Source organism: Amia ocellicauda, chromosome 7, assembly GCF_036373705.1.
Source record: "Amia ocellicauda isolate fAmiCal2 chromosome 7, fAmiCal2.hap1, whole genome shotgun sequence".
Lineage (NCBI taxonomy): Eukaryota > Metazoa > Chordata > Actinopteri > Amiiformes > Amiidae > Amia > Amia ocellicauda.
This window is the reverse complement of record NC_089856.1, coordinates 39,181,120-39,325,298: the sequence shown is the minus strand read 5'-3', so window position 1 is coordinate 39,325,298 and position 144,179 is coordinate 39,181,120. Positions and strand designations below refer to the sequence as shown.

Here is a 144,179-nt window from a genome sequence, read left to right as displayed (position 1 = left end):
CCAATGTCTTTCAGTGTCCAGTAATGTTGTCATTAACTGGACAACGCAGTTGTAGAGAAGAACAATTCCAACCTGAGAAATGTAGATGTGCAGAAGTTAACTTGTGCTTTAGAAAAATTTGCTAGTTCGAACAATTTAGAGAACATTTAGGGAAGTCGTCCTGAAAGTCACCTTCCCTCCCACACCGTCAAATTGATACAGCGCGCTCTCACTCTCATTTGAACCCAGTGTGGTAACTTTTGTAGACTACGGTAACATATCTAAAGCAGGTCTTCAGAAACACAATTCAAAGCAGAAGGTTTCTTTGAAAGTCTGGAACGTTCTAGGAGGAAGTTGGGAAATTCCCTATTGTGACAAAAGACAGCGTGATGGCACCCTGCTCTCCGTAACCACGATCTCTGGACATCAACCCACATCATGGATGATGTCTGAGAAACAACAAAAAGACTCTTTCCTCTAGATGCTAAAGGACAGGGAATACATTCCACACACACTTATCATTTTAATGCAGTTGTAGGAGTAAATGTGGCTTTACATTTATCATTTGCAGGCTAGCATATGGTGATATTGTGTGTACATATTAGTTACCATCATCCATCATCTTACAGGCCTCGCTCCCTGTTCCATGTCCAGTTCTAACAATAAAGCTCAGTTTCTCTGAGGCGCTAGCTGTGTATTTTCATCCCAGATTCAAACATATTTAATCTGAATAGAACATGATGGAAAATATAATAATGCTTACACTTGGGTTGCTTTCATGCAGTGTTGCTAATTAGTTTTCTTGAACTGTTAACAGTCTGTATGCTGTTGCAAGCTTAAGCACACAGTGCGCCAATCTATAAAGAACACATGTCCAGAACAAATGTGTTCCTCTCATTGGGAAGTTTTTGTGGTCGTACGTGACAACGTGAAAGTATCTCTGGTCTGTAACTTATCTTCGTTGAAAAACATGCACTAAAAAACCTTAAGTTATTCTTCTATGTTCAGTCTGAAGGTCAAAGAAGAATTGGTGTGGGTGGCAGTGCAATAATTACATATTTGTGTCCGGGCATGTTTAAATGCCTTTCTCTTTCATTTATGGTGAATTCTAAAAAACATGAGGTTCTCTTGATATTTAAACTAATAATGTATACTTACATCATTTTATGTATGTATGTATTTATTTATTTATTTATTTACTTATTTATATATCTATTGTGAGATTCAGACTACCATGGATGGTTGTATGAATCGGAAAGAGTTTCGGTAATTATAATTCACGACAAACAAGTCACACCACATTCCTTGAAAGTCCTAGAGCAACTCAGTCAAGAACAATAACTCGTAGTTTCTTAGGGTACAATAGGCAGCATTTATGTTAATGTTTTTTATTCTGGTTTGAAATATGTTGCATTGGATGTTCTGCCACATGATGGAACCCACATCAAAGAGAGAGGCCATTAATTACATGCTGTAGGATGTTTCAACACACCTCCCAAAGAAATTGTGTCACAACAGCACAATGGCTCCTGGGAGTTGTACTCTTCATTGCTCCACAGAGAGCCCAGATTTCCGAAGAAATCCAGATATTTATTTAAACTTTTCACTTACACATTTCAGCTGCATCGCACACACACACACACACACACACATATATTCTGCCACACCTCCGAAACAAATTGTTTCACAACAACACAATGCCCAGATTACCAGATTATAGAAGAGAGAGAGAGAGAGAGAGAGAAATATATCAGTATGTTCTCTTCTGTATGTATGTATTAGATATGTGAAGAAATCATTGTATATAACAAATCAAGCAACCCTTTCTTCATTTTGTGATGTATCTCCAAGGTGATCAGATAAAATCCAGGACTTGTTTTCTTTACTATATATATCCCTGGTGTATGGGTTTTTAAGTTACTATAATGTAATTTGTGATATCTGATTCTGCACTGTAATTGTGGTATTCACAGCCTTGACAATACTGATAAATGATTTCATACAAATAATTGAATTTCTGCAAATTTTTCTACACTTCTGCAAATAGATATTTGAAAACACAAGTTGCAGTAAATTCCTGCTTTTGTGCTGTGCTGTTATCCAGAATTAATTTTGTCTAATATGCAATGCATGTTTTGTAAGGGATAGTGTTGCCTTTTCTGGTATTTTTATTTAAAGATACGCTCTGTAACATCCACTCAGTTCAGTATTGCAGGAAACATTGCATGGCAATTTAAGGAAGCTGGTGATATTGCACATTTCAATTTGCACAGAGCTAGGAGCTTTAACAAAAGACATGTATTTTAAATATCAGAAGTACATTTGCATGACAAATGGCAGGAGGTTGTGTAAGATTTTAGTGAAGTTTCTCAGTTACATCATCAGCTGGAATGTTGTGTGTCAAGGAAGGACCATATTACTGCTGTTTCCTTATGTTTGAGGACCAAAGTGACTGTCGCTGCTGGCAGTGAGATATTTAAAGATGTGTGTGGGGGCTGTCTCCACTGAGAAACACAAATGCTTGAGGAAAGGTTAATGCTGCACTCAGCACTCAGAGCTGTGCACTTTGAGCTGTGTGAGAGAGTTTCACCTAATGGCACCAGAGAATTGCCCTGTGCCGTATCTGCGACTTTGGTTCGCTATTCATTACTCGATACGTTGTGACAAATCCTGCTAAATGTCCAGATACACTGAGGTTCATCATAATTTGGGCCTGCGGCACCTCTTGTGCCCAAAATGCAAAGGAGTTTAGAGGGGTGTGGGTTTCTTCATTTTCTTTTTTAGACAGAGTTGTCAAAACAAATGCTGTGAAGTGTGAGTTTAATTTCTTAGTCCTTTAATACCCAGCTGCCTTGGGGCAACGATGGCAGGATTTGGTGTGATCCTTAGCAGTCTGCCAACACCCACATGTTGCCCACACTCACAGCTGTCTGCACAACCAGCTCAGTGATTCTCATTGCCCCGAGGAGTGAAAGAGCTTCATTCTGTTGTCAGAGGTGCCTTGTACCACTTCAGCCTGTTAATGACGGGCATGAGTAAATGGCTGCTTAGTGTATTATTTTGCATGCTGTCGGACTGGCACCCTGGCTCAGTACTGATCCTGTAATGCTGCGTTGCCATCCAGCCCCAGGTTGTGAAATATCAACAATAGCCCATCTTTCATTTTTACACTTAAAAATAACATGAAACATCACAAACGGCACACAGCTACATAAGTGACCTCCTTTGCTGCTGTCTTCATTTCAGTTGTGGTATGTTTTGTTTCCTATACATCTCTGTGAATCTTCCAATGCACTGCGGATCTCCACACAGCTTGATACTGAGATAATTTTGTTTAGAACAACTTAACCCAGGAACTTTTATCAATTATTGCAGAACAAACAAACAAACAAAAATATATAATCAATTTTTGGGAAATACAGGTGTTGATAAATAGTGTTTTTTTAAATAAACCAAGTGTTTAAATATGTATTAAATATCACACTAGAACAGATAGATATCTGTTTAATGGGAACACCGCTTTGATTAAAGAATTAAAAAACGGAGTTCCCTTTCAAATCGAGAGACAGCCATTACCTAATGGGAAGAGCCTTCTGACCTGCCAATCAGTGTACCAAAGCTGCCCAATAGGTGCCCTGCTTGCAGGAGGAAGACCCACCCCCAGTGTCTGTGAAAAGTCTCCTCCTGACTGCAGCTGCCTGCTATTTCTTCTTTCACCTTGCCAGTGATAATGCTTTCGGTCTTGTTTGCTTGCGTGCATACTAAAAGTTGGAGAAGTGTGCTCTCTTGCTCTTTGGAGTCGGATTTTGGATAACTATGTACTTGCACTCTTTAGAATTTATCCCTTGGAGCTTTGCTTCTCTTTGGAGGTTAGTGAACAGCAGGAGTCTCGCTCAGAGCCGGCTTCAGTCCCTTCATTGAGATCTGCTGTGCGATCATTACTTCCTGTACAATTTTTTCCAGATTCAAGTGAAGGAAGGAGAAAGAGTGAGAAAGCGATGCTACTCTGGCTGGAGCAGTCTCCTGTGGTTTCGGTCAGCTGACCATCCCGCCCACTTCTCTTCCCATCTCCTGGTCAGGGAAATCCCCACATTGACTTGATCTCTGCCAGCGGGAGTCTAAACCGTTCGGTACATCGAGATCAACACGACCGACCTCTCTCGACATCAACATCTGTCGACCTCTCGACCAACCATCAACGTCTCCACCAGGCTGTTGAAACTCTTGTCCATCCCGTTGATATCGTCAACCTCTCGACCATCCCTCGTCGACCTCGACCACCGCTGTCGACCTGTCGACCATAGCTGTCAACCTCGTCCAACTCTGTCGACCTCTCGACATCGATGTTGACGTTTTGACCTATCATTAACATCTCAACCCTCGACGTCAACAACTTCGATTGATTTTGAGGCGCCAAGACGACCCGTCGACAAACCTCAACCGAAATTGACGTTCAGTTCGACAATATCGATGTAGATGGTATTTCCTGTGAGGGGTTCGGCGAAGTCCTACTATCTCAGGAATTGTCCGTATATATTGAAGGTCTGGACGAGGAAGACATCAGGACAGACCTCTTGCTGTCCAGCATGGAGCCTAAAGGGGCGTTTCACCGGTGCTCCGGGTGCCAGAGCAAGCTGCCCTTTGACAATGGGCACGACCTCTGTTTCCGATGCCTGGGCGCTGAACACACCCAACAAGCACTGACAGGCGATGGAGGCTGCAAGCATTGTACAGCCTTCACAGAGGCTATGTATCACAAGAGGGCCAGGGACTCCCCATCATCTTCAAGAGCCTCAATGAGCCATCGCAGTGGAAGTTCTACCCTCCGCTCTTCTGCAGGCTCAGCCTCACACAGCCCCCCTGAGAGTGTCTCCTCAACGACAAGCCAGACGGCGATTATCCTCATTCAAGGCCTTCCCAGCGAGGGAACAGTCTGCTTCCCCTCTCTGCCTCCTCACAGGCATTCTCCAGAGAGGAGACCATGCTCCCCCAGAAGGAGATCCCCGAGGGATAGACAATCCTAATCCCGCTCATCTCAGAGCTCTACTCTGCAGCGAGTTTCACTGTGCCAGTCCCTTCCCCCTAGAAGGCAAGGGGCACCTCCCTTCTGGAAAGAGGAAGGGGAGGAGTTTAAGAGCACGATGGTCCACCGATTTGGGGAGGTGACTGAGATCTTGGCCAGTTAGCAGCGCATGCTGAACAACGTGGGCACGGCTACGGTCATGAGAGGAGGCCCCACTCCCCCCCAGCTACCGCCGCCACCTGAGGAGATGGTTTCCCACGTAGCTTCTTGCTCTGACATCTCGGATCCCCCGTCCTACACTGGGGAGACCAAGGAGGCAAGTTCAGATTCTGAACAATTCACAGGCCTGAGCGCAGAGTTCTGTCACTGATGAGGCATACAGCAGAGGCAGTGAAGATTCCCTGGTCCCCTCAGGAGGAAGTACCGAGAAATAGGCTTATGAGGGAAAAAGCCTCTAGACCCTAGGAAGCCTTGCCCCTCTTCAAGGAGTATGTGGATATTGTCCAGTCCACCTGGAATTGGTCAGCATCTACTTTCAGGCAGGTAGACATGATGTGCACAATGGTGGGGGCAGACCAGAAGGGCCTGGGATCCTTCCAACCAATAGGAGACTCAGTGGCCAGACTGGTACAGGCTAATGCATTGTTAGGCAAAGAACCCCTTTGTCCTAACAAACAGTGCAGGACCACGGACGCTATGCTCAGAAAAGCATGCTCTGTCGAAACTTCAGCGGTCCGGGCAGCCAACGCACAGGCCATCCTAGTCCTCTACATGGGACATCTGGTGGGATGCATAACACTCTGTGGGAGATGCAGAGGAGATGGAGCTTGTGGATGACCCATGGATATGCCCTCCAATTCCTCTCTGGTCACCCCCCTTCAGGGGGGTGCTTACCACTATTGTCGGATGCCCCAAAAAGGCGAAAGCACTGTCACAGGAAATCTCTGTGAAGCAGGAGAAACGAGTGATACGACCAATGGCTGCAGAGGACTCTTGAGCATGGTTCTACTCATGATACTTCCTAGTGCCAAAGAAGGACCTGAGGGGCCTCAACATGTTTCTCAAGAAAATAAACTTCTGCATGTTGACTGCACAGCGTATCCTCCGGTCTGTCTGGCTGGGTGACTGGTTCATGTCAATAGATCTCAGGACTTCCATGTCCCCATCCTCCCAGCGCACAGGAAATACCTGCGATTTGCCTTCCAAGGACAGGCGTACGAGTTCAGTGTGCTGCCATTCAGCCTTTAACTGGCACATTCTCAAAGTGCATGGATGCAGCCTTGACTCCCCTCAGGACAAAGGGGATAAGGATCCTGAATTACCTGGATGACTGACTGGTGTGCGCAGACTCCAGGCTTCTGGCGGAGGAACATACAACAGAGGTCATACGTCATGTGACTGCACTGGGTCTCACAGTGCACACAGAGAAAAGCTCCTTCAAACCCGCACAGATGGTGGGCTTCTTGGGAATGATGCTAGACTCTCGGGACAAGCTTGCCTACCTATCCAAAGACAGAATCGAGTCATTGGAGAAGTGCCTTGCATCATTCAGAAGGGCATCAACTCTCCAGCTGGTCAAGTTTTAAAAACTGTTGGGGCTGATGGCGGCTGCCTCAAATATTCTCCCCCTGGGACTCATGCACATGCGTCCATTACAACACTCACAGGCTACACCCAGCAAGAGACAAACACCACCCATTGACAGTGACCTCAACATGCTGGCAGGCACTGTCCTGGTGGAGAGATCAGCACAATCTGTGCCTCGACTCCCCCCTCGGATGCCCGCACAGACGGGAAGTCATCACGTGCAGACTTCTCCTGTGGGCGCAGGACAATCTCCACTCAATATGAGCAATACACCTGCCCGGCTTGTCCAATACATTGGCGGACATTCTCTCGGAGTGGAGACTGAATCCTCAGGTGGTGGAACATATCTGGGAAAAAATGGGACGAGCTCATGTCAACCTCTTTGCCACACTCGCAATGACCCACTGCCCTCTGTGGTTCTCCCTGGAAACAGGAGACGGTCCCCTGGGCATGGATGCTTTTGCTCACCCATGGCCGCAGGAACTGCTGTACACTTTCCCGCCACTGCACTGCCACTTTCCCTGACACTGGAGAGGATTCGCATGGACGGAGCCCAAGTCCTCCTGATCGCCCCTCGATGGCCGAGACAGTTGTGGCGTGCGATGCTGGAACAGATGATCAGTGCACATCTGGTTGCCATCTCAGCATGCCATGATAAGACTGACATTGTCTCCCCAGGAGCCCATTTCCTGACAAGAGAGATGAGAGATGTTTGAGACCACCAGTAAAGGACACAATTCCAGCCTGGGACTTGGAATTAGTGCCACAAGGACTTAGCGGTGCTCCCTTTGAGCCCATTTCCACAACGGAGCTCTGCTTTCTCTTACTCAAGGCAGCCTTCCTTGTAGCGATAACATCGCCAAAGGGAATTAGTGAAATTCATGTCTTGTCCATGAATAAAGCTGATGAATGAATCTGATCTTCTGAGGACGAACGTGGCCTTCCTACCTGAGGTCATGTCGGCATTCCACATTAATCAACCGAATGTCCTGGAGTCTTTCCATCCCCATCCACATACATCGGATGAGGACCGCAGACTAAATACACTCTGCCCTGTCTGGGCTTTGAAGTGCAACAACTGGCGCATTGGGTGGTGGACTCGATCCGGCTCACCTATGAGACTGCTGAAGTTCCCATGCCTGAACACATCTCAGTGCATTCAACAAGGGGACAGGCCACATCTTGGGCACTCTTTCACGATGCCATACTTGAAGACTGTAATGCTGCTACCTGGTCCGGTCAACAGACCTTCACGAGGTTTTACCACCACCATATGGTGGACCGTCTGCACCCGAACTTGGGCACCCAGGTACTTCAAACTGCTGACCCTCAGGCACTGTGATGCTCTGCTATGCTTGCCGTGATGGGATTGGGGCTTAAATCAGTTGCCAGGACTCACAACAGCTCTGGTAAAGTCTTCCCATTTGGTAATGACTGCCTTTCTATTTGAAAGGGAATGATAGGTTATTATTATAACCCCGGTTCCCTGAAAAAGAAAGACAGCCTTTACCCTTCGGGGGTCGCTCAGCCAGACGACCTTCCTGACGAAGAAATGGCAGGCAGCTGCAGTCAGGAGGAGACTTTTCACAGACGCCAGGGGCGGGTCTTCCTCCTGCCAGCAGGCCCCCTATTGGGCAGCTTTGGTACATACTTTCACTGATTGGCAGGTCAGAAGGCTCTTCTAATTCAGTAATGGCTGTCTTTCTTTTTCAGGGAACTTGGGGTAATGATAGGTTATTATCGTTCTCTTTCAGTGACAGAATACATAATTTAATAAGAAAGCAAGAAATGAAACTCACATTTGTAGTGATTCACATATAGTTGTAGTGCGGCATTCAATTACTAATTATTATTTCAGATTTGTTTAAATGGATTAGATATAGTTCAGTGACCAAGCAGTGCAGTGCAGTCTCTAGCAGTTTCTTTTCTTCCCGACACCACAAAACATGCTTCACTTAAAACTTTGGTGTGAAATCCACAGTCTCAGATTACCCATCACACTGTGTACTGCCTGGCATGAAGGCACACCATGCTACTACACTGCTGTACCCTGAAATTAACATTGACAGTGGATGCAGCAAGCTAAAGAAAGACACATCCTTTCATGATATGGATTTAAATACAGGAAAACAGAGGGAATTCACCAGTAGATTTTTTAGTTCTTCTTGTTGTTTTCTGTGTTGATTTGTGCTTTAGAGAATAAGTTATGTGGACAAATGAAAGAAAAGCACTAACTCACAGCAATAACTCAAGTGACTATGCACTGAGAAAAGCCAGGCTGAGGGATCTCATCTTTGGCACAATTAAACTAACACACACCCACAGCTGCAGTCCTCGAAGTGAGCAGGAGGCCTCTGAGCTTAAACGCATTGAAATCCACTGTGTTCCCATGCTGTGAACCCCAGTGTTTTGAAATGTGCCTGCGATACCGTGCCGAGACGTTATCCTCTCTGCTGGGACCTGCTGTGGAAGGAACGTGGTGAGGTTTGGCGGGGCGGTAGGAGTTCACTCCTGGAGTGTAGCACTGGGGAAATTCTGCTCTCCAGTCCCAACGCTGAGCTCGGCACATTTCTGTGCAGGCTGGGAAATGCAAAGCAGGCAGCGAATGATACCTTTTTTCTCTCTCTCGCTCTCTTCCCCACAAGCCTAGTCATGGGATGTTCCCCCTCAAGCTAAGCTATCAATGTAACAGGAGGTTTTACACAATGACTGGGTTATTTGCTCCAGTGTAATAGCCACTGTAGATTTTCATGTGTTCTGGCAGTGTTAGTAATTGCACATAGCCCCATGCATGCATTGTTATTTTATACATTTCTTAATTAAAGATATACTTTCTTCTTTGTCTTCTTTGTCTTCTTCCTGCGAGTTGATATGGATGGCTCATTTAAGAAAACTGGAGGGAAGCTTATCATTCTAAATAAGTTTCACTTTAAATCAGGAATAAAATGTATCTGGTAAGATTAATGATTTTTCCCACTTTGAAAGTGTAGTGTAGGTTGTATAACCTACTGGCAGTAGTGTGGAGTAGTGGTTAGGGCTTTGGACTTTGGAGTGGAGGGCCATGGGTTCAATATCAGCTTGGAGACACTGCTGTTGTACCCTTGAGCAAGGTACTTTACCTAATTTGCTCCAGTAAATGCCCAGCTGTATAAATGGATTACATTTTTTTTTTAATCTGATGTATTGTAAGTCACCCTGGATAATGGCGTCTGCTAAGAAATTGAGTAAAATCAAAAGGGAAAAAATACCATTTGAATTAATCAAAATATCAGGTTGTAATACAGCAATATGTGAAAAAGTCCAAAGGGGGCAAATACTTCCTTAGCTACAGTATTTTATTGTTTACCTAGTTCCTTTTATGTAAGCTGAGACATTACATTGGAAACATTGAGTGGATCTGGCTATATAATTACATCCACATAACATAACAGCTATTCAGAGATTTTGTTTTCTGTACAGTCAGGTATTTTCTATAACAAAGCACTGCATAGAGTTTCAAATGTTCATAGCATACTCTTAGTAGCAACACCGCTTCCTGACTCGCAGGAATAATTAATCATATTTTTATTCATATGAGAAAAAGCTTAGATACTCAGGGTAGTTGGTAATTGGATTTACCCTTTGCATGTCTAGTTTAGGAGTTAAATGACTATAGTCATACAAATAGAATGAATATTCTTTATTAGTTTCCTGCTCTTAAATTAACTGGCCGAAGACTCATTATTTGGAGAGCACTCCCTAGTGTAATGACGCCACAATCAAGTCTTTGCAGGAGGAGAATTCTTTGACATTGTGTAAGCATGGCGGAGCCACATGTTCCGTGTTGTTTGCACCGTGGACATCTGCCCACTAGCAACTGATATGTATCACCTTACCTAGCCTGATTGGCCATGTCATGATATCATATTGCAAATCCACTGAAATCCTTATCCATTATAGAAGATGTTGCTCAGTTAATTCTCAAACAACGTCAGATTCATTTAGGATTCAGGGTCGTCATCCCCCACTATCTTCAGTGCATGTAACAACACTTTTCTCATAGCCCAGCCTGCAGCAAGCAATTAATAAATCCAAGAGTTGTGAACTCACAGCTACTGTTGCAGGGGAAACGAGAACATGCCCGAAATGGATTATAGCAATGTGTGACTAACATTCTAATTAGGGAGCTATGGAAGATGCACACATGGACAACTATCATAGATTTATTTTTTTATTATCTTTTGGACAAATGTGTTAGCTGTACTATTTTAAAGATTTCAGTTGTGAAAACATTACAGTTCAGCCAACCAGAGGAGGGGGAAATAAAGCTGAGAAGAATACAGAAAGGAACAGAAACCCCAAACATTTGGTGGACTGATGAATCCTCTGGTCCAGTTTGACTTATTAGTTCACCTGTGTTTCCTATGCTTTCGCACTAGTCAGATCATAATGCTATTGAAGTGTTTTCGTGGGTCTTCGTGAAGGAATGGAACATGACATGTGCAGATTCTGTCCGAGTCCATTAATTTCATTTCAGTCCAAAGTATACAGGTTTAAAATAGCAAAGCTCTCTGAGTTTACATGTTGCAGCTGTTGGCCTAGTTATTTATTCACTGGGTTGTATTGAGCACCAATAGCAATAACAAAGTGCAACACAGAATACTTTCCCCCAAGAAAACATCTCCTATCAAATAGTGGAGAGCATTTATAATATTTAGTTTAAAGTTTAAATTCAAACATGGAACAAGTAAAGTAAATATATGAATGACTGAATGATGAATGAATAAACAAACAAATACAAGTTGCTAAGGTTACAAAGCTGTTAACTAAAAATAGGATTAATAATAACTTCTGTTACAATAACATTTATTTCTGTAATATTGTACAGCATGTCCTAATCTGTTTACAATCTTTTTTAGAATGATCTCCTTCATATTCTACACAGTGCTTTTAATTTCATCATTTCATCTGTGACATTCATTCTGATTGTTGTCACTAAACAAATGTATGCCTCTTATGTCTCAATTTTTCATTGGCTGCTTTCCACACATAATACTCATTGAACATCTCACATGATATCAATGATGTTAAAAAGTGTTGTTACTTTTGAACTACAGCAGTAAAAAACAATATCTTAGAATGTGCAATACTTGCATCAGAAACAGGACAGTTGCAATGGAGTTAACTTTTTTTTATATACTAGTGTAGTTGGGGAATGGTTGAAGATCGAATCCACTATTTCAAAATAAACAAATGCAGTGCACTTTTTGGTGTTATTCAATAATAATAAATGTTTAACAAAGAGTATTAGTTCAAATGATTTTACCTCTTCTTTTATTTACAATCTGCACACTTATTGAATCAAGTCTTAGTTATTAACCTGACTAAAATCTGAATATGAAAGTATTTAGGTCAGTATTTTAAAGCAGTTGTGCTATCTGTATTCTGTTTCAGGTGTCATGAATCATTTAAGGTCCCTGTATTTCTGATTTATTTCTGCCTTTGATGGTATGAGGCAGCTTTGCAGAGGTCGCTGCGGCAGGTTAGTAACCGTGTTATCTTGCCCTGGAGGCGGCTTTGATTGGAGGCTTGTATTGATCACGCCCTGTGTCCCGGGGCTGCTGCTGCCCCTGTCTGCACATCAGCTGTATTTACCTACCCTGTCGCCCTCTGTGTGTAGGTCTGTTGCTTGCTGAACCCTGTTTGCCTCTTGTGTCTTCATGTCAGAGTAGTGTGCTGGGCTTGGTGCATAAGCTTATGTACACAGGCTTATCAGGTGCTGGTTCAGAAATTCTCATACAATTATCGGCAACACTTATGTGCATATATGAACTCAATGAAAACCTTCTTCATACTTGCAAAAAGAAATTGCACAAAGATATGTTTAACAAATAAGAGATGTTATTATGCTGCAGGGCAATTTACACAGCCATGAAATCACAAACTTTTTATGGAACATTTGTGCTGAATGAGTAACCCATTTCCCATCACATCAGAACATGTATTCACTTAATTATACTCATGTAGGGTGTTCTTAAGTTTAAAAACGCTGCCAACATCGCAAACAAGAGAACCTGTTCTGACTTATCCCCCTGTATTGTGCATGTCTGCCCCATTCCTGCCCCTCCCCCCATCTGTTGATTCTGTTCAAATTTCACTCTTTCCCATGTAAACAGTGGCTTGACCTTGATGGGAATAACATAAGTGGCTTTTGACTGGGTTACTAATAGATTAGATTCTCTAGTGGCTCTGCATGTTAAAACAAATGTGCTTCACAATTTAAAGGAGGACGTTTTCAGTCATTTTTGTACAGTACAATGCATTTTGTTAATTAGTCATCGTCTTTTTCTTCTCTTTCCACTTCTTTTTATTTCTATTTCTGTGATTACATATTTTGAATCCAGTGTTTAATGAATAGCCTATTCAACGGAAGGGTCAAAGTCATTTCTATATTCTGTAGTAATAAATGTAAACAAGGGCAAGAAGAAGCAAGTGAATATAATTTATATAAGCTCTCAAAAGTCAGACAGAAGAAACACTATTTGAATATCCAGATTTCAATATGTACTAATTTAAAATGCTCCAAAACATTTGTTTAGAGAGGTCTTTTGATGATTACAGATTACAACAGATTAATTGTAGACATAGCGATATATTACGTATAGAGTTCTTGACCAGCTAAAATGTGAGATGCTTATCTGTTGTTTTCAAATCCCAGGAGTTTGTGAGTTTCTGAAGAAGGATTGGGTCCTTTAGGCCTTCACAGAGCATCTGAACTAGATTCCAACATTATACACGTCCTTATTTCTATTAGGGAGAATATTCAGTGTGAGTGCGAAGGTGGATAGAACCAACGTCACTGGTGAAAATTGGCAGTGCATGGTAGTGTTGCAGGGGCATCCATTATGCTGGATTCTCAGAGAGAAATCAAGTTATCTTTCTGTCGGTGAAAACGAAGTTAGTCAATTAGAGCAACTGGGACTGAAGAGTTTAGTCTGGGCCTGTGGGACACAATTACGTTAATTGCCTGAGACTCTGCTAATTTGTAAACAATATTGTTGAAAACATTGCCATGTCACTTCCTGTTCTTCATCTCCCTTTGATCTGCAGAGATTATGCTTCACAGCAATTGACCTTGTCACATTAACATGGGTGTTTAACTGGGCCTCAGCAGGGGCGGCAGTTGATTATTTGTGTTAGTTTTTAACACAGTCTGAGTACATTTCTAAGCCACCATTTCTCATTATATGAATCTGTTACATTTTTATGCTACATTCCCTTCAGCAGTATAGCTTGCTCTTATCTATCTATCTAGCAATCTATCTATCTATCTATCTATCTATCTATCTATCTATCTATCTATCTATCTATCTATCTATTTATTATTTATTTATTCATTCATTCATTCACTCCATGTAGGAAGCAAGTGAGATATCCTGATGCTGGCTGACTCATGAAAGTACAATGTGCCAGAAAAACTAAATTAGGCCAGATTTAAAAAGACAGTTCTCTTCAGAAAATGGCACTGGAGTAGTTTTTTTGTTATCTTTCAAGTCAAAAATAGTTTGGGCTATTACCTCACAATCAGAAAATGCTGAAGCCTCATAACAAAGCTGCTGATAGGCTCCTGTGTACTGTGACAAACTTGACTCCCCCCCTTGGGAACTATTTTCTCTTTCAGATTCCCAGGGCAGCATCCGCAACCTAATGTTGTCTCACACTTTACCACAAGTAAGATCAGTTTGTCCTCCAGATTGTCCTCTCATCTTCATATAATGCTTTATAATGAATTCAATGATTTGTTTATTTAAGAAGCAGATGTTTCTCATTTATTTGAACTTACATGCATATTGAAGTTTTGTTCTTTGAAGAGGCACCAAATATCTGTGAAAGGAGTAATTTCCCTTCAATGCTTATTACTCAGAACTGATGCCAACTGTAGTAAACTGTGACGACAAAAAAGAGCAATAGAGAGAGATACAAAAAGACTTATAGCTTAAGGTTTGTATATAGACAATTGTATAACTCAACATGACCTTCCTATGCTTGCATTTTAGTTTAATTCATGTTCTTTGCAGAAAACTACAAGTTACATTTAATTAAATAAAAAATGTAATTACATTTATACCTTCCCAAACGGGCTTTCATAATGGTGAATGCTTTGGGAGTCCATTATACATACTTGCCATGATTTAAAGGCGAACACTAGTATCAGTATAATGGGAGATATCTCTATGTGTCTCTGAAGAGAGAGCAGAAGATTAATACCAGCAGCAGGGATTGAAATCCACAAATAGAATAATTTCAATTAATCGTGGTGCTGAGATAGCTCACCTTTTATTTCCCCCTCTACCATTGCTAATATGAATTCTAATGCAGTTTTTAATAACTGGGAAAAGGGGGGCTGCTTTCTCATACTACATATATAAAGATATTGAAACTGCTACTGGATTGACCATTGACAAAACAACAAATAATAACAGTCAGGGTTTCTTTAACAGATTTATTTCTCAGAGCAAAACGGTTTTCAAAGGCTCTCTCTAAACTATTTCTCCCCAGCAGAAACCCAGGGCACCCCTATATATCTCCATGACCCCCGTATCCGGCTCCCCCAATCACGACGCCCCCCCCCCCCGTTACCATGCAAGCTTAACCTTTGACCCCAGAACCCAGTTTCCCACTCACTAAATTAGATACTCAAACAATCTGCCCCACCCCCCAACCAACAGAACTGACAGACACCGAAAATACTGCAGTCCTTCCACATTACAGTCCCAGATTACAACAATATATTCTCACAATATATATATATATATATATATATATATATATATATATATAAATCTCTCACTTTCTCTCCCTCTCTTTCCCCAGCTTTCACTCTTCAGTGACCTTTATGAATATTTTATATGTTTATTGTGTCAACCTCAAAGTCTTTAGATATAAACAGTCAACTGATTCAATTGTTATTTGCACTCCCAATGTATTTTATGTAAAGCACCTCTTCTTTTTGAGAGATCATAAACACTGATTAAGGTAATTGTTAAGCATCCTTCACAAGCTTCTTTAGAGTAGCTGTTATCATTTTGACGGAGTGTCTGAAATAATGGACAAACAAACAGCACTGTTGTTTCCACATACTGATGTGGTAGCAACACCCACACAATTGGCACAGTTCGTCACAGGACACCTGCTCTGTTTTTAATTGCTACCTGTGTTCAATTTTATATCCCTGAGGTTTTGAACAATTTTCTATTTTTAAATGGTTTAGTTGTTTACTCCCTATGGTGACCCTGTTTTTGCCTGTGGTTTGATCAATGTTTATTTTTTATTTTATTGATCTTCGTTTTACTACTAAACAGTGTGCTGTAATATCAGAGAAAATGGTAACACTTTAAAATAATGTGGTGTGTTTCCTCATGTATTAGTACATATGAATACCACAGGATTAAAACACCAATACCTTGCAGATACCTTGCAGATACCTTGCAGGTATCTGAGTTCTGATGTTGAGCACATGAACCCTAAACCTAACCCCAACCCTGTTATACCTTATTAAGACCACAAGTCCAAATAAGTGAATGACATATTCATGTGTTAATCCTGTAGTATTCATATCTTAATTAGTGAGGTCACACCACCTTATTTTAAAGTGTGACCGAGAAAATTGCTTAATGTGTGGCCTGTACGTCTAGGTCACCCCTGGTCTAGGTCAGGCAAGTGTTGTGCTTTTTCAATTGATTTCTTATGTGTATACAACTTGAAATTGAAAATGATACTTAGGAATCTTATTCAACAACAGTTATTTTTGCTTGAAAGTCAGTGTAGGATGTTTGGCAGTAAATGGTGACTGGGACGCCCTTCCACACTGACTCCCAGCCCAGCTGTGCAGTGTTTCTACTTTCTGTTAAACAGGGCATCATTTTCTGCATGCAGCTGGAGAAGCTTTAGAGTTTATTCCTCTGTTACTGTATTTTGTAAAAAAAAAAAAAAAAAAAAAAGACTTTGAAATGTATTCCTCACATATCGTGTAACCAGATAACTTTTTTTCGAATTCATATTACTGCAAACTAATTATAATTCTGATCCCTGACAGCTATGGAGAGGTACTGAAACTAACTGTAGGTCTACTTTTTTAACCATATACTGAAATCATGAAATACATTTCTTTAATTACCCAAGACACTCCACACACTATACTGTATATGCCACAAATGTACTTGTTAAATTACAATATCTACAATTAGATCCTCTAATCAGACTACGAAATTGAAGATGTTTGTCCTTTTAAGTATTCAGATAATCGATTCACTTGCTGTCTCGCCCCTTATAGAATGATTGACGCTAGAGGGAAAAGACTGTGCCAAAACTAAAAGCGAGTTAAATCAATATCAACATAAATATATTTAAACTTGTTTGTATATATATAAATGAAAATATGCATTTAAGAATATTCAAATACCAAGTGTAATGCAAGTAATTCAGAATTTGGCATTTGATGGACACATGTCTGGAACACGACTATGATCAGTTGAAGTGGTCTGGTCATGGATATTCTGCTAGGCTAGAAAATCTTAAAAATGTAAGCTACAGATATGCACACAGATCACAAGACTAACTAGAATGAAGGATGAATTGCATTCAGCAATAGCAGGGGTGAAGAAATGTATTGCTTAAATGCCCTGATTTTCTTTGAAAAGATAACCATCTTGTTACAAATGTATTATAAATATTTATGAGGAAGCCATTTCAAAAGTATAATAGCAGTTTTCCCTTTTTTATCTTGTTCTTTTTCCTTTTTAAACAGCTTTTTGAAAGGGGGATTGTGTATGTGTTTTCTGACATCTGATTTTGATATATAAAGTGTGATTTCAGAAAAGGAAGCATTTCTCCATTCATGGAATACGATTTACCATTGCCATGGCTTTTCCCATTCCGTTATTGTAACGCGCACAACTTTTCCTGCAGAGCTCTATGCAATGTGCAATCGTCAGTAGTTCAAAGGAGGGTTGTATTGTTCTCCATCTTCGGTTATGTGAAACACTGATTTCTTACAGCAGTTAGTACAATATTCCTGCTGACATATTTCAAGAGAGTTCTGTTGTCTGACCAGAGATAATCATTTAAAAATTAGAGTTAAACCCCATAGAATTTGCTCTCTGCTCTTGTGGTCCCTGAGTTCATACCTTTATATGACCCGAAACCACGTCTCTTGGTTTTTATTATTATAATATGCTTTTGTCCTCTGCTTCCTAGTATACACTAAAAACAGAAGCTGTCTGTGACCACGATGCTCGCCTTTCTGCTTGTCTGCACTTCTCCAAATGTTGATGACTAATCAGAATGTGTGATTGCCAACCCAAATTACTTTGACCTCAGCATGACCCCTGCTCACATCCTGTGAAAGACAGAGTGCTCTGATCACTCTGGGGTGCTGGTTGTCGAACCTGAAGTTGAAGAAGAAAATATAATTCGAACAGAAATACAGACAGAGCTCTCATGCTCTCGTGAAATTCATGCCTGCCAACTCTTGCTAATAAATTAATAAAATCCCAAGCCTAGCTTTAAGTTGTAAAAATTATATTCTATGTCTTAAAATGTTCTACAGAACACTCCCTTCATTTGGACTGATAAACAACACTTTTGTAGACTTCCTGTTGTGTGCTGATATCCGGCGAAATCTAAGTCCTCGCATTTCAGGCGACTAATTCATAGAACTTTCAGGAAGTATTGTGATACAGATTTATTTTTATTTATTTATTTATTGTCGAATGAAAGCAGTATCAATTGTGTGCAGATGTATGTGATATGGTCAGCTTTGCAATCACTGTTACTGTTGTTGTTTTGCATTTAGAGTGGTGAATCTGCTAGTGGGAGTATGTTGCCAGATTTCCCTAAGGGGACATGATGGGGAGAAATGTCTCTAAGCACTGCAGGTGTTAACTCTGTTTTGTTTTTTCTTTAAACTGCATGGCTCTCTGGCCTTTGTTTTAGCCCAGGTTTTAATTAATACCTTGAAGTCATTATCTGAATAAAAAATCACCTGTCTTTTCCAGGTATTAAAGAAAAATTCAAATTGAAAGCGACATGTAAAACGACATATTCTTTTCAGTCAAATTACTGAATCATCTTGACTAAAAATGCATACATACACGTGATTACTCATTAACTGTGGAAAGGTTAAACTGCTGTTTACTTTTAGTTTGATCTGAAATTGATGTAGAATAAAGTATGAAATATTGATTAGATGCATGTCTGATTACACCACATCTGAATGCCAGACATTGAGAGCGAATGTATAAATGTGAAATGACTGTGGAGAATTACAGTGCGTGATGAATCATACACAAAATATTCTGGCAATGGGATCATAATCAGTACCCATAAGTAACACTAGACCCAAACCCAGGAGGTGGAATCCCTGATAAATTGGCAGAGCTGATTGAAACAATGTAATGAGATTAGAGAGCAAGCTAAAAACTGGACTAGAATATGGTCCCATTAAAGAACTGTTTTCTTCAGATGACAGTATTTGATTGTTTATAGAAACAGTCAGTATATTTCAAAGTCCAATGTTCCTTTAAATTTGTTATGGCCATCAAAACAGAATTAAGAGTGCGATAAATCTCCTAGCATGGCCATGACTGTCTGGTTTAAATCGACTTGACTATTGACTATTGATTTATGGCTTCTTTATTGTGATGTCCTTTGCAGTCTTTCTGGTAGCTTCCCGTCTGAACTTGGTTAATCACTTCAATCTTCCTGTTTGGAGACCCGGCCTCCTCTGAGAAGCTCCTCCTCAGTGTTGTCGCTGAGATATCCTTGTCTAGACTGCCGCAGCTCACTTCAAGGCACCTCGAGCTCTTTGCCCCTTTGGTGGATTTACAGCTCGGTTATTATGACAGTCTAATGTCTTGCTAAGTCATTGTCCATTCTAATTAGTTCAGCGGAGCCAGTGAACTGTACGGGCCCGGCATAATTCCCATCATACACAACTGTTAATTGCTTGTCTGGAGAGAGTTACCATCAGGGCTGATATAGGAACAGTTGGCTGGTATAGACTGCTTCCCCTCAGCACCTGTGCCGTATCTATATTTTCACAAGTGAAAGCAGGCATCTTGGAGACAATTTTTAAACGGATCACACCATCACACAATTTACATGAAATGCTGTTTCTCTGTTAATGCAGTTTGATAGTTATATTTTCCAGTTCTGAGGAAATGTATGTAAAAAACAAAAGACGAAATCTGTGGTGTATTAAAAAAACATCACTCTTGCAAAACCTCCTATTTTTTGGGCTGCAGATCTAATGCTCTTGCCATATAAATCACTGACAGCAGCACGATAGAGAAAAACAATCCAATTTATTTCGTAATTGTCCTGCAGGGAACAAAATAAACATTTGGTTATCATCTGTTGACCATTTTGGACTTCCTTCTAGGATAATGTTTTGAGTGGCATCCAAAAAATGTGTTTAGCTGGTATGAAATATGCCTGTCAGGGCCAGCTTTACAGTCCTAAAGTTAACATGGTAAGTGACTTGACCCAATCAGAGTCTACAATTAGGACTGCTCACAAGAGTGACCTCATGCAAGGGGTCAATGCCACAGGATAACGTTTTGGGAAGTATATGGAACCTTTGATGAAAGACATCCATAATTAGTGAAGTTAGTTAAGGGGATGACTCAAGTTGAATGACTCTCTGATGAAGCATGACATTAGGCTCATCTTTAGACCTTCACAGGACTGGTGCAGTTTAAAATCTTAAAGATGATGGTTTCGCCCAGATTGAGGTTTTAGTGGAACACAAACTGCAATATTTCCATATTGATATGACAATTGTTTGAGGAGGTTGGCCATTCTAATGCCTGAAACCTCAGATAATATTCTTCTTTATGGACATCTTGGAAAGATGCTTCACTGAGAAAGTAATGAAGATGTACATAATTATGCAGCTGTACACGGAACAAAAATGATTGGAGAAGTGCATTCGCAATACGCAATTATTTTCTTTGTATAATCTCCTTCCATTTTCTCTCTGCACAGAAATGATGGTAATTCGAGAACTGCTTTCTATAATGACATATCAAGTATATTGTCTTGAAAATATGCTCATGGTGTTACGCATTTATATATGACGGAAGGTGCAGACAAAGGCATTTCCAAGTGGGTGTGACCGCCGTAGGTCACGACAAGTTTGAAAAGAACGTCTGATACAACAGAATAATCCTCACTATTGGTGTGCTCTTTATAGATCTTATCTCAGATACGGCCTCATCAGTTGTTCACAGTGCTTTTGGTTTCGGTGCTGAATTTACAATGTATACAACGCCCTCCCTCCGCACACACACGCACACACACACACACACACACACTTTTTGGAAACTACTGTGAGATCTGGTGAGGGCTGGTGGGTGGGGCTGGATACCCAGACATAAGTATATCATGAGAGCAGAACACTAGTACCTTTCATGAATAAAAGAGTGATGCTTTTGTTTTCGGGAGGGTTACAGATGCAGTGGCCCTGAGATACCTCTCGCTATCAGCATGCTTATCTGGAGAATGCGGCAACAAACTGGAAGAGTGAGTGCACAACAGGAAACGACAAGAGGAGGTGATGGGTGCTTTGTGTTTAGTGTTTGGTGAAATCTGATGTTTTCCTCCAAGCTTGACTGAGTTTCACATCTTCTAGGTATTACGTCACTTTTTCCATCACAGTTAAAGCTCCTGCTGAACTGATCTCTCTTGACAGTGAGTGCGGGAGAACTGCAGAGAATCTCCGCAACAGAGCCACCAACGCACCTTGCTGAGCTGTGGCCTACATTTCCTGTTTTAGTTTAGGTTTTCCAGATTTAATGATTTAAACATCTGGGGCACAGAGGTACGCTATATACTCTCTGCCAACTACAGCAGGACTTGGGTGAAATAGACATGCGAGTTCTGCCAAAAAAAGAAATTGCCAAGCGGTTTCAGACACCTAAACAAGTTTACAGTCGTGAAGGGCTCATACAACTCACTGTTTGAGTTTGTTAGCAAGCAACTTAGACATCTGAGAAACGCATATGATTTATTTTTGAATGAGCCCAAGGAATGAGTATAAAGATGCTATGTAGTTTGCATTTTGACTAATTGTATTCATGATCCAACCCCTCACCCCACAATCCTAGCAACATATGTCAGACTTAAAGTGAGTAGGTGCTCCTATAAGCAAGATACACATTTTCTGAAAACTTTCTCTTTTCTGTGTATGCGTACAAGTCTATTTTTAAGGTGCATCATGAACATTGCTTCATCTACTGACATGCTCTGTTGATACCTATCTCTGTGGGAAGAAACATCATATTTGGTAGATACTTATTACATAAAATATTTACAAATACTAATTAACTTACAGTTGAATGGGGCAAGAGTTGATTCACTATTCCTTGTTACTGAAAGTGACTTGACAGTTAAGCCAACAGCTATCCTTATCTTTGAATAGCCTGCATAGTAATGTTCAATGGAAATCTTGCATCCTTAATACAGATAAGGTTCAAAGCACATGTTTTTCTTAGAGAATACCAAACTTTTAAATTATCTCTCAGTATTATCTCTCAGTGTGCTGAGTTCCCTCACCCAGGACATAATTATAGCTGTCTACACTCCCTCTGCTGGTGGGTTGTCTGATAATAATGATTTCTGTCACTATTGCAAATACTCCACTGAGGGAAAACCTGAATTCCATTTTATTCATTGTATTCCCTTTTACAATTCAGGGAGTATATTAGATGGAGAAATCAATTTTAGAATCTGTTTGATCTGTCTAGGAACATTATATTCTTTGCCAGCAAACTAAACTGTTCTGGAACAATGCTGCACAACGTACAGTTACATATTTCTTGCAATAGACAATATGTAAATACAAACGAAAGTAAAGAGTAAATCAAATAAGTATGATCTTCATAGATTCTCTTAACATACTTTGATTTGTTTAAATTTGAATTAGGGTGTGGTTTACACAGGGATCCAACAATAATAGCGTTCAGCTCAGACTAAATAAATATTGCAATGACTATATAATCACTTTCTTACCTCAAAGAAGTCTTGTAATGAGATGTGTGAGAAAGTGATGGCCACCAGTCTTTGTCTTTACAGAGCTTTCACTGGCCTCCAACTTCCCATCCATGACTTTCACTGCTCAGCCTTTAGGAAGCCATTGCTTTACCAGAGTAGGCAGGTGTTTCTTAAACCTGTTTTCTCTCCACCTTAGCTTGACTAGGATTATCATACAGACCCAAGACATCTCCCTTGTGATTTATCTCTACTATTCACACAGACTGACAGGATTAGGCTCCAGGTTCCCATTGCATTTGAGTGTCTTAACAAATAAACTGCCAGACCCCTCATCTGGGCCTAATTAAAGAGAAGGGAAGATGTTGGTTTTGTGTGTTTGGGCATGTATGTATAGGCGAGGGGCAGGTTACAGTTTTCCTAAAATTAGATGAATGAGTATTAACTCACACAACAGACATGCTTTTGTATACATGTTGGACTGCAGTACGTAATTCCACTGTTTGTGCTGTTATGTACTTCTTGACTAAGAGTGTAGGCAGATAAAGATGCGCCTGTTGGTCAAGGAGACACTGAGGTGTTATGAACACTGAGTGAGAAACGTGTAGTGTAGGCTAACCATAGCATTGTCTCGACACAGCAAGTTAAAAATAAATTGAACATAACATTACAAATTGTTTCTCGGAACACCACAGAGAAGGAAAAAAGAGAGGCAAGAAAATCCAGGACAGTCACAGACAAGTGATTCAGGTAAAGTTGTGTGTTAACTTGTTCTTGATAAACAGTGTATTTCACAAACAGACTGTGGCTACAGCACAGCTCTCTCTGGAAGAGTACTGATAAGAACCATGGTGTTGAACCAAAGATGCATATTTGGGGAAGTTTGAATTTCATTAAGATTTAGTTGTAACCGATCTCACTTTTTCACTATTAATCTCTTTTTTAACCTACTCTCTGCTTCTCTTAGTTATTATTTTATTGCCCACATAAATATATACTAAGGACTATTTAATCCTCTTTTCTTCATCTTCTTTAGTTATAAATTAAAAGAACATAACATGGCATCCATAATGTCTGAGTTGTATGTCTAAAAAGAGTACACATGCTATTAATAGTGAGGCAGAACACAACAGAAAGAGAACGTCATGCACCTGGACTGTGTGCGTGATTGTGTTTGATGGAGACTGATCACTGTGTCAAGAGATCAGAGCTTCTGTGTTTCCACAAACGCGCAGACTAAAGGTTGCCAAGCTTTTCAAGCTTTCCTGTCAATATGTTGTTTAATGCATTGACGTATACGCACAGTGAGCTGGGGATGGTAGTTAGTTGTCAATAGCTCATGTTTTATGTATTTGTTTAGAAGACGCAGTCAAGCATGCAGCTCTCTCTATGATGTTGTTCAGCGTTGCCAGATGTTTATAAGCAACCTGTTACCAGACTTTCCTGAGAGAGGGAACTTGAGACCTATCAGGTGGAAATGACCCAAATCTATCAATCTCACAAAGTAAACAGACAAAACAAAACAAAAAAGAAAGAAAGAAAAAAAAAAAGAAATGGACTTGCTTGAGCTGGAATGAGCAATAGATTAAATGAGGTAAAATGGGGTAGTTTGAATTCAATTAAAAAACACATACCTACTGTTGCATATTGACATTACAGTAATAATAGTCTTGTTTATAAAAGAAGAATATTACCGATCTGGAGAACATAAACAATGAAATAAGAGAATTTGAGCCATGGACAGGAAATAAACAACAGCACAACTGTTTCCTGAAAACTGCAGTAGATGGCAGGACTCTGAACAAGCATAATAAGAATTGGAAGACCAACTATACACCTACACAACATTTATAATGATATGAGTGACCATTAAAGAGGCAAGTGAACCCCGCTTTACGATGAACAAACAACATTTATAAAAAAACTGGATGGAATTTACATGACTGTGAAAAGGGCAACAAACAGAAAGTTGTCGACAAAGTAGATATACTTGACACTTATTAATCCCACAGCTGTAACCTTATTTGGAACTCTGAACAGAAACCTATAACTGACTAATTTCAGGGATCTTTTACAAAACATTTGATCGTCATTGACTAAATGGATTTCACGAAAGAGGCGCTAGAGGAGTTGGCAGGTCAGCTGCAGTTTTTCAATTGTTAAATATACTTTTCATGTAACCTGTTTGGATATTAAATCTTACAGTTGTCATTCAAACAGCATTGAGTATGGTTGATAGCAACTTGACAAATAAAAGGCTAATTGTAATAATAATAATAATAATAATAATAATAATAATAACAATAATAATTGTTTTACATTATTAAAATTGGGATGTTCACACTATTTAACAGATGGGTTCTTAAATGTTTAATCTAATTATCTCCCCAAGTGAATTCACCTGCCCACTCTCCTCTACTTAGAAAACCTTTAAATTGATTGATAATTGAATAAAATCTCCTGTCTTATCTTGTTGCAGGATGGCCGTCCTGGAGTGACTGAGTGTGTGTGTGTGTGTGTGTGTGAGAGGCGCAATGCAAAGGTGAGTCAAACAGGGAGAAATTTAAATGAAGTAAATACGTTAAAAAGACCAATGAGAATCCTAAAACACTTACGTAAATGGATAAAATAAAAATAACGGTGGATTATATATATATTTCTTCCAAGGCCAGATGTTATACTAGAGGGCCATGTCATCAGTGTTTTGTACTAGACAAATGTAGAGCTTTGTAACACTTCTTAATTACTTTGTGATCAGATTGGGAGCAGCATTTACAGATCCACATTGTGAAGCCATGGTAATCAGCTTGTTTTTCCTCAGGAACAGATTAGAAATGACAGCACTCATGGGTGGTCTTTAAACATTTAAGGTTTTATGCAGTATGGGTATGTCCGGTTGTACAGTTACTACACAGCTGTCTGTAAAGCAGCATGATTTTTATATGTATCCTATTTTATCTGACAATTGTTACAAAAGTATCCCAAGACACAAATATATGAATATCCATCCACTGGTCCAAAGTGAAAATGAGCAAAGACTTGGGACAAGCATGTTTTTAATTTCAGAGATGTTATCAAAAGTCTGAAGCACAAGACAAGACAAAACAGAACAATTATCATCAAAAGAAGAAGGGAAGATTTTGTAAGAAACTACATCTTAGGAGAAAGAAAATAAACAGGAAATAATCACAATAATTAACAAGCTAATACGGAGCTTTTGATTTAAACTTATCAGAACATTTCAGCTTTGGTTTGTGTCAATGTGTCAGCATGTTGGAAGACACACATTGCATAGCACAGGTATGTGGTATAGTTGCCTGGCAACAGTGGAGCTTTCTCTCTGTCGCAGAAAAAAAAGTACTTTGTTTTAATGTTCTGAAGTGCAGAAGTCTTTTAAAAATCTTTCACAAGCACTACACTTACAAGACGAATCTCTAATCTGTAATTTATTTTAGGTCCAGAATCTATGCCAGTGGCTAGTGGATGTTTTGAGATATAGATGTATAATTAAATATCAATGGAGTTAAGGTCGAGGTTAGGCTAAGGTTTACTTTCTTTTTACTTTTTTAACTCTGAAAGACAGGCAATGAAGCGGGGTTGTTACACAGGGCAGGATTTAACTCTAATACCAGCCACTGTTCTGACTTGCTGCCCTTGCACAAGGCTTAAAGAATCCTTTTAAGAAGCTATAATCAGATTTCCCCTGTTCTGTAAATTGCCTCGCAGGACTTTAAAATGAGTATTCTCAAAGATATGTGTGACCCCACAGTTCACTCAGCTGTTCCCTTTGCAGGAGAGAGCAGGTGTTTTATGACATCTCTTGTTTGTTGTTTTTTGTTTTTTTGTTGTTTATTTTTGGGAATGCTATCGTGTGATCCAGAGTCTCTTTCCATTTAGACTACTCTGTCTGCTGTCTGTATCTAATTGTCTCTTGTGGCAATGACAGGGTACATTTTCTCTCAGGCCCCAGGGTGTTACTCCATCATCACCCTCTGCTTTCTCTTGCTTCACCTGATAAATGGCACCTGATTGCCCACCTGTCACCCTTCATTTCCAGCAGCTGAAGCATCCACGATATGATGCAGCTTCCATGTGCACATTCAGCTTGTCTCTAGGGGTCGAGAGCAAAGCAGAAGCAATTAGTAATGGCTGCTTTTAACATGGATATTAAGACTGTTTGATTTTATGGATGGCTGATCTTGTTTGTAATATCTTTCAGTATATTTTACAAGACCTGGGCTTATAGTAACCTTGAAACGATACCTAGACTTGTAAAAAAAGTTTGATCAAAGTAACTGTGTTTTTATATGAAATAGACATTTCTGGTAAATCCACCTCAGCTTAATTGGCACAAGACATGTACTTAAGTAGCTGATGGGTTTGGTTTACCATGTATTTGCCAAAACAGAAGCCTTGACTGGCTTACTACTTCTACTACTGAAATAGCTTTAAAACAGCTAGTAGGAATAAGTCAAGGCAGAACTGAATTCATAATTCATATGTATGTGTAGATCTCATTTCATTGTCAATTAACAAAGTACAATATAATTACATTTGTAGAGCATAGAAATGTTGGAAACATTGCCTTGGAGCTGGCGGAGCATTTTAATCAAGGAAGAAAAAAGGAATTTGCACATCAGTCACTGAAAAACATTAGACACTTTATGTCAGTTTAAACTGCTGGCTGTCTTTCTGCGCACTGCATCGTGTTAAGAGTGTATTAAGAATGTAATTTGTTCTTGTTTTCTTCATAATCCTTAGAGACAAGTCAATTCATTCTGTCGGGGATATTTACTTTACTCCTCTGCCTAAAGCTGACAGACTTTCCTTTTGCATTTATCCCAGTGCTCCTAGAGTTTTCTAGAATTTCTATCTACCTTCCAGGTGTCAGTGTCCTGTTTGAATCTTGTTCATGGGCTTCCTTTCATAAGAGTGTTTCACAGTGCTAAGAACACAGTATTTCTGGAGAATTTTGGCATTTGGTTTATAGGTACTTCTCACTCAGCTTTTGTGTCTTATCCTCTCATTGTCTGCAATCGGTAACTGATTATTTAGATCGAGCTATTTATTTCGATGGAATGCAATCTGACAGTGTCACCCTGTTCATGGTCACAGTCACAGTCACAGTCACACAGACACCTATGACTGGAAGTGCCCTTATCAACATATCAAATTGAAAAGTATCACCTTCATGCTGGAAACATAAATTACACTTTTTCTGTACCGCATAAAGTGGTCAGATAACTACCTTGAAATACTCATATTTATTCTTCTATTGTCTTAGAATTGGCTGTATAATGAGAACATAGATTCAATCATTCTCGTGTAAGGGACTGAGAGAGCCTTGACCTACACTTGTAATTTCTCAGTGGGGAAACACACTGAAAGTGGTTCCACCTTTGGCTCCTTCTTTTATTGCATTCCTTTCCCTAGTCTAAGTGAAATCAGTCCATATGTTTTTGTTCAGGAGGAGTTTAAGAGCAAATGTGTGCACATGAAGAATTACCCTGGACAGACAAAATGTTGACAGTAAAGGATTTTGCTTAATCAAATCTAAGCAGTTCCTCAATTAAATTTCTGTTCATAATGTCAAGAAAAGTCCATAAAATCCCTAATTCATTACTGCAGCTGCTGACGTTGTAGCATATGACAGTCACAGTATTTTTACAGTGTTCTCCTTAATGAAGAAGAACTATAATGCTGGCCTTGTACCTATCTGTGTCACCATCGGCAATATCACCTTATTTATATTATTTCTTCTGCAGCTGTGAATGAGAGGTGGCTGGAAACAGTTGGCACCCAAATCTAAACTAATGGTGCCCAGGCTAAATGCAAAATACTAGCTGGTTTCCCTTTATCTCCCTGTCATGCTTTAGATTAAAGCCTGTGTCAAATGCACAGTCCAGGACTCAATCTCGTATAGAAGCGCTAACTTCTATAGTGTGTCATGAGGCTCATTAGACATCCCTGAGATAATGGATGTGCAAACTTACTTACTTTACACACAACTCTGCCATTAATGAAGGATTTCCCCTTTTAATTAGCTGTACAGTGGCTGTTTTTTTTTCTGAGAGCCGTTGCTCTTTAAACCTTCTGTAAAACGGTCGCAAAATAGCCAGGATTCCACCAGCCAATCAACCCCGTCATGGCAGGAATACTAAATAACTTTGGGAGAAAAAGCTCTTTGTCCGGCCTCTTTTGGAAATTATGTTCTGAGGGTTTCTGATTAAATAAAACTGGATTAGCGGTTTCAAGGTTTCCTGAACCGTATGTTCAATTTTATTTTATTTTTCCCAACAGGCACACTTTCACTGTTTTCGATCAATGATTTACATGTAAAGTATTTATGAATGAAACAATCCTCAGTGCACTGATTCAAGGGTCCAGATGTTGAACATTAAAATGACTAAGCAGGCAGGTTGCATCTCTTCAGAGGAATGTGATGGAAATATTGTCAAGAATAATTAATTGTCATAGTAAATGGTCAGTTTCTAAGCACAATGAACTATTTATTCTAAAAAATAAAAATAAACTCATTAGTTGGTCGTTTACAAAATTTAACTTGGGCTTTATTACATGTGATTTTCTTTAGTAAGCCAGAGGCCTGTTCATTCATTTGAACACAATGGGAATGGTATACAACCTGTAGTATAAATGACAGCCTTCTGTATCTGTATCTGTTGTGTTAGTTTGCTCCCTATTGTGGTTGGTATTGTGTAGCAGAGCAAATGATATAAGCGAGTGTGGCCAGGCTCTGTGCAACACCATATTGCATTACACTTATTTACACTCTATTGGACAGCCAGTCAATTACTAGAAATAATGAAAACCTGAGTGGTGGTGCTCAGCACATAGTAAAGAATGCCACTATAAAAGCAAATTGTGCTGTGAGTAAATGTATTTACTCTGTGTGGGTGTCGCATCAGTACAGTAAATAACTAAACAAATGTTATCCATTGAACTGTTGTGAGAAACACAGCTTAAACACGTCATCAAAGATCTTGTGAAAATGTGTGGGGGAAATTGGTATTCCAAGAAAACAAGTCACCACTGAATACATAAGAACCCCTTGTGGGTTTTGCTTAAAACGAGTCTAATACATTGTATTAAATAATGTAAGCTGAGCAAAGCTGCAGTATTAGTAGAGTGTTTTAATTTATCTGTATACCCCAAGGTATCTGATTAAAAAACATAATGGTAAAATAAATTAATTCCTACATGGTTGAGTCCAGAGGGAATCTGTACGACTCCAAAACTGTAGGAAAAGGCTTATGTGTGCATTATGGTACAAGAAGATTGTAACATTGACACAGCAGGTGGTGCAGGTTGAGCAACATTGAATATCTTTAACATCCAGTGGTTTATGTTATAGATATGGGAAGTAGGATGAATAATCAATATACATCTTCCTCCTGGGTTACTTTTCAAACTAAATTCAGCCTGTGTGGGCACAATGGACATTCCTTTGCCAAAATGCAAAGTGTTTTTGGCAGGGCTAAACTTGTACATGTTTGTATGAATTAAAGCCAGTTTGTGTTGTCTGATATTTCTTTGTGTTAATATAAGGTAATAGAACAAAGACAAATTGATGCAAAGAGCTGAAATCCATTGCAGTGGATATGTTTTACATTCACGAATCCTGGAAAATAACAGGTCAGTCAGTCATTTTAGTACTTTGTTATAAAAGAAGACTTACAGAAAGAGCTCATATTATTATGTTGTATGCATCTCTTAACAGACGCCCAGATCCAGATTAACTTTTTTTTTTTCCAAAAACCATGTTTAAAGTATATGTGTGGTTGTGTTGAGGTTATATATATGTTGGTGTGTCCTGTTGATTTTTCTTTGTTTAGCTTTTAGCATTCATTTCAGGTTGTGTGGAAGCACATGCTGCTCCAGAAATAAAATCTTTGATCCTCAGCGTGGTATTGTTAACACCTTCAACAGGAAACTAAAAATGTATGTTAACAAAAATGATCCCAAATGATCTGTGCAGCACACCAACATATAATGGAAGTTGACTGACCATAAATGTAGTGTTTATATCAAGTTTAATTTGTATCCTTGTTGTTAAGAAAATATACAAATGCGTTTGTTCAACATAACCCCAAAATAGCTTATCAATGTCAGTTTGATTGCAAACATTTTCAGATTCAGAACAGTGAGTACAATCAATTGAAGTTAATGGATTTCCCTTTGGGATGGATTAATTCTCATAACAAACCTTTAAATCCTGCTTTGCAACTTATCTTTCATCTCATCCTTGACAGTTGAAACACTTTTACAGTAGGGAGTCATTCATTTGTATAGGGAAATTCCTTAATTAATTATTTCACAATTTATGTTTGTTTAGTGTCAGAAACTCTAGTTTTCGCCCTTCCCTGACATCTGTTTCTTTAATATTTAATCTTTAATTAAGAAATGAATTCATTCTTTAGTTTTCAAAAAACTCTTTGAACACATATTTGTACAGCTTCACAGTAATCCAGAGTGCATATCAGTCTCCCCAAAAGAACGATTTAGTATAACTGGAGAGAGAGAGAGAGAGAGAGAGAGAGAGAGAAAACAACGTATTTAATATTGCAGAGATTTACAGAATTTTCTTGCCCGAAGTAATGCTACAGCAGGCATTTTGTAAATGCTTATTCTACCAGTTATTTTAATTGGTGCTGTGGCCTTGAAAAATAAACATTTGCTCTCTTGTGGCAGTGATTTAAATTTCTTGAGGGCAACACATGCATAAAAGTAAGCCCTTCCACCAATATCTTTTTACAAAAGGTTCCCCAAATATATGTGATAATTATTTTTTCCCTATGACATCTGTTGACTGTATAGTGAACTGTGGTGTTTCCCTCTGGTCTGTTCTGGTGTAACAATAAATAGCAAGTGGGTGTCTAATTCTGTATATGATTTGTGTTCAAATGTATTTAAACCTCAGCTGGAAGTGTTAGAAAACTTAACATACATAATTCAAGTATAATAAATTATATGTTTATAAAGAATATTGTTCACAGCTGTTACACAAACCAGAGTGATTAAGCAACACACAGTTACACACACAGACATTATTATATAATATGCAATATGTATAGACAGACAGATAGATAGATTCATTGAAATTGTTCAAGCATTTTCAGACATATGATTTCATTACCATGGCAACAAAAATGCCCAGAGGTTTACAATAAATGGTAATATGCCACCTATGCCTTAAGAAGGAAACAAAGCTACACAATATATGAGTGAAATCAAACACACATCCCTTTTGTGGTGTACAAAAATTATATAAAATGTAAATGTATAGTAACATTTCTGCAGATTGTAACTCTGTAGCCTGCTCCTTCCCTGGCATCCGGCCAAGTTCTTGGCATTTGTGTAGAAGTGGGCTGTTTAAAAAACCTGACAGCATATTATTCCAGTGAAGAGTGAAACATTTAGATGTGACTCATTAGTCTATCACATCCTTATTCTGCTTAGAAAATACCACTTGGAGTATGTGTTTTTTTTTTTTTTTTTTTCTTACCCTTGGATTTGCCCCTGCAGGAACAGTGATTGCTGGAGTTTTTAAATTCAAGCTCCTTATAGCTTCTTTGAAATGCTGTCAGCAGAACAGTAACCCTCTGAATGCTTAATGATCCGTTAAGTCCCAAAAGCCCTTCACAAAGGGGAATTTAGGGAGAGGATGGGGCAAAGAAAGCTTTTAAAAAAAAACAAAAGATTGGAGCCATTAGTCAGTGGATTTCTTGACAGACACCAGTTATTGTGCATATGAACTGTACCTAACTAACAGCTTAGTTAACTATCCAAGAGAGATGCCCCATGAACTATATGTAGCGACTAATGGGGGGGCTGATGGTGTTACTTTCATTCAGGCTCCGCTTCCTGTCAGTGGCATTCATGTAGAAGCACAATCCTGCATTTCTCAATCTTCTGAGGAGATTTCATTCCTGTTCACTAGGTAAGGAGTGTTATAAATTCAATTTTTTATGGCAAACAAGGAATCTTCTAAATGTCGTTGTTTGGCAGCTGAGACTGAGAGCTGCCTGTTTTGAATAAGTCTTGCAGTGTTTGCCAGTAACTGTTCCTCTCACAAATCAAAACGAAAAGGGCAAATGCTTCTATTTCAGAAAGTTGTCCCATTTGTTTCTGAACATGGTTCCTGAATTCTCGGTTATTCTTTCATCTTTTTCACTGTTTTCTCTTAACTACAGGCACAACAGAACAAGAAAAATCTCCAAATTGCCTTGTTCAGGTGCTGATTCAGAGATGTGTTCTTTGGGGACACGTATGAGTCAGACACTTTCAGCTGGCTTGCAAAACCGAAGTGGAATTTGACCTGGCAAGAAGCAGATCTCCACTGCTGAGGTGTAGCACAACAGTTAGCAATCCCAGGGGTGATTAAAGAGGCTCAATTGCATTTGCTGGCTGCGTTTCAGTGAGCTGAGCTTCTCGGGGACTCCTGTACTATGGCAGAAACTGCAGGACCGAGTTGCTAATCATGACTCTGATGGAGCAGGAGGATTAGCCTTGACCTGTCCTGACAAAGTCTGTAGGAAGTTACAGTCATGCAGCAGCTGGAGTTCGGGTATTCAAGAAGTACAGTAAGGTATATATATATATATATATATATATATATATATATATATATATATATATATATATATATATATATGTACATCATGTAACCTTCACTTTGAGTGTGAGTTTTCACAGAGAAAGGAAATCACAAAAGCTTTTAATTAGATTTAAATTAAAGAGATAAAAGATGATAAAAGATGTTTTTAAGAAGAAAAAGATGATGAAGAAACTGTATTAGAAAGAAAGAAAGAAAAGAAAAGAAAACAGCACATGTTTATTTTGCTTTTCTTCATCTATCAGTCAGATTTCCAAGTGATCGCATCATTGTGAAGTGCAGTGTTTCTAATGTTATTTTGAAGTAACTGGCTTTTTATAAATAATTTGAATTAAAGCACAGAAAGCACACTAATTTTGTGTGTAATTGTATTACTATTCAAGCAGGGTTTTACACTGAAGGAGCATAATTGTACAAGTGACCCGTGTGTCACTTGTGTAGTAGAACACCTACGACAAGTCAACGTCAACCACTTGCTGGAAAAATATAAACTTCTAAAAATAACAAAATGTTGACCCAGCCCTTAGCTTTTCGGTCTAGTTTCTATAACAACAAGAAGAGCACTACAAAAACGAAAATATTCAAGGATTTGTGTATACTTGAGGGCAGGGCTCTAGAAAAAAAAGGGAATATTGTTATTTAAAAAGCACACAGAGTGCAAAGGAAGCAGGAGCGTCCTTTGGAAAAGATCAGATGACTGCTTTAGATAGCATTATTGGTACTTACAGATTTCCACTGAAAACTCTCAGTGACAGGATTGAAATAAAAATAAAATGATGTATCATTGTCCAAATGGTATTTGCTAGGTGCAGCCACATCATTTTTGTTTTTTAAGGTTATGTCCCTATGAGCATTCACACATAGAGAGAGAAAGACATGGTCAGTCATACCATTTTAACACAGTACTCATCATTAGCATTTACTTTAGAAGGTAAAATGCAATTAATCTATAATAGATAAACCACTCCAATATAACTGTATAATGGAACTCTACTTCACAGACATGGAAAAACAAATACAGGTCAAAAGAAAGCAGTATGAATTAATTTTCCTATTTTTTTGTCTTCATTTTAAGACCTCCTAAGAGATAAATAATACAAATTGAACTTCACATGCAAATCATTAGTTTTGTCATTCTACTTGATGTGCTTAATTAAAACTGATATATTCATATCCATGAGCAGGGTTTATTTGTCTGCTAAATTTCAAAATTTCATTTTTTTTCAGATGTGTTTTCCTCCCTAGTCTTGCCCAGGCATCTGTGGATCACAGCATTAGCTCTGAAGACATCCTGAGGAAACCGTGTTTGAGCTTCCCATTAATAAGAGGAAGCAAAGGAAAAGGACCCTAAGTTTCTTTAATGATAAATGAACAATGAGGAAGTGGAGGTGGAATGGATCTACACAGGACATGATAGCCTGTCAAATATGAACATACAGATACCAGAACAGGCTGCCTGAAACAATGGGGTTTCTTTTGAGACTAATTTTTCCTCATCCAGACACATGACTTTATGTCTTAGGAACCCTAAACCAATCAAAACCAATCAAAACATCCCATTATAGTAGCAAGGTTCTAAATACGATCTACTTCAAAATTCACAATGAACTATATCTTTTTGAATTTGTTTTGAGTCAATGATCTACTGTTCACTGATCATTGTATGCAATGAACACCATGGCAATTACCAAAATGAGAGCAGGTTTGAAAAGTTGATATTAAATCATCCTTCACTGACAAATGTGAATGCAGGTACACAACCACTGCAGTGACATTGCGATCATGTTCAATTTATTTTGCCATTGCAGCACCTGTTATTAAAATGCCTGTGATGCCAGGATGTGTCAGTAACTAACCAATACCCAGAGCTGTATTTCTGCCTCACTCGGGGGTGACTCATCCAAATGACTACTTCTGAGACAAGAAACTGCTTCCAAATGGTCTTTTCATTCTGGATACATCAGTTCTTTACCCAGTATGCAATGTGCTGAAGTCATCTGTCACAAATAAAGACTACATTAACTGTCTCCATTATCTAATAGAGTAATTCTCATTAATGAGTGCTCTCCTTTGATCAGATAAAGACGTGTGCTTCTTCACTTCAGCCATATGGTGTGTGTCTCTAGCTCATGTGCAGACCCCCGCCCCCCACCCCCCCAGCTTATTATTATACAGTGAACAGCAGGAAAAGAGAAGCTAAGCCTAGTACAGATGGGCAGAGAGATTTTAGTTCTTGCTGTAGCCAGAACCTACAAGCATTTGGTTATACATTATGGCATGCATACATCTTTCAGAAAACCATGTCTATGTATTTATGATTTATAATTTCCCCTCAAAAGTTTGGACGGGAAGTAGACATTTACATCAGAAATCGATGTATATATTGTAATTGTAAAGCTCAGTCTTCACCACACAGACCCCTGACTTCATAAATATCTTGATGTCCCTGAACAGGACACTGACTCTATTTTATAAACACATGTGACAAAAAGCTCTCTTTCTTAATACACAGGAAAAATTAAAATGTTAGAGCTGGGATGTGTATGATGTAATTCCACAAACACAAAGCAGATGAGTTTTGAATCATGCATTGACTGTTTTTGTTTTGTTTTGTTAATCAGTTAATCAAGTTATCAAGTTAATAATTGTTATACATACTGCCATTGTACACAACCTTGAAAATCCTGCATTTACTGTCAAATCACTTTGGGGTGGATTATCCTCCTAATCCTTCAGCATGTATAGAGAAGAATCCTTATTACAGGTAGATTCAAGTCTTGTTGCAGGGTCTCTTAGCAAACACAACAGTTTGATCCTCAGTCGGAGACAGACACAGAATTTGCATTGTCAAATCACAACCAAGACGTTCATCCTAGCGTGCAGTTAACAAACAAAGCAAAATTGGCGAGTTAGAGCAATAATGCATTTTTCAAGACCTGCCTCCATTAAATCTAACGATCAAGTTTACAAAGAGATATGATCTCTGTAATTCTTTCCGTGACAGCATTACTTTCCAAGCGTCTATTAGCAGTGGAGTGGGATTAAACCTAGCTCCTGTATTTCACAACTGTCTGAAAACCTCTGCTCCAGGCCTGCGCAGCAGTGAAGCCTGACAGACTCCGTTTTGTATGCTTCGCTTTAAGTTGCAGTTATTTTCGGCACAACATAAAATGACTTTTTTGAGGGAGGAAAAAAAAGAGCCCAGCAAAAGATTTAATTATAATTAGAAGAAGAAGAAGAAGAAGAAGAAGAAGAAGAAGAAGAAGAAGAAGAAGAAGAAGAAGAAGAAGAAGAAGAAGAAGAAGCATGGATCACTGTAACACATGAAGTAACAATCCGCGGACTTTTATAGTACTTTTGAAAAAAATGCTCAAAGTACAAATTTAGAATCATCCATTTCTATACCCTACTTTTAAAGCTTGTCTGTGGTCTTACACTGATTTAAGAGAACCGTTCAAACCCACCGATCTTCCAAGACACGCTTGTGTTTTTGGGCGAGGGCTTTTTTTGGCGTTCCAAACAGCAGACAGACAGATCTCTGAGTGACAGCACACAGGCCTACAGAAGCCAGGGCAGTGAAAAGAGTCTTAACTGGATGACAAGCAGAGGAAGGCTAAACCTGACGGCTCAGCCATTATAACACTGCTGAGAGGAGCTACAGGACACATTTGGCCAGAATCCCTGGCTTCTCTTTGCAGGAGACCCTGCTCTGTGGCTGCTGGCACTTGTATAAGGACCCACAAAAGACCATTGATTTATGCTGTTTTCCTTTGTTAATTTTTCCACTTGCTTGAACAAAGTCTTTCAGTGCAATAATTTACATCTCTCTAATGCATCTACTTACACACTGATGATATGATATGTCATCGAGATAAATGCCACTCTCCGATTTCTCCTGATTTTATTCCAGGGATGAGTAATGAGAAAGCATGTAACCCCTCACATGACTGGCAATTGATCACGTATGATCGCCTTGCAGTGCTGACAACTCCTCACCTGGAAAAATCTGTATCCTTTCTAGCTCCAGATTTGATTTCCTTGGTGGTGAATGTTCACTGTTAGATGTTGGATCTTGTCAGCATGTTAAAAAAAACTTCCCATACTCTTGCAAGCAACCCAATCTTAATTGGGTTATCAGCTATCATACAGTGCAACCCCTTCTATTCTGGTACCATGACTTTGAAAAGTTATATTGCCCGAAAGGGAATTGTAACAAATGATCACATGCCTAAAGTAATAGACAGGGCTGAATTCCACTAACACCAACACTTGAACATCTTGATTCGACTTTTAACCAGTGAGGTTTTATTTGGTTTTGAGCCTTCTGTTCTTGATTGTTACGTCCAGCTGGTGTTAATCCTTTGACTTGTGGGCCTGCCCTTGATCAAACAAGTGGTGCTTGAAAGTGTCCTTGTTCTTACTTGCCACCACAGGGGGTCTTGTTTATGGCTGTGTAATGCAACGCCATTACAGAGGTTTGTGTGAAAGAGATTTGACATCTGCTTGAGTTTTGGGTGTGTATCTTTTTAACATTTTTACATTTACTACAAAGCACTTTCTGAATGCTTTACTGGATGTCTCTGGTGACCAGTAACAGTCCCCAGTACTGACTGATTGTCTGAACATGTCTTTGTATCAGTCCTATGGTGGCAGCGTACCTGTATTCTCGTTAGACCAAAAATACTGGTTATTTTACATCTTCTAATAGCATTGCTGGACATCCCAAGGTATGTTTCCTGTTTAATGTGCCCACTTCCAATATCATACCAGAGTAATCTGTATAGCGGCTGTCTTGCCTTTAGTGTATACTTATCTCCTAGAGCACAAAATCAGTTGAACCATAGCTTAGCCCTTGAACCTAGTAGAGGGGCGAGGGATAAAGACAGTCCTGCTACTTTAGCTCAAAGCAGCTCCCCCAGCCCATGTCAGTGTCGTGGTTTCACACGAGGGGAGAGCTTGGAATGGAAAAGAACATGGCTGACAATGGGTGATGAATGGGCTATGTCACAGAGTTCATGCTCTCCTGGGTTTCCCTCCTGAAGCTGATGCCACAGGAAGCTTGATGAGAAAATAATATCGAGGCAGGAGTCCCGAGAGTGTGTTCATTCTAATGACTGTCTGGTCTCCTTAATTGACTGGACGGATTGCGAGTTGCTGAACTACAAATCTCTGGGGTGGAGTGTCAGAGTGCCATACTGCATCACAGCGCACATCATGCCTAAACGTTTTCGGACCAGTATACTCCGCGTGCCTCTATATACTCCGTGTCCCACAAAAAGAGTCATTTTTCACTGGCTTGTACATGTACTCTGTGCATTTCAATATGAGCAATGTTCGGTCTTCGTTGCATGTAGTTCATGTTGCTTTGTATTGACGTTTGTGGTGGAGTGGTTTTGGATGCCGGCCTGTGGAGCTAGTCTATATCACAATCATCCTTACCCTATAAAAAGGCTGGCAATTCTATTATTAGCTGTGTCTGTGCTGGAGGGCCCAATGCCACTCTGGCCACCCACTCCAGACGTTCTCTAGACACCAGAGGGGCTAGTGCGTCAGCCTCCTACTGCTCCGTGGAGTCCTGCCACGCTCCCTTCACCTTTGATCCTCACTTTTCATGTTGATAAATGATCAAGAAATCCATCCCATCAAAGGCTTCTGTCTGGTAGTTAAGCAGACACTAGGGGAATCTCAGAAGTGTCATGAGTAGACCTGGGATGTACATGTGCCCGTTTCTCTCCTCATTTTTGTTGTCTGTCCTCACTCCCTATTTAGAATAACTGAGTTTCTTCTAAAAGGTTTGACCTCTGTGTCCACTTCTAGGTCTTTTAGGTTCTTGGGATCTATTCAATAGGTTTTTTTGTGTATCTTTGATCTGTTTTTTCTTGCTTTTTCTTGTCTGGCCCATACCATGTTAACATTTTAACTCATTCAATGATGTCACATATTTTAATTTATTGTCGGATCCATTCATTTTATGTCATCCGCAGTTTCTGTATCAGTGTTGCGTTAAGGGACCAGGTTTCACTGCCATACGTGAGCACTGGTAGTATGCATTGATCAAATACTTTTCTCTTCAGGCAAATAGGTAGATTTCCTTTCAACAGTTTGCTTTTTCTTCCAAATGCACTCCATCCCATTGTCACTTTCTTTCATAAGATCTCCATCTGCACTGAATTGTTGTCCAAGGTAGACATAACGTTTTACTTACTTTACTACTATCTGTTTATCTACTTCAATTGTCTTAGATTTTACAAAGCTGTGACACATGACTTTGCTTTTTCTCAGGTTCATTTTCAGTCCAGTTTTCTTGCTTGCATCCTGAGTAGTATGATATATATATATATATATATATAGTACTATCTGAACAACAGCATCTCTGTCTTCAAGATGACTTGCCAGCTCATCGCTCTCTGTCTGTGGTAAGGATGAGATGTGAATGAATTACTTAAAAGAAAATGACTCCCTAAACCTGAATTCAAGGGTAATTCCCTGTAAATAAGTACTTCCAAAGCTAATTAAGTGTTTCTGAAAAGTGCTGCCTTTCCAATACAAATTTCTATTTATAATTTGCTGCAAAAAGTCAACATGGTTTTCAAGCTCTTTCATTTATTAGTAAAACATCTGCTTTCTTGTTTAAGGATAAGCAGGGCCTAGTTATATAGACACATTGGGAGGTTTGTGTTAGGCTGTTGAAAATACGATATTTGGCCTAACTGAAAGTATGACAAATGTGTGGGAGTCTACATTTGCTACCCCTCAGGCCACATGCTTTTAGTCTTTTATTTTTTCCTACTGCAACTTTTTCTAAAGTCTACTGATATCCCGAGGACAGTACAAAAGATCATTACTGCAGCGCCTAGAAAATGCACATAAGAATATTTTGTAAATAATAAAACAGGACTCTTTACCCAAAGTGGAATCAATCTTTTTTGTATTTGTTTACTGAGGTAAGAACAGTATGTATGCAAATACATTTTGAAGCATTGACAGAGCCCTTTTCAGACATAAATATGCTATGATCACATTTTGCAATCTGCTGTTTCTAATTATGCATTAGAAATATGAAAAATCATGAAATTCAAATCATTTTGTCAAAATGTACATAGGGATGTAGCATATCACAAGTAAAGTGTGATGGAAATGTAGTAACAAGGAGTTACAGTAACAGAATGTATTGTGAAATGGCGTCCATGATATAATCTAAACAGGCATCCATTTAGTTTAGTCTAATCTGTGTCTCTCATCTCCCATCACAGCACCTTCCCTGGTCTTTACATCCATTGGTCACTGAGCATCAGCCATTCCTATAAGATCCCTGAGAAGCACTTGAGACTGTTAGGAAAATAATAAATATTTATGAAAAATGTAAAAACAAAACAAATAAAATAAAGTAAATACCTGCAGCTTTTTACTGCATTGCAGCATTTCATACTTCTACCTCATCTGGGTGTATATATATTCCATTTCAATAATACATAAATAAAAACACTGTGAGATGCGATTGCATTGCCATCCACTCTTATTAACAAGGAGACTGGCTGCTGCAAACACACTGAAGAGCCCTTGACTCTGTGCCCTGGCTGAGCGGCGACACTCCCTCACACACCAACTAGGGAGAGAAGATCCACTGTCTCCCACAGCACCACTGGAACCACAGTATGTCTTGCTCAGCTGTGGGGAGGCCGAGCAATTCGAATTCGCTGAAAGCTACCACTCAGTACTGACTGTGGTGCAGGGCAAAAGCAAATATATCATATAACAAAGCATATTTACCACTAGGGGAAATGAATGGCGCACAGTAAAGTGTACCACAAATCAAAGTGAATATATCATATAACAAAGTAAGTATGCTATAGTGCAAGCAGAGTTTACCACACCACAAAGTATGCATCCTATATCCCAGCTAAATATGTCACTCTTGCGTGTATATTTGACTTTAGGAGAGATCAAAGCCATTTGACCAGCAGCATGTGTGCCTGGACACAGATCAAAGATATGAAATCAGGAGTGTAAGCAGGGTAGGCCATTTGATCGTCCCGTTTAATCTCTCCCAGAGCTTAGTCTTGCTGTGTCTTGAAAGATCCATATTTCCAATGTATATATTGTTGATTTATATACATAGTCAAACACACTATATATTTAGAAAGTAGTCTGAGACATAGAGTGTGCTTTGCTGCCACCTAGTGGTACATAATGTATGTACTTCAAATGAGTAACGACTTACCTCTGTTGTTTGGTAGACTCTTGTATTGTTAAGACAATATATGATTTTAATGATCTGTCTTCAGAGGGCACTACCATCACCAGTTCAGTAAGACAAAAGATCAAAGAAAGTAATTAACGAATGTAGATTGTAGAGTAGATGACTCTATAGTAGTAAATGACTGGTTGTGAAAGTAGTGTGGTAGTGGTAGAAGGAATATTGTTCTTTTTCATTATTGAAATGAGTGATAAAACAATTCATATAGCCTGTCTACTGTCCTGATTGACTCGATTTTCTTCATTTCAATTAACAAAACCCAATCCATTCCACCTGCACAATGTGGGGTGTTAGAAAGTTGATATTAATGCTTCTGTAATTGTGTGTGTTCCAAATGGAAGAAAACCCCTTCTGACTCTCCAGTAGGACACATGGTCACCTTGCTTCTACATATTATTATTATTATTATTATTATTATTATTATTATTATTATTATTATTATTATTAATGTATTATCAGATGCCATCACTCATATATAGTTCTGTAGCCATGTTGCTCTTTTGCTTCACAGATCATAGGTCCTACTTGTCCATAGGTCCTAGGTCAGCAATTAAGTTAAGCAGCTTTTGGATAATGCCTTCAGTGCTATGCTATGCTCACTGTAATAATTTTGGAGTGCATTTATGTGGACTGTGCTAGCGTTTTAGTGAGTAATACCTGGCAGATAGATTTTACAGGCAATTTTTATGTAACTTTAATGAATGTATGTACTCTCCTCAGTCATTACTAGAGCCTTTGCCAGCCTGAGAATATTCAGGCCATGGGCAGTCAAATACCTTTTAAAGGATTTCACTCTGTGAATGTGTTAATTGGCACCCTTGAAACTACACTATTCAGATCATCTGGAAGAAACTTCCAGTAAAAAAAAAATGATTATAATAATAAATATCTTTACAGGGCTTCTAGTTAGTATCTTAAGGGGGGCATGTGTAACTTTATTGGAATATTTTATTGTGTAATTAAATTAAAAGCCCTCTATTAAAAACTGAAGTTCATTAACGGACGCATGGTGCTGCACTTTGCCTTCACTCAGGCCTAGCATCTGTGAGCTGCACACTTGACTGAAATTGCCTGTTGCCATGTTTCAGTGGGGAAGCGCCTCAGTTAAAGGTTAGTCTCAGACATGCCTGGGAGGTGTTTTTTTAAACCAATTAAAATAGCAAATTGATATACATAAATGTATATATATATATATATATATATATATATATATATATATATATATATATATATATATATATATATATATATATATTCATATGCAGATATTAAAGCAGAATACTCTATCTGACAGCAGCAATGCTGACACAAGCCGATACAGCAGATGTGTCGTTCCACATGGGATATCTGTCTGTAAGCAGAACACGCCAAGACTCAATACCCTTTAAAATAGCTATTAAATGTCTCAATTATAATAATAAAAATTAATCACGAACACTTTAACTGACATACCTTCAGCAAATTTTTTGGACAATCTGTCTTTAACAACAACCTTTGTAAGTGAGAGTGAGTGTGTGTGTGTGTGGGGGGGGGCAGGGAATTGAATATTAGGTTCAGTAAACATTCCTACAGAATGCCCAGATTTTTCAAATAACGATATATATATGCAATGCATATTTGATTATATGTAAAAAACTTAATGCACAATTTTCATATAACCACAGAGAAGAAAAATCATTACATATGGATCCCCCAGATTATACAGTTACATAAGCTAACATTCATTTTGTATTTTAAAATGTATTGAATGCCTATTGAAGAACTGAATGTATGCATTTAGTTCCAGCTTTTAAAACCTGCACATCTGTTGAACCAGCTGCACATTCCAGAGAAACGCATGAGCTCAATACAGTGCTCGGGATGGTCATATCTTTGAACTTGGCCTGGAACCAAGGCCAACAAGTCCCGAGATCCTCCACAGTGGCAAGGCCTGCTCTTACACTTTTACAATCCATGACATCAATTATAATTAGGGAAGGAATTAAACCTGACATGAAATAGTACATGTAAATGTATAAAAATGGGGAAGCGGATGAGAAACTATAACGCTGATATCTACATATTTATACTACTACTACTACTACTACTACTACTACTACTACTAATAATAATAATAATAATAATAATAATAATAATAATAATAAAAATGATGATGATGATGATGATGATGATGAATCTGCATCAATTTCCACATAGTTTCTGGGTGATTTGGGCTTTGTGATTTGAAACTGAGGTCTTACCTGTGTAATAATGGTGTGACTCTAGTTGAGCTTTAGGAACTTCATTACAGGTGTTTTTGTTGCAACATCTTTCAAGTCAAACATGGGATCCGTGTACAACTCGCATTTTAAAATATGTGACAAGGATTGCTTAATCTTCCATTTTGAAACACCGAAAATAAAGAAAATCAGGTTTCAGACTGTAAACCTAAGTGTCGAAATAAGAATTTGAATGTAACACTGCACTGTGCTGGAAAAAAGTTATACAAGTGTAATTCAAAATAAAATAAAATAAAAAGCCGATGGGTTCACATATGTCTGTCCGGTAGGTGGCGCGCATGGCCTTAAAACTTCAATAGCTTTGGGAGAAAAAGAAACTTTGTGAAAACTTTCTTTCTCGTTGATTTGGGCTTTGATTCATGTCACTGTGAAGTTATACACGTATTTGACGGTGTCATTTTGATGCCATTTGAATGGTATGCAGAGTTCAATGGACTGCGCTCCCATGGTGCGTTGCGTCATGTGAACTTGGCTACTGTTTATAGGTTTGGCGTCTCCTCCTCCTATAGTGGCCACTTTTCCCAGATTTTCTCCCGCACTAGTAGATCTCCAGGTCCGAGCAGAGCAGGGGGATCTGAGGGCTGGGGTCGGGTTGTAACATGCAGATCTGAAGACCTCCCTGCGCCTGGGATCTGCCACACAACTCCCGAGCGGGGAGCAGCAACTTGAACTGGATAACTGTGGGAAAAGAGCAAGTGAAAGAAATGACGTGATTGTGCAGCAAAACCAAGTGAAAGGTAAGTACCTAGTGGCATACCACTTTAATACCGGATTTAATGCCGAGATCTAGCCTTGCCGATTTGTGCTTTCGTATAACTTTTTACCCCCCAAATAACTACTTTATAAATCAGCGTGAAAGATACCGAAGTAACCATTGTTGCAATTCATCAAGAGATGACCTTAAATCTCGTGTAATCGCACACCGCTTGCATGCACAATTGTGTAACTTGAATTTATTTAGTGGACTAATTTAACAATTCAACCATTGTATTTGTATGTATGTATGTATGCATGCATGTAAGTGACCTATGCATTTATGCATTTAATGTTGCTTGTAATGCTAACAGCCAACAAGTGTATGGACACAAAGTATTTTCAGCACGTATTCATTTGTTGATATAAATATTTTTTGTATCATTTATGGAAGTGGCTGCCACAGTTCTAGGTGAAATGGTTATGAGTGCATATTCCTCTCTATGACTGGATGTGGCTGCGTGTTGATTGACAGTGCAGGCCATGGAAGGGGGCAACGAGGTGGACCTCTCTAATAATAACATCACCCCTCTATGGAAGAGGAGGTCTGCAAACCAGTCCGGGCCCAGGGACAAGCCCAGGCCTCTCAGCTACCAGATTGGTGGGGTTTTAATGACTGATTTTCCAGTGGAGGACCGATGTGCCTTTACGTTGACGCAGCCTGCCGAGAAAATCGTGGCTTCCCCAGGAAATACAAATGTCTTCAAGCACGTCTTGAACAAGCCAACCCGCAAGACGAGAGTGGTCAGGAGCATCAGCATTGGCCATTTGTCCAACAGGAAACTGTCTCTGCCCAAACGCAAGTCAGAGCCCAGCAAGCAAGTTGACAACCGGGCGTATCAAACTCTGGACATAACTAAAGGTGGGGACACCGGGTCCCGCTTCTGTCAGGAGAAACGGGTCTTAGATGAAGGGAAAAAAGATTTGAAAAAGCGACTCTCTGTCCCCGTGACGTTGACCTCGCAGAAGGACCAGATTGTATTCAGCTCCAGCGCGGGGGATTCGCCTACGGGGAGAGCCCCCACGCCGCCATGCAACAACAACAATGTCCTCTCCATCCCCCATCAGTCACCCCCTTCCCCCAGGAATGCGGGCAGCCCCTCCACGTGTGCCCCGGCCCCGGTGCCTGCCCCTGGGGAGAGGGTGGCGCTGCACAGGCAGTCGTCTGGCACTGCCCTGAGCCCTGACAAAGGCCCCTCCATCATGTTGAGCACAAACAGCCCGGCGGCACTCAAGATGGGGAAGCAGCAGATCATCCCCAAGGGGCTGGCTTCAGACATCAGACTGAGCAAGAACAGCCAGGGCGGCCACAGTCTCCTGGAGCCCACCAAGAGAGCGCTCCGGGCCCTCAGCTTAGTAGAGACCAGCAGCAAGTCGCTGTTCTCCATGGGCGACAAAGAGGGGGAGGCAGATGCAGACCTGGACAGCCCGGGGACTCTGAAGAGGGGGCTGAGGTCCACTTCTTACAGGAGGGCAGTGGTCAGCGGGATTGACCTGGACAGCTCTGCCCAAGCCGCTGAGATGAAGGGCAAGCGGCTGTCGCAACCCATCTTGAGAGCTGTGGAGGAGGACAAGGAGAAATTCGCCAGTCTGGGAAAGGGCAAAGTAGGTACAGTTTGTTCTCCATAGCAGCTTTGATACTGTGTCACGAACAGGGAGTTTTGTTTGTTTAGAGCAAAGGTACACATCCATTACCTCTACTGGAAGACCTCCCACTTATATTCATGTGTCTTTAATAACCTGTATAGCAGTGTGAATCTTTCCACTTTCCTTCCAGTATCAGATCTTTTTAAGCTTTAATATTCTAGGTAATGTGACATCAACCGTTTTAAACACATATGTCCTAATTCATCAATTATTCAAGTAAGGTTCAGAATCTCTTGCTGGAATGGAAAGAAAACACACCACGCTCTGTGCATAAACCCCAGGCAGATTAATATATTTACACCAAGAAAGCCAACACAAAACAATCTGCGTCTTGGAAGTGAAAATGAAAATTCTTGTTTTGCCTTTGTGTACTTTCTTTCTCAAACGGGAAAGACAGAGTTGTAATTGAATAGCGCTCTTTGTGTCAGTCTGCATTGAAAATTAAAAAAAAAGAGACCGTGGTGTTTATCACATGGGACAGCGCTCTCATTTGATTAATTGAAGTTTCATGGCTTTGTTACAATTATTCAAATAGTTTTCAAAGCCCAATTGTAGTTGTTTTTTTTATTAAAATGTAAACAGGGTTCTTCTAATGTGGTAATAAAGAGGTACTGGGGCATTTATTTAGGTTTAACTGCTGGTGACCTTAAATACAGGATTTGCTGCTGTCATGTTGAGGGAGTGTGAATGCTGTGACCAAACTGCCTAGCAAATTGGTAGTGTTTGCCTGGGTGGAAAGGTCAGGTTTATAGACCTCATAAAATAAAAAAACAAAACAAAGCTTCATCCAAGTAGTAGAGTCAGAGCTCTGAAAATACACACACTCTCTGGCATGACCTACAAAACAATTATGTTTAATATGTTTGTTCTTATTTTTTATGTTCTGAAAAGAAGAAAGGATTGCCGACACAGAGAACCTTTGACAGCGAAGGTAAGCAGGAGTTTAATGGAGATGAATGACTCGTTTCACGTCAGTTGGCCCGATCCGTTGCTAGGTCTTGACCCAGTCAGGCGTCGCTCGAAGCTCATGTGAAATATCTTACTGCATGTACATTAGGTATCTTTAAAACGTCTGAATGCTTTTGTCATGAACAATATGTTTCAAATTGAATGAGTCGCTGAACAGCTTGTTTCAGATGTGTGGGCTGCCACTGTAGAGTGTTGCATGTTGGGTAATGTATTACACACCTGGCTGTGTGTATGGTCCTCTGTATGCAAACTGCAGGTATATTGCCTGACAAATGCCACACTGTTACTGCTAGGGTTGCATGGGAGATTTCACACTCCTCTAGAGAAGAAAAAGATACAAAGGGATTAACTAGCTCTGCTTCCTGGTGAATGTGTTAAACATGGCTAAATCAACAAATCAAATTAAGAGTTTTTGGAGAGTTAACTAGCATGATTGAAACCAATTTCATTTTTGTTTCAGCTAATTGAGCTTAAGGAGATACATAAACTAACTTTTTTTTGGTGTTTAGGAAGAGATTGAGCCTTGTGCTGTTGGCTGGATTGGTAGTGTGTGTTTTTTGTTTCTCGTCCATATTCTATTAATATATTTTTATGAATAATTAACAAAAATATTCCAATCGTGCTGGTGCACACACAAGTTTTCTGAGTTCACCAAAAGTAGCATCTGCACTCAAAACCCATTGGTCCTATCTGTTGAATATAACCACAATCCAGTTTTTGTAATAAGATCAAGCAAACGTAACCTAACGTGTTGCATTCAGTTGTTTACTTTTCCTTTTGGCCTTATTTCCGGAATGCTGATACCCGATTATTGTTCTATTTCAGAAGATGAGGTTCTATACCAGAACTACAAGGAGAAGGCTTTGCATAACGATTCTGACGAGGATGCCGAACCTAAGGAGCAAAAATCTGATGAAAGGATTGTTGTTCAATACAAGCCACTGAGGTCCATGTGGAGCCAGCTCACTGTGGTAGGAGAATGAACATTTCTCACAGACTTTGCAGCAGTCCCCCAACCCCCCCCCCCACACACACGCACTCGCACACACGCACTCGCACACACACACTCGCACACACGCACTCGCACACACGCACTCGCACACACACACTCGCACACACACACTCGCACACACACACTCGCACACACACACTCGCACACACACACACTCGCACACACACACTCACAAATAACAGCCTGACCAAGAATGCCAGCGCTGTGTGGAATGTTTACTACAACTGGCAAGCTTGTGCCCTTCGGATATTGCCGTACTGGAGCACCTTTTAAATGAAATTCATTTGTGAAGATGTTTTTTTTTTTTTTAAGTGGTAAAATTGAATGAAGCAGTTTTGTTTCTGTGCTTTGCCTAAACCTCAGGTTGAAGTCTATGGTTCTGCCACAGAAAAGGGGTAAAAACAGAATCAAAAGAACAACAACAAAAAAAAAAAACAAATAGGCAGTCTTCCAGAAAACTGTGCTACAGTGCATTATAGTAACAATTTTGTCAAGTGAAAGTGGGGAGAGAGGAATACACAGTGATTTCCAGTTGAAATTGTGTGTACAGTACTGACCCTCAGTACAGTCCCTCTTTTTATTTACATGTCAGATCTGGACCTGTTTAAGCAGGCATGCAAGCATTTCTGGAATGTTCCCAGACGGACAAATTAATGATGTAAGCTTGGCCTTCTTTTGTCCTTAGCTGGCTTACATACAACTTTGTGAAATAAATAAAACGAAGCATTTCAAGGCTGTGTTTAGAATGGCCCTTCTGCGGTCATTAATGCTTTACAGAAATGGTCTCATTACATACATGCGAGCGCTGCCACTGACAACCTTAGGACAGAGGACCACATTCAAAAAGCATTTGCAAGGCATTTTTTTTTGTCTTTCCATTTTAGGAAGGGCAAATGTCAAACTTCATTGGTACAAATTCAAAGATAAACAAACAAATAAACATTAGTACTCATAGAAAAATGTTTATTTATTTTACATTATTTTAGACTGTTGTGAACGTGATTTTTGCACTGATTATTATTATTTTTTTTGCAAAGACCATAACGTGTGTGTGTGTATATATATATATATATATATATATATATATATATATATAAATATAGACCTTCATCCAGCATTGTCTCAATATAGGCTGATGATGATGATAAGATATCACCATTACCATCAGCCTATATTGATCCACTGCAGGATGAAGGCCTCCCAAGATGTTTCCACTTGCTTCAATCTACAGCTTCTATTTTCCATGTCATGCCTGTCAATCGTATGATTTAATCTTCACATCTTCTATATGGTTGTCTTCAAGCTTTTTTTTTTGTCTCTTGGGATCCATTCAATAGCTTCCTTTGTCCATCTTTGATCTGTTTTCACTCTTTCAATTATGTTACATATTTTCGATTGTTCTCAGATCCATTCATTTCTTTTCTATCTCTTATTGTTATTCCAATCATACATCTTTCCATGCTCCTTTGTGTCGTCCACAGTTTCTGTATCATTTATTTATTAAGATTAAAAAAAAATATTGGCTATTCTTTAGGTGCAGGTGCATCCCACACACTGTCGGATCATTGCCCAGAAAGAAAGATGCTGTTTGGGGGGAAAAAAAAGGACAGAAAATTCTGGGAAATCTTTATTTTTTTCATTAAATGTCACAGGCTGTAGTGCCAGACCCAATTTCTGTTTCCAGAGAGATATAGTCATTGAAAAACAACATATTGGATTTATGGAGTGACAGGCATGCCAAACCTTCATAAAAGCATTCTGAGCACAAAGAATGTAGGTGCCAAAATCGACAGAGAACTGTAAAGTAAGGGCTGAAATTATCAACTGATCAAATGACATCCAGATGTTTGATAGAACTTAATGGAAATTATATTTGAGCAAGTGTATCTTGGATGTACTCTTCAGCAGGATTATGTGATCGGGAAATGCATGCCCCCAGCAGTGGTTCTGTCCGAGAAAACATTTGGGTTTATTTTGCAACTTTTAGAGCTTATAGTAATAATTTTGGAATGGATATGAAGTTCAAATAAAATGCAACAAAAGAGAAAAATCAACAAGCAAAATCCACTATGTGTAATCACAGGTGTGGTGATTGTGGGAATAATTTGAAAGAGCCACATGCAGAACAGATGGAATGGAACATTCCTGCAATCAATAACAACGATTGTGTTCCTGTATTTGGATACAACTTTGTTAATTTGTCTTTTAAGTTTTATATTGAATGGTCTTGTGTACTAGGAAAAGGAGTATCCTCACATTTGTTTTCTTTCTTTTTGTGCTTAGAAGAGCATTTGTTAATCCAGTGTTTTCAGGAAATTAATTCTGTAAGCATGGACTCCTACCTGAGCACTTTTCATTATGCATGACCACAGTGGTCTGTTTTTATCTGCACTCAAAGGAGGTGGATTTAAACTTTGGTGAAATAGTTTCCACAGGGAGGAGCTAACTAAAGAAACCCCCCCCCCCCCCTTTTGCTCTTTTTTTCCATGAATCTCTCTTCAGTGTTTGTAGAAGTCTCTTCCCTACAGCTGAACCAGAGAGGGAACAGGTGCTGGAAAACCAGGTTTAATTTTCTCCAGTAAATCTGCAAGCAGGATATTGAACAAGGCAGTAACACATCCAGTTATTCAAAAGCCCTCCCAACTTTCATCAGACTCAAATTAGAGAAAAAATGTAGAGCTGTGAATCACTCTGGGTAGGAGTCTAATGGTATGCTTGTTGTAGACTGAAATGCAGCCAGAGATTGAATAATTTCTGGTCTTGCCAAATCTGAAATCAGTAGCGTTTCAGTGAGCACATTATGAACTTGTATTATTATGATTTATGATTATTATATATTTTGTTGAATCAAAATGAATAAGAAACAGCTTACGCAATCTTGATATTCAGCAAATTCCCACTGGGAGTCATGCGTTTGTTTCCTTTTATCTGAATAACTTATGCATTTGATCAGCCGTGTTATTAATAAGAATTGTGAACATCTTCAGTGAGTTACAGACTGTAGCCTGACGGTTGTGTATCTGTGCAGCGTGTAACAGTAAGAGGTCTGGTCGATTGCTTTTATGTCTCTCCACCTGGTGGGTTTTGAAGGTTCTTGGCTTTCCACTCGCCTCAGATCTTTAGCCAGGTCTTTCTTTCCAGCACTTGGATATAAATACACGCTCGCTACTTGCTGACCTTTATTTTTTTATTTAAAGGCACAGGAAGTACCATAATTTGATAAGTGCTTTTTTTCCATTTTATTGCCGAGTGACTTAAAATGCTTCAGCTGGTTTCTTTCTGCTTTGAAGCTTCTTCGTAAACGGCACAATATGGAAAAGGTGATTGAATGGATCACTTGATCATTATTATTACAACGTCATCGTGAAACATCATTAAAAGCCGGTGGAAAATGGCACATTTCTTTTTTATTTTGCTCTGGAAAACTAACTGGAATCCTTTTGTTTTCCAGGTAAAAAAAAATGGAATATCCGAAAGCCTGAACCAGGAACAGAGGAAGAAACAAGAGGTAGCCGAATTTGTACTATTTGTTTTTCTTTATATGAAAATAGTAAACAAGATCCAGCATTAAAATTGACATTGTGAAGATTGAGTGATGTATGCAGTTCTCAGGCATTTTTGTGCAGAGCACTGTAACCACTGAACAAAATGCAAGAAACAAAAGTAACTTTCCAACTAGTTTGCTGAGTTGAAATGTGTGTTTACACTTTGAAGGGATAAACTGGAGGAGGGGGCCCACTCCCTGTATGCATGCCCTGCTGATTCCACAGGTTTGGCAGAAAGTGCTCTGTGCGATGCCCCCACATGCTTTGCTTATCTAAGCAGTGTAGATTACCGAATATTTTAACTGACACTGAGCATGCCGAACAGAGCGCAGTCACACACGTGTTTAGAAAATAAACACAAATCAGCCTTTGCTGTCTTGCTTACATCACCGGCATCACATGTGTAGTGGGAACAGGTTCGAAGCCCCCACAAGACCTTTATATAACAACATCATACAGTTAGGAACTTGACAGCACATATTTATTTAGTTATGTTTTATTTTATTTTATTTTAGTTGGGGTTAAAAGACTAGCTTCTTAAAGGGGAACTAGCACAGTACCTTAAGTACCCTAAAGTACCTTAAAATAGTTGTACAGTATTTCCTTATAAGTATGTTTATTTTAATCAGTAATATTAGTATAAGCAGGCTGTGAAAATGGATGAAAACGATTTTGCTTTTTTCAGGCTATTTTCGAAGTGATTTCGTCTGAGCACTCCTACCTCCACAGTCTGGAGATTTTGATCCGGTTGTTTAAGAACTCTAACGAGCTGAGCAGTACGATGACCAAAACTGAGAGCCACCACCTCTTCTCCAACATCGTCGATGTCTGTGAGGCGAGCAAAAAGTAGGTGTTGTTAAAATGTTTTTTACACCCTATTGTTCATGCTAAAATGATTTACCAAGTCCCACTGTCATTTAACTGAGATTTACTTCACTAAACTTTATTTCTGTGAGACTTAACATTAAAGTGAAATAATGAATCCTCTTACTCTAGAAACGAATGTTGACATTGGTAAAACCTCTTTGTGTCACACTGCTCACTGCCTTATCTGGTACTTTATGCTTATTGGTATTCCTCAATTGCATATACTTTTTCTTAAGGAGATTATTTATTTCTCTGTGGCATGTTCAATCCTTCAGGTTGTAATTGTGAAAGAAACATTAGTCGTGACTTGCCAGTTGCTTCAGAATTTTAAAATTTCCACCTACATATGATCTGCATATGAGTAGCTCACATATATACAGTGAGGGGAAAAAAGTATTTGATCCCCTGCTGATTTTGTACGTTTGCCCACTGACAAAGAAATGATCAGTCTATAATTTTAATGGTAGGTGTACACTCACCTAAAGGATTATTAGGAACACCTGTTCAATTTCTCATTAATGCAATTATCTAACCAACCAATCACATGGCAGTTGCTTCAATGCATTTAGGGGTGTGGTCCTGGTCAAGACAATCTCCTGAACTCCAAACTGAATGTCTGAATGGGAAAGAAAGGTGATTTAAGCAATTTTGAGCGTGGCATGGTTGTTGGTGCCAGACGGGCCGGTCTGAGTATTTCACAATCTGCTTAGTTACTGGGATTTTCACCAACAACCATTTCTAGGGTTTACAAAGAATGGTGTGAAAATGGAAAAACATCCAGTATGCGGCAGTCCTGTGGGCGAAAATGCCTTGTTGATGCTAGAGGTCAGAGGAGAATGGGCCGACTGATTCAAGCTGATAGAAGAGCAACTTTGACTGAAATAACCACTCGTTACAACCGAGGTATGCAGCAAAGCATTTGTGAAGCCACAACACGTACAACCTTGAGGCGGATGGGCTACAACAGCAGAAGACCCCACCGGGTACCACTCATCTCCACTACAAATAGGAAAAAGAGGCTACAATTTGCACAAGCTCACCAAAATTGGACAGTTGAAGACTGGAAAAATGTTGCCTGGTCTGATGAGTCTCGATTTCTGTTGAGACATTCAGATGGTAGAGTCAGAATTTGGCGTAAACAGAATGAGAACATGGATCCATCATGCCTTGTTACCACTGTGCAGGCTGGTGGTGGTGGTGTAATGGTGTGGGGGATGTTTTCTTGGCACACTTTAGGCCCCTTAGTGCCAATTGGGCATCGTTTAAATGCCACGGCCTACCTGAGCATTGTTTCTGACCATGTCCATCCCTTTATGACCACCATGTACCCATCCTCTGATGGCTACTTCCAGCAGGATAATGCACCATGTCACAAAGGTCGAATCATTTCAAATTGGTTTCTTGAACATGACAATGAGTTCACTGTACTAAACTGGCCCCCACAGTCACCAGATCTCAACCCAATAGAGCATCTTTGGGATGTGGTGGAACGGGAGCTTCGTGCCCTGGATGTGCATCCCACAAATCTCCATCAACTGCAAGATGCTATCCTATCAATATGGGCCAACATTTCTAAAGAATGCTTTCAGCACCTTGTTGAATCAATGCCATGTAGAATTAAGGCAGTTCTGAAGGCGAAAGGGGGTCAAACACAGTATTAGTATGGTGTTCCTAATAATCCTTTAGGTGAGTGTATTTTAACAGTGAGAGACAGAATAACAACAAAAAAATCCAGAAAAACGCATTTCAAAAAAGTAATAAATTGATTTGCATGTTAATGAGGGAAATAAGTATTTGATCCCCTATCAATCAGCAAGATTTCTGGCTCCCAGGTGTCTTTTATACAGGTAACAAGCTGAGATTAGGAGCACTCTTTTAAAGGGAGTGCTCCTAATCTCGGCTTGTTACCTGTATAAAAGACACCTGTCCACAGAAGCAATCAATCAATCAGATTCCAAACTCTCCACCATGGCCAAGACCAAAGAGCTGTCCAAGGATGCCAGGGACAAGATTGTAGACCTACACAAGGCTGGAATGGGCTACAAGACCATCACCAAGCAGCTTGGTGAGAAGGTGACAACAGTTGGTGCGATTATTCGCAAATGGAAGAAACACAAAATAACTGTCAGTCTCCCTCGGTCTGGGGCTCCATGCAAGATCTCACCTCGTGGAGTTTCAATGATCATGAGAACGGTGAGGAATCAGCCCAGAACTACACGGGAGGATCTTGTTAATGATCTCAAGGCAGCTGGGACCATAGTCACCAAGAAAACAATTGGTAACACACTACGCCGTGAAGGACTGAAATCCTGCAGCGCCCGCAAGGCCCCCTGCTCAAGAAAGTACATGTACAGGCCCGTCTGAAGTTTGCCAGTGAACATCTGAATGATTCAGAGGAGAACTGGGTGAAAGTGTTGTGGTCAGATGAGACCAAAATCAAGCTCTTTGGCATCAACTCAACTTGCCGTGTTTGGAGGAGGAAGAATGACCCCAAGAACACCATCCCCACCGTCAAACAGGGAGGTGGAAACATTGTGCTTTGGTGGTGTTTTCCTGCTAAGGGGACAGGACAACTGCACCGCATCAAAGGGACAATGGACGGGGCCATGTATCGTCAAATCTTGGGTGAGAACCTCCTTCCCTCAGCCAGGGCATTGAAAATGGGTCGTGGATGGGTATTCCAGCATGACAATGACCCAAAACGCACAGCCAAGGCAACAAAGGAGTGGCTCAAGAAGAAGCACATTAAGGTCCTGGAGTGGCCTAGCCAGTCTCCAGACCTTAATCCCATAGAAAATCTGTGGAGGGAGCTGAAGATTCGAGTTGCCAAACGTCAGCCTCGAAACCTTAATGACTTGGAGAGGATCTGCAAAGAGGATTGGGTTCAAAATCCCTCCTGAGATGTGTGCAAACCTGGTGGCCAACTACAAGAAACGTCTGACCTCTGTGATTGCCAACAAGGGTTTTGCCACCAAGTACTAAGTCGAAGGGTTCAAATACTTATTTCCCTCATTAACATGTAAATCAATGTATAACTTTTTAGAAATGCATTTTTCTGGATTTTTTTGTTGTTATTCTGTCTCTCACTGCTAAAATACACCTACCATTAAAATTATAGATTGATAATTTCTTTGTCAGTGGGCAAACATACAAAATCAGCAGGGGATCAAATACTTTTTTCCCCCACTGTATACTTATTTCCCTCATTAACATGCAAATCAATTTGTAACTTTTTTGAAATGCGAAATGCTTGTGGAGTGTTCCTGGTCTGCAGTGGTCAGAATCAAAAGTGGTCCAAGGAAGGAAAAGCGTTGAACCTCCGACAGGGTCATGGGTGGCCAAGGCTCATTGATGCGCGTGGGGAGCGAAGGCTGGCCAAACAAGTCCGATCTATGGAGGCCCCACCTCGCAACTTACAGGACTTAAAGGATCTGCTGCTAACGTCTTGGTGCCAGATACCACAGCACACCTTCAGAGGTCTAGTGGAGTCCATGCCTCGATGGGTCAGGGCTGTCAGGGACCTACACAATATTAGGCAGGTGGTCATAATGTTATGGCTGATCGGTGTATGATTCCAAAACAGAAATATTTAGGTAAAATTTAAATGTATTTAGAAAGCAAATCTCCACAGTAATATATCCAGCCTAGGTCTGACAGAACCAGATGCCTCCATGCTGTCTGCTTGTGCCGTTTATTTGAGCTATTTTTACTTTTGTGTTTCCATGTGACTTTTTTTCGCATTCTCTTGGCTTTGACTTTTACCTGTTTTGACCAGTATTGCAGGAAAGCAAAGGCAGACAAAGTAGAGTGCTGATAGATGCTCAGCAGACCAGTGTAGTTTCAGTTTCTCATTTGCTTCAGAGGAGATGGAGGTTCTCGGAACAAAACGTTTTTTTTTTTTTTTTTTTTTTTAATTCTCTTCATGCTTTTGCTACATCTATTATTGCTGTTTGAAGTGTTTAAACCGCATGCGATCACAAAAACAGCTGTATCATGTAAGGACACATTATAAGATCTTGTTTCAGAGTTATTGGAACAACTGAAATCAACAACATAATACAATATTTTGATGTATTGTAAGCAATTGTATCATCCAATGTTCAATGAATCCTTGCAACAATCCAAATTTAATTTTGCAGGTGGCTACAAGGAACTCTTGACTTTTTATGGATTTTGATGTATATTTGTGTTGTCGGTAGAAGTTGGAAAGTTAGTGTGTCTTTAGTCTTAAGATTAGTAAATGTGTTTTCCTCGCCTGTTGTAGAGAATCTAACCAAGCTTGTTTTGCTTTGGTCTATTCACGCCTTTCATAGAAATCTTCAGATTGACCTATATGATGAAAGGATGCCAGGGCATTGTGTGTCATTTATATGAAATGCGAATAAATACATGAATGCATCTCTTTTGAAAGCGATCATATTCAGCTTGTTTGTGATCTAAAGAAAGGAGAACATACTCTTGTTCTGCTGCCACGAGTCCTTGTGATTCGTTTTAACCACTTTAACAGTGATTATGGCAGGATCTTAGGTTGCTGATCATTCCTTGGAATCGGCCAAAATGTGTACTGCAAATGGTACACATATTAACCAGCTCTATTAATGATTTAGCCTAATGATTATATAACGCAACAACACAGTTTTCAGGTTAAATATGTTTTTAAATCTGAATCTGATTCTGTAAGTCAGACCTTTTGCTTGCTACATTTATTAAAAAAAAAAAAAAATGAATAACTGGTAAATTCACATGCTTTTTTGTTTGTGTATCTGAATTTCATGTGCAAGCTTTAGTGATGTGTACCTAGAGACTGGGGAGCTGGACTTGCAAGAGCTTTATACAGTGCTGCAGGGAGTTTGCACCTTTGACTATGATGGAGGCTGTTAAGTTGCATGATGATTAACCCAAGGGACTCTGTCCTCTTGTTACAAATGTAGGTGAACATGTATTGCACTTTGAGGTTGAGGAAGGAACCTTGTGTTAAAACCACCAGCCTGGAATCCAGAAATCCTCACAAAACACCCTTTGTTTGGACGTGGTAACAGCCAGCAACATGCCAGCGAGGCAGTCACAGCTCATCACAAGTCACTCCTGTCAGTGGAAAAGGAAGAGTGTCACTGAATCAAGTCTTTTTCTTCTTTTTTTAATGCACTATTTTCTGCCACTGTATGGAGTCATTGTTAATTATCAAGAAGAACTTGCTGCTGCTGCTGCACTAAACCCTAAAATAAGACTGAGCGTGGAAGGACAACTACACTAGTGTGCTTCTGTCCGGCACCCCCATTCCTCCCTCCCTCCAAAAGAAAAAAAAAAACATCTTGTTTCTTATGTATTTAGATATCTCTGCTCCCCTCCCTCCAGTGTTTAACATTGTTGCCCTGTATTACAAGAACAGACTGTTCTCAAAATGAACTTGTAAACTCATCACTGGAGAGTTTTATACATTCAAAAATTGTTCATAAACAGCCATGCAAACTACAATCCCATCTCGGGCTAGTGTTGAAAAACAAATCCTTGCTGATAAGGTACGAAAGGAAACTGTAGTCTTTTATTAATACAATTTACATTACCTTGTATTATCACATTGCCCTTCTTTCTGCTGGTCTTGTAAGCTCATAAAATAAGTTAATGATTGGGATTTTCAATGGTAAGGACTTCTTGGACTGTCATCTTTGGGTTTTATTTGTTATCTTGCTCTAAACAGTGCCTACCTTTGTCCTGTGATGGTTCTGTGTTCATTTTCACGCAGTCTTTGTTTTGATAAGCACAGAATGCCAGCTGCTTGGAATGACCGATTCCACAGACACGCACACAGCTGTTCTGTGTGGCTCTTCTGTCACAGTACAACAATAGATTGATACTCTTACAGTATTTCCTCCTGCTGCATTTGTGTTGTATTTGTACTGTATTTCTTTCTTGCACATAGTCAAAACAATTGTGTGTTTGTGTCACATTAGGGCTAGTTGGATCTTTGAACCGAAAACCTGACTCCTTATCAGACTTGCATGGCGTATTGGATTGCTTAGGTGTGGCACCAAATGCATGTGTACAGTCAAATGTCTGGCATGTACCTGCCCGAGGAGAATATTTCTTGACTTCATTAACGCTTGGGTTACATTTCTCATTCCAAAATGGGGAAAACTAAATAAGATAAAAAAAATACAGTTTCTGGCTTGGGTGTAACTACCAGGCATTCCAGTGGAAGTGCTTCAGATTTCTGCTGTAAGACAGCTGTTCTTGTGTGTGTGTGTGTGTTTTTTTTTAACCCTTTTGTAGCTTTCAGTTGTGGACTATGTTACATAAAAAAATGCATCTAGAGTGACACAGCGTTGTTTTTGAGGACTAATGCCATATGCTCAGGTTTCATGATTGTATACCAGACGTGCAATAAGTCAGTTCTTCTTATAGGTCTTTGGATTGCCTCTGATTTATAACCAGGGAAATTATCTGAAATGCCTCCACAGTAATGTCTTTCTAGGCCCAATGGAAACAAAGATTTGAAGCCAGCACATTTTTGTTTCCAGATAGAAAACCAACACACAGATGATGTCATGCAAATCTGTTGGTAGCTTGAAGGCTTATTCATTTCAACGCCAAAGTAATTGTAATTCGTCCATGTATGGACTTGTATGAACCCTTTTACATGACACAGCATGATGGGGTCTGGCAAAGGTCATTTGTTGCTCCTCCATTTTGTCTTTCATTGAACTCTTGATTTTCAATCTAATTTTGTACCACAAGAAAGAGAAGAAAAAAAGTGGACCAACTGAATCAGTTTCCCTGTATAACTACAGTATCATGCATATGTAAAGCTACAGATTGTTCTCTTCACTTACAGAAATGAACAAGTAAGATATATAGTTTAGGTGAGTGCATTTTAGCCTTGCTTTTTCGTCACACATTTGGCATTAAATAAATTAAACACTCCCTTTGGTAGATTTCTTGTAAATGGTTATATGTACAGTATATCTAGATTACAAGAAGCTCTGCTTCTTAAAGGGAAAGGGAAATATCTATTATACTAATAGAGCATACCGTAAATGAAACCATAACTATTATTACAGCAATAAGATCACTCATCAATGTGCTGACCTAAAGTAATTATAATGCATTGAGAAGCTCATTTCTTTCTAGGAGATGGAGACTGGAAACAGAATGTGAAATTGCGCCAATCACAATAGACTGTCTATCTAATGGAATTTTGGAAACTGGAGGATACAATAACAGCTGTGCAGTGTAGCACTACTATTAAATAGTATCATTGGTATTGTTTGTATAGCTGTACGCTCTGTTCAGTTAGTACTTTTTGGACGTAACTAGTCACTGACACAGAGATGCTACAGCACAAGCCATTTGCATGTGAATATTGCAGTCCATGTTTTGTGTGCAGTACATTGCACAGGATTCCTTGAAGACATTTTTGCTGCTGTATTTAGGGTTTATGACTTAACAGTAAAAGGCATCATGCCAGAAAATCGTTGGATTCAGTTTTCCTACTTAACAAAGCTGAAGAAAACCATAATTCAATCTGGCAGTCAAAAGAAAGGTGAATTTGACATTAAGGAGATTTAAGAACATGCCAGGTGGCAATTATCAGCTTAAGCCCTCTGTTGGTGCATCTCTGAGATATGAGGATGGTTTAAATGACATACAGAACATAACACCTGTTGTTAATGCTACTGGATTACTAGGTGGCAAGAGAGACAATCGAGAGAGCTAAAATTAGGCAAACTGTTTTAACAATCTTAAAAACCTGTTTTACTAGTACACCACGTCACATTTCAAAAATATTTTAGATTTTTTAATATTAAAGACGATTGTTCTTTCTGACCATGGAAAAACTGGTATGCTAATTATACAACTTAAGCTACAACGTAGTGGGAGAATATGAAACCATTACTGGGGATCATGTAATTACTTTTTCCCCCCTGTTTTGTCATCAAGGTTTTGCATTGTGTGAACAGTTCATAGAACCCCACCCTTTAAAGAAAATGGGTCAAGCAGGACAAAGTTTGGCATGATGAATATTCTTATCTTTTGTATATTTATATATTTATTTATATAATATATTATATATACACAGCTCTGGAAAAAATTGAGACCACTTAACATTGATTTCTGAACTTGGAGTGGTCTGTTAATTTTTTCCAGAGCGGTGTGTGTGTGTGTGTGTGTGTATATATATATATATATATATATATATATATATATATATATATATATATATATATATATATATATATATATATATATATATATATAATTGTAATGTAAATTTAATGTGTGGTACATTATTAAATTTTGAATGTTTGCATCTTGAAACGAGTGCACCCCACCCCTCAAAAAAAAAAAAAGAACAAGATTTAAATTATTTAAAATAAATTCTGAAGATTTTGTTTAATCTTTAAGGGTTTTCCTTTCTCTTCCTTTCCCACATGTCTTCTGAACAGTCTTCTGCAATTTGATTTTTGGAGTTGAGTGACATAGTGATATTTACAGGCTTGCATTGCTATTTTGTAGAAATGCTCTAGTGCTGGTTTTGCAGAGCTCAGCGTTGCATTAGTCCTTTTCTCTCTCTCCCTCTCACATGAAAGGCTATGAGTGTAGTATTTCAAGGAATGATCATGTGTATGTTCCCAGCTGCTTACAGTGGCAAATCTTTTTAAAAACAGCATTTATCCCTGCCTGTTAATGGCAATTAGCCAGATCTGCATTCACAGATGGATTACTGCTGTTCTTTCCTCAACCCGTGGGATGGTAATATCTTTTTGGTTTCAGGCTATTTACACTGCCAAGCATGAGGATAAGAACACACACTAAAACACTGTGAAACACATGATAGTAGTGTATCTGTTATTTCAATCCATCTTGCTATTTATGCAATAATGATGGATGCAAGTATTTTTCCAGGGGTCTTCTTTAGGAATGCTTTCACTCATTAAGTAGGTTAGGTGGGTCTTCTCCTTTCCCTTCTCCTTCGGCTTCTTGAATCCAAGGCTCCTAAATTGTAGCCTGTTTGCAATTAAATTAAATTGTTTTCAGGTTAACAGATTTGCTGGAACATCACACTTCCTCATATTGTTAGTTACAGCCATAGGATATCTCTTTGGGTAATGCATAACCACTTGTGGCCAGAAGGGATAGATGATTGATTGATTGATTAAGGAAGACTGGATTGTATAACTTGTTTTTTTCAAACCACTGTACGTGGATTATTTCTTAAGAAAATAATTAAAAAACACCCCCCCCAAGAAAAAGTTTAGATTTTTATTCTGTTTATTAAATTGGCTACTTTGTGTGTGTGAGTGTAGTACAAATGCTTTTTTTATTTTCCTTGCTGACATTTGGATTTTAACTGGCTAGCGAAAAAACTGTATTAAGGCTCAGCATCTTAAAAGGTTTGTTCTATTGGTAAAAAAATAATACTTTTTCACCCTTTTTAAAATTTGTAGTAGCTAAAAACTACTTTTTTGATAGATATTAGTATATTTTTCTTGAAATATAATGAAGCCTTGCCTTTGTTTTTGTTTTTCTTGTACCTCTATGTAACATTGGTGATGGCGGGGGAAAAAAAACTAAAACAAAACACAGTTGCTTTGTCAGAATAACTTGTACTTTTCTGTAAATTGTGCAGACCGAACTGTCAATGTTTTTGGAATTGTATTGCTTGGGTGACAATGATCTGTGGAAGCAGAAGGTATTAGAAATTGACCAGGTGTGCTGGGGCTGAGGTCAGCTTCCCACGGACACTCACTCTGACACATTCTGAGATTCGGATAACAGAAAAACAGGATCAAAAGGGCTGCAGCCACCTTGATGAAGGTTGTTGAGTCTCCCTGCAGATGGCAATAATCCAAACTGTAAGGTAGAACCCAGCTAATAATAGGAACAGGATTTTGACTGTTCAGGGTTTCGTTGAAAACTGTAGAATGATTGCACATTGCGGAGGACACTGGAATCAGTAGACAGATGATAGCAACAGCTCAGAAAACCCATTTTCTAGTTCATTACCATTTCCTGTATTTCAGCATGGGTGTGGGAGTGATATGGTAAAGATTTCTACTGGTACTATACATTTAATGTGGTGTTTTGTGTGTGTGTGTTGTATTTTTGATTGGGTAGCCCAATTTAATATTAAATTGATAATCAATTAACATTTAGGTACTTGATCATTAAAGTTTTTAATATAATTTTAGTTATATCTGTCTATACCAAAAGCATTGACCACATGAAAAAACAGCAAGTTACGAAATGGCTATATCAGTTTGCCACAATTGTTTCTTTTAACTTGCCTTATGAGTTTGATCGCTCCATTTTGTAAATTCTTTCATGCTGACCTTGTTTTTTGAAACTGTAACCATGTGAGAGTTTAATGGCATACCTGATGTCACAAGGTGAACTCTTTTGAGTTTCCCCATGTGTTGACCGTTCCTCTTCCCTTGGTGTAGGTTCTTCAAAGAGCTGGAGGACAGACATCAGCAAAATGTTGTCATAGATGACATCAGTGACATTGTCGAAAAACACACCACTCTAACCTTTGAACCTTATGTGACGTACTGTTCCAATGAGGTGTACCAGCAGCGGACACTCCAGAAGCTTCTGTAAGTCATCAGCTCTCGTCTCTGTAGCCCTGTTAATTATAGCAAAATGACTGCCCAGTGATAGTCTGACTGAGAAATTAGTGTAGTTGTGAACATATTATTTTATTGGTTATTCAACATCAGTCATATGATGAAGATTGTAAAAAGCAGTATGATTTTTAACAAGCAAAAATAGGCTTGGATATTTGCTTTGTTTTATTGCTTAACATATTTAACATGGCATTGTTCAGCTGTGTTGATCTTGTGGCACTGTGTGTGCATTTTGTAATAATGCAGATTTCCATGACAATTCTGTAACATTTTGTCCCCCTGGTGTAGGACTACAAATGCAGCCTTCAAGGAAGTGCTTTCTAAAATTGAGAGCAACCCTGACTGCAGGAACCTCCCCATGATCTCCTTCCTCATCCTTCCAATGCAGCGCGTCACTCGACTGCCTCTTCTGATGGATGTGAGTTTGTGTGACAAGTTCAGCACAACAGTGGTGCCATAGAAGCATCTTGTTTCATCAATATTGGTGTTTGTTTGGCCCTTTTAATAGTCTTTTTACCTCTAATAATAAAGAAAAGCCTTCAGACTGGAGCTAACTGGACTGAGGGGTCTTTTTTATTAAATTGGATTTGTATTCAGATTAAGTTTTTCATATGTCCACTCTAACTCACATATTTTTTCCTTAACTGAACTATTTTTGTCTCCAATGTCCTTCATCTCTGTTACATCTTTTTTTGTTTTTCTTTTCTTTCTCACCTCTTAGTGTCTTCATTTCAGACTTTGTTTTTCTTGCCCAGGAACCAGGCACACGCATACCTTATTTCTAGTGTCTGCTTTTTTTCCTCCTGTGTGTGAGACAGAACAAATTGAGAGTCTGGGCATCAAGTTGCTTTTAGATGTGCACATCTTGTTTGTAAAGAATCCCCTAAAGTGCCCTCTTCTACCAAATGAAGTTTAACTGTGAAAATGTGTTGCAGCTGTAGTCCCTTTTCTTCCCCCCCCGTACATCCTTTTAGTTTACACAGCACTGCGTATGGGGTGAGTCGGAGCACTATTCTCAGACCCCTTCTCTCTCCATCTCTCCGTTCCCAAGAGCCCCCGTCAGGCTTTTAAAGCCAATAGAACATACGTTGTCGGCAGTGTTAAAGCAGTCCTGAGAACCTTTTTGTTATTTTTCTTTTTTCCTTCTTGGCTATGTTGTAGTTAAGAGTTTGTTGCTTTATATCCAGCAGTGTCATTTATTTTTATAAACTTCTGTATAATTTTTAAGAGACAAAAATATCATAATACAAGTTACTCATTATTGAGTCACAATTTCATGAATGCAATGTGAACATAAATGCAGTTAATTGTTTCTAAGATCAAACCAAAGTGAATTCTGTGGCTAGTTATTTACTCCTACAATTCGTGGGACCGTGCTCATCTGGGACATCTTTGTCTATCTGCCAGAGATAGAGTAAATAGATGTGAGTAAATTCTGATTCCTCTACAAATGGTGGGACACGTTGGTTTTTCTCACTTTATCACCTTGTCTTCCAGACCATCTGTCAGAAAATACCAAAAGACACTGCAAACTATGATACCTGTAAAAACGCATTTCTGGCTGTGAGCAAGGTGAGTGTAAATCCAGGATTTGTTTACCATTTCTTAGTAAGCTTTCGGTTACTTTGTGTATTATTTTCTTAAAATGTCAAATACACAAAGAACAACTTGGAGAATTCACAAGTGTGGCCATTCTCATATAATTTTCTTTCGGGTACATATGTTGTTTCTACAGTTGCTACTATTTCTAAAAAAAAAAATACCAGAAATCAAACAGTGATGGTCACTTTTCTTACAGTTAGTCCGATTGTGCAATGAGGGAGCCAGGAGGATGGAGAGGACAGAGATGATGTACACTATAAACTCCCAGCTGGAATTTAAGATCAAGGTAGGCTCCTCGTTTATTAATCTGCCTTCCAATGAAATCTATGAAGGAATCAATATCTCCAAATTTTTCTAATGGACAAATCTAAAAAATATAAAATAAAAATACCAGTACAGTAAGTCAGGAGAAGTGTTGCTCCTGCTCAAAAAGCATTGAAAGTGGCACTATTGGTGTGTTTTCATGTTGATTAGGGTAATGGAAATCTGCTTTAATTTCCCAGAGAATTATGCGAGTGGGAGTTTATGGCACAATCCAATGCATTAACCTGCCCATGTTTCCTTTGAACCTTTTCTGGTCCAAATTGAGAATTAAAAGCCTTTTTTCTGTCTCTCTCGATAATGATTCAATTAAAGTTGTTTATACCACCCCTGTCATTTCCATTAAAGTTTTAAAGCGCCTTTGATTTGTTCAGATTTGGAAGGAAGGATTTAAGGGGGCATTTCAATTATAAACTGTCAGTGACTTCCTCCCACCTCTGTGCCGTGTACATTCAGGATCTTAATATTCTACATTTAACAGGATTAAATGGCAGCTGAATTACTTGTTTGCTCACATAGCACTAAAATGCATTTTGGAAAAACTAAACAAACAACAAAACATATTAAGGGATGATCACGTAAATGGCCAAATGTTTTTCACCCACTCTCAGGCTAATTTGGTGCCAAACACTTGACCATAGCTGTAAATCAGATCCTTAAAAAAAAAATCCTGTAATTGACCAAAAGCATGAAGGGAATACAAAAATAAAGAAGTAAAAACTGAAAACCTTAACACTTCATGAAGCGCTGGAGGGTGAGATGAGCTTATCTGCACCCACGCTCGCACACTGAAAACGGGTCGTGGGTGTGCTTTGCTTGCTGTCTGACTTGCATGTAGAAACGTATCTTCCACCCAGAGCGCCTGGTTCTCACACACTTGGAGAGCACCAGGCAGCTCACACGGGAGAGCGGAGCCGAACCGTTCCCCTCCCACACAGGGGAAACAGGGAGCTCTTTGTCCCGCCCCCAGGAACTCTTTCCAAAAGGTCGTCCCCACGGTGCCGGGAGGAGATGGCGGGAACTGGCTGTGCAAAGCTGGGCCTCCCCAGTTGGGCTTTAGGAAGTGCTGTGGTCAGAGGACATGGGGAAATGCTTATCGCAGGAACTAATGCCGAGCGTTAGTGTACACAGACCGGGTTACTATGGCACAGCGCTCTTCAAACATATCATCTGACATAAACACTTTGACAGTAAATCTGTGTTTTTTGTGTAATGTGAATTGCATTTATTTTAAGTCAAACATCAGTTGACATTTTAATGCTCTTGTGTGTTTGTATAAGTTTGTGTTTGATTAATTCACTGTCTTTTCCTGAGTTTTTGTTCCAGATATATTTTATTTTTTGGAAGTGTATATACTTTTTAAGTGAGGATCTCCTTTTACCGACAAATATTGCAGAACAACATTATATGGGGACTTTTATACGGTCTTGGGTTGTAAAATGTTTAAGCTGCTTTACTTAATAAGTAAACATGACCCAGATATTGTATCTCTGCCTAGCTACTGATCTTTGCCCTCTGTTAGATAGGCAGGAGAACTTATATTAAGCTCTGTAAATAAGGGTGAAATGAACTCCTTGTCAACAGTTTTTGAAGTAATTTCAGATGAACCAGAATCTCCACTCTTGAAGCTGTCTGTTTTTGTACAGGTGCACAAATATGTCCATGTCTATTGATTGGTGTATGACTAACCAGCCTTGAAATTAAAACTAAAACAAAATTACCTCCCCAGTTGTGAAATGTCGGCACAGGGCTATATGCATAATGGTTAAGAATATACACCAATCAGCCATAACATTATGACCACTGACAGGTGAAGTGAATAACACTGATAATCTCATTATCATGGCACCTGTCAGCGGGTGGGATATATTAGGCAGCAAGTGAACATTTTGTCCTCAAAGTTGATGTGTTAGAAGCAGGAAAAATGGGCAAGTGTAAGGATCTGAGTGACTTTGACAAGGGCCAAATTGTGATGGCTAGACGACTGGGTCAGAGCATCTCCAAAACTGCAGCTCTTGTGGGGTGTTCCCGGTCTGCAGTGGTCAGAACCAAAAAGTGGTCCAAGGAAGGAAAAGCGGTGAACTGGCAACAGGGTCATGGGCGGCCAAGGCTCTCTCCAAGATGCATGTGGGGAGCGAAGGCTGGCCCATGTGGTCCGATCCAGCAGACGAGCTACTGTAGCTCAAATTGCTGAAAAAGTGAATGCTGGTTCTGATAGAAAGGTGTCAGAATACACAGTGCATCGCAGTTTGTTGCTTATGGGGCTGCGTAGCCGCAGACCAGTCAGGGTGCCCATGCTGACCCCTGTCCACTGCCGATGGGCATGTGAGCATCAGAACTGGACCACGGAGCAATGGAAGAAGGTGGCCTGGTCTGATGAATCACGAGTTCAAGGTGTTGACTTGGCCTCCAAATTCCCCAGATCTCAATCCAATCGAGCATCTGTGGGATGTGCTGGACAAACAAATCCGATCCATGGAGGCCCCACCTCGCAACTTACAGGACTTAAAGGATCTGCTGCTAACGTCTTGGTGCCAGATACCACAGCACACCTTCAGAGGTCTAGTGGAGTCCATGCCTCAATGGGTCAGGGCTGTTTTGGTGGCAAAAGGGGGACCTACACAATATTAGGCAGGTGGTCATAATGTTATGGCTGATCGGTGTATGATATTTTTGCTGGTGATGGCATGTGTTTTTAATGTAGAGGCAGTGCAACACTAGTTTCAAATTCAAGTGGATTTACTTTCCTCTAAAGACATTACTGGTTATACAGGAATTACTTCATTGGGGGAATAAAAAAAGAAAAATGTTTTGTTTTTAAAGCACACAATGCTCACTACATCCCTGATGAAACCATATGATTAACTCCATAAATATAACCATTCTTTTGCATCCCGACACTTTATTCCTTTACAAATCTAGGGCTATAATGTTCCATCTGAGATTTGAATGTTAGGATTCAAGACCCAAGGATTATCTGGAGATGCACATTTAAAAATAGCTGTAGGTAAAACTGTGCTTGGAAATTATGGGCTTTGGACTACTTTTTTTTAAAACCATGCATTCTTGTGCTCAAGCAGGAACAAGTGTCTGAGCTAGTGTGGGAAAATGGACCTCTTAGTCTTCGCATTTGTACGGAGCAGGTGTCTGAAACTGTGCGCCTGCTATTTGAGCAATAATGCTCTGAGAAAAGATTTACCATTAACGCAGCTGCTCACACTGCTTCTGAGAGCGTTCAGCAGTCAGTGCTGTGGCGAGTTCAGCGTCAGAAAGCACAGGTTTAAAGATAAATTGATATTGCAAGGGTAAGGATAGATTGATTCTACCATATACATTCGTGTGAGCTGTGGGAAGTGGGAGAGCATTTTATACTCAGATGTACAAATGGATTAAGAAGAAAAAACATGAAAATATTATAGGGGGGACAGGGGGTATTGGAGAAATTGTAGTAATCTGTCCTCTGTCCAGTTTAGCAGACCACACAGATCTGTGTATTTGTTTGTTTTGCTAAACCAGAGTGAGTTTAAATAATTGTAATAGCCATAGAAAGAAAAACATTTGCCATCTCATAACGGGGACTGTGGGCTTTGGATATTGCAGATGCGGTGAACGGTTAGTGATAGCAGTTTTGTGCCAACAGCCCTTCCCCCTGGTGTCATCGTCTCGCTGGATGGTGAAGAGAGGGGAGCTCACGGCCTTCGTCGAGGACAACGGCATCTTCTTAAAGCGCACATCCCGCCAGCAGGTCTACTTCTTCCTGTTCAACGACGTCCTCATTGTCACCAGGAAGAAAAGGTGTGTAGAGCTCAACCAGGTCACTGTCCGTGTCAAAACGAGTGACGTGGACAAAGCCGAGCTGACACGCACTCGTCTGTAAAAAGAACAATAGAAAATGCAACGCAACACAAACTTGCTTTTCTTTGATTGTGGAAGTATCCATTCCCTTTTGTATATGGGTGGTCCCCTGTTCCCAGGTGCTTCACAATCCCACCTACACATAATACACAGAACAGAAATACACTGCCCCTAGTGATGCAAGTGCACTTTTGCACATTGTAGCCAAGCTTTCTTCTCTTTATATGCATGTAATTTCCAGTATGATATCCTAAGAGAGACCATTTTGTTTTGCTTGTTTTTTGTTTGTTAGAATATTATTTTACTGCCTGCTGACACAAACCCTTCTAAGCCTGTGTCAGTTTACAGAAACCTAAGAATTCAGATTTTGTGCATTCCAGTGGTGTAACTCCAGTGAACAGTTTGTTGTGAGGCAGTGAGTTATTGGCTCACAGGCATTCGTGCTATCCCACACCCAAAGGTTTTAAGTTACCAAGTAAGATAATACTGTACAATAACACATTGTCTCTCCTTTCATATTTTGGGGGCACTAAAGGATAAAATGATTCTATCTTCCTGTTCTGTTCTTGTTTGACAGTGTTATTGACACATACTAGACAGGTATGACTGAGTAACGGGACTGTGTAAGGAGTGACAGGAGTGTCAGTAACAGAACAGGAGTAGGGTCCTAATGTGTGAATGAAGGAAGGTCTGAGCATTTCTTTCCATGTGTCTGAAATTGTATAAAATGTAATAATTCCATTGCTACTAGTTTAGTACAGTTTCCGGGAAGAAGAGTAACTTAAAGTTCCTACAACTTTCATCAGTATCGGTAGATCCAACAGGCTGAGAAACCCGTGGGATTTGAACTTTGGAAAATTGGAAAATGAAAAATGTCGTTTTTACTTTCACCTGAATTTAACTCTCACGCTATTCCTTGAAGACTTAAAAACATGTGCCAGTTCCTGTTTTCTTAAGGATTTTCATTTGAACTGGTTATGTAAGAGTGATTCTTAGGAACTAACAGCTGTCTTTGCCTGTGTTGATTTTGGTTTCCTCCTTTGTTTGGCTTCAGAATTGCCTCCGTATATTCTGTTCATTAAACTCTGCGGAGAGGCACTGATTATTTATACCGTACAGTGCATTGTGCATTTCACAAAACATTTTAATTTTACTTAATGAGTTGGACCTTTGAACTGAGTGGTTGGGCTTCAGATTTTTGTAACGTAATAGTTATATAATTTATGATTTTACATTATTTGACTTTTTGTGTTTTTGTCAAGCATATATATTTTATTGGAAGAAAAGTATTGAAGTGTATACCTATAGTGCATGATGAAAAGTTACAGGACAGGAAGCTGTATATGCAAAATGTGACTTTTATTAACTCCGTGTCCCAGACTCTGCTCCTGTTGTCTTGTCTTTGTGAAGGACATTGCTCATTCCTGACATGAGTTTGCCCTGTTACTTCAAAAATGGTGCTCACACTTCCAGCTGATTTATTCTGGGTGTAATCCTCAGAGGGCCACTCAGTTGTGTCAGTAAATTGGAGCCTGCAGAGCTTCATAAATTGCTGGATGCTTTTGATTGCATTTGGCCCCAACTGCGCACTGGGCCTCATTCATTCTGGGGAGTTTAGGGAGTTTTGTTATCCCAGAATGTCTTGTAATGTTATGCAAAGAAGAATGGACACACACGTCTGTTTATAATAACCTTCGCTTTTTATTTTGGCATTAGGAACCTGACAGAGTTAAGCATTTTACACTGTAGTGATGTCATTTGTTTTCCTTTTTTGTCACCACCAGCTGACTGATTTCCACATTTCGAGTGACAGCAAAGAAAGATTTCCTCTAGGACATTGTGCTGTCTTACTCTGGTTGAATACTTAAAATTCCTATTTTAATTGGGTAGATTCCTACCTGCATCATTTGGGGGGGGGGGGGGGGGTTAACCAACATTTTAGTGATTTTAAAGAGGTAGATTTGTCTATAATATGTATCCTAATAAAGATGACCCCTGTTCACTTAACCAAATCATAATTAATAGGATAAAGTGGTGTAATATCAGGTATGAAGTACTCCCAATTCTGTCCTACTTCAGAGGTGTCTATATTGTTTTGAAAAGCCCCCTATTAGCGATGCAGATGTTAAGAGGTGAAAACGCAGAATGACGCAGGACAGGTAATATGGTGCTTGTGAATGTAGTTGAGCAGATTGGGCAAGTTTTGCTGCAGTTGCCTACATTTATGAGTTATTTTCTTGGCACAACTTCTAGGGAATAAAAACAACATAAGTATCTGGTCTTGTGGGCTGTGCTGCACTTATCCAGAGTTTTTAGCATCCAGGCTTATCTAATAGATGCATTTTGTTAAGTGCATTTTTATATTCATACAGTTTAGGTTCAATTTCTGGTAGATTACTTAGTGCAGTTTTAATTTAATTGGAATTAAATTGCAAAGTTACATTTAATGACTTCTGAATTTTGAAAATAAGCAATCTGAAAAACATCATGATAACCCTGTCGGGCATATATATGGTTTACGTCCATTTCCCGTTGATGGTGTACATTTAAAGTGTGCAAGGTAATTTCAGTATGAGTCACCAAATCACAGTAGGATGCTTTGTGTTTTCATTTCTAGGTTGTTTTTTTCCTACTGTCTGTACTCTCCTATGTATGTTACTGTCCTAAAATTAAGGGATTACATTACATTGTTTGAATTCTTTGAATTTCTGTAATGAGAGTATTCTTGGAATTTGGAAGACCTACATTGGGTCAAAAATACTTTGTGAACTCTGAACAGAAGCTGGTTTCCTGGCCTGGCTTCCATCATTCCCTCCCCTCCTGGCTAATTAGAAGCAACCTCATAAACTGGGGGAAAAAAAAAAACAACTAAAAAACAAGAAGTTGGGTAAAGCAGCATTGCAGTGAAGTGTGCTTGAGTGTCTTTTGGTGCTCGTCCAGAGACTTGCCTCTCTAGCCATGCGTGTTCAGAAAACAAAACGGTACTTTGAAAAGGAGGCGGTTTATTATGCTGATTTAAGTTTGCATTTCTTAAAATTTCCTTTCCCCTGTTCCTTGTAGAGTAAGCTGAGCAAGGTTTGTCAGACCATGAAATCAGGCACTCCTGGTCCCCTGAAGCACATGTTATATGAAGGAGAATTGCTAATAAACAAGGAGAGCTCCACTCCACTATAGTGATCATTTTCTTACAGAGGTCAGAGTTACATTTCTTCATACAAGGAAAACTACACTCTTGGATCACAAAAGTTAAAACTATCCTATCGTAAAAAACCCAGGTTAGAAATAGATGGTTCTTACTGTCCAACTGGTTTGCAAACTTCTTTCCGTTCTTGTTTGCACAGTGAGGAGAGTTACAATGTGATCGATTACGCACTGAGGGACCAGATCTCTGTAGGCCTGTGTGAAGGTGAGGAGGTGAACCTGTCGCCTGCCAAGACCTCGCCTGGGATGCTGTACTCACGCCAAGGATCAGTGAATCACGTCTTCAGGCTCTCATTCCTTAGCAACCATTCCAACGAGAAAGTGCAGATGATCCTCGGAGCAGAGCTGCTGTGAGTAGACTGCCGGGGTCTTCACTCCATTCTTTATTTATTCATGTACAGTATGTATGTATGTGCTGTCGGAACCCCTGCTCAGATTTGAACCGCCAGGCACAACTCCGAGCGACAAAAGGCTGGTCCCCTGACATAGGGGATTTAAACACTCTACTACATTCATAGAGGCTTGACATCCTATTAATGGTGAATACTTATACTGGTAACTGGTTCATTTTAACTGGTAATTTGGTTTGTGTTAAGAACCAGAAGATCCTGTATCTCTCTGGACGACCTGGAGATACAAGATGCCAAGATGTTTGTGTTGGGAGTGTGTCTGGGTATAGGGGTGGGTGTGTTTGTCTGCGTGTGCAGGACTAGGTGTAGGTGTGAGTGTGCGTCACGTGTGTCTAAATCCATGTCTGTGTAAAGAGAGCCTGATCCAGCAGTGTTTTTCCAGTCATGACCAGATTTAATGACTTAATTCTTCTAGATGGGAGGCTGTAGCAGGAACACATCCCGGAAACTTTCAAATATTCGAATAAATAGCTGAGAGTACAGATAGGGCTTGCATAACTCCAACTGACAAGATCTTGTTTCAACACACATTGAGAGTTGTTACATTTTTCTGTTTTCTGTTTCTGGTGACACTACTTTACATTGGCTGTGTTGCTTTCTGTTCTACTCAGAGAAACTCAGGACTGATGAAAACTTGTATATCAGCTTGAGTTATCCTGCTTATCAAATCTTATGGAGGATAAATTCATTGATATTGAAAGGGCTCTTGTGCTATACTGTTCACCAGTCCACATTTTTTTAGAAAGATAAACAATTAAGTCGTTTGTGTTAACTACAGGGTTACAGCCACCTTAAAACAAAAGATAAGCAAATGGTGTTTGTGCGTGTACAAAACTACAGTACCCTTCTGAGCAGTACAGAAACCGATTTGGAGACAGCTGTGACTGTGTCCATGTCTTTGTGTCTTTTAAGTCATGAGAATTTAATCATTTCCTGCTTCAAAAGCATAGCTTTGGGTCAAAGCCAACAAAACAAAACAACCAAAAAAACATCAGTGTGTTGCTTGTGAGCACAGGGAAGCACACCTGTCATGTTTCTTTCTGCCTCTTAAAGATTGATATCGGGCTTCTGCTGATGTGCTTGGGATTTAAAGTGCAGCACAAGACCGCTTCACTGGCCAGTGTTGGATCGATGATATACAGCATGGCTTTTTGGATCAGCATGATTCTCATATAGATGTACCTTTGAGTGACTGACCCTGTTTAAGTATTGTGTATTAGTCTGGATCATATAGTACAAATAGTACTGTATTTTTCCATGTATACATTAAACAGAAGAAGAAACCCTTACACTGATTTTGTCTTGTGGATAAATCTGAAGCCAGTGTCTAAACTGTCATTAATGCAATTCCTGCAATTAAATTAAATTGTTTGAACTACAGAGACATTCACAGTGATGTGTGTTGTACTGAGATTATTTGTATTATTAATAATACTTCTACTACTAATAATAATTATTATAATCCTATAATTTTATGTGCAAGAGGAGTCCATCCAAAAAAACAAAAACGTCTGCCAAAATGGAAAAATATATATATATATATAAAAAAAAAAGAAAACACAAACTTGCAGCCCCATTTGCCTCCCTTTGTACTTTCTGAAATGTTCAGTCTGTGGGGATTTCCAAAGCTGTTGCAGAATGACGTTATTAGGTTCTTTTAGAGCCTGCAAGACTCGCCCCTCAGTCCTCACTCATTGCGCTGACAAGGATCATCGAGTGTAATGCGGTTCCTGATCTAACCCTGGTGTTAAATTGGTGTGCTTTGGTTCGGGCTTCTATTGCATGATAATTGAGCCCTGTTACTGTTGTTGCTAGGCAGCCAGCATTGTTGAGGCTACTTATTCCCACGATTCCCTTTCTCTCTCTCTCTTCCCACCTGTCTGCTAGTGCGGCCTGAATGTTGTTAGACTCTGGAAGGGTGGGCGGTTAATTCATTTTGCTACCAATCAGTTTTAGTTATGACATTCAATTTAAAACTTTGAGTTTTACCGAGCTCTATTGTGAAATGGACACTGTGAAAATAATTCTGGGTTTCACATACTATCTAGCTGTATTAAATTGTGTGTGTGTGTGTGTGTGTGTGTGTGTGTGTGTCACTTAGATCTTTACATGTGCGCAGAGCTAGTTGTGGAAGTCCATTACCAGAGATTCAGCGCTTTTTCAAGTTGGGCATCTGGGATATGGTGGTAGTGTCTAGGCTGGAGAAGTGAATCGTTATTCTTGCTCCAGCAGCTCATTTGCACGGGTAGCTTGAGGCAATGCAAAAGTGTGCAAACTGAAACCAGCCAGCTGTGCATAAATCTCTCTCCACCTAATCTGTTTACTAAACTAATGTTAAACTGTGTCCCTCTAGGAAACTCTACCTTTTCGTTTCTGAGACTGAAATAATTGTGAATTCCCAACGGAGCGAGACAGAGAGGAGAAAAAAAAAAAGTGTTTGTTGCTGTGTGGCTGATGTTCGCTATTAGGGTCTAATTGAGGTTCATAATTAAGCATCTGTGCATGTTATGTTTTACTGTGTAGTAAATGAGTTTTGTTTCACTTGGAGACGAGTTCTGATGTTGTTAAGCATGTCTGACATTTTAATATCTATTGGCAACATCTCGTGTCACTTGTCTCGAGAGAAATTCTTGGAATCTCCTCATGAAAAAAAATGGAACAAAAGTTCTAGGAACAAACACCCCAAAATGTGAATTTGCAATTTGCTTGCAAAGTCTCTTAACCACGGCTGTGCAAAGTGGTCATCTTTATAATGAAACCTCCTTGATGTAACGGCTGATGTATATAATGTAAATCATAATTGTTCATTCTAAACATTCCCATAAAAAATATAGATAAATTCTAGTACATGGAAGAGTTTATTTTTCTCTACCCGTGTTTAGGATACTAACCTGTGCCCCCTTTTTGCTTGTTATGCTAATAGTGTTTAGCACTCAAGGTTTAATCAGCCCGCCAGGATTTTCAAGTGTATAGCTGAATCCTAGTCAGATGCCACACACAAAGCTACCATTCTCTACTTCATATTATGATGTGTAAGCTATGAATTCCTCCAATACATTTACCCTCCATTTTGACATTGACAATGAGAATCAAAATTAACGTTACAGTGATTTCCAAATGTTATTCACTGGAAAAGGAATAGGGTTTGTGTCCGTGCTATCCTTGCCCACCTAGTGATTGCGATTGTGGCTATGATGGAGGTGTCATTTCTTTCCCTTATTGTTATTATCTTTTAGTCTGGTAGCACTTTAATTCGGAACATTTTCCTCACTTTTCCACTTCTAGGTGTTGTCGCTCTGCTGTGATCAGATTATAAAAAGTATTTTTTGTGGAATTGGCTGGATCTCTGTTCTTTACAACATTTTAGCATGTTTTGTTTTTTGTGGGTTCCCCCCACCCCATCTGTTTTAATTTCAAGGCAGCAGGCCAATTCTTCATCCCTGCGTTACTAAAAACGGCAAGTGTGGCACCAAGTTAACATGGGAAGTTATTGTCACCCAGGCAGCCCTGGTAAAATGAAAGAACTTGGCAGTTGTGAATAGAGAGTGGAGGCGGGGGGAGAGAATACAGGACTTTATTTTGTTGCACAATGTCTTGTGCTTGTTGCCAGGCTGGGGAATTGTTTAATGGGTTGTGATTCACAGATGGACTTCTGAATATCCCCTAGTAAATTGTACTTGGAGGAAATTGGATTTGAGTCTTTCCATCCATCATAACAGTGTTACACAACTGACTCGGTTGATGGGAATTTCTTGTTGATCAACTGATGCAATTTATGCCTTGTTCACAGAAAAGAAAAAAAAAGTTTGAAAAACAACTGGTAATGGATTTAGCCTTTGCGATTAAAAGAATGTAAAAAATATTTATCCCTTTCATCAATCCAATTTTATGATAAAATGCATGTTCTAGCTAAGGTCTGGATTCTCTCTGGTTTATTCATCATTTATTCAAAGCTAATACATCCAATCTTCAGGTAACTTCCCACATCCAGAAAACAACAACAAAATGTAAAAAAAAAAAAACTGCACTATGCATTGATTCGTTTACTGACTTTTACCACTTTTAAAAGACAGCAGAGAAATTTGGAAATATAAATGCGTAAACTTTTTTTTTTGTGTATGTTTATACTTCACTTATTTAACCATCACTATTAAAGTATAAAATAAAGCGTGGCTGCAATTGTTTAAGTTTTGATCAAACTGAAATGCAAATGCCATGATTAGCTTGTGTCAGTAATCATGTGTACATTTTTTGGAGTTAATGATATCATTTTACACATTTCAGAGCAAGCATGGCAGAGCGACAGTCGTTTCAAATTCCAAATGGCATGACTTGAGGTCTCAGATGCAGCAGTCCATTAAGGAAAAATAACTGAATGTCAGGCTGAGACACTAAAGGCACCTGGTATTTTATCTCTGTTAAAAAATACAGCCGTGTTACAAATGCTGCTAAAGCTTTTAACGTGAGTCATAAATATGTATGTTTTTATAGTGCATGAATTAGAAAGGGAAAAAAAAAAAAAAACAATTATAGCTGTCAGACATTGTGTCATCCAGGTTTAGTTCCTACATTAATCTATGACACTGAACATTAAAGACTCGAGAAACCTGGTACTTTTATTTTCTCTATTAAAAATGCAAGTGTCAGAGTTGCTTTAAAGCTTTCAGGGCAAGTCATAAATATTCATGTTCTGCTAGTGTGTGAAGCTGAAGAAAAACGTTATTGCTGTAAGCCATGTTTTGTTTTTTGGCATTAATACCTGCATTAATAAGCTTGGCAGATTCACAGTAGATGCTGCTCAGAAAACTACAATTTGATTACAGCAAATTATAAAAAACTGTCCAGCTGTAAAGTCTAGTAGATGTTTGTATTCAAGACTCAAATCCAGGTCTCTTGGCTCCCTTATCTTGGGTTGTAACTGTTCAGATGTATATCCTTTGTTAAAGGCAAGATATTACACAAACAAACAGATTTGTTTGGAGAGTGGGTTGGAAAATGCTGATTGACCCTGCAAAGTTCTGCATATATATTTTCTGTGTCTTGTAGATTGAAAATAATGAAGTGACTAAAATACATTCCTTGCATTTCCGGTGCTTGAAACTAATAGATCCCATGGTCTCCAGAGCTGCTTTTTTCCCTTTTTGTGTGTTCAGTTTCTGGCTGAAATGGTTCCCATGCAAAGTATACATCGTCTCATTTCTTCCGAGGGCTTGCAAGGTGCACGTCTTTCTAACAATAGAAATTTGCAGGAATAAAGAGGCCGGGCTTTTCATTAAATCTTTTAGAAAAAGGCTGCAGAGACAGGGTTAGGTTACCGGTAACCGTATCTGTCGGATACCTGGGTCTGGTGCTGAGAGAGAGGCACTGAAGTGACATTTGTGCAGCACCGAGAGCAGCCTATGTATAACAGAGAAATGACCTTGGATTTTGAACAAGATGACATCTAATTTGACTAATTTATTTGTTTTCCTTTTGTTTTTGAGTGCAGTTCATGACTTTGTGTGTGTGGTGGGTGAATGTGCTTCATTTGGTGTTTATTTAATATTTGTGTGGTGGGGGGGACGGGACAGGAAATACTTTACTTGCATGAAATTGATGATTTTCTGCTCCTGATTTAAAAAATATTTGTTTGGCTCCATTGCAGGAATGAAAGAGCCCGCTGGATTAGTGCCCTGGGACAAAGCAGCAGCGATAAGGAAACCGACAGGACAAGTGAGTATCTCCCCTGAGCTCTATGCCTCCGAGAATCAACTGCTGCCACCTTGTGGGTGATGCAAAAAAAAAAGCAGATCAACACTGCCGTGTAATTCAAAAGCCAGATTGTGACCCGATCTCCTACGGTCTTCAGAAATACCCAGTTAAGGGATAGAAAGTACAAAGATATTAATTTACTGTGCATGTGTGATTCATGGGTTTTATTTAGACATGGTTTATTTGTATTAATGCAAAACATTTCCCCCACAGAACTGATGCAAGTGGAGATCACCAGGACCTACACAGCCAGGCAGCCAGATGAGCTGTCGCTGCAGACGGCTGATGTGGTGCTGGTGTACCAGAAGGTTTCTGATGGTGAGCTACTGTCACAGTCTCTTTTTCACTCTCTCGCTTTCTCTGATTTCACAATATGGATCAACCTGCCTGGGTAGATAGGACCACTCTCCATGGTGACGGACTTTAATCACTGACGTTGAAGTGCGTCTCACGGCAAACTCTCCGAGGACACAGTCCACCTTACAGACAGGCGGAGGGGAGGGGCGTGGTATACAGGCAATCAGGTGTCGGTTTCAATGAGACTTCATTTCAGTTTTACAATCTGATAAGGAGGTTTCCAGACCTAATCCACTGTTATACAGCTGGCACCATAATCCTGGATTGGTTTTGCATGATCTCAAAATGGAAATTTACATTGATTCCTATGGCGGGGAAGTCAAAGGTTTAAACAACCCTGTCTTTCCTTGGTTCGGTTAACTGGATTTTTTGTTTTCTCTAGGCTGAGACTGTTCAACACTGAAAGGATGTTGATAAAGAAGTATAGTTATTAAGCTAAATTAATCACTGAGTAATAATTTCAAATGAAGGGTATAATTACTTTGAACTACAACTGTAAGCCTATGAAACCATTTAGCTTTTAACTGAACAAAAGTTATAGTTTGGTCACATTATTATTCAGCCACTTATGATTTATGATTATTTCTAGTAGTAGCAACAGATCTGTCAAGGAAAAACTAAAAAGACTTGCTTTGGAATCATAAATGTAGCATAGAAAATGAACATAGCTTTAATGTTGAAAGGGCACATAGACCAAAATAGACAGAAGCAGAGATCTGCACCCTGTGACACCTTTACAAAACATAAATACACAAACAAATGTTCAAAGAGAGAGACCTACTTTGAACTTAAAGGTCTGTAAGTCTTAGTCCTCTGGTCAGTAATTTGATGAAAACCCATAATTCCATCCTTCACTTATACATATTTTAAAATGTATATGTCTTGAAAACATTCTCTGCTGCATAGAGACAAGGCTCTCTGTTCAAAGTCTGCTCTTTCCTGCCCAGGCTGGTATGAAGGGGAGCGCCTGAGAGACGCAGAGCGAGGCTGGTTTCTGTCCGAATGCGCTCGTGAGATCACCTGCCAGGCCACCATCGAGAAGAACATGCAACGGATGGACCGTCTGCTCGGACTGGAAACCAATGTTTAACCGGTTTTTCACCCCACTGCCTACCCCGTTCCGGTTTTGCACTTGAATGTAACAATTGTTTTTAAAAATAATAGATTTCCATAGACTATGGTGTAAATAAACACCAACAGATAGTGTGAGAAGTTTGAAATCTCCCACAAGCTCTGGCAGATCTAAAACTGCACAAGGACAAATGTGTGTAGTGTTCTAGAACATGTAAAAGCAATTGTCAGTCTTTTTTTTTTGTCTGTAATTATAAAATGGAATTGTATAATTTTTAAATTGTATTATTGATGTTTTTACATTTTTGAATTTGTTTTCATCTTGACTAATGAATTCCAAGGTTTTTTTTTCTTCTAATGAATAGGTAACCTCTCAAGTCTTCATTCTGTAGAAACATAATATGTATTATAATTGTAGTCTTAATGACTTTGGGACATTTTCCATGATTGCTACTGGTACTATACAGCAAGTCATGGTGCTCAGTATTAAAATCATGGCATTAATTGAACAAGGTCTAGTCCAAATCAAGACCATAACCTACAAATTACAAATCTATACCCTATCATGGTTTAATTTATTCTTAGAAGCCACTTTATACTATTTATAAATCAAAACAACTGGGTACAACTTTGGAATTTGCGACTTGTGGGTGGCTCAAATTTTGATTTGGTCTAGTCCCGAATTTAACAACTTTAAACTGTTGTATTTGCACTCAGGGACAATGTAAACAATGGCTGTAAATCTTAAAAATTGTAAATACATTTCAAGTAACCTTTTCATATACATTTATGTAATCTGTTATGATTGACAGGGAATTTAAAGGTGTATACCTATAGGAATGTTTTGTATGATTATATACAATATTTTGCAAAAAGCATATTTTTATTTTTAATCTAGTATATTTATCACTAATATTAGAATTATAGACTGTCAGCGGTGTATGAAATATATACAGGGATTTAACAACTCTCACTCGGATTAAAAGTCTTTAGGAGTAATAGATTATGTAGAGCCAAAATGAAACCTCACTCACTGACTCCCTTCTACAGTGAAGCTGACAGAGTTGTATCTGCACCATGAAAGCTCAGAAAATTAATTCAGTCATTGTAATGCAGATGAAGGACAACTGCTGGTCACACTTTTAGAAGACGTGTGTGTGTGTGTATATATATAATATATACACGTATAAAATGTTGGTTTAAGCAGCTTAAACAGTTACCTGACATTTGTAAAACACATGCAATGAAAAATCTCAACCAAACAAAAAATAAAAAGGCATTGGAATGAGAATTGGGTGAGAAGCTGACTATTCTGTTGGTTTTTTGTCTTCCGGATATTTCCCAAATCCCATACCACTTACGGCCAGAATGCTGTGGGTCTCAGACAGAGGTCTAATGCATCAGTCTGCTCCTGGCACTTGGTGTTCACTTGCAGTCTCAAAGCATCATCTGTCGACTCAGGCGAGGCAGTGGGTAACTTAATTACCCACCACTGCCTCAGAGAGTGCAAGGAAGCCCTGAGGCAAAGACTCTGCTCTTTAGGAAAAGTTTAGTTGCAATGAAAAACATTATTGGATGGGGGACAAAAGGTGTACATTGTAGTACAAAAGTAGTTTTTTTGCACTTGAAGGTCACCTGCCATCAATTGCCTTTCTTTCCAATAAAAAAAATGAAAAACAACATGATCATTTCTCTAAGAGTGAGATAGGGACAGCACTACATAGCTTATTAGTGCCATACTTATGAAAGGTAGTAATTAAACATTAGGTTAATACAGAAAGGGAACAATGAAGAGAATGGCATAATGCTGTCATTGCATGTTTGTGAACTGTTTACAAGGCAAAATACTGATTCTGTTTGACAAGTGTAATTTCATCTCTCTAATGTATATGCAGAATTAACTTTTCATTACAGTAGCTCCTTAAAAATAAAACCTGTGTTGAATGTTTACAAAAGAAACATATCTGTATGGTCAGCATGGATGGATGAAGGGCTAGATTGTGGTTTAAAGGCACACTGCAAGAAAATGTATGTCTTTGCATTGGTGAGTGGCAAAGAAATTTGTATTTCACATCAAAAATACACATTTGCTTTTATTTTTGTAAGTAATTGATCATATAGATTGGGCTTGGTAAGGATCTCTACTGTACACAAAAAGACACCTGCATCACCTTAGCTTCTCCTGCATCTTCTGCAATGTCAGTGGACTTGAAGCCCCCTGAGAACCCCCCCACAACCAGGCCCTCTCAATTAGTCTTGATAATCCTGCTTCTCCTACCTCCCTTTTGCAGGTTCTGTGCCAGTAATGTTCTACAGCCCAGGAACAGATGCTCAGATCCACACGCTGTGTAAGGACACCATTGGTTTCCTAGAGCACAATAGATTTTACACTTGTAATTCAATAATGTTATGTATACTGTAGTTTCTACCAAAAAAAAAAAAAAACAGAAGTAGTGTCGACTTACTTGTGAAATCAAGTCTCCATATAGTCATCACAGTTGTTGTCCATCCGTGTGGATGACGATCGTCTGTGACTCATCGCTATTGAATCTTGTAGCTGAGCATGCTCGTATAGCTGTAAAGTCTATATTTAATTACAGGAATACCTTCCCACTCCCAGGACATCTGTCCACTTTTTCTCCACAGAAGTAATAATGGAAAGAATAAGCACGTTCCTAAACATGCATACGCTGATGCTGTGTGAACCTATTGTTGCGTAAAAGCCATAGATAACATTAAGGCAGACAACAATTTTAATTCTTCCCAAGTTTTTTTTTTTTTGTCAACAACATGATACCAGATACATTGCGGTAATTGTATCTCTATGTCAAAAATGCTCATGCATCAACTTTAAAGTACAGACCGTTCACAACTACACCAAATTCTTGCATCTTTTCAATATCCTAAGGAACATTATAATACATCAAGCTTAAAATAAAGCTATTTGAGACGGTGAATTACAAATTAATATAACTAGACGAAACATCATCCATAAGGCTCAAAGCGTCTTCCTTACATCTTAGGATTCTTGAAACAAGACATGCTACATAAAAAAATAATGAAAAAATGAAATAAATCCCAAAGCAAACATGAATTTGGTCTCAGAGTGAGTTTTTCTTCTTTCCTTTTTTTAAATACATAAAAATGTCAGTGAAGCTGATCTGTAGAAATTCTCCTACTTCAAAAGACCAGTTACAAGCCTGTTCGGGAATGTTAGTTGTAGTAGTCTTCACCAAAGCGGGGGCACAAGCTCCGGGCCGCAGTCGTCTCCTGTGTGGTTATGAGGTCGATGATGGCCGAGATGACTGCACAGTCTTTCGACCGGGTGTCGTTCCAGTCCACCGGCTGAGGGTTTTTAATCTTCTCTTGCAGGAGCCTATCGAGCTCCTTCTTTAAATCCTGTTCACAGAAAAGACGTAATGAGGCACAGTGATTCGGTGTAAAGGTATATAAATACATATCTTTGAACAATTTCTCAAAAAAAAACATTTTGGTGTTCTTTTGTTTTCTGAATTCAACCTATTATTCAATGTCAATGGTGTAACAAGATGCCATCAATATCCAGTAAGATTAAAGGAATAACAATCAGTTACGCTACAAAATCAATCTGTGATCGTTTAGAGAACAAATCCAATAAAGTGCTGTGTTGCCATGAAAGATATTACAGCGGCATTTCGGTTTCTCCTTGGTACACCCACCTTTACTAAATGCGCTGTCTTGGCTGGAGACTGGAAAACAATCCACTCATCTACAGCGATTGTGTCTTGGTCCTGGTCTTTTTGTATGGAGATATCACCTCCAAAGAACAGCAGAGAAAAAGGGGAGACTTCTGTGCAGTCATACAGGAAAATCTGCAGGTGAAAGATCACAGTCACATACATCACATACACTTTAGCCATAGGTACATTTTCAGTTTCAAATATAGGTTAGAAAATATATATACAGTATATGTAACAACAGTCTGTAGATTGACTGTCTACTATATATACTGCCTGCCTGTTTTAATAAAGTTACTCGGTTATTTAAAAAAAAAAAAAAAAAATCTTCATGAAGATTGAATCTGACAATTAGTCGCTCAATTAATTTGAATGAAAATGATGAGGATAAAGACTTTTACAGCCCTCCAGGTCTAGGGCTGCAGACCCTTGATCTTTGGGATCCCCAAGAGAATCATCAAGTGCCAAACTGGAGCCGAAGCACTAATTTAGAGCGGTGGGAATCACAGGAGCCTTATTGCTACTCATATCCCCGACTCTCTAGCTGAACAGTTATCTGCCTCATGCAGGTTTTCTGATATAGCACTATGGTAACATTCACACTACGCCACAGGCACTGGAGGAAGAAACCAAAAGAGAATCTGACAATTTTGTAGCACCTCTTAATTGTAAGGACATTTTTTTTTTTGCTCTCTCTGAGAAATGCCTTTGAAAATTCGATTACATCAATGCACTTCCACAGTCCCGGGGGGATGGAGTAATTACTTGCCATGGAGCTCCTTCACGGCAACGCCGACCGGGTATTAAAAAAAATAAATTAAAAAAAATGTAGTGTTGGGGAAGACGCCAACTTTCCTGTGTCAGAACGGAGGCTGCATGATTCAAACAGGGCGTGTGTTTATGTGCAAATTAAAAGTGGTCTGAACTTACATTACTTGTCTTCATCTTCAGGTGATAGATGAGCCAGGTGTAGTGAAACTCAGTCTCTTCTGCGTTCACTGACTTAGGGTGGATGCTAACTTTGCCATCTTGTTTGGTGTACACCTTCACCCTAACAATGGATAAACAGAATGTGCCATTTACACACCAAATTCCCCCTGTTGTATTTGTAACTAATCAATATTGATATTGATATTGCTTTTTGCCATTATATGGTTTGATAAAACACTTGGCTTTGCAGGGGAACTACAGCATCTACTTGGAATGTGTTCTAGCCTCTTACAAGTGTATTTATAGATTGGATGACCCATAAGGGATTTAATTACAGCTCAGCTTGCTTAGCAATTTAAGCCATTTACATTTTTATAAAGCTGAAGGCTCTTGTACAAATTGAGTCACTGTAGTAGAAAAACAAATGTACACAATTTAAATAATACTCTGTGATAGGTGAGAGAATTCACCCCAGATTAAGGTAACAGAGCATGACAATAACCCAGTATAGATAACAGCCTACAGCTCTTGGAACCGGAAATTGCCGAAAAACAGTAGGGAAGTTCACCTCTAGTCAATGTCTAAAGCAATTGGTCAGTTTGCTTTATATCATGCATGATACCAGCTTTCAATGCTGCTTCAGCACAGACAGACAGACAGACAAGACCCCCATTGATTCTATTTTCAGTTGGATCAGCAGCATTCCAGAACCCCCAAGACAAATAGTGACCAAAATAGAAAACTAATGCAATGGATTAACAAGTACTTAGCACATTTAATATTCTGAAATGAGACTTGTATTGCCTAGTCATTGTACCGTTTGATTGCAATTAAGCTGCGAGAGAAATTAGTTTGTAACCAAAAATATGGATGTGAAAATGGGACTTTAGGAGGCTGGGCCACATGTTTTGTTATAATGAATGGGTTTTATACAAGTCAGAATAATATTGTTATATGTTCAATTGAATGAATTACCTGCAAGGAAACAACAAATCTAAATATAAGCTTAAAGCAGAAACATTTATTAAAAAGGCAGACATCTAATCTGATTTGGCTGGAGTTCATTTGAGAAATGTATACTGTAGATGGGATCTTGACCATCTGTTTAAATGTTAAGAAAATGACTATTCACTATTCAGCAGCAGGTTATCCTTTTTGCAAAGCACACCATGTGTAGAATTTAAATTCAACATGCAAATAAGATCAGCTTGCCTTCATTAAAAAAACAATAAAAAAAAATGTTATGCCTTAAACATGTATTATTTTAGGCTGTTCAAATATTGATGTGGTATTATTCCTGAGGGGTCACAACCAGGTCTGTAAAAATCCAACATGTTGACACACACTTAACTGCAGAAACGATGACTGTATAATACAAAAGTGCACTTTCCTGACCTGAACTCCTCTCATAATTCCTGCTTCGAACTGCCGACAGAGACAGAGACTACATAACAGTTATCTCTAAATGCAGAATGTAACAGATGCAGCATGGTGGTACTCTTCTACTCTTGTTTAGGAGGGGGGTGAGTGTGCGAGGACAGACTTACATTTTTCGCTTCTTGCTGAAACTAGGTCGTATCTTGGCAACTTTGGGGTACAAGCCAGCACAAATCACAGCTTTTATTAGCTTCTCGTTGTCTGTGGGAAGATGTGAAGTTCTCAAGTTAGCCGCTTACGGATAAACCCTCTACATATGATGTGATGATTTTAGAAGAAGCATCGAGAGCAGACTTGGTTTACCCGAGTTGATGTTGGAATTGGGGTCTTTGGGGTTTTTGCTACGGACGAATCCAGCTGCCAGCAGGTGCTCTGCAAACTGTGCTTTCATATTGTGCAACATCTGGAAAGCATAATTGAAAAAGCGATTACATTTAAATCTTGGCTAGATTGAATAGTACCATTAACAAAATTATTCGCTTTAAATTGCACAAGCTAATGAACACAATGGAGAATATTCACTTTTTTTTTCCCTTTCTTTCTCCTTCTTGAGGATTAAACTGTGTGAAGGCTGTTCAACAATATTATTGTGACTACCTGGAGTGTGTTTGCAGACAGAAAGTTCTCCCAGCAATAATCTCGTTCTGCTTTGTAGCCCCGTCTCTTGGCTTCCTCCCATCCCTGAAAACACACATTTAAATGACTCTAGTAGGTAGGTAGGTAGTAGGTTACAAAAAATATACATCACAACTCAATCAAAAGGAAATGTTTTTGCATTTTATTTTACTTCTCTAAAAACTATCCCTGTAAATCCCTGTACATTTGAGAGGTGTGGGGTGCTTAGGAGTTATTTATGAAATGCAACTTTTTAAGGAGCTTAATGTGTAAATCATGGCTCCTTGCGGGAATCTAAAAACCATCCCAGGTCACATAACCAAAAACTATAAAGAAGATGGACATGAGTTAAATTTAAATTGACAAAAAACAGGGCATCTTAAATAAAACTTTAAGAGAATACACATATCTACATCAAGGACAACAAGAATTTGGTCATTCATTACAGAACCTAGATAGAAAAATACAAGATGCATCTTACCATTACAGCAATGTTTAATGAATATGTATGTAAATATAGTTTGTAAACAGATCTTACCCAAAATGCATTCACAATTGTCAGGTGGTCGCTTTTTGAGTTTTTTGACAGTACTTTCCTCTTTGTATCTGCAACCTTTTCCTTACCCTAAACAAACAAGAGAAAAGAAGCTTGAATCATTGCCAAAAAAGGTAGCATTATGCAATGTGGATAAACAAAAAATAAAACTTATCTTAAAAATAAAATCACTTGATCTATTGAAGGGATTACAAGGAAGTGTTCTTAGGAGGGGTTTGGGGATATTTACTGAAACTATTTAAGCTTTTAACTCATGGTATAATACGCCCCAGGAACACAACATGCAATTTCAGTTTAATTTCATCTGCAAGTTTCGTCAGGATCTTATTGCTCAACTATGTATGAAATGATGCGAGCACATGACACGGCTGCATGCATGTACCAGGGGAATGACGAAGGGATCTCGGAAGCTGAGGCTGGCGGCTATGGTGAGGACGGGATCCAGGCAGCTCAGTAATGCCCCGAACAGGATCATCTTCCCAATGTGAGGCTCCACAGGCAGCCGGGCCAAGTGAAAACCAAGGGGCGTCAATTCCTCGTTTTTATCCAAGGCATTCTGAAAGGGGACAGACATTTAGGTCAGTTTTTTTTTTGTCAATATTTTGAAAACAACATTGTTAAAAAAGCTAGAAAATGTATATGTGCAAGTTTCCAATTTTGCAGATGATAAATGTGTTAATCTGTGAGGGAGGTGTCTGTGGCTATTTATAGCATGTTAACAGTTATTGTTTTTTTTAACTGGAAATTAAGTATAATAAATGAAGTGTCCAGGGTTCAGTTTGACTCCTCACCAGTTCAATCAAGTGGGTTACTGCTAGTTGTACAGCTGATTCTGAGGGGGGGTCCAGCGCTTTACGAAGGAATGATGCAATTCTTCCCAGCTTCAATATCTGAGAATGGAAATTGGCAAAATACATTTTTATAATTCCATTCCACATATAAAAGAAAACAAAACACAAATGTATCTGAAATTGTAACCAGGTAGTTTTCAAATTTTCGAAAACAAAATGCTAGATTTTTCAATTTTCATATTCGGTCTATTCTGCCCATATTGATATTGTTAGTGTAACAAGCATCTTTTTAATTATTGTCCTTTTCATCAAACAATATAATACAGATGAAACAAAGCATTTACATTTTTACATATGGATGCGCTAGTGAAAACGAATCTATACCAGAGTATCGAGCGGTTTGTGAAAACTAATTACAATCAGCTTTGGTCACAAGATGCCTATTTGCAATTGACCTCTATTCAAAAGATTCTTCTTGAATCTCAGTGCCATTCCTCGGTGTAAAACCAGAAATGTCTAAGGGATATTTTTATTTATGTGTAGCTCAACTCTCCAAAGACATACATTTTGTAAAGAAAAGAAAAAACAAAACTGACAAAATCAAATTTCCCTTAAATTTTATAAAACACTGTGATGCCCTGTCAATGAAATTCTCCCCCCCACATTAACCTGGCTGACTGTCATACCAGTCACTTTGTAAAATAGATGAATCAATATCATTCTGCATTAAATAATAATCAATTGCTCCGTGTCTCGATTTAGAAGACAACATAAAATGCCTTTAATACTTTATTAACTCCCCCCTCCCACACACTCCCATCATCAGTCACGTTGAAGAGACACTTTTTACACCCAAGTGTTGAATCAGAATTGCAAAAGACGCAATGATTTCCTTGCCACTGAAACTGAATGGAACAAGAACTGCTGTGAACAGTCAAAAAGTGTTGTGGCCAAAATCTGCAGCACCTTGATCTGCAGACACAGCTCCTCCAGGGGAGTCCTCATGATCTCGGGCAACTGATAGTCATCCAGGAGGCTGTTTCTCAGAGCATTATACAGATGGTAACATTTTCCAGGCTGAACCCTGCACAACACAAGAATGCAAAGAAATCCACAGTCAGTCATTATACAATCAATTACTTACAATAATTTAAAAAATAATAAAATAAAAATAAACAGGTTGCTTGGATTAGCCCACAAAACCACAACAACAGAAGAGGAATATCACTTCTTCCCACGCACTGAAAAAGCAAGTCTGAAACACTATAAGTGCTAAAATATGCCATCAGTCAACTGGCACCTGAAGGCGGCACCGCACTCACAGCAGAAGCAGAGACTTCCTTAGTGGCACTTTGAGGAGTTTCACAAGAGTCAATCAGCCGTCTTCAGCGTCCCATTGAGAAGGACAATCACAAGATTCCCCTAGTGTACCCGCCATGCAAATTAAATCATTCTTAGTTTTTTTGCATTGAGTCGTGAGTTTATTTTGCTGTCAATGAGTGATAAAAACTAGGTTTTGGAACAAAGCGAATGATCTTGAGGGACTTGCATAATAAATAAATTCCACAATGCGAGAAACATGAAAAATGTCATTCTTCCCCATTATCCCTCTCCCCATCAATTGCGTCCATCAGTTTTGCATAATGGAAGCACATTCCTTAGCACTCGATACTTACATCTGTGATGCAGTTAATACATACAGTTCATAGTTGCAAAGGATAAATGCTCACTAACAGGGATGTAAACAAATTTGTGAACATTATTTTTTAGAGAAATAAGCTTTTTGTCCATTTGGAAAACTTCTGGGATCTTTCATTTCAGCTCATGAAACATGGGACCAACACTTTACATGTTGCATTTATATTTTTGTTCAGTATACATGCAACCAAAAAGAAGCGATGAATCATCTATTACGTTCCGATGTGAGAGAGTCCTTCTTCTACCACTTGGGATAAAATTTCTTGCAATGAATAAAAGGAGAGACTGGGTAAAAGATGTGAATATTCAAGATTTAAAAAAAGCCTGTTGTGTCTGAATTTTCAATGCCAGGAAATGGAACGGAAAAATCTAGAAACGGATTGGAAGAAAAGCACCTACCTCCCGGCACGACCCTTCCTCTGTTTGGCATTCGCCAGGCTGACCCACTCTGCAGTCAGGGTGCTGATGTTGTTCTGAATGTCAAAGTTAGTCTCCTTTATTTTCCCTCCATCTATAACATGAACAATATCATCGATGGTGATACTGAAAGGGAAGAGAAAAAACGGGTCAATGACAACTCATCTCAGTTTGGTGAGTTCCTAATTCAAAATCTCTGTTCGTGATGCCAATTTTATATTTTATTCTATGACAAACTTGCACAGAGATTAGTTATAAGCTACCCTGCTCCAACGGTTCAATAAAAGAAATGCAATGTGTATCTGGTCCGATCATTTCTGCGGGGAAATTAAATCTTCCTGCAAACCTCAATTCTTTTTCAAACTATTTTATTTATTTAGGCCTGTGTCTTTCTATTCCCAAGCAGCCCTGTTTGATCAAACACCAAAGAATCATTTCCACAAAGACGTCATTAACTACTGACAATTTCTCATGTGAAGCATCTCTTTCTGAAGATATTAGACTTAAGAATTTGTGTTTTTGTGTACAGTGATAAAGAAAAAAATAGAAAACATATTGCAGTGCTGTTAACTGTCATAACAGAGCTTTATTTTACTTTTACGAAAGAGATCTCTCAACACTTGAAGGCTTACATTCACTGGGCGACCAAATCAATATACAATGAAGTGTAAAATGTTCAGAACCCAACCCAATCCTTCATCATATATAGTTCATAGGCATTATAAATATATATGATTTCAAATTGTCACCACATATACTGGCAACCAATGACTTAGATTTGCAAGAAGGCACTATACCTGGTCTCAGCAATGTTAGTGGCAATGACAATCTTTCGCACACCTAGAGGAGGCCTCTTAAAAACCTGAAAGGAGACAAAACAATTCTGTGCTTCCAAACTTAGGTTTTAATTTATGTTGTTTGCCTTGAAAAAACAAATACTTCAGCTGAAACGTCAACATTGTCCTCCATTTTATGGGTCTCATTTGAGAAGTAGTTAGTCATTACATTGCAGCATTTGGAGGAGGCTTCGCCCACATTGCTCCCAGGCTGTGATTACCTGAGTCTGGTTCACAGTCGGCATCAGAGAGTGGAGGGGAATGATGATGAATTTGTCTGAAAAGAACAAATACAGTAAGTAAAAGAAGATACTTTTTTTTTTACGATAGTACATGTCGGATGCGAGAGTGGATGAGAGAAATGATGCTTCTATGGGAACAGTCTTTCTTTTCTACATGTCAGTGAATCAGTGCTATGTTGTAATCAGTCAGACCCTGATGATGTCTCCTTGCTGAGAACATCTGTATTAATATGAATGTATTGCATTACCTGACTTAAACATTTGCTGAGCCATCAGAAGATCATTTAATCCACTGATATTGTCCCAGCCAGGCAAGAACACGAGAATAGCACCATCCTGAAAAATATAAAATATTATAATTCCACTTTGTTTTGTTATGAATAAACCAACACATTTTTTAGTACACCCATTGAGACTTAACTGCTAGGTACATTTTTTTTTTTTTTTTTTTAATTAAGCATTTCAAGTTTTCAGTATAATTCAAAGGGTTCATGTTTATATTTTCCAACAAATTGCTGCATTTGTGCAATTTACACACACTGCAGGCTAAATGTATCTGTCCATAATTAATAACCTGACTTGCTTGTGTGTGTGCTTTGTTGTAAGGTATAATTTAAGAGCACAGACAATAGTATACAAAAACAATGTAAATGCACAAAGAGGGTGAAAAACAAATGGGGTCCCGTCTTTTTATTACGCTCTTTTCCTCACTAGCTAGAATTCGTCACCGACAATTTGCATATTCAATTACAAAATACATACTGACTGTCTCTGACTGACAATTTATTCAATGAAGGCTCAGACTTTCCACTGTCAGTGTGAAGGAAAACTGTTTACATTATCTGGTGCAGTACACCAGGTGAATATTTGAGGTTTATTTTTATTTGTGGTACATATTGCATTTATTTTAACTAGTCATCTGCTGGTATATTTATATTTTACGAAGTTATGACACATTGCACAATTGTGTAACTTTGGGTATTGCCTGGTGACCTTAAAATAAAAAAGATACAGGTAGGGAACAGAAAGTGTTTGAGAGAGAGAGACAGGGAGGAGGGTGTGTGTTTAAAATAGGGCTATAACACTTATTGATACATTTACATAAAACAGTTTATACATATTTTATTGAACTCAAAATCTGAAATATATCTTTTTAAGAACACAAGTGGTATAAAAATAACAAGGTCTGTACAAAATACATAATCTATATTTTTCTGTCACTTTTTTTTTTTTTTTTTTTTTTTTTTACATTAAAAGCACTTTAAGCAGCACAATAACTTAGAATTCAAAGCAATAAGCAATCCCACACGGAGTCTGGATGTGGGTGCGGTTTTATTTACTGAATTGAACGCGTACTTTGAAAAACCGACTACAACTGCTGTGGGTAACTCTGTAGGATTTAATAAAAGGCTGTTCTGGAAGCATAGGACATTAAGAAGTATTTGATCTAAATCAAAAGAGACCGTGAGTATGCAATTTGTAAGTGAAAATGCAAATTGGTGATGAATTGTACCTGGTGATGAAATGTCATAGACCCAAATCAAAATATATATTTACAGCAATTCTGATATTGAAGATTCCAAATTAAATTAATTCCAAAGGCAAAGCAACTTATTTCACCCCTTACAGAGAACAACTATCCAGAGGTCTCCTGGGAAAAAAGAGAACAGAGCAGTCTGTACCCTGCAACTGAAGACAAGGACACACATGTTTATCTGTCCAGAAGTGAGCCTTGACTCCACACAGCAGATGCACAAGGAATGAGAAAGCACGAGAATGACAAGTAAGATAGCAGGGCAGGCAAGAGAGTACAGTTTCACATACTCTCCTATCTGCAGCCAAAAGAAAGTTCAAAGACAAAATACAGAAATGTCTGCTTTCTTGACTAATTCCCTCCAGTGCCTGGAAGTAAGCTCTCGGCCTAGGCAGCACTCTATAAATAATGAAGATTCAAGTTGGCATGGGGCAAAAGAGCATTTGGTCGCACAGGCCTGAGCCATGTCTCGGGCTATAGCTGGGGAGAACAAACATTCGATATACTTCAATCAAACTCTCCAGTGTCGTCTGTGCTACCTGACTGACAAAAATATCGATCACCCGTGAAAGGTGTCATACCTTAGCTATTTTAAGACAAATTGGAAAGAACAGCAGCTTTGAGAAAAAGAGGGGGGAAAAAAACTAATGGAAAAAACACCTTGACTATGGTAGACAAGTTGCAGGCTAAATTTAAATATTTCAGATGAAACTCCAAGTGTGGAATAACATTAGCCAAGCCCACACTTTTTATTCTATTTCATCTGCTTATTTTTATATTTATTTGTAATAACTGGAGACTGGTAAAAATATCCTTTATGCCCAACACTGCTAAAAGACATTATAGCACTACCTGCTGATATGAAACACGTTTAGAATAATTAACAAAAGGAGAAGATGCAGCAGCTATCTTTCACTGGCATTTAAACATCTTCTCTTTTCCAATGCCTTGTTTAATACAATTGAAATGTGGAAAATCTGCCTATTTTGAATAGGAGAAGAGATATCAAGACTCACTTAAAATGTACACATCAGAGAAGAATGAGTAAAGATACAAATAAAGGGGGGGATTATTTTTTTCCCATCATTGGGAAATTCTTTCCAAAGTGCTGCTTTCACCTCAAGAGCCATGCAAAGATATTTTTACCTTATTTTTTTCACTCTGCTGATAAAATACGGTTTCTAATATGGGAAAGTTATATATATATATATTTAAATTTCCCATATTAGAAACCGTATTTTAAAGTATGCATTATAATTATGAAGTTACAAAAGCGGCTTATTTTATGTGCTTATTCCTGGCAGATCTCTGACCTAGTTTCTTTCATTTGAAAAAGCAATGAGACAGAAGAAAGCTCGATATTCCCAAACCTTATGCTTAATTAATGGTAATTAATCTCTATTCTCTGTAGATGAAATCTCCATGATCGCACAAGTGACGATAAAACTACCTTCACCATTACCTCTGACGAGCATGAGCTCTCCCCGAGGATGGAGCGAGAGGCAATTAATCTCAAAGAGAATATTTAGTTACCAAATTTAAGGACAAAACAGAAATGATACAGCTATTTGAATTCAGCTGGCAAAAAAATACTTGGGGTCTACATTTCCGACTGGAACTCTTCTGAAAAACCCAAAGTCAAACCACGGCTCAAAATATTTCTAAACACACATAAATTAAAATTCAATTTCCGTAGTCAGGTCAGAAATGACAAGGCGAGCATTTAATTATCAAATCTACATGAACAGGCATAGGCAGCCTGCGAGAAGTATGCGTCATTCCGACTTAAAGTAAAAAGGTTTAATTATAGTCTTAGCCGTCTTAATTTTATTCCCCACCCCTTTGCCCACTGAAACAGAACAAAAGATTACTCATAATAATGTAATAATTGTATTTACAAACACCACATAGCCCAACTGATTCATAAGTCTTAAGTTCTATCCCAGAAACTTCACCGAAAAAATAGGAAAGCTATGTGACTGTCTATTCATATCAAGTGTGAAGAGAAAGGCATTAATTAGTAAAGTTTATATTACTATTATAGCCTGGTCTCTAATTTCAATATGATAAAACGAAAACAATGCATCTTTTCCCAACATGATGCACATCAGTATATTTTATTAAAGACTTCCTTAAATAAGAGAATGCTTTCGAGAAACGAGAATTGATCACAAAGCATACATTCCACAAAGAGCACCAAACGTAACCTCCACACGAAAGCAAAAGAGTGATGTCAGATTGAGATTTTAAAACATCAGAGGCCCCCTGGAACTAAGGCCATTAAAGATCAAGGACAATGCAGCCTGAGAGCTATTAATCACATTACTTACTGTCAGGCAACTTCACAGCCGAGAGAAATTGCCTCCCTGAACTGCTAGGGACTCGGTACAGTCTGCGTCAGACTCTTTCAAGGTACATATCAAACCAACAAAACCGCTCAGACGTTTACTGATAATGCTATCAGATTAAGCACAGCTCCCCAATCATTTGTTAATTCCTGAAACTGTAATCCGTCTTTTACCAGGCACATCTGACAAATGAAATACTGTATTAAAGTAAATTCAATATTTGACAGGCAAATGTAAACAAAAAGGGAAAAACATAATTGTATTTCTCATGTTTTCATTGAATGTCTGGATACAGATTAAATGTTAGGTTTTACAGCCAACCACGAGAAAAAATACACAGCCGTCACTTTCGGTGAAAACTTCACAGCTGCATCATGAAGCCAAATAAAGCAAGAACTCACCTCTCCATTCAGTACAATGTACCTGATCAATTCTACAATCAGGGATAGGTCGATTTTATCATCTTCATCCAACATTTCCAAGACCTCGATGGTGTTATCCGAGAACCTAGAAGAAAGTGTGGTACAGTTTGGTACAGTGCAGTGTTGCAGAGTACAAACAGGTCTTCTGCTTTTGACTCGTTTCCAGGTCTTTAATGTCCTGCACACTTGAGTCTGTGGTTCAGCCATGTGAACAGGTGGTGCCGGCTGGAGTACCTGTCTCGCAGTTTCCTGGCATAGCAAGGCCAGCTCTCCTTATACTCCTCCTCTCGTTCCTCCTTCTCTGGCCGGGACATCTGCCCCTGCATGAACCTCTTCTTCCAGGCCGGTCTGCGATCTTGATTCTGGGGACGGTACCTAAGAACGGATAGGGGAGGAAGCAAGTTTTTACTGCCCCCATGCGCATACTGTTATTCCAAGTCCAACTCAAATGCATCGACTGCACCTCTGCACAAGATACCACATTACTTTACATGCAAGATACTAATTGATTGGTTTGGAGGGGTGGGTTCTAAAAAGAGAAAAACAACAATTTAGCCAACATCAACTAGGCCATGGTTATAAAGACTTAAGTTACATCATACAATGTATATAGTTTAAGTCTTGTGTGAAAATACAATAAATAAATAACTGTGGTTCCAAACGTAATTGGTTTTAATGCATGTAATAGTTAATGGAGACCTGGTGGCTAACCTTAGCATTTCCACTATATCTTCCAACAGGTACTCCTTCACTGGATAGGTGAAACCAGGTATGTGGATCATTGGTGCTTTATCTGAAAAAAGAAAGTGCATGAATAAGTAATAATAATAGGTTATATTGATTGCCCCTATCCCCTTCCCCTGAGCTATTAACTATGACTTCACATCTTGTCTGTAAATATTAGTTCACAAATCTAGGATGTAGGACTTGTATTAACTGTATATTTTCTTATGCACTTATATAATTTTGAACTTTTTTACTATGCTTTGATCTGTAATTCTAGACTGTATTGCACTTTTAAAATGCTCTTGTGTTTTGTAAATCACCCTGGATAAGGACATCTGCTAATAAATAAATAATATTATTATTATTATTATTATTATTATTATTATTATTAATAATATTATTAATAATAATAATAATAAAAAGAAGAAGTAGTTGTTCAAACCATTAACTGGCAGTATTCATTTTTTTCCCCGTTTGGAAATGGTGCTTCTTTCATTCTGTCGGCACTCAATCAAGGCCAGTAAAGACCAAGGACAGTGCTTTCATTTAGGTCCCCAATCAATACTGTACAATTTACTGACAGCCTGAAATAATAGATGTATTTACTGAAGAATTCCCAGGGCACAGATCACAAGGAAGGGAAAAACCACTACTCTTCTTATTGAGCTCTTTGCCCTACTACATGCTATACTGAGATATTGTTCTGGATTGTAATACCTCATTTGATTTGCCGTACTTCCAGCATCTTGCACTGTTATTGTGCAGAACTGTATCTACATTATTAGGTTAATGAGGGATCACAGATTTTTCTTACACCTCTCTACTTCATATTGTGTTGTGCCAATATTAATACATGTACTCCCTTGTCACCCTGGATAAAGACATCTGGCAGTATCTTAATGGAGTTACCATGACAGATACAAGTGTAGGAATCAGCAGGATTGAACAAAAGACTATATGCTATTACTGAGTTTAGACTAAAAAAAATAATTAAACCAACCAAAATATTTTGAAAACTTCTCTGCATTTAAGGTGGCACTCATTAGGATGACTTTCAAGTCATCTCGGAACGTGAGCAGATCTTTCACTATTGTGAGCAGCACATCGGACTGCAGGTTCCTCTCGTGAATTTCATCCAGGACTATGTGACTGATGTTTGACAAGTGCCTGAGAAAGGAGGGGGCAAAGAAAAAAAAAAAAAAAACAGTTGTGACATATTTAGAAGCCTAACATTCTGTCAGGAGTGCGAGAAAAAAAGATTTTTCCTTCTTAAGATTCTGTCCACACCTCGTAATTACTTTGTTTTTTGCTATGTTTAACATACACAGAGTATATATACACACAGAGATATTCTGCATTAGAACAAAAATATATTTAGTCAGCATCAAAAATGCAAAGAGAACATCAAAGTAGATCTGATTTGACAGCAGGCCTTGAATCTCCTTATGTGGGCATTTATGTGCTAGTACTGGATTTCTTCAACAAAACACACTACCAATGAAGGGAGAGAGAGAGAGAAAAAAAAAAAGTGCACTTACGGATCTGACCGGAGCCATTGCAAAATGATGCCTGTTGTACAATACAAGATAGAGCCTTGTTTCCTTGGTAACTGGCTGTTCAAAAAAAAAAAAAAAGTATTAGGGGGAAACAAAATGTATAGCAGGTGCTTTTCTATTTTCCCCATAACAAACATTGTTTCATTTTTATGGAACAGTACATTTCTTCCTCTGAGTTGTTTGTGTTTTTGTTCCTGTGTAACTCAAGTGTTGTCATTTTTGAATGTGTGTGTCGGGGGGGTCGGTTGGGGCTCTCCATCATGTAAGTGGTGAAATTACTCTTTAAAGAGTCTCTTTATCTACCTAGCGATCAAGAGACGGCGATCACACAGACTGTGGCATGAAGACCATGATGTTTTACACAGTTCAATTTGAAGAAAGCACACGGATATAGATTACAAAATCAATTTAATGAGATACGTATGTTTTCAACCTTTATTGAACCTATGGAATCTAAAGCAGTGAAGTAACACATATGTCTCTGCTACTGTAGATAAGTGGATTATACAACCACCTGTATCACAGAATCATAAAAAAATATACATTTTTTTTCTTTCTTTTTTCCTCCTTTGTGGATAATAAAACTGGTTGTTACTAAAAGATGTACTAGGCCGTTGTTATTGATTGTATTTTACATACATTATTTTTTCCAACTAAGAAATTAAATGCAATATTCCAAATGCACTCTATTAAGATTAGATGCATTTTTATTTTTCCTATGGGTTGCAAGAAATTAATTTGGTAGTTTTTAATGTTTAATGTTTACCACATCCTACATGCATGTTCACTTACACAAATATTACAAAAATCAATTAAACGGTAATCGTGAAGTGTGCCATGCTTATTCACGATTCATATAAAACTGCAATTTCTTCCGATATATATTGTATATTGTATTGTATATTCCGAGTATTGTAACAAGGGTCAATTTCAACTAAAAGTATTTACAATGGGGCAAGCTACCTGGAATATTTAAATGTAAGTCTTATTTATTCAGGGTAGGAGCAATTTAAGAAAAACACTTATATACTTCAATAAATCAATTTGACATACAATGCAAAGACGCTATTTTTCTGCCTCAAAACTCCATATTTAACCAAATGATTACCCTCCTGTCACTAATGGTAACAGAAAAGCAAGCTTGTGGTGTGCAAACGATGCTCCCTTCCGAGAATGCATCTTCACTTTCCTCTGATGCAATATTCAAAGGTGACCTTTATAGGAGCTCAAAGGCAGTCTATGAGCCAGCATGTAAAATAACAAATAGCAACTTGACTTCATCTTAAACTCAAACCTCAGGCAACAAAGCGTCGTTAATTCCTTGCCTCCTGACGTACTTATTTGGCAGTACAAAGAGCAAAACAATATATAGTGAAGGAAAAACAAAAACCTTCCAAGCTGAATTTAAAAACAAAGACTGTCAGCAGATAATACAAACCACAGTATGGAGCTGTGGGAAGGTTACAAATGCAGAGAATAACTACAAATAAAACGTGCAGAGCTGAAAAGAACACTTCTCTTGCTTGATTTTAACTTCATCCAGGTAGTTTCCTGGATTGTTGGTGCATCATTAGCAAAGAAACACTGTCTCACACAGTCTTTTATTTGAAAGCTGAATTTACTTAAATGTCCAGTAATGATACATTGTTAGCATTCTGCAGGTGGCTTTGTTAACCTTCTGATGACCTCCCTGACTTCCTCCCCCAAAATATATGACATCTGAACTACCCCTCACTATCAGATCTCTTTAGGCCCTATAGCAATCATACTTGCTCGTCTGTGAATTTCTGAAAGTCATTTTTGCTGTTTAGGGAAGAAAAAGCAAAAACAGCACTGCATGCTGTATTCCAAAAGGGTACTGCACTTCTACAAAAAACACATATTTGTTGTGAAGTACAAACTACTAAGTGAAGTACCATCCCTGAGATGACTTAATTCATTTATAACACTCAGAAACCCATACTTTGTAGTCAACCCAAAATGCTACCAAGGGACCAAACATGCTGTACCCCTCCAAAATGTTCTATTACTTTGGTTCACAGTTTCTCTCCCCACAGAAAATGACCTTGCTGTACAGTGCAGATCCACATGCATGTATTAATAGATCAAATAAGTACTCCCTCCAGCAGAGTACAGACTGAAAACTGAAGCCCCTTGACAAAACCCTTTACAGAACTCCACAGTCAAATTATGAGTTTTTTCTTGCTTGAAGGATTATTTTTTTTTGTATCCTTTTTCTTTTTCTGAATTTGCCCTGGAGGTAAAGTAGTCAGAAGTCAAAGGACTGAATCCAAAAAGGGCTTAACTTGGCTGAACTTTGCGGTGACTGTTTTATATCTGTCAGGATCAGTATTGCAATATGGGAGCGGGTGCCTTGCTTGATGCTGAACTTTCAGCAAACTAGCTGGAGTAGGCAAAGACTATTATGCAGCTCTGCCTTCCTATCTACTTAACGATGCATCAATCACAGCTACCCTCCCACTGCATTGTTAAAAAAATATAAATAAAAACATCACTTTTGGTTACAGGGAGAAAAAAAAAAAAATCATCAGATATCAAATTCTTGAAATGTATTGCTTCCTCCCCCACACTCTCCCAAGTAAGTGTTACGTTTCGAGTGACTGTCACTTTCAGATCCAGCTCTTCTCTCACAGCTTTCGAATTAATACTTTGGTGTGAATGCAGTCTTTAAAATTAAATGAAAGGACTCACAGAAAGTGGCACATTATATATATATATATATATATATATATATAAAAATTAAAAAAAAACAACAGCAGTGGGCCGATGAGGATAGCACACTGAAAGGAATTAAAATATTCAGACTTAGGTAATGAAACACAAAAGCAGTTTTAGGTAATATAAAGGGTCCTAAGGAACGATCCATTATTGTATAAAATGCCTGTATTGCACCATTTATTAGCATTCAATCTATTCAGACAGCAGCCTTTTTTTCCACGGTGCTTTCTGCAAGCAGACAACATTACTAACAGCCATACATTGTTACGGAGCATTTGTACAAAGAGGAGCAGATTCACACTGCCAGCTGACAGGACATCTCATATAAAGCAGCAGACTCTGTTGTGACAAGGGGACCAGTTTTTCTCTAGTTTTCCACAAGAGCTCTCACTGAATTCAAGACGGTTTCCTAATTAGAGAAAGCAGGGAACAAGGCAAGGAGCCACACACAAACTATCGAGGTGGAAAGGAAAGCAATCAGCTAAAATGTTACCAATTATGTACGTCTTAGGCCAGCTTTTTAAAGACTAATCACTAGAGTTTTAAAAGTAATTGCAAGGTATTATGTCTCTTGTTAAAAAACATAAGTACAAAAATAAGCCATTAAAAAATAAACAAGACATTTTCTTTGATTCATAAATGAAGTGTTATCAAATGACATGATTTTCTGTGTTATATGAAAACAGGAAACAGCTGTTACTATTAAGGTAATACTTGGGCCCACAATGTCAAAATATGTAGGTAGCTCTTTAAACTACTGTAATGTTCAGTTATTCAGGAGAGCACACAACAATAGTATAATTATATTGTTTTAGTAAACCTATAAAAAACAGTTTTGAACTGAAAAGTTAAAAAAAGGTTTATTCTTTCTAATTACTGTATTTCCCTAGTCCTATTTGCTGTATATAGTGCATTTCATCACTTGCTCATTCATACAAACAATATGAGTACATCTTTATTATATTCAATAATATTATTCTCATCAACACAGGGTTATTTCCTCTGCTAATTCTGCATTTGTAAAGTTTACGTCTGGAATCCAGTCTCATGTTTTTGTGGTTGCGGAGAAGAAGGTTAGCAAAAAGCTGTACTAGAGACAAAACCTTTCACTTACCACTGCAATCTGATCTGATACCCAGAGGAATTTCCATCTCCACAGCTTTCTGCTCTCTCTACGGCCACTCTTTCTGCTACCTAAACATCAAGGGAAAATGATTACAAAAAAAAAATGATCGAAAGATAACTGACTTTAGAAAGCATGACATTCTTTAAATCTAGTTTCTAATACATAGAAACAGCTCAGTTTTAGCTTTTATTTTTTAATAGACTTACAGAAATGGCACTGATCCTGCGGGGCTGAGTGCAGACCACCCGGCACAGAGAGCCCATCTCCCTCTCGATATAGTCATCCAGGATGAACTGAGGGACCTGGGTGGTTTTACCACAGCCGGTCTCTCCACTCACCACCACCACCTGATTCTTTCTTATTAAATCAACCAGCTCCTACAACAGACAGAACGAAAGACAAACAATTATACACAAACACACACACATACATACACAATGCATATGTTGTCAGCCCCTGTGAAATATTTCAAATACAAATAGTGTAAACCAATTTTTCCAATTTTTGTTTTTATTCAAGTTTCAAGTTTATCACTGTTATATATTAAGGTTGTTGAATGTCACCAAAGGAAAATATATACATTGAAATATACTGATTGCATATGTATTCGGCCCTCTAAGTCAGTACTTGGTGGAAGCACTTTTGACAGCAATTGACTGCTGTTAGTCTTTTAAGATTAACAGCTTTGGGATGGTGTCATTTGTGCCAATTCTTCCTCTGAAAAATTGCTCCAGCTCTGACAAGTCTGTTGAGGATCATTGATGGACCGTAACCTTCAAGCCTCGCCATACATGTTCTACTGGATTCAAGTCTGGTCTTTGGATACTTCAGGTTACTGTCCTGCTGAAATATGTGACTCAAGCAGGTTTTCCTCTAGGATTCACCTGTACTTCAAATCATCTAATTTCCCCTTAATTCTGAAAAGCTTCACAATCCCTGCGGATGAGAAGCATCCCCATAACATGATGCTGCCACCACTATGCATCAGAGTTAGGATGGTGTTGACTGGGTGATGGGCTCTGTTGGGCTTAGTCTTGTCTGACCACAAAACCTGCTGCCACATCTGCAGTATCATTTACTTTACAAGTAAACAGCCTATTTGGGAAATAGGATGCACACACACCATGTTGTCCTTATTGGATTTTTCATTTCACAATAAATTATCTGATTAGGATTTTGTTGGGAACTTGTTTGGATATATTTCTGTGTGTATCTTAAATTTTGTTCAGTAATCTTCTTGTCTACAGTACAGATATCAGTATTATTAAAAAAAAAAAAAGTTACATGCAGATGGTCTAAAGAGGCATATTGTTGACACTTTAAAAAAATTGTATTGCTGAGTAAGGCACTCCAATGAAAAAAGCATACACGGTATTGGCATTGGAAAAATACTAACCTGATTCCATTAGTGACACAACATTTTTCAACAACATTATCTCCCCATGCCCACTGACTAATAACACAGTTATTGACTGAACTGCTTTCAGTCATAACACTGAAGGTGACTGTATTATTACATAATACAGTCTTATCCTTCTAAATAAAATATAGAGAGCACAACCTTGTATTTTATTCAGGAAAATATTGAAGAAATAATAACCCAACTACATTAAATGTTTCCTGCAAAAATCCTTTCAGCCAACAAGGAAGAATTATTAGAATACAAAATTATACAATATATTTAACTTTTTCTTTTTGGAGGTGGCATAGTCACTTCAGGCTACAGTGTTGGGATGACATTTATTTTTAAATAACCAGTGTTTAACAAAATACATTACTTTGGGCAGATGGTACTAGAAGAAGAAAGTTACTATTTACCTTGCGAACACATTAGATTCAAAAAATCACACACAGAACATAAATGACTGTGCATCAGCCTTAGACACCAGCGGAGGCGAGGGGAATTAATCAAGTGGTGTAATTGTTGGAATGCACTGCGGTCAAAATGACCACTGCAACTTGTGTTGTTTTTTTTCAATGTGAGAACGCTTACTTGCACTGCACAATCAATATCCACTGCACATTATAAAGGAGAAAATAATAACTCAGTCTTCACTATTTTTCCCACAGCCATGGGCACAGCAAGACTTCATGTTGTCTATGGAAACTATAATTACAATCAAGGAGTATTTGTGGGTTTTCCACTATCTAGGAAGCTAGAACACCACATTCTGAAACCCTGAAAGAGTCTACATGCTGGCTTTTGACATCCGCTATTATTCTGTAAGGTTTCGATTTTAGTTTTAAAAGTTGCTTGTATGATAGAATCAATCTGGAAGAGTGCTCTATATCTTACTTATACTTTATAGCAACGTGGCAGAGCTTGTGACAGCCTGTATTTATGCCTGCTTGAACAAAGGTGATGCATGTGCTCTTTAACTAGGCTTCTTATAACAAACAAATAAAAACAAAAATACTAATACTAATAAGTGGACCACTATATATTCTTGCAATTTCCTTACTCATGTCTTGTGCATTTTCATATAAATGATCAATAACTAACCCTTAAAGTAATCACCTAATTTTTCAAGTATCAGTGATCATAATATTCATCTGATTTAAGAAACCATAACGGAGTACAGTCATAAATATTTTGTAATCTGAATACATAATGGGATTACTTTTGGGACAATTTTGGGTCATTAACTCACTGGGGTAAGATAATGGCAGACTCTCTACTAAGTTTACTCGTCAGGGCAAATTGGGTGATTCCTGATTAATGTGCTGCCAGAAAATGTTAGAGAGTTTTCAAACTTAAAGTATGTCACACTTGTTGCAAGTTTGCGATCAGGAAAGCCCTACAGATAACCCTTGCAGAAATCACAGAAATCCACCAAAACATCCCCCTGAAGGGATTTTGTGTATTCTGGTTTGGAACTGAAGGTCTTAATATCATTATTCTTTTCTCAACCAGCAGACCAGCTTCACAAGGTAGCATGTCAGCAGTGCAGACTTTAAAGTTTCTTTGTTCCTTGCACCTTGCACCTTGCACTTTGTCTGGTCTTTTAACAATCCACTGTATTGTTCAAAAAGCAGGAAAGATACAGAAACATCTTACCCTTCTCATTCCATATGAAGGAAGTTTCTCTCTGAATTTCTGAAATGAATAAAATATTAACGTTAGACTTCAAATGTGAAATCACTTATGTCATTCAAAGTATTATTTTTTAGACTGTTCAAAAATGTGGTTTAAGCAAACATATTGTTAATGTATATAAAACATTAATAAAATCTTACCAACATTTCCAAGAATTTAGGATCAGACCTTTTCTTCTGAAGGTCTCTTTTGATTTCTTGGTCAAGACTAGCATCTCGAACAATATCCTGGAACAAGTATTCCAAGTCTCGATCATTTATGTCTTTTGTATCCTTTTGCGAAAAACTATCAGAACCGAAATATCTGCAATGAAAATAATAATAAACAATAATTTAAAAAACACAAATCCTGTTATTGAGTATTATTTGAACATGCATTATAGTGTTCCCTCCTACAAGAGAAGATGAGTTATCATTACCCTCTCAATATAACACTGATGCTTTGATTAAAAAAAGGCAATCCATCACACTTAAAAAAAAAAAAAAGTCTTAAGAAACTAAATGATGGCCTTCACTTATTCAGTTCTATAAAACATACAGCAGCACACAACAACATAAATGTAGGTGAAACTTCTAAAGTAACCTTCAGCAAGACACAGATGTATTTGGTAATGGAGCAAAGTTTCAACCAAATAATGTATAATAATTAAAGGAAGATGATTATTCTCTAACATTTAAGACACAAAAGGACAAGGAAAGCTAAAAAAGTTAATCTGCAGATCAGCCTGTTCCCAAACTACATTATTTATAATACATTATTTTTTAATGAGGTCTAACAAACTTAATTAAGAACATATATTTCATACACATACAAACAAAGTGCAATAAGCCTTTCAAGGTTAAATTAATTTTCTTCTGAGCCCTTATCTGTTGCCAATTATACAGACAGGAAAAAACACACATTTCAGAAGGAGAGATATAGCCTACCAATATAACGAGATTTAAGGAAACAGAGAGAAGTCAAGAAAAACAAAACAAAATGTGTTTAAGACTTGGGTGGACTTCTGAAGCAGTACCCTGGTGCAGCTCGAGTTTGTGAACCTTGTACACACTTACAATGTAAGCCCAAGCAAAACTACTGCCTTGCACACATACCTCTGGCTGTCTCTGTAAGCCTGGGGGGCTTGTGATGTTGAAGGAGGGGGGTCCCTCTGGGGTGTGGCAGTCTGCACAGAGCTCAGGAGCTGTGTGATGTGCTGCTCCCGGGATTCATCCATCTGTACAACAGCTCTCTAAACAACAGAGACCACCTGAACTTGCAACATTTTCCATAATGGGATTTCAATACAACTGAGAGAGCACTACACAGTGCATTTCAACTCTACTGAAGTTACAGCATGCACAATTTTTTTCTTAATACCTATATTATATCATCATCTTCATCACATTCGATCCACTGCTGGATGAAGGCCTCCCCAAGATAGTACCACTTGTATGGATGTACACATTTCTTTCGCAGGTCACGATTTCATCTTTCCATCTTTTATGTGGTCTTCTTCCATCTCTCAAGATGCATAAAGCTTATTTTGCCCATCTTTGGTCAATTGTTCTTGCAATATGTCAGATCCATTGTCATTTTAACATTTTCATTCTTTCAATGATGTCACACACTGTTGTTTATTCTCAGATGTTTTTGTTTTTGCCTACATCTGTTCATGCTTCTTTGTGTTTCTGTATCATTTTGATGAGGTCTCAGAGCCCTAAATGGACACGGGTGGTATACATTGATCAAATACTTTTTTCTATTTTTGGAATTTCTTCCATAAGATCTCCATCTGAGCTGATCTGTTATCTTCAATTCTTTTCTAATCTACAAAGATGACACTGGCAAATCATAAACTGTTAAAATAGGCTCGGTTTATCTTGATTTATTTTTCATCACAGTACAAAGTCTTGAACATTTCTAAACATGTTGCATTGAAGAGTTTTGGAGAGATTGTCTCCTTGGCATAAGATAAAAAGTTCTCAAGAAACAAAAGCACTTATGAAGAAAAGAGAAATAAAATACAATCAAGACCCCCATTCAAAAGTTAATTTAATTGAATTGTGCATAACAATAAGTAAATGTAATACTGAAGATTAGAGTTGATCAATAACTCAATTAAAGAAACCATTGAAAATGGGAACATAACAAATGTAAAACATCTAATAGGAAAGAAACACATAATTGCCCTGATTGCCATTGCCATTGAAACAAATCCCAGATAAATAACTCAATTGTCAACCTCTTTTACAAGAAAAAATAGCAGAACTGCCCATTAGTCTACTTCTAATTGCATATTTCAAGTACAACAGTATTAACACTTCGACCAACCAAGAGAACAATCAAGATTCAGAAGTGGATATAACATGATGGGTCATATTCGAGTCGCCCAATAAAAACATGTAAAAAATGAAGAGAATATGAGCTTACTCTACAAAAAAAAAAAAATCATTTCATTAAATATATACAGGTTCAGTCATCAGTACTCTTATAAGCAATCAAAACAGTGAGAAACCCTACATCAACCTTATTCAATACATCAACAACAATGCCAAATCAACGTGTTATAGTTGCTCAATTCCATTCATGTATTATTCTCCGTGTTGCAAGTGTACTTGATATTGTTAATGGTATGGACTGTATCTTTACCATAATTACCTACCGACTTTCTCTCCTGATCTTTCCTTTTCATCCCTCCTCTCTTGGCGTACCACAGACCGATCTCCCTGCCCTTCAGGTGGCCTGGATGACGGCCACGGGCTCCCCCGTCATCCTCCCTGGGGTCCCAGCTGGAGGGTTTCTGGTATCCTCCTCCACTCGAACCGGCCCCTCGATCCCAGCGCTCGTCGCTGCTCTCCCCGAATCCGCGACCCCCTCGCCGGCCTCTTCTACCCCCATATCCATAACTCATATCTGGAACTCGTGGAAGCACCCAATCTTCTATTGTAAAACGATCAAATACGGGTATCTTATAAATACCGCGTTTTAATGAGTAATATCACGGTTATATTGATATTACTGTATTATTCCCGCATCAGAACTTTTCAAGCAACCTATTGCAATTCGCTTAGGAGGTACAGTTAACAAAGCAACACGCCTGTACGGTTCTGGATCACGATGACAATGGAACCGAGTGATAACAACTACTGAGGTCTCGGTGGTTTAATTTTTACCATTAACTATATGTGTTAAACAACTGTACAATCGCATTTTGTTGCGATTATCAGAGTTATGTTTATTTTTTATTTTTCACTACGCCGGATCCTGCAGCAGCAATCCAAACACATCCGCCGTCGCATTTTTACTGCGTCATTGATTGACGTCAAACGTGAGGGGGCGGGGCCGCCGTTCAAGCAGCACCAGAGCTGCGTGCCGTACAGCGCATTAACAGCGCGCTGGTGAGTGAGGATGAGGAGTCGAGCCCAGAAAGATAGTCTGCTTCTGTTTCGTGCAAAGTTTGCAATAGATTCAATTCTTGTAATTATTAACAATAATAATAATAACAAAACTAGAATTGAAAGTATATGAACAATCTTTGACTTCATGCTACGTTTTGCAGACATTATTGACCACATATGATTGATAGGCCTATGTCAATATGTATGTGATCGTTTATAGATTAGTCTAAGTAGTTGTAATACATTTTAGGGGTACTATCTTCTAAAAGCCACTCTTGGAGCAAATCTTTTGCAGTCATCTCATTGTGGTACTCATATTATTATTAGTTCAGTTAAGGGTTCAATTAAAAATCCTCAGTTGGGAACCACTTTTTATAGACAATTGTCTATAGCTGTCAAAATCTTGTAACGACATAAAAATAAACATTCTTGTAGTTGCAAAAAGCCTGTAAATGTATATATAAAAGCATTTGGCAAGGTGCACGAAAACAATTTCCCATTTTAACTGTTTAGTACCTAGGAAGAACTTGTCTATTTCTCTGTGCTTCCTCTATAGCACAAATACATTTTATGAACATTATTCTTTGTTGCATATTCTTTGTATGCTGTTTTTAGGAGTTTGTTTTTTAATGCTGTTCATATGTACTATTGAACACTATGTTGAATCTCTAAAACAAAGATATTTCAAAGATTTTTTTTATTATTATATTTTTTAATTGAAATTGAATCACAATTGATTCCATCGAGTCAGACTGGCAGTATTGGACTACACCACAATTATAGATACATTTAAGCCAACACAAGAGAGTCAAATGCCAACAGGATTTGTTTTTTCCTATGATCACAACAATAATATTACAGCTTTATGTTAAATGTAAATTACACAACAGAAAAACAACAATGCTATATGCAATTGTTTGCTAGGTGAACGAGAGCAGTGTCCAGTGCATTTTGTGAATTCACTTATTTTCTAATATCCAACTAACACATAATGCCTCTAAGCATCTACTTTGTGTCTGGCTGAATGAATTGGCCCATTTCAGGTGGCCCTGTAGCAATTGAGTGAAGGGGCCTTCATGTGTGCATGTTTTTTTTTTTCTCTTGTTGACACATAATGCACACTATGTACACACAATTTTTTGAATTATACTTAGTGCTATAATTCAACATCTTTTAAATCAAGAAGTGAGTGTGTGTACAGGTATGTGTGTGTGTTTACTCTTCGTTTTTTCTGAATTGGCATATGTTGGGGTTGTTAAAATAAATCTCTTGCTCACATGTAACTGATGCAGAATAGCTGTTTTCCCCATTGATTAAACTGAGCTATTTCATTAATTGCCATTCAAGACAGGGGACTTACACATGATTTTGAGTGGGAGCAGAGTTACGATGCTCTTGGCATTTTTATCCAGTGAAGGAAAAGGGCAAACACACTTTTACATATTTGAATTTTAATAAGTTTGCAGGTGCTGTATTTATATTGTCAGGCCTTGTGTCTGCACTGTAATTTGGTTCTTTTTTAATTCCTAATGAGTAGATTGAGTTGACATTTTTATAGCCTGGCATTGAGTGTCCTTTAAAACTTAAAAGGGCAGCTTGCTGAATTCTTCTGTTTAACATGTCTTTAAAAGGGACAATTATGGAGAAACAAACCCTGTAAATACTGTTTAGCCTTAATACACTTAAAGTGCTACTGAGAATGACCCGCTGTCTTCCTACTGCGCAGAGAAATAACATTTGTTTCAGTGTGTGAATCTGCAAGCAGACTGTAATGCTCACAGTTTGTCTCAATGAGTAAATGGCAGCTGTAACCTTTCCATTGAGCTCTCCACTCTCCAGTCTGGAGACGTTTTCAAATGTTCAATTCAAGAAAATCCTTTTTGAACTTCTTGAAGAATTAAGGATTAAGGAATCTGACGAAACAAAATCCTCTAAAAAAAATTCACATTCCAGCAGGAGGTTTGGGGGGGATTTCTTAAATATTTTAATTCATTTTAAAATAATATATTTTTCAATGGACATAAACAGACCAAATGCTTTGCAATTGTCTTTTGTTTCATTTCATATTCAGAGATTTCTGCTAACCTCATGAATATTTCAATTCCGGTAACTGGGCATATTACTGTACTGATGCTATTTTAAGGTGTCATTCTTCATTAAATCCTTTTAATAAAGTTGATGTACAAACCTGGCAAAGTTTAGAATTTAATTGGAGACTCCTGAGATAGACAAAGGCTCCATGATTTAAGGTAAACGCATTGAATTAATAAGGTTGGAAACCTAATTTTGAGTGAGAGAAAACTATAATTAGGTCCCCACAATCTAATACTAATAGCAAAGTGGCATGCCAAGTGAATACTCAAGAGATCCTGTATATCCTGCATTTGTCATGCACTACATCATTAAATATGTATCAGATTTGTAGTCACACAGTATCCTTTTGTAATTTGCTTTCTTTTATCGGTTTAAAAGAACATATCAGCTCTAGTCATTAATCTATTATAAGGGAATGAGAATTCTGTTTTCTCTGGAGTTTCATGACTTTCACTGTATTTCATTCATAATAATAAAAAACAAATAATAATAATAATAATAATAATAGAAGAAGAGGAAGAATATTTTTTCTCCTTTGTGGAAGATCTCTGAAGATTTGATGTCTTCAAATTGAGTAATTAGAACATTTTTGGTTATATTTCTGTTGCAGCAGGCGCTGTGTGAATTTTCACTTGTAATCTGTATCCTTGGAAGTGTTTTTTCTATTCATTTAATTTATGTTTTAATTTTCAGCCTTTCATAAACCCGTCACTGGGAAATAGAAATGTAACTTATGTAACTTAACACTGATAATAACATGTTTCATTTCCACACCTCATACATTCAAAACCTTTCACCCTGCATTTGGGATGTCTGGATTTGCAATTATTTTTTTTATTTTTTTTGCTTCAACAGAATCCAAGCTCTTTGTTTGTAATGGCTTTCATCTCAGGTTTTCCTCTGTGTAAAATGAGTACCAATTAATTTCTGCAGTGCAATTACAAGGGCAAATTCAGAGAAAAGAAACAGTTCTGGAAAGCATTGAGGTACATAATTATGAAGGTCTGAATAGAAAGAAACCCAGATATGTCTTTAACATAGTGTACTTCCTGTCTAAAATGCCACATTGGTTTTCATCAGCCATCAGCCGAGCTTGAAGAAAACAGCCAGTATTCAAGGGCTGTTTATTGTTCACTGAATGTCTGTTATTACCTTTTTATCAGGGAGGTGTTCCACTTTTCATTCAGGTTGTGTGTTGTGCCTAAATCAGTACTCACCATTACTGCCTAGCTCCAAATCCTTCAGGATAATATAATGTTTCTCCTTTAACATTTTAATTAATTTACGCAACACCGTGACTTTAATTTCAGTGACCTTTATTTGCTAACAAGTGCATGGCATAAAACACAGTCCAAATTCTACCCCTTGATCATAAAATCTGTAAAAAAAAAAAACAAAAAAAAACATTGAAATAAAAGGATGACATCATTTTTTTCCCAGTATTTAATTGGTATCTATGCATTTATTTTGTTCCAAATTACTTCATCCAACTGTTGTATAGCTTTCATTGCTTAACTTATAAATTCAAACCTTGAAACTTAATTTAATGCAATAAGTAGTGAGGTCTTCTCTGACTGCAGCAAAACTGTACATCCTTTTAAATGTTACTGTGATAATTCTGTTACCACATTGCAGTCAGTACCTGTATTAGTATTCCACAGATGTTTGGTATTCCAGGCAATGGGCTTTTAAGATATTTGGTAATTGTTTTGGGAGGGGGAGAGGGGGGTTGTTCTAATGATTTTCCAAATATGCTCTTCATAATTTGATGGCTCTGTGAACTCATAAATAATACACAGAGGTACCTTGTTAGATCGGCTGTAGTTGTAAATGGTAAGTGGCACATACTTATGTTCTTTTAAAAAACAACTCATTTTAATATTTCCGTCTTGATTGTTTTGTCTGTCTAGTTTGAGATTGAATTTGCCTTGCAAATGACAAACTGTGTCAATTGTTTGCTTCAGTCCCTAATCTGCTGTATGTGTTCAGAGCTCTAGCTAAGACTTCTGACAGAGTAGGGTATCCATCACACATGTTTGTGCAGTTTCTCTTTGTTTCTGTTATAAATTGAGTGTGAAGCGTGAGGTGGTATCAGACACCAACCTCTGGGTCACGACTGTGTGGTTCTCCTCTGACAAGAGCTGCATATGTTTTTTATGTTGTTACTCTGCTTATCTACTTTCACATGCAGCTTTTTTCTTCTCCATTGTGCAGGGTATTCAGCAAGTGTCAAATTAATTGCCAGGAGAAGATGCATCATGGTACACTATGTTGTGTGGAATTTTAAATGGCCGAGAAAACGTCAGTACACTATACACAAGGGTATTTCAAACAAGGATTATTCTTATCTTCTTGCTACTCATACTACTACCAAAAATAAGACCAATGAATGTATGTGTGAAAAGAATGAACAAAACCCATACTGCTGTTTTTTAATCATATATTTTGTTTTGACAAAATTGGAATTATCCAATGGTCACATTCTATTTTTAATTTGCTTAATTGCAGTGGCATTCAAGGCCTTCTCCTAACTGAAATGTAACACTGATGGCCATAGAACATAGTGCTCATGATCAGTCTTGGATGTGTTCCATTAAATAAATTAATTAATTAAGTCCAAAAATACACAAAGCAGACTGAATGCTTGTAAAACATACCTCCTGCATTTAGTGGACTGTGGGATGTATACAAATAGTTGTGTGCCACAATACCTGTTATTGAAAGAGTCAGTATTTCTTTGTGTATATAATATTAAATAGTTTACCTACCTGGTATCTTAACGTAGTATTGTATTATCACACTCATCAAGTATCACATATATGGAGTAGCAGCTAGGGCTCTGGGCTCTGGAGCGGAGAGTTGTTGAGTCAATCCCAGGTGGGGGACACTGCTGTTGTACCCTTGAGCAATAGATTTACATAGATTGCTCCAGTAAAAACCCAGCTGTATAAATGTGTAACTGTATGTAAAAGAATTATGTGATATATTGTAATTATGGATTAGCATGTCTGCTAAGTAATGTAATAAGGTCTTGGCTATGAGCAATCCTATAGAATTAAAGTAAGGTCATAAGCTGTCAGCCTGCCACAATAAAATAATATTACTTCCCATCAGTCTGGATTGCATTTACTGAAACTCAGTTCTACATACATAGTTTTTGTCCATATATATATATATATAACTTCACATAATAGCAACTGTGTCGTTGCAACTGAGCAATAAATATCTAAGTTATATCAAAACATACATCTCCCAGAAGAGAACCGGACAAGTGTTGTACTGTGCTACAGATCATTTTAAATTCCTGTTACCTGACATATTCTGTTACCTAAACTGTGTTTCTACTGATAAGTTATCATACCCTGTGACAGTTACTGTTGGAAATACTGCTTGCAAAACTAAAATATTCTGAAATTCTGTGCACAGCAATCTGAAACTACTTACAAATGGATTTGTAGCTAATTTGATAATTAGGTCACATGAGGTAATCATCAATTCCTTATTGTTTTTCAAATATCTTAATATGTGCCAGGCCACGTTGTCACTCACACCGCAGATCAATGCTAACATCGTTACAGGAGTGAGTCAGAGGAAGGCGTTGTACACAGAATTATATTTGAGTTTCAGTTCAAAATTCCAAGTTAATTTTTTTTTTTTTTTACTTTGAATAGTTGGATTGTTAAATCAAATTCACATATGGTACATAAATGTAAGCATGAATACTTTTTTTTCTTTCTCTGTCGCTCCCTCTTGTTCTCTCTTGCTCTGTCTCCATCACTGCAGTTTGAGCATGCTTTCCTGCATGACAGTTTCGTGGTGTCTGAAAAGCTGTCAGAAGGATTCAAAACTCTGGTACCGTCACACATCAGTAATGGGAATTCATGGTAAGTGAACTGAATTGAAGCAGCACTCTCTGTAACTCTTACAGCGTGTTGGGTGTTGCTTTGCTCTTTTGATGACCTTCAGTTCTGTGGATTCTCTTCCTGTTTCCTATAGGCCTCATTTAATAATTGTATTTCCTCCCGGTAACCTGATTTATCCTGATGCTGCTTCTTGCTGTTCTGCCTGTGTGCCTCTACAGTGTCAGGAATTGTTATATTAATGTCACTGTCAGGGTTGTTTGTGGGAATAAACAGTGAGTAAGAGGCCGTCTCTCCCAGGTCACAGGATACAAATCTGTTTTCTCTCCGGGAGTAGCGTAAGGAGGGCGAGCGGGCATGTGCCGAGGACTGGCTGATGTTGCTTACTATAGACACAGTGTCCATGGCCTCCTCGTTGTCGCAAATCTCCAGCACTTCCAGGTGGATTTTCACATTGGTGTCCGCAATGCTGTTTGGGGATTCTTCAGCGCTGGGTTCGTGGCCCACGCTTTTGGAACGATATACTTCAATTTTCTTCGAGGTCGGGGAGATTTTGAAGCCATCGCTGCTCACTTCGTACGTGGACAGTGAGAGGGTCTTCCCAGTAGGTGCATGTAGGGACACCGTTCCCTGAAACGCACATAGAGGGATCGCCAGCCCCCCTCCAGACCTCTGAAGGAAGAAGGAAACAAAGTTAGAGCCATACAAAATTGAAATCCCTACTGTATGATTGTGAACGCTAATGAAAATCAAACAAGGTGTTTCACTAAATGTTTAATGTTGACTGTGTCTTATTTAATGCATTTATCATTAGGCTACAGTAATATATGCTGTGAACACACTTTGAAAGAATTTAAAACAATAGGCAATGGAATGCTGGAAGATCATAGATGAACATCAGAGAAACCTTCACATTTGTTTCCGAGATTCAATAAATCCGCTTTCTAGTAACTGAGCAAATTCCTTTCTTGTAACTGTAAATCGCATTGGAACGAGAACAGGTTTTGCACCAGTGGAAAAGCAGAAGCATGACATTTGGCAGGATTGACCACTTCTCAAGCTGTGTCGAACATATCATGCCATTTTAATTCAATAATCCAGATTATTTATCACCAGATGTGAAAATCACAGCGTTTGGATAGACAAAGGTCTTTCCAACTTCTCTGAGACCATTAGACCAAATCAGTGTTGACTTGTAGCTTCCACGAAAAGCTTCCATTCACTTCTCTTTTGGGTAACAAAATAAACATTGTCACATGGTAACGTTATACGCTATTGAGTGCACTTCATTAATTAATCAGAAAGAAAATATGTCTTTGTTCTCCATCACTGCCAAATCATTTAAATAATACAATGACACAGGGGAAAACTACCACAGACTGCTGCCTGTGCTTTAGGCAGTTTAAAGCACAAGACTATTTCAAAATGCCAGATAGATCCTTTCTGAAGAGTATCACTGCTCAATTACAGAGATGCCACATGAAGATGAATTCAAGTTTACACTTATATTTGAAACTTCAGTGCACAGATCTGGATGCGTGGAATTCATTTTGTGAGCTACACTAAGCTAATGTGGTTCGATTATAGAGTCCAGAGAAATCTGAAACCATCTGAGGACAATATGTTTAAAAACCTTTCAGCTCTGAAGAGAAGGCAATCGGATGTTTTGTTTGTTTGAGTAAATAAGCAAGGCATTACAGAAAAAAATTGAATAGAGATGGCACAAAACAATTAAGCTGCATTCATGACCATTAAGACACTGATTGTTCCCTGTGATCTGATAGTAACAACCAGTCCCATTCCAGTCAGACCTCTCACACGTCATGCCCAAAAATAGTTGTATTTCTTATTTCTTAACTGATGTCCTAACCCAAGGCCTCAGTTGTGTCTTGAACCATTATTTAATCTATACAAAACAAACTGTAAACAATACATAGTGTACTAAGCTGTTCTTACATGCACCAGCATGTATATGATTTAACATATGTACTAAAATATCCCCTAAGTGTCACATCTTTTGTACCTTTCAACTGATGTGTCCTCAGCCTGCTTTATGCACCAGTATGCTACAAGCACACTATTGCAGTATTCCTTAAATAATGCAAAGAAATGAGGGAGATATCAGGATATCTTTGTCCCTCAGTGTCTACATATTATTTGGGTCACTCTGCATATCCATGTGCCCTGCTGCTGGCACACGCATGTCGTGGTTGCTGTTTTGTTTATCATGTTGGAAGCGTCACATTGCATCTGAGAAAACGCACACCCCAGGGTACAAGCTGATAATGACAGTAAAACAGATAGCTGTTCACCGCTTGGTAAAAAGTGACTGCACAAGAGCATAACTGAAAGAAGTTGTAAATTAGAAACAACAACAAAAACAGCTGATGTGCATTTTATCCATATTTCCTAAAACACATGAAGCCCTATATTGTATGTTAAAATGTTTAATTCTGGTACCAAATTGTACCTTTATAATTGAGACTAATATTGAGGGCATGTTAAAAACAAGTCATATTTCCTGTGTTGCTCAAGGTTATATGTGTTAGTGAGTGTTTTATTTTGCATTCAGCTGAGATATTAGCAGTATTTCAAAGCATGTGGATATTTGGAGTTGTTGAGAACTGTGTCCAGGGATTGCTCTGTATGGCTTTGCCAACTCACTAACATTAGTGCAGCAGTTCCTTCTGTATCTATTGCTATATATGTTTTGTTAAATAAAAGAGCATATCATGTGTTTTAATACCCTTGATATAATTACAAATATAATGAAGGAAAACAATGTAAATATGGTATGATTTATCCTTATCTCTTGCATATTTGGCAGTTTCTATTTTACATTTTTTCACAGATATCATGGAAAGCAACAAAGGAGAATTATTTGTAATTTTAATATTATTATATATGATGTCATAACCTGAGTAATGCAGGATTTTTTGCTAAGTGACATTTGTTACACACAGTATGATGTGACACTCAAAAATACTTGAGCTCAGCATTCTACAGTATTGTCAAAAAAGCTTTTGAATCACATGGACAGGAAGAACACATAGAATACAATGCCTAGGTTTCCTGTGTATTCCACCAAAGTCAAAATAAAAGATGGGACAAACTGAATAATTTAAAATATGTTCAGCACAGTGATATGATATTAATATTATATATAATATTTTAGCATATGGTATTCTTCCAGTATTTGCTTCAATGGGTTTCTTTGTTTTGTTTTGTTTTTCAGAACAGTATCCTTAGCAGTCTTGTTTTATCTTGCTCATATTATAGCTCATGACCAATTTGCAATGCAGACATTCCCAATCTCTTAAGAAGTATCAGGTGTTCACTTAAGAGAACCCCAGAGAAAAGAACAGTAAGACTTACAATTATGATTCCATATTAAAATGTATTAAAACTACACTGAACATTTGGCATCACGTTACGATATACAAACAGTTTAAAGAAGAATGAGTGGTATTTCAAAGTAGTCAGTGGCTGTTTTGAGAGGCTTCAAGTGATTTTCTAGATACTTAGGGTTAGACTTAATGAAAACTTTGACATACCTGTGAATCGCAAATTACAAATCTGTACCCAATCCTGGTTTAATGTATTATTAGAAACCATTTAATTATATTTATGAATCAAAATGCAATAGGCTACAACTGTAATTTGCGATATCTGGTGGGTCAACATATTGATTTTGGTTAGTCCTTAGTGTTCATCGAGACTATAATTACCCTTTCTGTTTAAGTATACTGTATTTTCAGAGATTAAAATGTGGGCAGTTGCCAATTACTTTTTGTCTTTCAGTATTGTAATCCTTAATGTCTGCTAAACATTGTGCACTGCAAGTATGTTTTTGACTCAATAAAGTGTGTGTGTGTGTGTGTGTGTGTGTGTGTGTGTGTGTGTGTGTGTAGGGGGGGTAGTAGTAGAAATAATAATTTATTGATTCAAATAATTCTCCCAGTCTGTATGCTATGAAGACTACTACTACTACTACTACTACTACTACTACTACTAGTAGTAGTAGTAGTAGTAGTAGTAGTAGTAGTAGTAGTAGTAGTAATAGCACTAGTACTAGTAGTCTTCATAGCATACAAAGGTTTCTTCAAACGTTTGGACACATAACCTGTAACCAGCAAAAGTGAATTTCAAAACATCCTTAGAAAGTAGGCCAATATATTCACTTGAGGAATGTAAAGCCCCAGACTTAATAGGAACTGAAAAAATAATTATATGATACAGTACAGCCTGACACTGGATTACAGGTTACTTGGTGGTTTTGGTGGAGAGGGGGCAGGTCATTGTTACGCATCGTATTAAACGAATTAATTATTCATTTTTTAGTAATGCTAAATAGATAATGTTGATGAAGGGTATTATGATCAAATAAACCAGAATTATTATCATTACCATTATTATGTGCCATGCCTGTGTAGCCTCAGAAGTGATTGCAAACATTGATTGCTGATCACAACTCAAATCCAACAATAACACTGTTATTGCACAATGAATTTGTATACAGTGTCGGTGCATGCAACCAGGTCCAAGGGTAGGTTATTTCTGGAAGTCAACCGTACTAGACAGCAAGTGACTGTACCTGGCGAGGGGTCCTTTCGGATTTGCTGCGACACCATTCCCAGTCAGAGAGTTCCACCTTCCGGCATTCCTCGTGTGAAAGCCTCCTCTCTGGCCCCTCGAACACCGAGGACGTGTCATTGTTCTCGTCCTGGACGTACTCGGTGGTGCAGCACACGAAGCCGTCCTGCTCCGCCTGGCCGGGGCCGCTGGGTTTGTGCCGCGCTGTGTGGAGGGAGCTGTCCTCCCAAGGCGTGGTGCTGAACTCGAGTTGGGCGCAGCCCGAAGCCCGGCTGAGGTCTGTTTGGGTTGCTTTCCTTGAATTGGCCTCGCAGTTCAGCAGGTTGTGGTACAAGTCCTTCTCCGGGCCAGAATGATTAGCCTGGGCTATTTTATAAATACCGTATCCTTGTTGAAAGGAGAGGTTAAACTCGAAGCCTCGCTTTTTAGCTGAGAAAAGATGGAAAAGTCATTAGAAACTGGAGTGCATCCGAATGCATGCCTTCATCATGCTTCATTTTTATTAAATGATTAAAACAAATATTATATTTCTTTGTTTGTTGTATACATTTTTCTTATTCATAGTTTCAAGTAAATAAACTACAATGTTAACAAATACTTTAATAAAAAATATAGTCACAATCCAGAATACAAAGTGTAATTATATGTAATAATAATAATAATAATAATAATAAGTGGCTGGGTTAAAATAAAATTCCATTATCACCAACAGACCTGTGATACGAAACAATGCATTAAAATGAGAGAGAGAGAGAGAGAGAGAGAGAGAGAGAGAGAGAGAGAGAACATTCATTGAAAATTCACCTTGACTTTATTTGAAAACTAAAACCTTGAGTTAACAATTAAATAATAATGCTAAAGCCTACCTCATAACACACATCCCATGCTAGATACATCAAAATAATTACAGGATGCACACACAAATGTTTAAATATTTAGGCATGATTCATTAAATGTATAAACGTGACTTGTGGAAAGTGGCTCACCCATGGTTGGATATGAGAGGCTGTAGGCTTCCCTCCGGCAGTTGATGAAACAGCCACACGGGAGGTGTAACCACCGCTCCGACAGGACAAACACGGGCGTGACGGCCGCGGAGAGCAAGGTCAGGATGAAACCAAGGGTCTCAAAGGACGAGCTCTTGAAATGAAGGACGTGACTCACAAAGATCTGTATCTGGGGAAAAAATCAAAGAAAAAATGAATAGAGAGAAATACAATTATGGACTTGAATGGGAGACCGGAGTGTCACGCAAGACGATCAAGAATTTCACCAAATAATAGGATTAATCAATGTGTTCTGACCCCTACACTTGACAGCATGCAATTACGTTAAAAAAAAAAAAAAAAAAAAAAAAAATATATATATATATATATATATATATATATATATATATATATATATATATTAGCCTTCTTCCTTTGTGGTTTCTTTCTTTGTTTAACACATTGTTCTAAGCGGATACAGTTTTAGTCATTTCAGATTCGATGGTTTTGTTTGATTGCCAGCTAACATATTACCGAATCAAGATTCAAACCGTACATTTGACTTTATTTGTCACTGCTCATTGTCCCAGAGAAGAAACACACTAGAACATGGGCAACTTCTAAACTGTTGTGTTATAGCTTATATTTCAGTGCTTACATTTAATAAACATATAAAGAAAAGGTAATGCAAATGATAATGTTAGACATTGAACAAAAACCTCTAACAGGTGATGAACTATCTATCTATTTATCTATACTTATATAAACAGTCATATTAATTATTGCTCTGCATATTATTTACTCACCATCATTGGCATCCACAACATATTTCTAATCATCGCCAGAATCAAAGAAAAGCGCTTTTGTGCAAAAAATACAGGGGAGTCCCTGTCGCTTTGGATGGCATCTTTTTGATACTGGGCCGGGGGACTCGAGCAAGTGTGGGTCTCCACTTTATTGTTTAGATGCAATGAATTCTCAGTTCTCTCAATGTAACTTCTGAAAGTTTTATCGAGGCTGTCTTGACCAGACAACGATGGGATATCACAAACGGGCGCTGCGCCCTGGCCAACGTGTTGCCTGGCGATCTCCAAATAGCTGGGGTGAATGCTCCTTTGGTGCCCATCTGAGCACAGCAGCTGATGGGTGAGAGGCACAGAAAACGCCACCAGGACGCAGAAACACACAGAATACAACACAAAAAGGAGTACAGTGTAAGAACTAGTGCTGTCTGCGAAGCAACCCATATCCGTCGGGGAGAAGGAGCCCCAGCCGCAAACAGGTAAGATGCTGACCACCAGACTGGCCACCCACACGGCGAGTATAGCCCACACTATCCTCAGCGGCCGTTTGGCAGACTGGAAGACCCCGAAACGTTTGGTGATGTAAAAAGTATAGACCACCATCAGGGATGCCTTCAGATTACTTGAGATCCCCTGGAAAATATACAGAAGTCCTGCTAAAGTACACCGAGCCCCAGACTTGTGTGCACTGTCGACTTCCCATTGCACAGTCATGAACAAAGAGAGCGGTACCACACTGATCAGGTCGTCTATGGACATAGAGGCCACTATGAGAGAAAGCGAGGTCTTGTTCCGCATCCTCAGCAAAGAGAGGAGCGAATAGAGGCTACCCAGGAAAGTAACCAGTGTGATAACCAAAGACAAGCCAAACAAAAGCAAGCTCATTTGCGTCTGGGCGTCAGCAGCATCCATTCTCTCGTAGCTTTCCGTAAAAAGGATGGTTTTATTTAAAGCCGGCGAGCTGGAGGTTGAAGGCATTTTCATTTAACTTTATTTTTCTTAATACATATGTATAGATAGATAGATATATATATATATATCCTTTGCGATAATTAAACAGAATATAAAACGTCTGTGGCTGTGTACTTCCAGAAGTTAATTGTCCCCCATAGCAGTCATCCCAACATCCCAAGTGAACGCAAAGCCCAGACGCGGGTGCTACATTCAGATTCACTGCTGCCAATTGTAGCAGATACAGCTCCGTGCTCTGGTTGCTTTTTGAAGCCACATGCAGTTGAGATCGAGACGGTGCCAAGATGCCCCAGTTTAGCTATGGTCTCACCTCCTTGTTTTCAAACATGACTTTAGTGTCACTACCTCCAAAAGTAACGCCAAACAGAGGCAGCCCCCACGCTTTGCGCTGCAGACACACATACTAATGAATGAGAGCGCGGTCTGCCGCTGCCCCCTTGGTCAGGCTGTCAGTGTGGGAGGCGCACGTCCCCTCCCCTTCCTCTAACCCGATGTGAACATATAGAGCTTCCAGAACGAATAAGCAGAATAAATATTCATCACATATCTCATCTGAACTGGAATGGATAACACTCATTCCCCCAATTTACAGAAAAGCAACACGTAGGCTAATTGGTTAATTACTACTGAGAATGTTTACAAAGTGTTGTGGGGAGTGTTCTTGTACATTCATATTTCAAGGAAAATCTGTGTTTTTCAGCGCGTTTGTAATGTTCATATAAATTCAGGGTATTCAATACAATTTTGCAAATATACCGTAGTTTTAACAACACGTATTATTACCGATACCACAATATTTTACTGTGCATTTCAAATGTGGTGTATCTTACTAAATTTAGAGGAACAACTACATACTGACAAAACACTTTTTCCCCCTTTTATGGTGAGTTGCGCGACGAACGGATTCATGCATTTCATGCAAATATGGTGGCCTACAGGGATAAAATGGATCTTCGGTTGAACGAACCTGCTCCACAAGGGAGTGTCACTCATTCAGGCCAGATAGGAAAGCCTCTCATTATATTTAAACTCACAGTTCACTGGACCCTAAGTACTGTTTCTCAGAAACCATGGGGTAGTTTAATCCCTGGGCTAATACACTCATGTGCAAATAAAAAGAAAAGAATGACCGTGATCAACACGAAAAGTCCTGCAGGACTTCATTATCAGGAGAAATTAGGGATTCCCCATTCCCGTTTACCATTGCACTGATGATTTCTGTAGGTATTGTTCTTTTTTAGAAAAGTGCGAGAATCTGTTTCATATAAATATAGCAGGCACCATTTCGGATATATCATTTTAAGACAAATGTCAACGAAATAACAGCTGATCAATACAGTCCAACAACTCCTGCGGCTATTAAGACATCGATTATTTTTTTTAAATGTAATTTTCTAGTAATTAGATCGATAATTTACTTAAAAGGTGCAATGGAATAACATCCAGATGTTACTGAAACTCAAAATTAGAATATATGTGTGTGTGTGTGTGTGTAAAAGAGAAGCTGTAGATTGAAGCAAGTGGAAAACATTTTGGGGAGGCAAACACACACACACACATCTCTCTCTCTCTCTCTGTCTCTCTCTCTCTCTCTATATATATATATATATATATATATATATATATATATATATAGATGTATGAATACTTATTGGAACAATGGGTAACCTATATTAGGCATAACTTTTAGAAACAAACTGAAATTGGCTATTGAGGACACATGCAGTTAATGAATAGCAAGTTGCATTCAAGTGAAAGTGTTGTTGCACATTGTATTAACCCCAGGTACACCCATTTATGCTCTTTATATAGTGGAATAGCTTCCATTGAGCATTTAGATTTAGCTCCTTACCATTTTCACAGAATGACGTAAGGAATTATATATATATATATATATATATATATATATATATATATATATATATATATATATATATATATATATATATATATATATATATATATATATATATATATATATATATATATATATATATATATATATATATATATATATATATATATATATATATATATACTGCTGGTTCCTGATGATGATAATTACTTCAAAAACCGAATGTGTCCAAATTATGAGTCATCATTGACACACCGTGGGTAACCTGCCACTTTCTAAATGGCACAGCGTCGCAGTGTTGCACAATAGCACAACCAGCATGGCTGGGAGAAAACAATACAAATCTCCAAATCCAGAATGCAGTATGGGCTGACTGTGTGAAAAAGTGTTGCAAGAAGAGGTCAGGTTTAGTGTGCCTGCTTATGTGCTCACCTCTCAGCAACTGACGTGGAACAAGGGGCCACATCAGGAAACGTCACAAAGACCTGCATGGAAACAAGACCACAAAAGGGAAAACTAAAAACACTCCTACGGTTTTCTTTTGTTTTGTTATTATTATCTCCAACCTTTTGAGAAATTGCGTAAACCAGATTTAAATCCTCAGTATAGCAGTCTTTGATGGGTAAACAGAGACCGCTGTGTCAAAACATTTATAAAAACAAAACACTAATATTCATTTCAAGGACAGTTTGCAGATTCAGTGAATTGAACCCAAATCAACCATGCTGTCTTTTTCGTTTGTTAAGTTTGTTAAGAAAAATCATTCATATCCATACTATTTCTATGGTATAATTTAATTTTCTAGGAGAGTAAGAATGTTAATGATGTATCTCAGAAGCATAGCTGGTAACCACTCAGTTAAAACAGAAGTGCAATTGGTCAAAACCTAAAAAGCAAACACTGATTGCTAGTATTGATGTTTCTGTTATTCAGCAATACATAATTTGGGTGAAGTACCTAACATAATATGAATTTGCCGTAAACTGCAATAATGACTGACCGTTGTGACATAGAACATATTAATTGTTTTCCAGCACTGTGAAAACAAGCATTTGATAAATCTGCATTAATGTATGAATATGCATTTTACCTTTTTAAAATGAGTGAAAAATCCTCCAAAAAACAAACAAAATGGGTTTCTTAAAATGAGGAACATCCATAAAATAGCACACTACAGTGATTAACAACTAAAAATAAAACAAGAAAAACATTTGATAATATGACAATAAATCACATTGCAAAACCTGTTTACTGTTACGATTCCTTACATTGTAAATTATCACTGTCTGTATAAACACCTATCACCCATTAATCACAGTGCACATAAAACACTTCATTAAAAGATTGAACATGCTCAATACCAAATATCAAGCTGCAAATTACACAGATCATTTAGTTACAACATGTGACCTTATATATATAAATGTAAATGTACATCCTTGCAAACAATCAAAATATAGCAATTCTGGATAATTAGTGTTTTGTTTGCAGCAGGAAGACAGGACTAATTACTCTCCATAAAGTGCATTCATGCAATAGTTTACATCTACAGTTACAGATGATAAATCATATACCACTTGTTTCTGTATCCAAGGACAACCACTGAAATGAGCAGACATATTGTGCAAAGAAATACACTGCCCGTCATCCCCTAATTACAGCTGTAGCCTTTGCTTTAGCCGAGAAAGAACAGGTACAGGAACAAAGCCTGCAGAGTCTAATGATAGGTGGAACATCACCTGATCCCACTTGTACCAATCAGGGTGTGTTTCCAGCAACCTTGAGTGAGACTCTAGTTTGTTTATTAATTATAACTGTGTATAAACTCTAATGTAAAGATATATGTCTATAATACATTCATACATAACGGGGAACGGTGCACATTATTATTATTATCAAAACTAATATTATTAGGAGGTACAGAAGACCTTATTCACACAGAGATTTAGTCATCAGAATCAATCAGTCACTGAATATTGATGGGATTTGGATTAATCTTTGGAACTAACATTTATGTTGCACATATTGTTTAGGGAATATGAACTTAGGTACACTACATGCACTGTAAAACTTTTCGCTGTAAATTTACAGTAAAATACTGGCAGCTGGGTTGCCAGCCACTTACTGTATTTTTACAGGACTAATACTGTAATCAACATTTACAGTATAGTACTGTAATTACCAAATACAGTATCCTATTGTAATATCATGTAATTTTACAGTATTAAACGGTTTTGCCTACAGCTATATATTGTATTTTTAGGAGAATACTGTAATTACTGATTTTCATACTGTGCATTTAGATTACATTATTTTTCATTAAATAATTAAAAATATAATACATGTTAGTTTTTCACAACAGTACTGGCAAGCTTGAGAAGTACACACGCGTTCACACACCACTGGCTCCTATTTACACAAATAACTGGGTTTTGTTAATGACAAATCAAGTTCGCAGTACAGGCACACACGTCTGTTCCCATCATCACATCAACCCCTGAAGAGTAGACATAAAACACTTTATGTCTAAAATGTAGAAGTTAAAATGTATTTGCTAGTTGCTAGACTTAGAAAATGTTAGAACTTGAAATGAGCGCGAAAAAAATAAATCCCAGAATGCAATGTCTCTACAGTATGACACTGTATTACGAAAACTGAAATCTGATGTATATTTACAACCAGGCTGTAAAAGATACAGTATCTTACCGTTTTATGAAAATACAGTCGAATACTTTTAGAAATTACCTGCACATTTACAGTAAAGGGCTACAGTGTGGCCATATGTAGGTGGACAAATGCACGTTCAACATCTCACTCCATATCATGGGCATTAATATGGAGTTGGTCCCCTTTGCTGCTATACCAGCCTCCACTGCTCTGGGAAGGCTTTCCACTAGATGTTGGAGCATTGATGCAGGGATTTGCTTCCATTCAGCCATAAGAGCACTAGTGATGTTGGGCAATTAGGCCTGACTCACAGACGGCATTCCAGTTCACCGATCTTGACAAACCATTTCTGTATGGACCTCGCTATGTGCACAGGGGCATTGTCATGCTGAAACAGGAAAGGGCCTTCCCTGAACTATTGCCACAAATTTGGATGCACAAAATCATCTAGAATGCCATTGTATGCTATAGCATTAAGATTTCCCTTGAGTGGACCATTATTCCTCCTCCACCAAACTTTACAGTTGGCACTATGTATTCAAGCAGGTAGTGTTCTCCTGGCATCTGCCAAATCCAGATTCATCTATCTGACTGCCAGATGTTGAAGCATGATTCATCACTCCAGAGAATGCATTTCCACTGCTCCAGAATCCAATGGCAGCAAACGTTACACCACTCTAGCTGGCGTTTGGCATTGAGCATGGTGATCTTAGGCTTGTGTGCGGCTGCTCAGCCATGGAAACCCATTTCATGAAGCTCCCAATGAACAGTTATTGTGCTGACATTGCTTCCAGAGGCAGTTTGGCCGGGGGACCTCTAGCAGGGCAGAAATTTGATTAACTGACTTGTTGTAAATGTGACATCCTATGACGTCACGTCGAAAATCACTGAGCTCTTCAGTATGGCCCATTCTACTGACAGTGTTTGTCTATGGAGATTGCATGGCTGTGTGCTTGATTTTATATACCTGTCAGCAATATGTGTGGCTGAAATAGTCGAATCCACTAATTAGAAGGGGTGTCCACATACTTGTGGCCATGTAGTGAATATAACAGGAGATAATATGAAACATCACTCACTTTTAAAAATCTGAGTGAAATTACCTTCAATTCTCCAAAGTAATGGATAAGCAAAGTCTAACTGAAATAAGAACCAACACATTTTCTTTGACATCCACCTCATTACAAGATAATTCCTTGCATTCTGGATATGAATCTATTCAGACTGGTATAACAGCAATCAAGTACAATAATGGTTGAGAAAGAAGTATTTATGGGAGCCAAAATGTACATTTTAATGCTATATTTATTCCTGTAGGTGATAATAGTGGTTACACAATCAGCAAACTAATTTTGCTGCTTCACATAGCCTGGGGTGGGGTAGACACTACGTGCTCCATACTCCCAGCTACAAGAAAATACAGACTTCCTTATAAATATTGGAAATGTTTTATTAAATGTTGTCCATCTGGTGAAAACATTATTATGTTAATTATAAAAATTACATATTCTGTTCCTCTTCCATAAAATGTTACCCTGTGCTGCGTTTGCTGTGTTTCAGTCTAACTAGTTTACATTTTGCGTCTAATTTGTGATGCAACTCTGTATGGTACATGAAACCAGTATAATATACCAATGGCAGATGGTGAGTTGGCAGTATCTCTGGTTTCCCTTGTATGCAATTACTCTATCATCTTCAGTTTTATTTGCAAGTGACAGTAACCCAGTTATGACTATGCCAAAGACCTTCATTTTTTTCTTAAATCTTTCCTTAACCTGTTTGCTTATCCCCTCTATGATCTCTGCTTTGTGCCATGAATATTAAATTGCCATTTACAAGGACACAGTGGGATCACAAAGGTATGTGTCACTAATAGATTAGATTAGTAGATTTTTTAATTAATTTCAAGTTAATTATAGGCATTTGATAAGCAACAGCAGCACAAGGTGATTCTGGTTTAAATTATTAACCCTCCTGGTTTCAATCAGAAACAGAAAACATATGTCCCTATGTTTGCCATTGAGATTGATAGACAGTCATAAGAGAAACAATTTACCTTGCATTGCATATGAGGTCAAGACTTTTAGTTAATTTGAAAATAACTTTGTTCTGCATTATTCAGTTTCTTGCAGAATGAAACTTCCCATTAATTCGAAATAAAGTAATTCAAAGTACACAAGTAATATTACAGAAACTAGGAGTCTGTATCATCAGTTCTTGTTTTTGGGTAAATAAGTAATAAGGGAGAAATACAAGACACCTTCCTAATTAACAAAAACATTTCCAGAATCTGCCAATTTAATTTTCTATACCTCATCATGTGGATACAGTCCTCATAATTGTTTTAGAAATTAGACGAGCAAGAACTGCATGCATAGTATGTTAATAGAAATAAATAAAAACAACTATTCTGAAACACAGTACTGTAAATTAGCTGCAATCTTAGCTATTCATTCCTGTCTATATGCCTGAAAAGCAGTTACTTTTTCTCTGGGCAAATTCACAATTTCACTTGAGAAAGAAAGTGTTTTTTTGTTATCACGCCATCTGAACCCATTCGGATGAGTAAAATATTAATGTCTCAGGAGGTGTGTTTTTTATTTTTTTTTGTAGTTGTTTTTGTTGCAAGAGCATCTGCTTAACTTCTCAGGCAATTTAAACAAAAAGCCAACAATAACAAACAGGGTCGGACTTATATAGTATGATGTTTTGGCCCAGCCCCCAAAGAAAAATAGCATGCAGAGAAGCGTCCTGCAGATAGAGGCATTTTATGTCTGGATTTAAAAGCATACAGTATGACTGTGTTTCAATATAAGTAGGCAGTGTAAATCAGAAAAAAACTATTCACATTGACTGCAAATTATTTTCTGAAACAGCCTGCAAGTCATCTTCTGGTATGACAATATTGATGGGAGCTGGAAGTTAAAATGCCCTCACACCACAGTGACTTGTCCATTCTTTCTTGTACAGGCAACCAGTGCCGAAACTGTAAAGCATGAGCAATGTGCTCATGGAGAGTGAGTTAACCTGACTGGTCAGCAAACACATAATGATAGAAGTGTCTCTCTAGGGTAACTAAGAAATTGGTTTTGACATGTCTCCCTAAGTGTGGCTGATGTTATCCCAGTGCAGAGGAAAATAACTCTGACATATGTCACCCATGTCATGTTCTGTACTATAGCAACTCAGTGATGTCCAAATGTATAAGCAGGCTTTTAGGACAAATCTTCAATTTCTGTTGCAAATGCATGCCATTTAAAATGCAATATGTTGTGTGTAATACTTTAATATGCAGCAGGAACACTCATCATATGTTACTGTATTGTAAAGTATTTAATTTAATTTACTGTAACTGTTTGCAATAACTATTTTATTTTATGAATAATGCTGGTGAAAATGCTTTTGTTGTTTTTGTTATTTTACCAACCCTTGCCAACATCGTTTTAAATGTTTTATGGATGGGTTCTTCTCTAAACAAATAGAATTAACTTTGAGATCCTTACACAACCCTCTATTGCATTGTGTTTAGGTAGAATCAAACATGCAAGTTAAATAAATGATAAACAAGCAAGCAACGCTATTGCTTTTGCGGCTCACGTTTATTTTGGCACTCAATCAGTCAAGCAGAGACCTTTTCAAATATTATCTAAATCCTTTGGAATGGTATGCTACCAAAGGATAATGGCCTGGATTTATTAAAGATTACAACAGGTTAGTCTTGTGTAAAGAAAAACAGAATCAATCAATATCAATCAAATATTAAAATAAGTAAATGGAAGTTGAAGTCTAAGGAAGTTTAATAGCATGTCCATTCAGCGTACTTACACAGTTGTTTCACCAGCACAGCTTAAACAACTAGATATTCAGTAATAAAGGCTACCAAGCAGAGACAGACTGATGTCTTGGTGCGCCTCAGCTAATTTCATGGGTTGTTGCTTCTGTTTAACCTGTTTAATTCATAAACAACTCTTGTGAATAAAGCAAAACATTTGAATTGAGACTGTTTTCATGTGTATGTCAACTATAGCAAGGAGTTCTTTGAAGGAGGATGGCACTGTATGCCTGTCTAGGGGAAAAGATGAAGATAAAAGAGACCCTCAAAGGTTTACACCCAACTCTCAGGATCAAAGAGCTACATTAGAGAAATGGTAAGTGAATGTGTTTAAAACTCCAAAACAGTTAAACCCTGTAGTAAAAAATGTAGACACCTATTTTGGCTCACTGCAGAAAAATAAATTATAACACTCCCTGTACCAGGGAAGCAAAATCTATTTATCATAGACTATTATTTTTTGCATATATATACACAAGGCTATTTTTTGTTACACGGCCCAGTTAGAGTGTCTTCTGCTCAAGTTCCTTCCTGAATCATAACAGGCTGCATATGCCTTCGAGACAACCAATGTATGGGATGCAACTTGTGTTTCACACAGACGTCAAATGTACATCAATCGCACATCCCTCTGACGCATACATCGCCACCACTGCTCTTCAGCAACCACTTAGTAAGAAAGCACATGGGGGGCTTCGTATTGTCTTTAACTATTAATGTGTGCTCACTAATCCTTATTTTATTGACATGATTAAATTCATATTGTACTCCTTTTGCTACAGTACACACCTGCTCTATTTTCCTTGGCAAAAAACAGAGGAAGAACAAATTAAATTAAGTCAACAGCCGGCTGCGGGCTTTACATTTCTCTCTAGCGAGACCTATATGGGAGATGAAGATTTGTGCTTCTCTGCAGTGTGCATTTTAAATATGAAAACAAAAGGTCACACTCTTCAGAATATTGAGGATTTGGCAGAACAGCAGTGAATTTTTTTTTTTTTTGCTCAAGTCAACTGTGCTGATTAGAGGGATGGTAGCCAGAGTTTCAGGAAATGCTCATTTCCATGAAATACAAACTAACAAAGCCCCCCGATCCAGCCGGCAGTCATTACAAAACCTTGCAGTTTTTTTGTGCTTCCTATGGAACTGGAAAGAAAAAATAATAAGATGCGCAATTTAAATAAGTAAAATAAAAAAAAAATGTAAACAACAGGTGTTATATCAAAGTTTTAAGATTTAGTCGTGTGCTTTATTTTTTATTTTTTAATGCAAAAGAACCCAGATGGTATTGCTTACAGCAGAATGCAAGGCTGCTTGACCACATTGACAGTGGGCTATCAATGTACTACTCTTCCTCATCGACAATTTAAATCAGTTGCCATGGATATGATAACTGAAGGTCATCTAAAGCAGGCAAGATGAGCTCAGGTTTATGAATGACCAGTTCCACTGCACACGTAAGAAAGGTCTAGCATCCTGTGAAGGGCCACTAGAAAAGACCCTCAACTTTCATTAAGTATCAAAAGCCTGCTCCTGTCACAAGCAGAAATAGCCACTTATCAGACATCTTCGTATACTAGGGGAGCAGTTGTGAACAGTGTTCAGACCCTGAACGAGTTGCTGAACATTAGTTAATGGCTAGATGCTGTTTTGACTACAATGTTTGCCCTCCAGACACAGAAATAGATGGTGAACTTCAATTCCACTTTATTAATTCCTACAATTTTGTGTCTATGGGATAAATAAGGGGGGGATAAAAATACCTGAAACGCAAGTGAGATTAATTAAACTTTGGTAAAAAGTACATAATGTCTTCTTACTGGTACACTGCAGACTTGAGTCCATTCAGGGGAATAGTAAGTAATAGTTAGAATTGTACACAATTAAAATGTAAAACTTAACACCCCAGAGATGAACATACTAAGATTGTGATGTGAAAACATATTAAGCCTTTTAAACGTTTTCACATGATTGCATTCAAATAATCACAAGAGAATACAACAGTGACTAAATAGAGTGACTCATTTAGAATTCTGCTACGTTAGGTTTTGTGTGTCCGACCAGAAAAACATACTTACTGTAGGCCTATATTTGATATTAGATTTGTGGTTTAAATGGGAGTCTAGGACCTGAACCAAATCTTACCCTCAAGCCACAGATCAATACAAATGTAAAAAAACAATATTCAGTGAGGGTTTGGAGTATGGTAGATGGAAGTCAGAATACTCTGTCAAACCAAAAGCTGCCACACAAGTATTGGATTTGTAATTTGTAATTGACCTAGAAATCTACATTTTGATTTGGTCGGAGTCTAAGTGGAATTGAATCATGAAGCATTTCAGTGCTACATGGGGATTTTTATATTTGCAACTGTGTTCTTTAATTTTGAAGAAATGGAAAGTGTAGACAGAAACACATCTATAATGAAATACGACAGACTGTTATGCTTCCATTCATTCAAGATATATATATATATATATATATATATATATGCCTAATTTCGATTTTTTGAAGAAATAAGAATTAATAATAATAATATAGATAGCAGACAACAAAACTGAATGTCTGTTAGCTTGTCAGTAAGATTTAGTCCTGAAGTGATATTTCAGATCCATTATGGCCACTAGAGGGATCCATTGGCTTGAAAAATAATCCTTTTAAAGTTAACTTCACTGCAGTCTTAACAGACCCTCTTGAAAAGCCAACATTGAACATAAAGTGCTCTGCTAACTCGTATTGGTTAAATATTGTTTTTGAGTACTTCTTGTACATATATTAATTTCTTAAAAATCTATTTCAAGTTATTAATTAAATTAAATCTGATGTCCCTTTTCTTTTTAAATAACCAAAACGTCAAGAAAAAGAAAAGAAAAAACAACTAGCTCCCAGTTTAAAAGATTGAAGTTAGCCACAGCCAGTCTGTCTACACTTCAATTTATTTCCAACTATAGACACCAAAGCTTGACCGCTTTAACCCCCACATTCAAAGGCAACGCCGCGGCAGGAGACATCAAGGCGCAAACGATATGAAGCTGCATTGTTTGTTGCCGAAACATATTCTGCCTAATGAACATGAAAGGCAATCTTGATATCATACAATATGAGCTAAGTGCTAAGTGGTGGGAGGAATCCCTTGAAAGTGAGGTTAATGTAGTCTGCAGCGTTTGGATAATCTGCTGAGCCCAGTTTGAAACTGTGTATACACTTGTCTTTAATGAGCAGACTGGATCTAATTAATTAGCCAACACCTGTGCCTCCCAGCAGACTCGACGCCATCAGCAGCGGGGCCTGGCGCGACCACGCCACCTCTCTGAAGCAGCTCTCGGAAAACAACGGCGCTTCGGTCAGGAACAACTTCTTCATTGGCATTGGACAAGTGATATTTGCGGCACATCATTTTCCCGTCCCTGAACTTGAATGAAACCCGAACAAATTGAATCTAATTATTCACAGGTTAAGATTATTATTATTAGCAGCAATAGTCCTCCTCTGGATGTGAAATTATGCAAAATACTGCAGGGTACCCTTATATATACCCTTGCACCCCGTGACCAGCTCTCCACCAATCATGGCGTCCCCCTATTCCCGCGCAGGATTGACTTTGACACGGAAACCATAATACCAATTTCCCCAAATTAGCACCTACCCAGCAACGAACTGTCTTAACCCCTAACACAAACACTAGTCCCCACATACACAGCACCAGATTGCTATATTATGATGATGATGTTGATAAAAAATAACTATCAGTAACTTGTATGATTATTTTCTCCAACTGATCTAGCCAAATAATTGTTTTCTCAGTGGATTATATTCTGCTCTGAAAATATAGTAGGCTATTCTACTGCATACACTAGAGGGCAGTCTTTTAAAACCTATAGGAAGCTAACAGACAGAGGACAGGCATGAGCAATATGAAACGTGTTTGTTTATATAAGTTAACTCAGGAAGGGTACTATAATATTAGGCTGGTTTGAAGCCAGGGACGGAAGCCTTGGTGGTGCAACTGCTCCTAATCCAGTTTGGATTTCTTTGCTATTTTACATCTGTTTTCATTTAATCTCTTTATTTATGCATGTATTTATTTAGCAATTGGACCATGGTGGTTGCTGAAAAAAAGAAAGCCATCAGTACAAAGCCAAATGTTGTTTTTGAAACCAGAAAACTGACCCACCATAGGTAAATGTTCAATGTTGAAATAAATTAAGAAAGCTTGGAAGCATTTAATTTGTTTGTCTGATTGTTTAATGAATTAATTATTCTTTTAAAATGTATTAGTCTAGTCCATATTTATATGATATGTATATACAGTAGCTTGCCATCAAACAATCCCTTGCTTTGCAAAATACTAATACCAAATTAAACCTGAGACAAGTAAATAGAGGACAATCTGGAACTTCAATCAAGACCTTATTACTCTGCTGTCAGGAAAAGTCATGTACATCAGTGAAATAAATCATCTCATATGTTACCATCTTTTCATCAGCAACGTTTCACCACCTGGAATCTTTTAGCATCTGTGATGGTGGTTTATTAATATGTGCTTTTTGTTTATATAATTACTTGTGTCTTCTTAAACTAATGTTGTTAATAAGATGAGTCAGTTTTCTTTACCTTTCCCTCTGGGCTGACACTGATTTGCTAATTGCTTTTATGTCCCATTGGGGAATTTTCATGGTATACTGACATGAAAAAACATCTTCACTGCACTGATAACTCCAACTGAAAACATCTTAACCGCTTAATTGGTTTAAGGGCTATTCTTACCGATTAATTGATAATTGAGCTAAATCTCTCCAAAGAAGCTCCTTAAAAAGAAATGGTCGGTGTTATTTTTGTTTTAAAAGTGCTTGTGATTCCATTTTATTTTGGCAGAACTAAAACTATGCATAATGAATCTGAAATATCCCTTTTGTTTTGCCTTACAGAGCAAATCACTTGCATCAAGTCCAAGACCATAAGACTATATGATAGAGAAGTCTATGAAACAAAATATTCTTAAGCATCCTTATGTGCATGCTTTGCATGTGTTTTACTGGAAACAAACCTGTCCACCTGAAAGGGTTATCTTTCCATATTAGCTAATATAATTATATTAACATATTCACTATAATAATGATAATAATAATAAACACATTTTGTACATCTATGAAAAGCTGAAAAGAGAAGCATGGTTTCACTTAATTTGAATAACCAGCCTGAGCTATTTGGAAAAATTGACTTGTAGCTGAAGAGGAAAGTAATTATGTGGTGCAGCGCAGATGATAGCAGACACCCTGACCTCAGCTATTAGCATAAAATTGTGCTTTTCGGAGTGTGGCACAGTGGGACTACTTTATCACACGGGTCTGTGTTGACTCTACATGTGCACTCAAATAGAAGCACACTGCATATATTTAATCTAGAACAGGTACATATACCACAACTGTCTTTTGAATATAATCAGTATAAATTGGGTTCATAAGAAAGATTAACAGCAATTATTATTCTATTATAGAAAAGTACAAAAATAAACATCTTTATCTTTCAGGACAAAAATAGTTCCCAAATGGAGTATGGGATACTGAGTTTTCAAGCTGTCATGAGGACTAATGGCAGATACACACAGAGCAGTGTTAGTAACTCTATCTAGTATTGGTTCTAGTGTCTTTCTAGTATTTGCCAATGCTTTCATGGACTCCAAGTTCAGATGCAATCCCAGAAACTATGACTGTTGGCTGTCGGCACTAACTGGCTGTTCTTCAGATTCACCATGAGGCCCATGTGCTGGGGATAGTTGAGAACCAGAGCTGTGTGTGCTGCCACCTGCTCTCTGGACTGTGTGCAAATCAGCCAATCAGAAAGCTTTTCTATGAGCTTTCCACATTTGTAATGTGTGATGCAATATCCCATACTCCCTTTGGGAACTATTTTCGACTTAAAAGATAACAATGCTTAACATACTCTGTTTTTTGCTTTGAGTTTCAGAAGGGTGCTAGTGTTGCCTGATTTGGTGCCAATACTTAATATATCTACATCCTTCATTACAGCTGACATTCTTTTTTGGCTGGTTAAAATCAGCTACACGTCGGCAGGAATCTGGACTATGATAAAACTGATCTATTTGTACAATATAACAATTTTACTGTAATCGGATTGATATAATAAAATTGGGGATTGTTGGTTGGTCTTATTTGGATGTTTTAATTATAAGTGAATATGTAATAATAATAATAATAATAATAATAATAATAATAATAATAATAATAATAATACATATCATAAGTCTCACAAATACATATATTTACTTTTTCTAAACTCCACATATTGCTTTGGAGTGATTCTGAAAAATGTATTATGACAGCTTTCCTCTGGGATTGGCCACTTAACATACCTCAAGCTGGTTTTTTGGCAGAAGTATCCCACTGCTAAAAAAAGATAAGGTGGTGCAATTAGTTTGACAAGCGTTTACAGTTTCATAACCTGAACACTTCTTGGGGATGGCAGTGTTTTCATGCTCACACCTTTGAACGTGGAAATCAAATGCAATGTTCTCATGGTATTTCTTTTTTTGTATATACTCTTCAGTACTGTGGTTGATGATATAGAAGGGTTGAGACTAGTGTTAAGTGACCTTAGCAGATGTGGAAACAACTTAGCCTTGTTGAAACAAAACTAAACACAGGTAAGTGATTTTCAGAAAAATAACTGTTTAAGTTAAAATATTCTGAATTTAAGATTTAAAAAAATGCAATCATTAAATACATGTTAATGTAAAATACTATATATATATAAACTATAATCTGTACTATGATTGTCAACCTTAAAGAAACATAGTAATTAATTTTTCATACTTTGAAACAGTGCCTTAAAAATATGTTATAATCACAACGCAAATTGAATAAACTCACTATGATCATTCTGGATAACTAAGAAATAAAACTGACTATTCTTTGGTACCATTTCAGTTCTAACAGCTAAATTATATTTTCACAGCATAAACAACAGTAGTCTTCGTTGAACACTGGCCATGTGTCATTGTGGGATATGAAAATGCTCCGCTTTGTCAATTGTGAACAATGTTTGAGCCAATGGAGCTGTCACACACTTCAGCAAACAGGGACATTATCTGCACTGTACTGCAGCACACACAAGTTTTATGGGTTACAGAGGCACATACTATAAACATGACCTTTAGCTTTGCATTCAGGGCAGGAAAAACAAGTACTTGCTGCTTATACTCATGGAAATCCCTCAGTGGTTCTATTGCTAGTATATGTATCTTAAAGGTTTTGCAATGTTTTCTTTGGTCCTTTTCTCAGGTTGCTAGAAAATAAGATCAGATTTTTTGTAAACATGTCTCTGTTTGAAAATACATTTAGGTTCCTGTTGTAAATGTAGCTGATTCCATCATCTGTTTTCTGAAATGCTACACTTGAAACAAAACTAAACATAAAACAAACCAATGCAAAAAACAAGAAAAAAAAGCTGATTATGAGTTCTGTTTCAGGAAACTATCAAATCTCCACCAATTAAAGAATTATGTGCAGTCTAAGATGCAATCAAATATCTTCAGTAGGCCCCAGTTTGGCCAGAAATGGTTCACTTAAAGGGAAACTGGCACGTATTGCTGTAGTGATTATATAAGATGTATACCACCCTTCCAGATCGCTTCTATCATATAAGCAATTTTGTAAACTTAATAATTCAAAACTTAGTACATGATGGCGGATATCAAAATGCTAGCATGTATGCTCCTTTCCGCGTGTAAGGCTTGTCCATACATTTTTAGGACAGTTTAAAAACAATCACTGGATTTGTCTTCCCAACTCAAGTCATTATTATAATATCACCCAAGTTTAAGTGAAGTATTGAATATGAAATATTGCTGTGTCCATTAATCAGCAAAGATAGGGTCACACTACACTATTTCTACAATCCGACCCCATATTGAGAACGGTGGGCAGCTCACACTTAACGCCTATTTTGCACCGAATGTAGGTATTTTGTGTCGTGGAGGAGTGCACACTACACGTTCGCTCAATAGCCCGTATACTCTGCTGCGAGAGCTGGATGTGAGCAACATTGACAGGCTCTATCTATCCCACAGTATGATCATCACTTTGTAGGTATCGATATTTTGCGCAGACCTGGGTCAATTACAGATACTAATTGGTATTTTTATTTGAAAATATTATTTCCCCTGTATTAGAGTATTTTTCAATAACCTGCCCCAAATCAACAATTGGTATTTGAAGTACTTGAATAAATACGTATGAAAACCCTGTCATGAGTAGTCTTCCTGTTTCTTTTTTCTTCTTCAATCAGCTCAGCTCTCATTGGCTGCTGCTGGTGTCCGTGACACTGATTACGCCACCCTACATGACAGGTGCCTTTCGAGTGGTAAATATTAAAAATGTTTAATAAAATCGTCTAGATTACAAGTGGATCAGAGGCAAGCGATTGCATCGAGACAAAATATGATATGCAATTATATTGACATGGAGTAATTATGATCAGTATGTTTTTTGTAGGTGGCACAGTCACCTCAGACTGGAGTGTTGGGATGGCATTTATTTATAAATGACCCCTGCTATACAAACTTTATTTAACTTTTTTAATTAAAAGAAACAATCTACCACAATTTGAGTAAAGGGTAAGAAGTAAATGAGAACATATTCATCTGAAGATGAATAATACAGATAAATACAAATCCAAGAGCTCACACTCTCACTGCAAGCATTACTTTGGAAACATTACTGTGAATCGCAATTCAAGGGAAACTAATAATTAAGATGTTTCTTTTCCTATGAGAAGTGAAATAAAAGTAAATAGTGTTTGTGTGAAAATATGTGAAAATGTGAGTTACATGCCTGTCAAATTATCCGAAGGGGGAGGTTGGAGGGGGGATTGGGTACTGTAAAATGGTGTCACTCAGCATTTTTCATTTAAAATGAGACAATGGCTTCCAACTTGATATAAGCAATTTGTGCTGGCAGATATTTCCTGCAGAGTTAATGTGTACTCCAGCTTTGACTTTGCCAAGGTTCCAGGTGTTCAATGTCTCTGTATGAAAGATTTGCTATTGATTGATTATTCTGCTAAAAAGTTTGGAATCCATGAGAAATTCGTACAGCGAAGTGAGAGGGCACCTAATACTCAGTGTGTGACTTGACAGGTCTGGAGTTGGATAGCCATTTTTGGTTTGGTTGGAAACAGTTTGATTAATCTGTAGACTGAGAACTATTTTCCAGTTTGGTGAAATGGAAGTCTTTACATATTGCATAAATCCGTTAAAAACATCCAAGCACCTTTTTCAATATGTGAACCTAACAACTCTGTTTTCAGTACCATGCAAACTTCCTATGTCCTCTTTCCGATCTCATGATCCTTCTCTCATATAATGCATACTTAACATTTAGTATCACCGCAAAGAAACCAAGAAAGAAGAAAAAAATAAGTTGGAGAGAAACAAAGGAACATGTTTTATTCTATTTTATACACAAAAGGATATTGTTTCTCTTTCTGCAAATATTTATGCTTACTTGAGTCTACTAATAATATAGTAAAGTAAAGCCTAATGTGTAGAATATGCACAACATAATCAACATGCCCTCTATTTAGAGGTGACCTAAAACATAGATATTCTGTCTGTTTACAAATGTAATTCAAATGGCATTTTAACTATGTGTCTGAGAAATCTGAATTGTACTGAGGTTAGATTCTGGCAGTTAACAGGAAGACATACCATGTGATGAACGTTGAAGCAAATACTTAGCAATATTGTTCCCCTTTGCTTAAAAATTAAAATTATATATATATATATATATATATATATATATATATATATATATATATATATATGTGTATATATAAGCTTTCTAATAAATATAAAAATGGAATCCTTTATCAGGTTGTAAGGCATGTTGTTTATCTGGAAAAATAAATGTGTTGATTTGGTTCTGTATGAGTTTGTGTACTTTATCAGAAAGGATGCATTTATAAAGTATTAGGGTAGACACAACTGCAGCAGTTTTGTAACACAGGAAGTGCAATGGACCATAAGTCCGGCTTTTCCTAAAGAAGAAAACATGTGAGGAAATTGAAAATAAAATTTCAGCCAGTAGCAATGGGCAGTGTACCAGGAATCACTGCCAGAAAAGTTGGTGACACCTGTGAAGAAAGAAATACAAAAACAACATAAATAGCAGCGGAAGCCAGGCAATATGGCATCCCAATTGCAGACTGGAATTTATTAAGAGTTTTGTGTACTATTTTTCCTACAAATGTTCACACTGGATGTGCAGATTGTTTAGGCTGGATTGTCATGGTGTTTGACATTTTTTTTTTGTGATGGCTATGATTTGTTTTCTTTGGGCAGTTGAGATTTTTAAGTCTCCCAACCAACCTTCAATGGTAATGGGTTGGGCTAAAGTTATTTATTGAGCACTGACACAGTGGTGAGATATCTTAATTATTGCCAGCTGTATTTGAAAATAGTGATGCTGATGCTGTTGACTTAAATAATCAAATTCAATTATATTGTTTCTTGACAATTATTTTATTTTATTGTGTTTATTTATGCTTAGGTATAAAGTTATGTGCTTTATTGTATCTTGCAAAACAATATACTAACCCCTACAAAAAATAGTCAAGGTAATTTCCTCTTTTGAAGATGCTAACTAAAAGATACTGGGGCAACATACTGTATTGGCCCACTTCTTTCTGCACCTTAATGTTGGTACTAGTGAAACTACCAATAACAAGCCATTTGGCCACAATACTTTAATCCATCTATTTAATATGCTGAGCTCTCGAGTCCTTGAGGAAGTTTGCCAGCACATGTTATCTGCTGCTTTTCAAACAACATCACCAAAGACAAAACACTGGTAATGTGCAGAGGTTCTCTAGAGACAGTAATGACCACATCAAGGTCTTGATGTTTGCCTTTGTAGATGTTTACTTGCAACTAAAGAAAACAAGCTAAGATAAACCAAATCCCTTCTAAACACACAACATGCAGCCCAAATGCACATAGTGTTGATGCAGCTATCACCATATTTCTGCATTTTCCTGAACTGGCCCACAACTACACCTGAATTCAATCATGCACTTTTTATTTGTATTTGCTTTCAGTGTCTTGTGTCAAGTGACAAATACTGCTTGCAACCAGCACCCCAAAGACACTTAAGAGTTGGTGCCTGTGAATGGAGTACTGACCTGAAGACCATCTTTTTTTTTCCAAACCAATCCCAGAAGAAGGACAACTACTAATAATCCAGCTACAGTACTGACAACCTGCATTGTAAAATAAGATATTTGAATGCAAATTTAAGTATCACATATTAAAAAAAACAATACTCAATCTTCTTTATTACATATCCAGAGAATATGACAGGATTGCATTCAAAGGTAATATATTCTACATATTTTATTACTTCAATCATTTTTGTCTTTCTTCATCACCAAGGAAACAAGTGACACTAGTTGTGCTATCAGAAAGAAATCTGCGGAGTAAAATTGCAATTCCAGCTGAACTCTTTTGTTCATTATATTGCAGCTGTAACTTTTTTTTGAGATATGTAAATGGAGACATTACATGTATTGCCAGAGAAATCTCTAGAACAATTCCCGCAAAAACAAAAGGTTTATTAATCTAAGTATTGTGTTGTCTTTGTGAGTAATTCAATATTTAGAAAGGTTCTTTCAACAAGATTACCTGATTTGGTCATATAATTTTTCTTCCAATTAAAGTCAACACAATTAGACAATGAAATGGTCTGAAGACCAAGGACACTGTATATATTAATATGTTTACAAGGAAAAGAAGGGGCAAACATGATCATGGGAAATATCTGAAGATTTGCAATCATCAGATAATGAAATCAAACACTTCGATGGCACAAACTGCACAGAAAAGACGAGAAGTTTCAGTGAAGAAGATCAAACCCGAAATGGAATATTAACAAATCGATACTTTATTTTATTTCTCCACATGCTTTTTCATAGGAAATAAAATGTCCATGTTTTACACAGTCATTTGACAATAATATATCACTCAGGATACCATAGGCATAGTGAATAAAACCTGGAGACAGAACAATTATTTGCTTGATAGAAAAAATAAAATAAAATAAAATAAAAAGGTGAAAGATCAATTCCAATTATATATGCCATTGTTCTCAATAGAAAAATAATATTTTCTAAGAAGTCTGAGCAATTTTTTTGGCCCTCCCCCCCCCACAAAACTGTTCAAAAACAAACATAGATCATTCAAAGTTCTGAATTACACTTAATAGGACACAAACAGGAGAAGGACCAAATGTTGGAATGCTGAGTATAGCAAAAATAAGACTATATTTGTTGCTCACATTTAACACATGCAGAGACATAAGTTCCTAAAGAAAATACTTGTATGTTTCTGTTTAGTCTTCAGTGAGGTGCTAAAATCACATCACAATAGTTTATTCTGTTGTTGATCTGATCATACCAAACCTGTCACCTGAAAGACAATGTTTGTATGAGGACTTAGGACAGTCTCCACATTAAGGTTTGCAACTAAGTAATGTTGATAGTTTGCATATTGTACAATTGCTATGAAGTGTAGTGGCACTGGGTGTAGACACTGGACATAACTGGGTCTGAAATAGTGATGACTGGTTCCTGCAATTCAAATTTAAGACCATTGTATCAACTCGAGACAAACGTTTTTTTCTGCTAATTGTATCCAGACACTGCGCATTTACAGACACACTCACAATGGAAAATTGCTAAATTTATCTAGAACTTGGAAGAGTTGATAATTAGATCCTATTGGGTATTGCAGATAAACAGAGGATATTTTACTCAAGAAGTGCAACACCATAACACATTGGCTCTAATTAACTCACTTGTATGAAGGTTTTTTGTTTGCACAGCTGATTGGGGAGGTTTGACCTATTTTTGAACTGCTTTGATTTTGTTTTTTAAATGCACAATGTTAATAATGTTCAAATTCATAGTGTTGCAGTCTCAGGTGAATAACATCCTGCTTTGTGTCTTCTATCAATTCTTCACCACATTCAACACAGAGTTAATCATTTTAACATTATTTCTATAATATCAGTCTGCAAAATATTTTTGTCTATACTATATAACCTCAAAAATGACTTTGGTTGCTGGTTTGTATCCAAAAATTTAATATATTGTGTAAATAAGGAAAAACATATGTGCAAATATTTTTTTTTCATTACTGTTGATTAGGTAGGATAGTTCTGAAAAATTACCTTACAAAACAAGGATGTAGCATGAATTATTTGGAAATGTATTACGACATCACACATAGATGTTTCTGTGTATGTTCAAATAAAGTCCCATATTTATTGGAATCAGTGAAGTCAGTGCAAGACTGAAGAGACTAATCTGAATGAAAGACAGGCAAGAATTAATAATTTGTCAGAACTAAAGAATGTTGGAAGATGGCAAGATGAGGCCAAGAAATGTGCAGGATAATTAAAGACAGACGTTTGTGGTAGATTCTGATAGTGGTTTGACAAAGGATGAAGCTGATAAACAATCAAACACACATAAATCATCTACAATTGGCAAGCAGAAATTGTGTATTAATCTTCTCCAGCAACAGTGCAAGGAGGTGCCTTGACATTCTTCAATACTTTTCCCACACTTTGGCTTAATATATAATGCCTCCTCTTCACCCCAGTGGTGGAATTGTAGTTGGGACCAGTTCCAGCAGTAGAGTGAAGACCTGTAGTATGTCTCTGCCATCGAGGTGCCTTACTTAAGTGGCTGCTGTAAGCTGGTCTCGTCCCCCATTTCTCACCTGTGAGTGGCCCTGCAGGAGGCTCACCTGGTGCTCCAAGTGAGGCTCTCATTTTGGATGCTTTTCCCTCTGGTCCAGATTGAAAAAAGTATTTGTCAAACTATAAAAGTGTCAGTGGGGGCATGGAGAGAGTTCTAGCACCAAACTGGGCAAAAAGCTCTCCAGTGATGTGACTGCAGAAAGCAGCAGGGATAAAAGTGAAAGCTAATGACATCAATGGAAGATTATGTCAGGACTTGGAAAAAATTAGAGCAAATTCAAAAATTCCTGATTTGGAACTGAGATGATCATAACTCAATGAGAAAGACTTCAGTTCATAAGGGACCTGGCCCTTTTATAATGGTGTCAACATTCTTGTATATACATGCATTGCTCTTGTATTGTAAATTTTTACAAACTTAAACAGATAAAGAAGAAAATTGTGGATTTGCTGAGCACTTGAAAACACGAGAGTTTAAAAGTGAGTCTTGGTAAATAATAGACACTGATGAAGGCTTTGAGGCTGAACATGTCATTGTTCTAAATAAATTAATTGAAAAGAAACTAGTATGTGGGGTGCGATCCATGTTTTATAATCTTGGTAAATAATAATAATAATAATAATAATAATAATAATAATAATAATAATAATAATAATAATAATAATAATCTCAAAACACCATACTGTGAAACACTTTCCTTGCTCATTGTTATTCGTCATGACCTTGCAGTGGCGTGCCCAAATCCAATCCAATGTGATTATACGTGCAGTAACATGAATTTCAAATGAATTTAGCATTG

The 144,179-nt window shown here is 38.0% G+C and overlaps 3 protein-coding genes and 1 long non-coding RNA gene across 6 annotated transcripts; 2 read left to right on the top strand and 2 right to left on the bottom strand.

Annotated features, from left to right (window-relative positions):
- The first annotated feature begins 32,136 nt into the window (after window positions 1-32,136).
- On the top strand, window positions 32,137-35,278 carry LOC136754153 (uncharacterized). The gene is made up of 2 exons (XR_010817540.1): window positions 32,137-32,576; window positions 34,479-35,278. It is a non-coding gene; the product is annotated as an uncharacterized LOC136754153 (long non-coding RNA).
- Window positions 35,279-44,103: 8,825 nt separating this feature from the next.
- On the top strand, window positions 44,104-81,064 carry LOC136753418 (rho guanine nucleotide exchange factor 26). 3 transcript variants are annotated; one of them, XM_066709493.1, is made up of 15 exons: window positions 44,104-44,524; window positions 44,935-46,145; window positions 47,082-47,118; window positions 47,982-48,127; window positions 51,620-51,676; window positions 52,399-52,559; window positions 63,023-63,175; window positions 63,494-63,623; window positions 64,703-64,777; window positions 65,004-65,093; window positions 68,769-68,923; window positions 72,325-72,534; window positions 78,239-78,306; window positions 78,559-78,663; window positions 79,650-81,064. In XM_066709493.1, exons 2-15 carry the CDS (start codon window positions 45,024-45,026, stop codon window positions 79,790-79,792), a joined length of 2,652 nt encoding a protein of 883 aa, XP_066565590.1. In that variant the 5' UTR covers window positions 44,104-44,524; window positions 44,935-45,023; the 3' UTR covers window positions 79,793-81,064. The 3 variants fall into 3 exon arrangements, with proteins under 3 accessions (XP_066565590.1, XP_066565589.1, XP_066565588.1); XM_066709492.1 differs by having other exon boundaries at window positions 44,105-44,524; window positions 45,016-46,145; window positions 47,079-47,118; XM_066709491.1 differs by having other exon boundaries at window positions 44,105-44,524; window positions 47,079-47,118.
- A 1,444-nt stretch (window positions 81,065-82,508) lies between these two features.
- dhx36 (DEAH (Asp-Glu-Ala-His) box polypeptide 36) lies at window positions 82,509-107,842 on the bottom strand. Its single transcript, XM_066709490.1, has 25 exons — window positions 107,204-107,842; window positions 105,654-105,790; window positions 104,700-104,862; window positions 104,521-104,559; window positions 101,669-101,839; window positions 101,451-101,530; window positions 97,580-97,654; window positions 97,042-97,208; window positions 96,027-96,108; window positions 95,550-95,690; window positions 95,295-95,400; window positions 91,260-91,347; window positions 90,991-91,046; window positions 90,731-90,795; window positions 89,916-90,059; window positions 88,785-88,902; window positions 87,819-87,917; window positions 87,410-87,583; window positions 87,010-87,096; window positions 86,454-86,537; window positions 86,160-86,259; window positions 85,967-86,057; window positions 84,420-84,540; window positions 83,472-83,624; window positions 82,509-83,172 (listed from the first exon to the last, which is right to left on the bottom strand). The coding sequence occupies exons 1-25, from the start codon at window positions 107,450-107,452 to the stop codon at window positions 82,987-82,989; spliced, it is 2,976 nt and encodes a 991-aa protein (XP_066565587.1). The 5' UTR covers window positions 107,453-107,842; the 3' UTR covers window positions 82,509-82,986.
- A 3,496-nt stretch (window positions 107,843-111,338) lies between these two features.
- LOC136753416 (probable G-protein coupled receptor 149) lies at window positions 111,339-121,253 on the bottom strand. Its single transcript, XM_066709489.1, has 4 exons — window positions 120,279-121,253; window positions 119,455-119,662; window positions 118,488-118,915; window positions 111,339-114,565 (listed from the first exon to the last, which is right to left on the bottom strand). The coding sequence occupies exons 1-4, from the start codon at window positions 121,251-121,253 to the stop codon at window positions 113,996-113,998; spliced, it is 2,181 nt and encodes a 726-aa protein (XP_066565586.1). The 3' UTR covers window positions 111,339-113,995.
- Between the last annotated feature and the right edge of the window lie 22,926 nt (window positions 121,254-144,179).

Coding starts and splice junctions, on each gene's coding strand:
- LOC136753416 (XM_066709489.1), bottom strand. CDS start 121,253: ATGCCTTCAACCTCCAGCTCGCCGGCTTTAAATAAAACCATCCTTTTT. Junction 119,663..120,278: donor TGTTGTGGATGCCAATGATG/GTGAGTAAATAA, acceptor TTTTTTCCCCAG/ATACAGATCTTTGTGAGTCA. Junction 114,566..118,487: donor CCGAAAGGACCCCTCGCCAG/GTACAGTCACTT, acceptor TTCTTCCTTCAG/AGGTCTGGAGGGGGGCTGGC.
- dhx36 (XM_066709490.1), bottom strand. CDS start 107,452: ATGAGTTATGGATATGGGGGTAGAAGAGGCCGGCGAGGGGGTCGCGGA. Junction 104,863..105,653: donor GCTTACAGAGACAGCCAGAG/GTATGTGTGCAA, acceptor TTTTCATTGCAG/ATATTTCGGTTCTGATAGTT. Junction 87,584..87,818: donor TAACCCACTTGATTGAACTG/GTGAGGAGTCAA, acceptor GTCCCCTTTCAG/AATGCCTTGGATAAAAACGA.
- LOC136753418 (XM_066709492.1), top strand. CDS start 45,024: ATGGAAGGGGGCAACGAGGTGGACCTCTCTAATAATAACATCACCCCT. Junction 51,677..52,398: donor AACAGAGGAAGAAACAAGAG/GTAGCCGAATTT, acceptor TGCTTTTTTCAG/GCTATTTTCGAAGTGATTTC. Junction 52,560..63,022: donor GTCTGTGAGGCGAGCAAAAA/GTAGGTGTTGTT, acceptor CCCTTGGTGTAG/GTTCTTCAAAGAGCTGGAGG.